This window comes from Dendrobium catenatum, unplaced genomic scaffold, assembly GCF_001605985.2.
Source record: "Dendrobium catenatum unplaced genomic scaffold, ASM160598v2 fragScaff_scaffold_716, whole genome shotgun sequence".
NCBI classification, from domain to species: domain Eukaryota; kingdom Viridiplantae; phylum Streptophyta; class Magnoliopsida; order Asparagales; family Orchidaceae; genus Dendrobium; species Dendrobium catenatum.
Genome location: NW_021319178.1, coordinates 6,007,190 through 6,151,368, shown reverse-complemented (window position 1 = coordinate 6,151,368; position 144,179 = coordinate 6,007,190). Strand labels below are relative to the sequence as shown.

General features: G+C 34.3%; 7 protein-coding genes, 1 long non-coding RNA gene and 1 pseudogene across 14 annotated transcripts in view; 3 read left to right on the top strand and 6 right to left on the bottom strand.

Moving 5' to 3' along the window:
- Positions 1 to 2,312, bottom strand: part of LOC110109603 (dirigent protein 17-like) — a 4,107-nt gene extending 1,795 nt beyond the window's left edge. The window contains exon 1 of the mRNA XM_020840757.2: positions 1,990 to 2,312. The gene's annotated coding sequence lies outside the window, so the exon portion shown is untranslated. The remainder of the gene's footprint in view (positions 1 to 1,989) is intronic.
- Positions 2,313 to 13,221: 10,909 nt separating this feature from the next.
- On the bottom strand, positions 13,222 to 14,601 carry LOC110109614 (two-component response regulator-like APRR5). Its single transcript, XM_020840774.2, has 3 exons — positions 14,298 to 14,601; positions 13,777 to 13,923; positions 13,222 to 13,698 (listed from the first exon to the last, which is right to left on the bottom strand). The coding sequence occupies exons 1-3, from the start codon at positions 14,565 to 14,567 to the stop codon at positions 13,408 to 13,410; spliced, it is 708 nt and encodes a 235-aa protein (XP_020696433.1). The 5' UTR covers positions 14,568 to 14,601; the 3' UTR covers positions 13,222 to 13,407.
- A 21,667-nt stretch (positions 14,602 to 36,268) lies between these two features.
- On the bottom strand, positions 36,269 to 38,151 carry LOC110109589. Its single transcript, XR_002304598.2, has 3 exons — positions 37,058 to 38,151; positions 36,677 to 36,726; positions 36,269 to 36,567 (listed from the first exon to the last, which is right to left on the bottom strand). It is a non-coding gene; the product is annotated as an uncharacterized LOC110109589 (long non-coding RNA).
- Positions 38,152 to 50,075: 11,924 nt separating this feature from the next.
- On the bottom strand, positions 50,076 to 57,922 carry LOC110109621 (glycine-rich protein A3). Of its 2 annotated transcripts, none has more exons than XM_020840786.2 (3): positions 57,738 to 57,922; positions 50,893 to 51,216; positions 50,076 to 50,615 (listed from the first exon to the last, which is right to left on the bottom strand). In XM_020840786.2, the coding sequence occupies exons 1-3, from the start codon at positions 57,892 to 57,894 to the stop codon at positions 50,374 to 50,376; spliced, it is 723 nt and encodes a 240-aa protein (XP_020696445.1). In that variant the 5' UTR covers positions 57,895 to 57,922; the 3' UTR covers positions 50,076 to 50,373. The 2 variants fall into 2 exon arrangements, with proteins under 2 accessions (XP_020696445.1, XP_020696448.1); XM_020840789.2 differs by having other exon boundaries at positions 50,893 to 51,221; positions 57,738 to 57,868.
- Positions 57,923 to 63,983: 6,061 nt separating this feature from the next.
- Positions 63,984 to 71,604, top strand: LOC110109599 (serine/arginine-rich splicing factor RS2Z32-like). The gene is made up of 7 exons (XM_020840751.2): positions 63,984 to 64,122; positions 67,837 to 67,950; positions 68,995 to 69,034; positions 69,198 to 69,293; positions 69,584 to 69,780; positions 69,876 to 69,968; positions 71,000 to 71,604. The coding sequence occupies exons 2-7, from the start codon at positions 67,844 to 67,846 to the stop codon at positions 71,361 to 71,363; spliced, it is 897 nt and encodes a 298-aa protein (XP_020696410.1). The 5' UTR covers positions 63,984 to 64,122; positions 67,837 to 67,843; the 3' UTR covers positions 71,364 to 71,604.
- Positions 71,605 to 73,909: 2,305 nt separating this feature from the next.
- Positions 73,910 to 92,325, top strand: LOC110109625 (glucuronokinase 1). Its single transcript, XM_020840798.2, has 6 exons — positions 73,910 to 74,348; positions 75,955 to 76,104; positions 81,991 to 82,179; positions 82,320 to 82,436; positions 88,811 to 88,971; positions 91,756 to 92,325. The coding sequence occupies exons 1-6, from the start codon at positions 74,130 to 74,132 to the stop codon at positions 91,997 to 91,999; spliced, it is 1,080 nt and encodes a 359-aa protein (XP_020696457.1). The 5' UTR covers positions 73,910 to 74,129; the 3' UTR covers positions 92,000 to 92,325.
- A 1,737-nt stretch (positions 92,326 to 94,062) lies between these two features.
- Positions 94,063 to 137,904, top strand: LOC110109617 (SAC3 family protein A). 6 transcript variants are annotated; one of them, XM_020840781.2, is made up of 14 exons: positions 94,063 to 94,574; positions 96,836 to 96,940; positions 97,026 to 97,717; positions 105,585 to 106,034; positions 117,552 to 117,653; positions 120,563 to 120,666; positions 127,762 to 127,912; positions 128,166 to 128,651; positions 128,813 to 128,953; positions 129,066 to 129,125; positions 135,143 to 135,273; positions 135,818 to 135,951; positions 136,029 to 136,261; positions 137,381 to 137,904. In XM_020840781.2, the coding sequence occupies exons 2-14, from the start codon at positions 96,928 to 96,930 to the stop codon at positions 137,474 to 137,476; spliced, it is 2,793 nt and encodes a 930-aa protein (XP_020696440.1). In that variant the 5' UTR covers positions 94,063 to 94,574; positions 96,836 to 96,927; the 3' UTR covers positions 137,477 to 137,904. The 6 variants fall into 6 exon arrangements, with proteins under 6 accessions (XP_020696440.1, XP_020696439.1, XP_020696438.1 ...); XM_020840780.2 differs by having other exon boundaries at positions 96,836 to 97,442; positions 97,569 to 97,717; XM_020840784.2 differs by lacking the exons at positions 94,063 to 94,574; positions 96,836 to 96,940 and having other exon boundaries at positions 97,106 to 97,241; positions 97,337 to 97,442; positions 97,569 to 97,717.
- On the bottom strand, positions 98,432 to 103,292 carry LOC110109619 (annotated as a pseudogene).
- A 1,841-nt stretch (positions 137,905 to 139,745) lies between the features above and the next one.
- LOC110109587 (receptor-like protein kinase HSL1) lies at positions 139,746 to 143,112 on the bottom strand. The gene has a single exon (XM_020840735.2). The coding sequence runs from the start codon at positions 142,770 to 142,772 to the stop codon at positions 139,746 to 139,748; it is 3,027 nt and encodes a 1,008-aa protein (XP_020696394.1). The 5' UTR covers positions 142,773 to 143,112.
- Between the last annotated feature and the right edge of the window lie 1,067 nt (positions 143,113 to 144,179).

Here is a 144,179-nt window from a genome sequence, read left to right as displayed (position 1 = left end):
AGCATCCTGCATCATTAGGGTTCACTAATACAACCTAAAATGATATTTACCAAAAGACAGACAAAAGAGCACAATTCATGAATTCCCAACTTCCAATTTTAACAAAAACACGTCACTTTTGATGCAAAAGCAACAAACATGTTTATTTCATTCCAAACAATAATATAACAGAAACCAAAATCTAAAATACCAAATACAAATTGAGAGCAAATATAAAATTCTATGGCGATAAAGGTTCACCCAATAAAAAGGAATATGATATACATATCAAAAAGAACAAAACGTCAATCACACACACCAATCACTAGGAAGTTAATAGAAAATGGATACAACACACAACAGTTTGATGCCATCAAAGGTTTAAAATTGTGCAATTGGGTATTGAGGCATTTTTTATTCGTGAGGCGAGACGTAAGCCTCAAGCCGTTTTAAGGTGTGAGCCTCAAAATAAAAAAAAATGCATAAAGTACGAATAAAGGTCAAAAATATTTTTTATATAATATCCAAATAATATGTTAAAGGATGACATATTAAATTTCTATTGAACTATGAACACAAATTAACATACATATGAAACAAAAATTGAACAAGACATAAAATGACAAGCTCAAAGTTGCATGAAATATAATTGAAATACAAATATTAAATGAAAAAAAAGAACGTTAAATATAAGAATTGTATGAAAGTATCATATCACATTAAGTTCAACTCAAAAAAAAAATCCCAGTTTCCTAATTCATCCACACTTAATTTCTAAAAAAGGTTGAAATAGTTGTCAACAACTCAAAAATTATATATACTATCATCATTGAGGGGGTCTTTATTTAAGTCATCATCATAACAAATTAGTCTCTCCCCTGTCTCATCATGTGAAGTCTAATGCTTTCTAATATTCTTCTTCTTTATTTGTTTTAGTTATCTTCATCTTTCATAAATATTTTCATCAACATAAATATGAGATCAATATTCCAAAAAATTTAAAGGACGTGGTGGTGGTGTGTGGCTTTCAAGTGATCCTTAACAGTGTCTATGACAGTGGTGGGCTGTGGTGAAGATGGTGGGTTGGAGGTTGAGGCAGTCGAAACAAAGTTGTTGCGACTCGGGCATGATTGGTTCGAGGCTTTACTTTAGCATTTATATAAGATTTAATGTATGCACACAAACACGCTTCGAGAAAATTTTCACTAAATTGCACTGAGGAAAGCCTCATAATGCGCAATTTTAAACAATGATGCCATCTCTACCATGTATATATACTTGGAATAAATTTATGTCAACATTCCATACAGATAATAGTAGAACAATTAATCCATTGATGAGGATGCTTAGGTGGATGAGTGGCTTGACCCTTAGAGATAGGATACGAAATGAGCATATACGGGAGAAGGTTGGAGTAGCTCTGGTGGAAGATAAGATTAGAGAGAGTCGCCTTAGATGGTTTGGTCACATTAAACGGAGGCTTTCCGATGACCCGGTTAGGAAAGTTGAGGTATTAGATTTGACTTATGTTAAGAAAGGTAGAGGTAGACCTAAAAAGACTTGGTTAGAAAATTTTAGAAATGATCTTTCTTTATTAGTTTTAAATGAGAATTTGACTTTTAACCGGACACAATGGCGAAAAAGGATTCATGTAGCCGACCCCTCGTAGTGGGACAAAGGCTTGATGTTGTTGTTGTAATTAATCCATTGATATATCATTTTTATGGGAAGTAGGTCAAGGTTGGGGAAGCAACCTTAGTTTCAACCAAGAAAGGACATTCACGTTAATATCTCATGCACGATTGTAGTTGGACAACTTTTTTACTTCCACCATCTGGATTTAGTAAATCAAGGGTTTACTGTGAAACTGGGGAAAACGTCATAAAATGCAGCTTTGACTTATCGTGAGAATTAACTTTGAGCTTTTTAGGGTTTGGCTAAATCCAGCATAAATCCCGTGTAAATCTTGCGGCCAAAGAGGTTCCTATGAAAAGAGGGAAAGACTATTACCTTCGGAAATGGCAGAGAGCGCTGACGTAAGAAGTCGGAATGCTATTAGTGGCGCTTGAAGAGTGACCGACAGAAGGTTTGCGTGTGACAAAATCAGAGAGGTGAAGTATTCAGATGGAGCAGGCAAATACCACAGGCTGACCGATTGTTTTGTAGAGAGGCTTCCAGCATAAAAAATCAAAGCCCTAAAAGTACTTTTCGCGGCCTTTAGGGTGGTCTCGATGAAGTTGGTGAGAAATGGAATCGCTCGAGAAGTCGAGAGGAAAATCCTCAAGGCAGGAAGAGGAGAGTGCCTTATTGTTAACTACACCAGCCGCGGCTCAGGCATCTCCAACCGAAAAATACATATATATATATATATGTACATGTATGTATGTATATGTATGCACATATATGTATGTATATAAATGTATTTATTTATTTCTAAATGATATTAAAAATATATTTTTCAAAAATGAAATATAATTTTCATGAATACATTTCAATGTCATCAGTAAGTTTAAAAAAAAAAATTATATTAGAATATCTTATCAGATTTTTGTCAGATAATATTTAAGCTCATCGTAAACATTTTTTTGTCATGATATCTCGACAAGAATTTTTTCATATAAATTCTCATTTTTTTAATTTCATTATAGGTGTAATTAAGATTAGATATAAAATTATGAGTAATTCTTTTAAATAATAAATTAATTCATAATGTCACAATAACAAAATAAATTAAATTTTAAGAAGTAGCTTGCGTCAAACTGCTCAAATTTGCAAAAGCCATGTAAAGCAACCAAATTTTATTCTATTACAAGAAAGCCCAATATGGCTTATTTAAGGAATTCCCCATTAGATTAAGTATCAAGGAGCTGTTTGGTTGGCTAAAAAAGAATGCATTGTAAAAGAAATATTTTGAAATTATTTGAATGAATGTATAGTCAATACAATTGAATGTTTTTTTTTTTTAAGTAATGAATGCTGTGTAAAGTTTAAATATTGTGGAGGCTAGCGTGTGGCAATGACAGTGGTGGTGGCCATGGTGGTTGACGGTTGTGGCCGGTGGCAACCAGTGATGGGTGACGAGTGGTAGAGGGTAGTGGCGGTGACCAGCAGTGGCACCTATGATTGGTGGTGGTGTTGGCTGGCAGCGGGTGGCTGAAGGTAGGTGGTAGTGGGCGGCGGCGACATAACTGATGTTTGGTGGTGGTGGTGGTCGGTGAGCGGCAGCCAACGGGCAAATAGTGGTCGACGACGGTGACTAGACGCATCAATGGTTAGCGGTCAAGCGAGGTTGCTTGTGATGTAAACAGTTTTCGCTCAAAATTAGACAAGTATTGTTTATACTATATTTAGTTTACTTTGCATTTCTTTTTCATCCAATCAAATCCTTGATTTTACACCTCTTTATATTCCAACCAAACAACCATGTAATTCAAATGAGAAAGTTACCTAGACCACCTTAGCCTATGGCTTAAAGGATGGAGGTTCAAGTTTACAGTAAGGAAGAACCCTTACGACACCATGCATAACTTACAAGCTAAGATAGAAAAATATATGAACGCAAACGAATTCATGAAGCTGTCTAAAAAACCTTGCTCAGTCAAAATAGGGAGTACTTCAAGTGACTAGAGAAGTTAAAGTTTTTTTCTTAAGCAGTGAAACCCAAACAAGTAATACTAGCTTGCATCATAATATCCATGGGTGTTTGATATTGATTTTTGTTGATAGCTTGAAGTGTTAGTGCAAAAGCTCTCAAAAGTGGGGGCACTTGAGTTTCTTGGTGGTTAACATGACAAGCAAAAGTAGCTGATACAAGAGTTGCCAAGTCAAAGTTAATTTGTCGTCAATTGCTAAAATGACGGAGGCAATTATGGGCATATGAATAAAAGCATTGAAACATTCTTTCAAAGTTCCATTGCTTGAAGAAGAGAAGATGATCGAGAGTAGGAGCAATAAAGTTTTAGGGCTAGTAGTTGCATTTTGTCATTAAGACTTAGGCTTCGTTTGGGACAGAGCTTTCTTACTATTTCTTAAAACAGCTTTCTAGTATAAAAATTAAAATTTTTATACTAAAAAATTGCTTTAAGAAACATTAAGAAAACCGTCTCAAACAAAATCTTAATTTTCGGATAAATTTTGATGCTACAAAAAAAGTATCCATCCGAAATTTATATTGTCTAAACAATTCAATCCGATAATGTTAAATGTCATGCAATTGAAGGTATTTTATTTGAATTTATTTATGACCCATAAGAAGCCTATTTGGCTTGGTAACTCCTTGACTTAGCCTGGAAACTCAACAGTCTTGATGGATCATGACTTGGGATGACCTACTGTAAGATATCCAAATTAGTTTTATGGCTTGATTCGACCTCTCTACACAGGGACACAAAAACCTTTCAATTACTAAAATAATTAATGAGATTCATAAAATCTCCACCTCAATCATGCCTAATTAAGCTAGCCTAATAAATGAGAAATTTTTCATTGCATCATAGTAAGGCACCCAATTTGGACATCATTAGGAAGCATCTACATAGCTAATATAACAAGATGGACTCAACGCTAATTATTGATGCAATCCTACTTGGAAACTCTTTGGTTTTTAACATGCTTTGGACACTCACATTTCTTTCTTAATACGTATAGAGAAGTGTTTTTGGTAAGCGATAACTTATTGAATTATAGTAATACTTGGAAACAAAACAGAAGCGGGTGTTTATTTAACTTGACACTTGGGATCAAAAGCAAATTCTATTTCTCTTATTTCTTCTAGTTTTCTTGGTCGCCATTGTTCATTTTCTGCTCACTTTTGCTGTTCTGTAATTGCTTTCATATCCTATTTTAGACCCACTATGGTGAATGGTTCTTTACTCGTTCAATTGGGTATGAAGACATCCAAGTTCTAATCATCCTGGAAAACTGTGATAGGACTTCCTTTTTTTTCTTATGGGTTTGACAGTTAAGACATTTTATTTCTATTTTAGTTTTCCCTCAAAAGACCAAATCTTGTTGGACGAGGAAAGATAAGCATTATGTTTTAAATGAATGATCTAAGGTTGATTTGTGAATCTAGTTACTCTAAGATGGCTAGCCTAGCATTCTTTCAGTCAGTGAGCAAGTAAACAAGAATTAGTTAAAATACAATATGAAGTTTTGCATCTAAGATGGTTACATGATAATTTTTTATACAAGTGAGTCATATGTTCCTTCAATAACAACTTTTTTGATGGCGTCCAAAACTCTTTGATAGTTTAACATAAATCTTGAAGGTAACTTTTTGCACTCGTATTCATCTTGTGTATTCAAAGGCCATGAATATCTAGATCAACTCCACCAAGCTCCATCTTTCTCAGAGTTGGTTCTAGTTTACTAGTCATGCCTGTTGGGGATGGAACGAAGTAAAAAAGGCAATGAAACAAACAATAAAGTAAAAGAAACGGAAAGTAAAGGACATTAGGATTTAACATGAAAAAAAAGCTCAAAATCAGGAAAAAATCACGAAGCCGCACCGCATCAAGAAATCCACTATGAAAATTGGGAGAAATAAGTACATCTCTCTTATCTCTCACTCTTTACTTACTTCTCTTCTCTCTTACACCATTCTCACGCATCAAACAAAAGAGAAAAAGTCTCTATATACCACAAAGGGACGCCACTCTTGAGAAAAACGAGAAGGAAAATTGTTCAATCATCTTTGAAGCACTGCGACACCAGTTTGGAGCACTGTTTGTTTCTTTTTGATACTGTGGTTGGAGCACTGCGCTCAAACCTATGATTGCGATCTGTCTGATGATGCTGAGGCGCTCAAACCTGCAACGCTATAGCACTACACAACGTTGTGGTGCTGAATCTAGAGTTTTGCAATACTCCGCTTTCTATCGTTTCTCCCAGCAAACATTGCAGCACCAGGGAGCTCGGTACACAGCGCCGTGGGCTTTGCTCGGGAAAAAAAAAATTTACCTGTGCAAAGCACCTGAAACCAAACAGGAGAAGGATCCCCCCAGCACGAGAAATTGACTTGAGAACCGTGGCAAAAAAAAAACTCCATTGATCAACACGATCAAATTCCACACATAACTAACAATGCCTCCCCTAACAAGCTAAACTCTCGACCCAGAATTATTGAAGAAAAATTGTGGGAGATAATGGAGATCGAGTTTCAAACTCCAAAGAATTTGTCGCCGCCATCGAAGAGGTCTTTGAAGGAATATGTGAATCACATGTTATCTTACTTTTCGTGGTTAAATAGCATCTAATTACGTTCATCAACTATAAAACACAAGTTTGTTTTTAAGAGAGATGCAATTTTAAGAGAGATGCCAGATTAATTCATACTTGCATGCTCTATGCTTACACTTAACCAAGCTATGGAGTTAACTGAAATTTAGAGCTGGAGATTATATTTGTTTCTTTTTTATAAACTACCCCAAGATTCCTCAACTAGAGAACAATCAATCAATTACATAGGTAAGATGGTCATTGAGTAATTTGAATGGAGCAGAAAAATGAATTTAAATTTTACAAAATAACTTATGTTAAGATGAGCTTGATTTTTTTGTCTCTCATGGATTAATTTTCCAAGAAGCAGAAAGTTAAATCTGCCCTAAGGGCATCTCTAACCGAACTCTATTTGAACATTTGCAGTTCCAGTGAACCTGCACCCGAACGGCATATGCATATGCATTTTTTGTGACTGTGAATAGTGCGATGCCAAACCCATTTTTTTAATTGTTAAGTTATCCTAAAATTATTAAATTTTATGATTTTGATACCAAACATAATAGTTCAATTTATGTTATAAATTTTCTAATTTTAATATCTTTAATTTTTTATTTAATTAACTTATTTAAATTAGGTTTTTCATTTAAAATAATTTAAAATGCAATAGCTTAATTAAAATACAACATTAATATATAAACAGAGAGGAGAAAGAATATACTCAAAATATTCTTTTTTTTTTTTTAAATTGGAGTTCGGTTGAAGATGAATTACTCTGTGATATGATTGTTATAATATTTTGAAGTGAAAAATAAGTTTTTTGGTTAGAGATTCCCTAAATTTATAAGAGTATTTACTTACATACCATATAATTCTTATCTATTTTTTTTATCTAACTCCTAAATATTTATATTTATTTATATAATTTCATAGTATTTAAATCATATAAAAATAAATGCATGCAAAAGTATATTTTACTTTAATAAGTTAATTTTAGTGATATTTTTTTTATGAAATTTAGAAATTAACTTTGAAATTTATACTAAATTTTCAACCATTAAATCAGAAGGCATCTTGATGTTTAAGAGTTTAATTTTTTTTTACTTAGGGGGTATCACAACTTATAGCAAAAATTGGTTTACACTAGAATGCTGATGTTAATGAAAACATAAGGAAATCTCGCAACGAGGAAATGTCGATGGAAGGACCATTATTCTTTCCTTAATGCCTTTGAATATCTATATTCTACATCTTGTCCTGAATTTCTTGACCAACATAGAAACTTTCTTTCTGAATATTGGTTGATGCCATCCATGATTTGACTCCAATGGAATTTTTGACTCCCAAGTTTCTTTTGTTTTGAATACCCAAAAAAAACTTAGTTGATGAAACTACACCTTCAAATCTTGTACCACTTTACAATTTCCTAATCTTTTGCAGGTTCCATTGATTGATAGCTTCGGTCTCTATCAGCTCACTACACCTAACTATGTGATGAAAACTGCTACTCAAACACAACCTCCTAATTCGGATTGCATTTTAAGCTTCGTTTGGGTTCTTTTTTTTACTGCTTCTTAAAGCAGCTTTTGAGTACAAAAATTTTAACTTTTGTACTAAAAAGCTGTTTCAAGAAGCAGAAAAAAAGTCGTCCCAAATGAAACCTTAGTCTTATTATATGGTCAAGTGATTAGTGGGTATTTAGCATCATTTTCTTATCCCTGGTCAACATAAGCATCCAGGGGGTTGCTTTCCTCATTCCCATGCTTGTTTTTTGCTCATTACAAAAACTAAAATAATTTAGACAGTAAATAGTGTTTGTTCCATCTAGCTCACCAAAACACTTAATGCACTGAATCTTAACACCTCACATGATGCTTTCCTCCACCATGACAAAAAAAAAAGGAAAGAGAACTACTGCTATTGCTGTTAAATAATCTCCAACCCATCATTGTGTAGCCTAAGCTAGTTGTCACCTTTTGCTCTTAGCCTTCTTAGATACCCTTCCAAAAGACAAAAGTACTAATTTGGAGTTTTAATTGCTGAAAGTTTCAAGGAAAAGTCCTTACAACTAATTAGCATTTGCGGTTTATCTTAGTCAGTTTTGCCTCTCTTATCAGCAATATTTTTCTTCTTTTTTTTAAACTTGTCTGATTCCAAGGCCCAGTTAAAGGTGTAAAACTGCGTGTGAAACTGAGTGATACGTGAAAACTTTAGAGCTTCTGGGACATAATAAATAAATTGAGATTTCTGGATTGCACGTTAAAGATTGTTATGGGTGTTTGGAACCTTTTTGATAGAAAATACTTGAGTTCGCAAGTAATCTTAAGGGTAATATTTGAGTTCGCAAGCAAACCTATCACCAATTGGTGAAAAACAACAAGAATAATGCAAAATCTGGGTGAAAACAGTCCAAGACAATATATTGCGGTAGGAAAATCAAAGCTAAACAATAAAAAAAAAAAAACAAGATACAAGAGATCCTCAATTCGAGAGGAGGATCGTTTCTCCCAAATCTCTAGACAAGAGAGACTAGAGCCAAAGTTGCCAAGAAACCGTAATTGAGAACAAATCAAAACATAATCCCTCCCTAAACATCTCATGCTCTTTAATACAAAAACTTTCCTAATCTAATTACCCTCCCAAGCCCTAGCCGCCCCTCCTTCTCAATTTGAATTCAAGTAAACTAGTGGGGCCCTCAGTATGGGCGGGCAAGACCAAGGAAAGCGGATAGTTTCGGCCTCCTGTAATAGATCTGAGCCGGCTCTTGGGCCGGTTCAACCTGAACCGGCATAACACTTTTCTAGAAGGACATCATCTGTGAGAGAAGAAGAAAAGTTCCACGCACTTTTGTATTGATATGCAATAGTAGATTGTTTACCTAAGAATACACTTTCATTAGTGGTTGCTGTAGAAATCATTGCAGTTTACTGTTATTACTAGTTGCACACCTTCATTATAGTTAACAACTATGTTATTATATTTGTTATCTTGCTCTGAGTGGACAAAACGAATAAGCATAGTCACAGTAGGCCTCTGCTTCCCTCTAGAGAGGAAGAAGGGCCCTTTTGCTCTCTCTTGATTACCACATAGCCTTTGCTTAAAGCTAAGATTCCATGAGCGTGGGGAGAATTGGAGAAATTTCTTTTCTGTTCTATTTAATATAAACTATAGCTATTAATTCTGTTCTGCTTTGTTTTTTGGGGAGACAGGTCACTGATTACCTCTTATAAAAACAGTTGTACTTGGGAGGCAGAAGAGATTGGGCTGCATGTGTTTCTGTTCTTTTTATATTTGTCATATGGGCTGTTCTAATGTATAAAATAAGGCATTAGTGCACAATGAGGTGCTTTGTTTAAGCATAAAATCATGGTTTTCTTTCTTTGTTATACTGTGAGTTTGGAAAAACTGAGAATTATTAAGTAAATAATACAGATTTAAAATTGATACTATGATTAATCTCTTATATGATTAAGGCTCTATTTGGGATATATTTCTTACTGTTTTATGAGCAGTTTCTTAGTACATTTTTTTTTTTGAATTTAAAACTTTTGTACTAGAAAGATGTTTCATAAAACAGTAAGCAAGTTGACTCAAAAGAGACCTAAGTGATTGGAATGAATAAATTAATTTGGTATTGACCGTCTATGCTAGTTGTAGTAAAGTTTATCATCTTCCCAATCGTCGATGGTTTGGGATTCTCCAAGTTCCTCTTCTAGCATCATTTTTGGCCGATGGCTACCATTCACCAACCTATACTTATTGTCACTATTAAATCGCTTTCTCAAGATGTGAACCCTACGGATTGCTTCACTATCCCCTTCGATAATCAATCTCCAACAGTTACTCTATTTAGATTCATCTTTAGGCTTCGTTGGAGACAGCTTTTTAGTTGCTTTTCAAAGTAGCTTTTTAGTACAGAAAATTGCTTTGAAAAATAATAAAAAAACTGTCTCAAGCAAAGTCTTAATTATTTTAATCATAACAAAGGTGTCACATTCTTTTTAATAAATAAGCCTTTTTTTCAAATACCCAAAGTATAAAAACTAATACAAATATTTTAATCATGCAATACTTCAACAGAAGACCATCCACTTAGTCACAGAAATGTTTTTCATTCTTCTTTATCTTCTATTAATCTCTCATTAAGCTTTTTCAACAAATTTCTAATAAGAAATTTAGTTCTATGCATTGAGATGGTATATTTGTTTCTTGCTTAGGAGCAATAGATCTCTCTAAATAAAAATCATAATATTTATTTATTTATTTATTATCATTTTTACTTTTATCAATATAATATACAACTAAAAACATAAAAAATAAAAAGATTTCCTTCTCTAATGATTTCATAACAGTGAAATGTAAAAGCTCTATAATTCCAACCTTTAATGATTTATTATTCTTTAATTCAGTGTCATAATAGCAGAGGGGCCAAAGCTCAAGCAATGTGCAAAAGAAAATTACAATAATCCATTAACACTTTCATCTCCAGTAACTATGTCACTTTTTCTCTTCTTTTTCCCTAAATATTAATTTCCTATTAAGCATTAACCTTAATCTGTAATTCTAATCTCATCATTAACACAGCTTTTTCATCAGCTTATGCTGCCTTAATTATATATAAATATTTTCTTTATGTCAACTCTCCCTATGGTCCAGTTGAATTCCCCACTGATGCAACCCTGGCCCAATCTAGTTTAATTGGTTTTTAGTAATTAAATTCCAATGGCAGGATCATTAAGCTCGTGGATTAAGCGCTAAGTACAGTTAATTTTAATTAGCTTTATGATAAGTGGATGCTAATTAAGCTTAAAATCTTGGTATTATTTCAAAAGATATTGAGCATGTAATCAATATATTACATACTCAGTATATCACATACTTAATATCAATATAATGAATCAATAGTATCAAACAGTTCGGTACTCAGTACTGCTCGGTACTTAGTACTTCACAGTACCGAGCTCAATACTGCTCAGTACTGTGAATACCGAACGTAAGCTGTGTCCGATGACCTGACCCAATAATTTCCCGAGAGAGAGAGAGAGGTGAATGACCACCTTTAGAACAAAGATAGAAAATCAATCTTTCCTCAAAATGTTGTAATCATCATCCTTAAATTTAAGTCACTTACAAGCATCCTTAGACAATTTTTTTAATAAAAAGAATTTCCAAGTAAAATAATATGTTATTTTATATTACTATTTGAATAACCCTAATATATAATAGGTTTTTAACATATCTAGATATTATAGATCAACTAAAGTAGGTGATGACATGTTAAATAATTGCATACTACATTGATGAGTCAAGCATCTATCTCCTTAGCATTTATTGACAAATATTGATATTATGCCCACCATTATGGGGACACATGGCAAGTTGTGATAGGTCAAAGCAAAGCACTTCGAGATTATGAAATTGAACATGATACACTAATCTATCAATTAGAGGAACAAAATTTAATTTAAAAAAAAAAAAGTTAGGATAAAAAAAAAGTATAGCAAAAATAGAATTTTGAGTGAGGGTATCTACATGCTGCCATCCTCTTAATTAAGAGGACCATGACGACATAATTAGGGGTGTCCATTTTTGACACGACCTGAAACATGACCCGAACCCGACCCGGAAAAATCTGGGTTAGGGTCAACCCGGACCTGAAACGGGTCAGGTTCGGGTTCAACAAATCAAGTTGTTTGGTTCGGGTTGACCCAGCAACCCGAAAATGACCCGAAATTGACACAAAAACTCCTATTTGATCCAGAAACCCAAGATTGACCCATTTTTTACCCGATTTTGACCCGGAAATTGAAGATTGACCCAATTTTGACCCGAAAACTAGCAATTTTAGGTCAACTTCGGGTCATTCGTGTCGGGTCGGGTTGACCTGGACCTGAATCGGGTCGGATTCGGGTCCGAAAACCTGACTCGTTTTTAAAAATAATGTTCAATCCCTCAACGGAACATAACGGAGCCAACTCACAGGCGTCGGGCCCAAGCTTTGCTACTCCTCGCGAGCCTTTGAGAGAGGATTCGAGCATGGGGTAGGGGTTCTCAATCATGCTCACCCACCAACCAAACTAAGCCCGGTGGGTTGATCATGAATAGCAAAATTTTAAATATACATAAACGTAAAATATAATTTAGCCAAATCTTTCTTACTAAAAAAAATTATTTATTGACTAGATTTTCTCATCAAAACGACTCATAAAAAATACTCAGCCTCTAAAAAACAACTAGAGCCGAGCCACACAACCACCTTATTTCCACCTCAGCAGAATCTATCACTGCTAATTCAACTCATGCCAGCAACAAATACACGAGAGCGAATACAACGTTACAGAACTCCTTCCCAAATGGACTTCATGTGAGTGATGAGACCACTTTTTCTCTCTCCTTTGACCAAGATCCATTGACATCACTGCTGATGTTAGTTGACAAACATGTAATTTCAGTGGAAACAATTCACACTGGACCTTTTAAGACCCAGAAAAAATTATTATTATTTTATTATTTTAAATAGGTTTAAGTGATTTTTAAATCATTAATATTTGATCATAATGAAAAGGTTTAAGAGCTTAAGGGCTCTTTAGAGTCGGCCAGACAATTTTTTTATTATTTTTTAAATCAGCTTTGTAATATAAAAATTATAATTTTTATATAAAAAACTACGGTAAGAAACAATAATAAAGTCATACCAAATGAAATCTAAGATTACGTTTAGGACGATTTTTTTATTACTTCTTAAAGCAAAATTTTAGCACAAAATTTTAATTTTTTATTAAAAATCTTATTTAAGAAGCACAAACCAAAATCTTATTTAATCTTTTTAGTTTTTTTTTTTTCTTTTGCTTTACAATTAAGAAGATCACGAGGGGCTTGCCTTAGTGTTTAGCGCCTTTAATTCTTTTCAGCGTTTTCTTTCTGTAAAAGTGGAAATGCACGGGGTGGACGAAAGGGTTGCGTTGTTAATTTGAACTTTGGAGGGATTGAATTCAGAAATTTGCAGGAGAACCAAATATGCAATTAAAGTAGAAAGTTGCAATAAGAGAAAGAATGGAAGGGAGATTACGTAGCCTCAGTCAGGCTCTTCTCCTTCTGCTTATAAAACAACTTTAATTTATCATAGCTAGTAGAAACTAAGCACTGCTAATCATGTCAATTAACCCCTAATCCTTCCTTCACATTAAGTCATTAAGAGAGTTCACTGCTCTAGTTCATGGCGAAAACACTCTCAAAGCTTGCCCAAATATCCTCATCATATCCACTCTCCTCCTCATCGGTGGTCACCAAAGCCGCTTGCATTTGTCTCCACCAGTCTCCACCACCTTCTCCGGCGCCAGGGACGATTTTATCTCCGTTAACGCCGTACGCATTCCAGCTATCAAAGCCGCTTTCCATCGACTCTGTTTCGGCCTCCGTTTCATGCTCTGTGTCGCCATTTCTTGCAAACCGCCCCCTGACTCTGGGCCGGCTGTCAGCTAAGGTTTTCCTGCAAGCGTACTGCAACACAGAAACGTTAAAAATTTCATCTTTTTGATCAAGGAGGATTGGAAATGGTGAAAAGAAAAGGGAGAGTACGGTGATCTTCTTGTGAAAGTTCCTTTGGTTGCGCTTGGTTCGGTACCTCTCGATCCTCTCCCTGCGCTCTTCCGCACTGTATCGCCCGATTCGGCCGGCAGCATCGGAGTGAGAAGAGTCCGCGGAGGCAATGGAGCCGTTCATGCACTGAAAGATAGAATTTTTATTCCAGTTTGGGGTTCCAGTGATCAAAATTGGCAGGAGGATAGACGTAAGGGCTCATATGTTTGAAGTATATTTATTGACGACGTAGTGAGACATTATTATTGGTTTCTAATTTTCATCTTTTCAAAACTCTCAAAATTAATGATTTCAACATATTTAAGAGAAAGCAGCAAAATTTTCCACAAGCCTGCAATTTTCTCCCTCTCTTCGCACCTACAAAGCCGAAATGTTATATAAAATAATCCCCTGACGTCTAAATCTAAACGTCAGGAAACTTTCTACGTAAATCCTTTTCAGATTTTTAAAATTCTCTTCTTTTTAAATCCTGATTCAGCATCAACGGGTAACGGAAATACCTGTAGATCACCGGCACTGAAAACGCGGCGAACTGGCTCGGTGTGGAAGCCATGAAAATCGCGGGGGTCGGCTGCGGTTGAGGGTAGAGGAAGGGAGTGGGAGCTGCTGCTCCGTTGGAGGAAGTACGAGGAAGGGAAGGAAGAGGAGAGAAGAGAAAGCGGCGGCGGCTGGTTTCCGCCGACGCCGCCAGCATCGAGGAACGTGGTGAAGGCGGCGCCAGCGTTATAAGAGGGTGGAGAGGTGGAGGACGAGTACGAAGAATGGAACATGGCGGCGGAGTAAGGAGGAGGAAGAAGGGAGGATGAGTGATGACGGAGCAGGGGAGGAGGGAATGGCGGGGCATATATGGGCGATGGGTGGTGGGGACAACGGGACTGGCGACGTGAGAAGGCCCAGGTGGGGCCACAATGGTTGACCAGTGTGGTCCCACCGAAATTTTGGAGGATTGCAGGACATGTGAGGTTAGGGAGTGGGATTTTCCGGCGTGATGGATTTTGATCTTTAATGGATTTCGCGGAAGGGTTGTCGTTGTCATTTCACAATTCACAGTTTGTAATTCGGATATTTTTGGTGGACTTTTATGTTTAATTTTGTATTTTTTTCCCCAAAAAATTTTATATTTTTGATACGTCATCTCAAAATCATCTTGATGGGCACGAATCTCGAGGCAAAATCAGTTCGGAAACTTCAAAAATTAAATTTCGGGAGCATATGAACTCCGATTTCAGCGATCTTATAGTCAAACTGAGCGTCTCGGAAATACGAACCCAACGACACCAAGATCAACCCAATCCGAGCCCAAACGAGTCCGAATCAAGGGTTCAAAGCGCTGTTGGAAAGTTCAAACCGCAATTTGAGTTACCAAACGGTCTCCGATTTTGACGAGCTTATACTCGAATCGAACGGCTCGACGAGACGAATCCAACGAGCCCAAGATCATCAAATTCCGAAATTATATTTTTAAAATACTAAAAAATAATTTTAAAAATAATTGAAATTTAAATTGAATTTAAAAACTTTTGGCCAATTATAACAATATAAAATGTCACTTATTGATATAGTCATATAACACTTGAATTGATTATTTCATGAATTTTAAATAATAATAAAATTTTATCTCACCCTAACTTATGTCAATGTAATCATCCCCACCATTGCTAAGCCTAGCTTCGCTCTTTGGGCTTTGCTAACAAGAAAGAGGCTTCCATCAGGAAGTATCAAGAAAGTCTGGGATAGCGACCTCTAGCATCGACCATGATGACCTTTTTCGTTAATTTTTCAATCTATCTCGGTTGTCTGCAAAGGAATCAATAGAACAAAGACCGAGAGTAACAGAAATTAGAATGTGTGACAAGATCAACAAAATTTTGATGTGAAGCCATCCACAAGACCGGCAGGATAAACGTCCTTCATAGAAGTTCCGATAAACAATATTCTTATTGTTTTTTAAAATTTTAAATATTATATGGGTAAATAATAAAATTCAAATATTAAGTATATTAAATGAATAAGTTTATGTGATATATTTAAATCTCGATTAATTTTATTCTTTATTTGAGCATAATTTGACGCTGCCTGTAATTACTGTGAAAGTGGGGTGCCACTGTTAGCTTCGAGAATTTTTTCAGAAATGATGATTGTTAGATCAAATTCGAATTTAGCCAAATCAATATCTATGAGCTGACTACTTTGACTGATTGACTCATTATCTTTACATTATGCAATAAATTGCAGAATTTAAAGTCAAACTATTTGAAATTGCAAAAACAACCAAAAAAGTTGAGCTCACCCACTACCATTAAAATTCACTTTAAATCACGAAATTTCAACTAAACGAACCGAAGCTAATCCTATCCAAATTATTATATTTATTGTTTTATTTAAAACAAAATAATTGAAATTTAAATTGAATTTAAAAACTTTTGGCTAAATATAACAGTATAAAATGTCACTTATTGATATAATCATATAACACTTGAATTGAATTGATTATTTCTTGAAATTTTAAATAATAATAAAATTTTATCTCACCCTAACTTATGTCAATGTAATCATCCCCACCAATCCACCATTATCTAAGCCTAGCTTTGCTCTTTGGATTTGCTACGAAGAAAGAGGCTTCCATCAGGAAGCGTCCAGAAAGGTTGGGACAGCGACCTCTAGCACCGACCATGACGACCTTTTATGTTAATTTTTCTATCTATCTCGATTGTCTGCAAAGGAATCAATAGCGCAAAGATCGAGAGTAACATAAATTAGAATGTGTGACAAGATCAACAAGAATTTGATGTGAAGCCATCCACAAAACCGGCGAAATAAACACCCTCATAGAAGAAGTTCCCATAAACCTAAATAATAAAATTCAAATATTAAGTATATTAAATGAATAAGTTTATGTGATATATTTAAATCTCCATTAATTTTATTCTTTATTTGAGCATAATTTGACGCTGCCTGTAATTACTGTGAAAGTGGGGTGCCACTGTTAGCTTCGAGAATTTTTTCAGAATTGATGATCGTTGGATCAAATTCGAATTTAGCCAAATCAATATCTATGAGCTGACTACTTTGACTGATTGACTCATTATCTTTACATTATGCAATTTCTGTCCAATCAAGAATCGGGTCAACTGGTCAAGGGGAGAATAATGGGTCAATATTAAATAAAAAGGTGTAGAATGTAGATATATCTAGAAGAAAATACAGTAGATATATCATGCTTCATATATAAATGATTAAATGAATAATAATTGATTAAAGGAGAATATTATATCTTTAATATTGAACTGCATATTTTTTTATTTTTTTTTATTTTTTGTTTTAAATCCTACATCGAATTTGAACTGCATATTTTATGATTTATCATTTAATTAGTATTTCATGAAAAGAAGTGATTTGAGATATGTGATTAAGTTCACCTAATTTGTTATGTTATTTAATAACAATGAATTGATAAGATTAACACTTCGCTTCGCTTAAGAGAGTCATTATATTATATGTGAATAAAATTTTATTTGGGGTAACTTTCGTACTGCTTTATAAAACGATTTTCTAGGACAAATTTTTTGTGCTAGAAAGTTGTTTTAGAAAGTAAGAAAAAAGCTATCTCAAATGAAGCCTAAGTTCAACTTAAGCAAGAAAGTAATAATGTGTTACGAATGAGTGATTGAATGTTGTTAGTGAGTTATAGGATGTTATCAATGAGTAGACGTCTAGAAACTTATCTAAAATTTAAAGAATTTTTAAACATTTCTCTTAAACCAATGAATGATGTTGGATCCAAATTTAGTCGTGAGCATGTTTTGATTAAAAAAAATAATATTAAAGTATATATAGTTTTGAAAATATATTAATTTTCTTTGGGAGAAATTAATTTTGAAATTTTTTGTTTTGAAATCGAACGCAATATTAGGAACAACATATATCGTCTCAAAAAGACGAGACTGTCGTTCATTAATAGGTTCAGATTACAAAGCTTTAAATGATCATAAATTTTATAATTAAAATCAGGATAATAAAATGATATATCTCTCCGAGGAAAGAGGATATCATTTTATTATCATCCTTTTGAATATAAGCGATAATATCGTTTAATTGAAATTTCCAAAGATAATAATTAGAAGATTTTGGAAAATTCATTTTGAAAATTAGATCTGGGTTTTAAATCTCCTACGAGCGCAAGCCCTCGTAGTTAATTACATCGTAGGAAATCGGAATTTCCTAGCGAAAACTCTCGATTAAAAATAGGGTGTAAATTTTATTTTAAGATTTCAAGGCTTCGATATCAAAGGAGATAAATTGGGTAGGAATTTTCAAAATGGGATTTGGTTCAATGTTGAGCACTTTATTTCTGGAGTCAAGAAAGAAAGGTAGAGGCACTTGAGATTCTGAAAAATTCAGAAATGCACCCAGTCTATCCTAAAGTGTTGGACTCGAATCAGATTGAAAGTGATTTAAGGTTCAATGATCAATCTTTATTAGACATTGGATTCAATCCGGAGGTTGAGGTCTTATAGCCCGAGCTTGCCTCAGAACTAAGTCTTAAATTGGGCATTTAAAAGTGCCCCGAACTAGCTTAAATGCAGTGCGAATCTGGTCTTACCCGCTCCGCCTGGATTGGGGAGCCAGCTAAACCACCTTAAATGATTTAAAACATGTATCAAGTCATTTTGATGTTAGAATGGATAGGGACGTTATTTAAGAAAAGTTTTGAGACGGGACCGACATCTACAGCGGATCCTAATTGGCCCCTTTGACTTATGTTGGGTTTAATGCTTAAGCTAATGTAATTAAAGATTTAAAGATTTTTAAATTAGTTGCTAATATGATGCATGTTAATCGACTCGATTAAAAATTTAATTTTATGAATGCTATGAAATGAAAACTTCGACAGGGTCCCGGGGCTTACTTCTTAAACGTTTAGAGTTTCTATGTGATCTTAAAGTTTTTAATTTGATTTAGTAGAAAAATTTTTATTAAAGTCCTTAAGAGCCTACGATCGGATTTCAGGTCAAATCAAAGTTGGCATGCAGGTAAAAAACCAAAAAAGCAGGATCTCTAATGCGCAATCAATTTAAATAAAATCAATCAAGATTAAATATATCAAATTGAATGTCCGTAGGCAGTGCCCCCTTATTATTAATCATAGAATTTTCAGAAAATTAAAGTGGCCGGGCACCACTGACTACAACCCAGATTTTATCTTAAGACTCAAATGACTTTTGAGATTTGGGATTCTTCTCATGGTCCATTTCTTTTCTCTTCTCAACGAACATCTTGATTCGTCGGTTCGCGGATAATCCAAATGGAAAGAAACTCTCCCTTGAACGGGGTGTTATCTTTCCTTCTTTTGATATTTGAAGAGTATCCAAACTTGATCTTCCAATGGACGAAGACTCTCCCCTTTTAGGGATGTCTTCTCCTCTTTGGAATTCAAGTTGGATATTATATCGAAATTCCAAATCCACTTTAAAATAATTACACCATAATCAAATTCAATATTTACATTAATTAAAATTGAAAAATCTAGAACTCGAGTCTCTAGCAAGGTTATCCTAATATCAACAAGTTTATTATACAGGCTCAAAGTAGTTTTTTAATATCTTTGATTTCTCAGAATGTTGATATATTTTGAAATTTATAAGTACTTCAACAGATGGCCAATAATAACATAAAAAACATCAATCCAATTTTCTAACTAGCAACAACATGCAAACGTGAAAACTTCAGAAAATCGGCACACAACGGAAAAGTAAACACCGGGCCTAGCCTAAACTAGAGTTGGTTATCTAGCAAATCAATTCTTAAATGTGTGAGGTTAGGTCGTGTGGTTTTGTATATGTCCTAAGTAGGATCATTAGATTGAAGTTGCTTAAGGTTCGACATTGGTGAAAGGCTCTAAGGGAGTTTTAAGTTTGAATTCAGTATTTAATGGCTTAAGGTTAATTTTAAGATTTATTTAATTATTTGTTGATACCACTTTGTTGTCACACCGAGGCCTTTTGGAAGTTTCATTTACCTTCCTTTGGGGTCTAAGTTAATAGCCTCGATAGGCTTGGTTACCAGTGGTACCCGATCATAATTTAAGTGTTTTTATCGGTTTAATGGTTCAAAAGTTAATGAAGTTTTAATCAAAATTGATTTGGTTCTATTTTTAGACGTTATTATATGAATTCTGGAGTTTTAGAATGAATTTTAGGTTTTTATGAATTCTTGGAATATTTAATCATTAATTAAGGGGGTTAAAAATTTGACTTTTCTTAATAAAGAAGTGTTTCTGGAAAGTTAGCATTTTATTAAAATACTAGGACTTACTAGCGTCAATAAGACATAAGTACGTTGAATATCGGAATTTATTCTAGCATTTATTTACAAAGATTTGAAGTTATTGAACTATAATTTTGACCATATGGTTGATCAAAAGTGAGTTTCTGACTTTTAAATTTTAAGTTATTTTTAATACATATGAATTATTATGAAGTGTGAGCAAGGTCTTGTTTATGAATTTTTGAACGTTGAGTAATTTGAGAGTATTTAAATAAATTTTCTTAAAAGTTGCTTAATTAAAGGGCCTTTTCTTGTGGATTTTGCTCCAAATGGAATCCCAACCTTCCTTTAAATCAGCTCCCAAGGTCAGGATGCCTTAAGGGAGAGATTCTCCACAGTGTTATTGGGAAATATTTTGGAAATTTTTAATTATTATTAAATTAATTTATTATTAATTTAAAATATAGTAACTTACTGTCAAATTAATTGATTTTAATTTTCATTATGTTAAGATTTCAAACTATGTTCACGTTAGAGATCTTATGCTATTTTTTTTGCGGTTAAATTTTGATTTATTGTATTTCTACGGAAGGTTTAAGCTTAATTAAGGGTTTAGACTTAGGAAATTTCGATTAAGGGACGTTAATGATTTTCTAAAATCAGTGAAACTTTTCCTTAAGGCTTGAGGAATGTCACTAGTTTTGAATATTCAAGTTTTCAAGTTCTCAAATGAAGTGTGTCCTAATCACACATTGCAATTTCTACATGTATATCTAATCAAAGTCACTTAAATTGTTATGTCCTTCAATGGCGCTAAGTTTGAATGGATTCAAATCAAAGGTTTTTTCTGTGCTTAACCTTGATCTCAAGCAATAAAAATGCAAAGCACACATATTCAATTCAAATTCCTAGTCTAGAGAGAGCCTTAAACTATGTGGTGTGTGTTTCCTAACATGCAAGGAACTAACAAAGTTAACTTAACTCAAATCTTGATTTAGTGAAATCAGTTTAAAGCACCAACTACTTATGCACTAATCATCCCCATATTATTCGTATTTTCAAACATGTACAATCTACATTTTAAAATTTTTTCAAAGGGATTCCCTTAAAAAGTTTGAGACTTTAGCACAAGATATATTTTAAAATAGATTTACAAAATATTATATAGATGGTGTTTATCTAAATAATATATACACATAGAATTTAAAATAAATAAGATATAATTGAAAAATATCACTAAAATTAAATTTGAGGGATTAAGGGGTCCACTGATTTTTTTAATTAATTGAAAATAAATTCTTTAATTTTAAAATATTTGATAATTATAGATATTTAATTAAATACTATATTAAACATATAAAGATAATACAGAAAGTCAATCAATTACCAAAAATTCCTAAAATATTTTATTTTAGAAATATGCTTGGAAGTGTTCAAAATACTTTGAAATAAATTTCCCATTAAAGATTTAGAAATATTTGAGATTTCTTTTAATTAAAACAAGTTAAAATAATCTAATAGTTTTATATTTTAAATTACTTACAAATAATAACATAATATTTTAAAAGCACTTTTTATTTTTAAATTAACAGGCTTCTGAAAAAACGGAAGCCAGTTTGAATATTATATTATACGGATGTTTTTGGACTTTTATTTTATTTATTCATAATTTCTTTTAAAGATTCTGCGGATTTAAATGATAATTAAAAAAAAGTCTAAATTCAGCTTTACACGCGCGGACGCGCGATATCGGCCAGGTGGAAGCGGCGGGTAAGGGAGGGCCCTCCACTCATACCAGCTGCAGCGTGTAATACCCGCCCGTATCGATTCCATACTGCACGTTACTATCCGCACGACGGTGATAAATCCCGCCGTATTTGATCTCTGTTAAGTGAGATCACGGCGGTGGGAAGAATCCCGTGGACTTAGGATTGCGTTCGAGTGATTTCACGCCGGCGGTAGGAATACGCCGCGTGATCGGAATACTGAACTGAATCAGCACTGGAATGGCCGATCGTGCCATTAATCAATGAATCGACGGCTCAGATCGCGCTAGTCAGAGCCGCATGAACGAGACCTAGAACAGTTTTTAGGACTCATTTGTACGATCTAGTTAACTAAAATTAATGAATTAAATATATCAGATAGTATAATGCAGAGTTCATCGGGGAATCATAAAAACAAATAATTAAAAATCAACTTTTAAAAAAGTTATAATTAAAAAACTAATTGTTCTAACCTAGGGTTTCGATTTATATCTATTTAATGGATCGGGATTATCCGTTTAAAGGCGTGTTGCATTTTTGTATGGCTTTGGTCACGCTCCTTTTTGTAGAAGCAAACCTTGGCCTAAAACGCTTCCGATCGAGAGCTCAATCCCTTGGAGGGATTTGGCCCTTTTGCTCGCCGGATAAGCTGCGCCGGTGGCCGGCTTGACCGGTCTGTTTTCTGGTCAGGAGAGTTTAGGGACTACTGGGGCTTCATAAGAAATGAGCTTTGGGAGTTAGAATGTCAATGGGATAGAGAAGATGAGTGGTATGTTCGAATGCCGGGCTCAAAGGAGGTTTTGCCCTATTCAATTGTCCGCATAAGCCAAATGAAAGCTGTGATTGAATGGGAGGGTTCCTAGATCAAGCACCTGTCCTCTAGGGGTGTTAGTGGGCAGAGGATCAAAAGGACAAAGGACATGCACTTGGAAAAGTGGTTTTGTCCCTTAATTTGAGCACATGGAAGGAATTGGTCCATTGGATCAAGTTCCAAGGGCTAGAGTTCAGAATCTAGAGTTGATTAAATCTTTAGTGGATTGGATTAGAAGGAATTATTTAAGCATATGGATTTTAATTACTTAAATGGGGTTTCAAAGGTTTGGTTGGACCCATTTGACTGGTCAACAGTCAACTTGGGCTCCAGTGATGGGGCACATGGAGTGTTGAGTGCTTGGCTTGGATCAAGTCTTGAAGGAATTGATTGAGGACCATATGAGTTCACAATACCATAAGTAATTACAAGCATACGAGTTACTTGTCCAATAGGCTAAGGTATTGACTCAAAGTGAGTTTGAAAATATCATGGCATCAAATGGAAATGGGATTTGAGGGTAAATGCTAAGGTTTTGAATGAATGTAATGAGTAGGCTCAAATGGGTCAAGTTTAAGCTTAGTTGACCAAGTCAACAGCTAAACAGGTCAAGAGTACAATCAAATCCAAACCATTGGGGAATATGATCAGAAGAGCTTGAATGGGTTTTATATTGATATTTGATGCTTGCTAGAGGTGATCTGGGGGTCAAAAGGGTTTAAATGATCAAAGTGACTATTTAAGCTCTTAAGGGGTCATTGGGTCAACTAAGGTTGACTCGGTCAACCAAGTTGACCCAAGGGCTGGATTTGGTCTGAACAAGTTTGAAATGATATTTCAAGTCTGTGGGAGGTGGTTGCGTTCAATTCGGAGTTCATTTGGTTTGAAATCACCATTTGAACCCCATAGGGGTATTTTGGTCATTTTGACTCCTGGTCAACTAGGGGTCAAAGTTGGTCCAGAAAAAATATAGTTTAATGCTCAACATATCAAGATTAAAGGTCTGGAAGTGACTAGAGGCTTTGGTGAAGGCTCTAAGGTCAGAATCTTCAAAGTGACAGGTCCAGTGGCATAGGCTGTAAATATTTGAAGGTTTTACAACCTATGGATTTTAGTTAAGTTTCTGAGGTTAAAGACCTCAGAATGGGCTCAAATTTGGAGGGTTGCCTTCAGAGACATGTCCCATCAGTATGCAACTGACAGACTCTGAATCGGAGGTCATTTAACTGGGTTTCAAAGTGTTTGAAATTTCAATGGAAAAGGCCTTTAGGACAAAACCTTTGGACCTTGGATTTGGCTTGATTGACCTAAGATCTAGGTAGATCCTAAGGTCTGAATATATCTTAAAGTTAGGAATCTAGAAGGATCCTAGAGCCTAAGAAATTCCTAGAACTTGGAGTCTAGAAGGAGTTTAGGATCTAGAGTAGCTCCTAAGGTCTAAGCTCTAGAAGAATCCTAGCATAGATCCTAAGGTCAAGATTATAGGATGATCCTAGAGTAGGAGGATCCTAGAGTTTAAATTAATTTGAAAATTAAATTGATTTAGGGTCAAGAGTAGTCCAAGTGACCTCATACAAAAATGAGGTCAACAGAGCCACAACAAAATTTGTCACTAGGCACAAAGAATAAGAAGCAAAGGAAAGAGATCGAAGGAAAGAGATTCGAGAGTGAGAACTGAACATTTTTATGTTTTCCTTCATTTGAAAATTGAGATATTTTTTGTTGATTTTTAAAACATCTTTTTGGTACAAAAATTTCTTGAATGTAGTAAAAAAACAGTGGACAAAAGATATCCCAAATGAAGCCTTTGTCATTAGTATAATCTTGAGCATAAATGACTTAGTGACTCATATTCATCGTCGCTTGCTTGGGACACTATATATAGGCTATGGCTAAGAGATCTTATACAAAATAAGAAGTATATAATAAGTTTTAATAGCATCTTACTATAAAATTATAAAGGTTTAGCATCCGAACTCACTGTTTAGAAAAGACTAATCTTACTACTTACTATAGATCTTATGGTAAGAGGGGTAGGGATAATCATTTAGACTCATCACTTTATAAGCGATTGTTTTCTTTATCCAATGCTGATCTTCTCACAAAGGTTAGAGCTTGAGTTATACGGCTTGGTCGAAGCCTAGGGTTTAGGGCCTCATCTTTTGCCAATTTTTTTTTGTCTTAGTTGAGGTAACCATCTAAACTTGCTACTAAGAAAGGATTAATCTCATTACTCAATGTAGATCTTGTCACAAAGAGGAAATTCTATGTTTTATGAGAAGATTTATATCTAAAGGATGCAAAAAGACTTTAATAGTGATGCTTGAAGTTGGTCAAGTTCAAAGATTGAATTTAGTCAACTTTGAGTTGAATCTTGGAAAGCAAAGTTTTTGTTTAGAAGAAATTGTAAATCATCTGAAAATAAATAGAATTAATTTAGAAAAGTTATTTGAATTTCTACAATTTCAAGCTTATTAAATATATATTGTTTTAATATAATGAAACTCAATTAGAATTAAGAATAAAAGCAACTTTATTAAGCACAAGTTGTTTGTTTAATTGGAGGCCTTATTTTTTCGAATATGAAATAGTCTTGTATAACTTTTAAACTTAACCCTAGGCCATCCTAACATAATTACCTTATATTTCACTTAATTAGCAGAGTGCTTAATTTAGGAATTATTGAATCTAAATTTATTTGTGGATGACATCTGATCTTACTTGCAAGCTAACTTTGTGAGCGGAGGAACTAGAACCTATGTGAGAATGGAGAGAAAGGAAAATGCTAGAGAACAACTATTATAAGTGCTCAAGAGGATAAAAAAATCAATCATTGAAAAAGAAAAAAAGATTTGAGGATGAAAATATCCAAAATGTTCATCTTCACCATTTATTTATAAGGTTCAGAGGGTTACATGAAAATCTACACCCAAAAAAATTAAAAAATTTAGGGCTTTAATTCCCCAAACTAACTTCCTAGATGATGCAAATTGAGGCATTTTCCAAATCCTAAAAGATAAAAACGAAACTAGAGAAACCATTTTAGAATGGAATATAATGAAAATTTTCCTCCAAATAAATTTAAGTCATGGTATAATTCTCCACATTGACTCAATATTATGACAACTTCAATAACCTCTATGAATTTCCCTCTCCAAATTCCTAGAACTTGGAGAGGAATAAAATTTTATTAAAACTCTTGAATAGTTGTAAATGTTAAGGTAGAATTTTATTACTAAGGCTCAATGTCATGAGGATTTTTATCTGATTAAGACTTCATTTGGGACAACTTTTTTATTGTTTTTTAAAATAATCTCCAAATTTAGCTCTTTTAGCTCCAAAAGTCATAAAAAGTAGAACAAAGCATTATCTTTAAATACTTAGGAGGTATCAATTTTGTACTTCTATTACACAATAATGATAGATTCAAGTAAATAATGTTAACCAAAGATAAAAATTTGGCTTCGTTTGGGACGGCTTTCTTATTGCTTCTTAAAGCAACTTTTTTTAACAAAAAAATTAATTTTTTAACGTAAAAACTGCTTTAAGAAGCAGTAAAAAGTAGTCTCAAACAAAACCTTTATAATTGCAAATATTCTTAAAAATTATGTTATTTCTTTTCAATCAAATAACCCAAACGGTAGTAAAAATAAAAGTATCTAATTTTTTTTGCAATTACCAAAATCGAAAGCATTGTTTTAACGGCTTTATTTCTATTTTTTGAAAATTAATCACGTAGAGAAATGAAGAGTACATAAATAAAAATAAGGTAGCCCTCCTGAAATGTATGGTTTAAAATTTTGATATTACCAGTTCGATTTTGATCGTTTAGTTTAAAACCAATTCAGAACTTTCTAAATTTTTTATTTATGCTGATTTATGAAGAATGTCAACCAAAATTTAAGAGTTTTGGTTGAGTTTCATAAAATTTTATTAAAACTCTTGAATAGCTGTAAATGTTAAGGTAGAATTTTATTACTAAGGCTCAATGTCATGAGGATTTTTACCTGATTAAGACTTCATTTGGGATAATTTTTTTATTATTTTTTAAAACAATTTTTTAATAGGACCCGAATCGGGTTGGGTTCGGGTCCGAAAACCTGACCCGTTTTTAAAAACGAATCGAGTTCGGGTTGACCTGAACAGTGCCAGGTCAGTTCCGGGTTCGACCCGAACCCGACCCGTTGACCAGAATTTATGCACCATCTTTTTCAATCCAATGTCATTCATGAAAAATATAAAGAGTCTACTATAGGTATAGAACAAATATAAATAGGTGACATAAAAAGTTATAAATTGGTCTCGGAGGGAATACCTTGGATGGATTTCAGTCATTCAGTTTTCTTATTGTGAACAGTAAAAGCATAGTGTGAACAGTAAAAGCGCAGTGATGAACAGTAATTGCGTTTTCACTATTCACAGTCATAAAACCGGACAGTTCTTCCTGTCCAGACACCGCACGTAATTATTTCCCCACAAAGATAGGGCATTGATCTAAGTATAAGATGATGTTATGCTCACGTTTGAGCTTTGGCATCCTATTTATTGGTGAGATCCAATGTTAGTCTTACATGAATGCTATATGAGATTTTCCAACCTAAAAAAAAAACCTTTAAATAAATGATTAAAATAAAGAATAGTAAGTTAAAATTATAAGACATCATCATTTTGTTTATTATTTTTATAATTATTTCACCAAAAATAGAGTATATTATTACCACTAGACATTTTTATTCTAATCCAAATAACCAATATTCCAAACAAAATCACAAATCCTTCAACCACAATCCACAAGAAGAAAGCTTGCGAATTAGCTCTTTCACTAGTTTTTTCAAGATGCCTTAATAATTCTGTAAGCGGTCTAACTAAGCTTTGTCATTTCATAAGAGACAGTCAACAAAGTCTTAAGCTTTTGGAGATTCCAAATTGAATAAATAATGTACGGTGTAGATCATACATATATATATATATATATATACTTTGCCTTGAGCATCAAATATCAATATTTTCATATGACCACCTTTTCTTTCTTTACTTAACTTTTTTTCCCCCTTAAATTCTTTATTAAAATTGTTTTTCTAGCACTTGCAAGCTCTCATGAGATGCCTTCTTGTTCTTTTCATAGGCTTAGTGGGTTACATTTTGACTAAGATACTTCTTTAACAAAGATTTTGAACCCACATATATTTATACATTAACTACTTTGCCTTGCGGTTTGATTTATATATAGGACTTTTATTTTTCTTCAATATTTATTTTGAGCGGTTTCTGTTCATGTTACAGAGGCTTCATTTGAGATGATTTTTTTAGCACAAAATTTTTTTGAACTTGAAAATCTTTTGCTAAAAAATTATTTTAGAAAGCAATAAGAAAGTCGTCCCAAACGAAGCCTAAAGCTTATTCTTTTTCATTCAATATTAGCCTCGACACTAATTATATCTATAGTTTAATTAGTGTAGTTTTTATTTTATTTTATTTGTTTCATATATTTAAAATGTCTAAATTTATTTTTATTTAATTTAATTAATATAAATTATTTCAATGCTTCAAAGAGGAAGGAGGAGATATAACATATAAGTAGAAAAGTCATCAAATGCTAGCATTGTTGCAATTTAAGCTCCATTATTGCTTCCTAAGGAAGCTATTTAGTAAAAAATTCTTAGTTCAAGAAATTTGTGCAGTAAAAAACTGCTTTAAAAAATTGTGAGAAAAGCTATCCCAAATGAAGCCTTATGTTTTGTTTGAGATAGTTTTTGGTCAGTGCTTTTTCACTGTTCTTATTAAATTTTTGTATTTTAAAGCTGCTTAAGCAATAAAAAGTAGTGTAATTTTTGTATTTCTTGTAAAAGTACAAGCTAATGAGCATATTTAAATGACTAAAAGAGAAAAAAAATTGAAGAGTTGTTTCTATGCTATACTAAAAAAATAAATTATTATACATGAGTTGTGTAATGAACCAAGTCTTGAAAGAATAATTGAATTCTTGTGCAATTTATGAAAAGTTGCATTTGGGGAAATGTTTTATGGCTTTATATTAATATTTTATATTTGATCAAGTGATTTAGAAGTAGTGAATATAAACATGGAGAATAAGAAGGGAGATTTAATTTCTGATTTTGAGGATTGATATAGAGTTAGAGGTCCAAAACTTTTTTTACCAAAAACTTATAATGATGGATCAGTCAATAGAGTAATCAGAACTGTTGCGTTCAAGAGTATTCGCGGCGGTAGAGAAATATAAAGTTTATCGTCTTAGCGTTGTACGAAAATCTGGCACGCAATCAGATAAGAGAGAGGGTCTAGCATTTATGAGACACCAAGATTTTTACGTGGAAAACCCCTGAAAAAGGGGAAAAACCACGGGGCCTAGCCCAGTTTGAATGAATCCACTAGTATTGCAGTCGATTACAAATGAGGCCCTTCCTTGGGAGAAGGCCTTAGCTTGATGTACATTTTATAGAGTACATTACATGATATGAATACAAAGAATCACTATTGACATGTTCGTTTGGTCGGGAGGACCGTAGTCGGCGGGCGACGGAGGTTGGAGGGCTTGTAGTCGGTGGGCGACGTAAGTCAGGAGGACCGTAGTCGGCTGGCGACGGAGGTCGGAATGACTGTAGTCGGCGGGCGACTTAAGTTAGGAGGACCGTAGTCGACAGGCGATAGAGGTCAGAAAGATTGTAGTCGGTAGGCGACATAAGTCAGGAGGACCGTAGTCGACGGGCGACGGAGGTCGGAAAGATTGTAGTTGGTGGGCAACGTAAGTCAGAAGGACCGTAGTCGGCTGGCGATAGAGGTCGGAAGGACTGTAGTCGGCGGGCGACTTAAGTCAGGAGGACCATAGTCGACATGCGACAGAGTTCGGAAAGATTGTAGTCGATGGGCGACATAAGTCAGGAAGACCGTAGTCGACAGGCGACGGAGGTCGGAAAGACTGAATTCGGTGGGCGACGTAAGTCAGAAGGATCGTAGTCGGCTGGCGACAGAGGTCGGAAGGGCTGTAGTCGGCGTGCGACGTAAGTCAGGATGACCGTAGTCGGCGGGCGACGAAGGTCGGAAAGACTGCAGTCTGATGACGAAGATCAGAAGGACAGCGTAAGGTAGAAGTCCAATAATGGAAAGAAATCCATCTTCGCGTAGACTTCCAGCAAGTCCGATAACCGGTAGAAGTCTGGCGTCGTGTAGAAACTTGGCGAAGAGTGAAGGTCCGACGTCGGGTAGAAGTCTGACGTCTGGTGGTGGCAGAGGAGAACTCCGGCTTCACTTGGGCGGAGTTTCGACGTCAGGAAGAAACTCTGTTGTAAATTGGGAAGAATTTCAGCATCACGTGGAAGTTGGGCAGAATTTCTGCGTTCTCCCGAATATCACGCAGAATCCCGGCGTGTTCGGGCGGCAGGACGAACTCCGGCGGTGGTCGAGGAGAAGAGGATCCTCCCTTTCCCCTTTTTCTTCTTCTTTCCTTCTTCTTCTCTCTTTTCACTTGAGTCCCTCTTATGAATAATGAGGGCTCTATTTATAGTTTTTCTGGAGTGGCATGGATTGTAAATATGTGTGAGATCAAGGGCGAACATGGAGTGGTTGAATGGACGGTTGATATTGAATCCTTTGATCATACACCGTTCGTCAGCCATTTGAAGGCCTTAGTGATGTCGGAATCCGGCGATCTTGGGCTCGTTGGATTGGTCTCGTCGAGCCGTTCGATTCGAGTATAAGCTCGTTAAAATTGGAGACCGTTTGGTAACTCAAATTGTGGTTTGAACCTTCCAACAACGCTTCGGGTCCTTGATTTGGACCCATTTGGGCTTGTATTGGGTTGAATTTGGTGTCGTTGGGTTCGTATTTCCGAGACGCTCAGTTTGACTGTAAGCTCGCTGAAATCGGAGTTCGGGTGCTCCAGGATTTAATTTTTGAAGTTTCCGGATTGGGATTTACATCGAGATTCGTTCTCAATCAAGATAATTTCATGATAACGTATTAAGAACCATATTAATATTGAGTCAAAAAGATCAGCTCAAAGTAAAATCACTATACATATTCAACAGGTAAAATTGTATACACTAAGGATTAGTTTGGGATAACTTTTTTACTATTTTGTAACAATGCTATTGAGAAAGGAATATTTAAAGTCGTTGTAGCACTACAGGAAATTCAACTATTACCGGGGGTATTTTCCGGTGGTTAACCTGCTATTACCGGTGGTTTTTAAACTAACCGGCGGCTTTTCGGTGGTTCCAAAGCCGCCGGTAAAGACGACGTCGGAAATCGTTGCCGGCGGTGTTTTTCCGATGGTTTAATTCGCCGACGGCTTTCCGACAGCCTATACCACCGGTTATTACCGGATTTATTACCGGCGGCGTTCTGGCCGTCAAACCGCCGGAGTAATTACCGGCAGCTAACCGGCGGTCCTTGCTGATGGTAATGGAAGAATTTCATGTAGTTTAGAAAGCAGTTTCCTCGTGCAAATTTTTTTTGAAAGTAATGAAAAAGCAATGGCCAAATAGAAATTGTGATTGCGATCTGAAAAAGCAAAGTAATAAGATAGCTTTCCCAAAAGAAGCCTAAATCAATAAGAAATCAAATGTGATGATAGGTAATGTTTTATTTTCAAGATATTTTAGTAGAATTTACACTTGATCAAAGTGAAATTCAATCTTTTATGGATAAGAAATATTTGAATCTGCTACTTAATGCATTACCTTGCCATTTTATCCATTATTTATTGAAGATAACATAATAGCTAGTTATAGATCAAGCTGATAGAATAATTATTTATCAAGATTAATTTTGTTTTATGAATAAAATGTATTTGAACATACAAACAATTGTTTATCACAAGCACATTGAAGCATTTAAGTGAAAAAATCCTAAAGATTTAGCTGAATAAACTTAACACTTGTAAATACATATATAGCAAGGCTCTCACAAGAGTACTCAATAGATAAAATTTTTATACTAAAAAACTGTTTTAAGAAGCAATAAAAAAGTTGTCTTAAATAAAGTCTTAGGCTTCGTTTGGGACAACTTTTATATTATTTTCTAAGGCTTCATTTGAGATGGCTTTCTTATTACTTTCTAAAACAGCTTTATAGTACAAGAATTTCTAGTTCAAGAAATTTTATACTAGAAAATTACTTTAGAAAGTAGTAAGAAAATCGTCCGAAACGAAGCATAAATAAGCTTTTTAGTACAAAAATATTTTGTTTATTAAATTTTATATTAAAAAGTTACTTTAGAAAGCAGTAAGAAAGCTGTCCAAAGCAATCCCTTATTCGATGAAAAAATGAATTTTAATTTCTTCACATGATAAGAATTTTTCCCCCATTTTTCAATAATATTGGATAGAAATTGCTAATGAAAATATACATTTGTTCATGCTTTTTACATAAATGTACTATTTTATTCCTTTGACACAAATAAAATCTTAGATTTCGCTTAGAACAGCTTTCTAAAAAGTTGTTGTAAGAAGCCGTAAAAAAGGTCTCAAACACAGCTTTAATCTTTTTAAAATTCATAACAAAAAATGACTAGAATAAATCTGTCTCTCTCTTCTTTTTTCTCTCTTCCACTTGAATGAAAATGTCTCTTACATGCTACTAGAAGCACAAGGAGCAACAGTGCTGTTTATTGCTCGCCATGTGAAACTTTATCTACTGCCTTATTAGAAGCGGCAATCATTGCTTACAATATGCAATATGTTAGGGCTTCTGTTAGCTAAACCTAGGTCGGTGAAAGCTGCCTCCAAACATTATACGAATAATTTAATTTCTCCACACTTTTTTTTAATTTAAATATTTTTTTTTATTTTAAACGGTCAATTATTTAAATAAGATTTTAATTGTTTTTCATACCGTAATATATCACAATTTTTATTTAATCATTATTTTTTTGCTGCTCTCAAAAATTTTATTTAAATCAAAATGGGCTTCATTGATGAAACTCATCATGATATCCTAACGATGCAACAAAATGAGTACAAAGATCCTTCTAATACATAAATATTCTAAAAAGCATAAATATTCTGAGAGTTAAAAATTATAATTCAAATTAATTCATATTTTTTAAAATCATTTATTTTAATCTATAGTGTTCTAATTTTCAAATAGATACCAATTTGTATAGACATTTTTCCTTACTAACAATATGATTTTTTTTATGAATTTAACTCATATGCTGCAACTATTAATTTCAATTTAAATGATTTAAAGTTTTATTATGAAAAAAAAAAAATCTCAAATCTCATTCATACTTCTTGATTGATGGGAACTCTAAGTCAACGACCAGCCTGTAGATTAGCTCATCAAAGTTTTCAACGGAGCAGTAGATAAAAAGGTGATCGAGTGTATAGACTTCTTTTTTGTTGATGGATCAAAAATAATAATAATAATAATAAGAGAGAAAGAGTGAGAAATGTTAATAAGAATAGTTTTATATTAGTTTTCTCCCTATTTAAGGTTACCAAATAGAAAGTTTTTCAAAAAAAATATGAAATTTATATGCTCGGATATGTCAACGGCCTGGCTCGATCATACTGGACTACAAGTCTTTTATTAATGAATATATTATTTATATAGTTCATTCTCGTAGTCCCATAAGCCTATAAATAATGGGTTATATGTCAAATTTGGGAGAGATTATTCTCTGCAAAGGACGGACGTAGCTCTAGGCCCTAAGGCGAATCAGGTGCAGCCACGTCAGCGGTATCCATCCACAATACAAAATGAAGGGATGGCGTGGCACATTCTGGGTGATTTCCGGACGGCGTTCGACGTCCGCACAATCAATTTTTCGGGAGTTTATTTTGGGAGCACTCAATTCAATAATATAATACTTAGAATATCTCTCTGTCATTTTTTCTCCTTTTTCTCTCCATGTGTTGTTTTGTCGTGAGCCTTGTAAGTGTTGGAAGATTTGGTTATCACCAACATATAAATTTGGATCCCAAAATTTTTATAAATAGAAATAGAAATATATATATATATATATATATATATATATATATATAATTTTGTCTCTTTTTATTGGCAATGGCTGCCAATTAGATGCTGCTTTAGAAAGTAGTAAGAAAATTGTTTCAAAGAAAGTCTTAGGCTTCATTTGGGACAGTTTTCTTATTGTTTCTTAAAGTGGATCTTTATTTAAAATTTTTTAATTTTGGTAATTAAAAGCTGCTTTAAGAAGCAGTAAAAAAGTCGTCCCAAACGAAACTTTAGATACTTATTATTTTGTAAAGTTGCATAGTAAAAGTAAATTTTTGAAGTTTTTGTAGAAAGCAATTTTTAGTGTAATTTTTTTTAAACAACAAATAAAATCATAATCGAATTGAAATTATGATTATCATATGAAAATCAAAGCAATAAGAAAGCTATCCCAAATAAAAATTTAGACTCCAAATGACTTGTTCGATAACTTTGTAAAGGCTCAAAAATATATGGACTTGATCTCGGAGAAATATGATAAGGGAATCGCCTTGTGTCTACAAACTTTGGTGAAGCAAGAAGCTAGTGTTAGTGCTTGTATAGGCCAACCTCGACAACTCTCAAAGCATAGAAGAATTTCTGAAAAAGGGAAAGAAAAGATTGAGTAGGCGAGTTTCTGAGTAGATAACTAGGTGATTGATTAGTGTACTTTATAATTTTTTTTTTTAAGAAATCCTATAAATTATAAAGGGTAGGAGACTTTGCAATTATATACTTATTGAAATGAAATATAATATTATTTTTCGTTATGGTGTGATGTCCCTATGAGAGGAATTGTTATCTTTCTCCTATGATGATAAAGATTTGGAAAACTTTTGCTTGTGCATATATAATAAAGTCATCACAAGCCTTTAACTTTTTTTCCCTTTATATCTTTTTAGGGGCAATTCTTCATATTTTTAGGTGGATCTCATCTTGCGCTAAAAGTTTTTTTAACTCGTAAGACAGGCTTCTTTCAAATCGTTACTAGAGTAGACTTCTCTCTCGTGGTGAAATATTTTCAAGACCTAATTAGTGTGATATGCAATGTTGATAAGTATAAGAGAATGTTGAGAACTAATGGCGTCAATGGACTTGTAATAAATAATCATCAAGTTGGAACTTATAGATAATGATAACCGATGAGTGGTCAATAACAAGTTGCAAATAGTAAATAGTGATAAATTACTTTGAAATTCTAACTTATAGAGCTCCAAATTGAAATCTATAGATAACAAGAATAGTTTGAGATAAATACTTGTATTTATAAAACTTCAAGATTAAAAATCACCTAGTGATTTGAAATTGTATTGATTTCATATTATAATTAATTTCATCTAATTTTGTTTGTTCTTGAATATTGTTCATGATTTTTTAACGCGACTTAGTCAAATATAAATTGATCATCTACTAGTGTGTCATAATAAATATAATCAAATGAAACTTGTAAATAATGATATGTGATGAGTAGTATTGAATTTGTAAATGATTTGAACTAGTTTTGAATTTGTAATTACTATTATTAAGTTACTTACATTAAGTTTTTGATAATTATATTAATTTCCTAAGTGTAATTAATGTGTTAAGTATAAATTCATGTATGTATTTTTTTTTTTATATTTGATGAGAATAAATTTTATGTGGTGTAACCTAATGATGTGCTAAGTTAATATTATTTCAAGTTCACCATTTCATAGCAATAATCAAGATGAGAAGTAGTTTCACCATACCAGATTGAAAGGTTGACTACTTAGAGGAATGCCAGAGTGTTAAGACTTGAAGACTAAGATTAATTATGATATAGCTTACTCTTTCGAGTAAAGTTTTCATAATATTTGATTTGGTAGAATCTCAACAATGATGAACACTAATTAATTGCTTAGAGTTGTTCAAACTTATTGTCAAATATACTACAATAATAACATCATCTAGCCTTTAAAGTATCAGCCATATATAAATCTTTTTCCTCCATTGTGTCTTATTAAGAGTTAAATTCTCATTTAAATTTAATAAAAAAAATATCATTTATGATATTTTCTAGGCAAATCTTTTTAGATCTACCTCTACTTTTCTTAATATAAACTAAATTTAATACATCTACTCTCCTAAGTGAGTCATTAAAAGGTTGACGTTTTATCTGTCAAAATCATCTAAGGCGACTCTCTCTAATCTTTTATGCCACTGGAGCTATTCCAACATTTTCATGTATATACTCGTTTCACGTTCTGTCTCTAAGAGTGAAACCACTAATCCACCCGAGCATCCTCATATCTGCAACACTTAACTTAATTTTATGCTTCTCTTTTAATGGCCAACATTCAGTGCCATAAAGCATTGCAAGTCTCACTACTATCTTATAAATTTTTTTTCTTAAATTTGAGGGGTACTTTTCTGTCACACACAGGCTCAATGCATTCATCCACTTCAACTACCCAACTTGAATTCTACAAATAATATCCCCATCTATTTTAGCATCTATTTGTAATTAGTTAAGTGTTAATTTTATAATTATCTTATAAATTTGAGGTTAATTCAAATTTCATTGGGTTCTTTGAGTTATATATACATATATAAAAAGTAAATTAGCTTAGTTTATTTACTTCTCTTTATTACAAGAATGCCATCATTTATACCCTTCAAGCAGCATTCAAACACGTTCAGGTCCCCTTCTCAGCTGAATTGCTAAGTAGTGGGTTTTTATTATCTGATATGTTAAAGGGTTAATGGTTCGCCTTACAGGTTCATTAAACTCGATTTCTATGATTCTATTGGTAACAATTTCGTATTGTCCTTGACGTGACATGACAGTTCCAGTAAGGCACCAGACTTAAAAAGCTCAATGAAGAAGAAAGTCACAAAACTATCATACCGACCTTCAAGGTAGCTTCCTCAGCCTTCGTGTTGCCTCAGATTCCACTAAAAACAAGTAACTTGTAAAGCTCATCATCTCTAAAACATGGCCACTACTCTGCATGACAGTTTCATTTTCCAGTGATTTAGTAATGTTAGATTCACAGAAAAGGAACGCAGGTGGGTGGAAAAGTGAACGCAAGGAAAAAGAAAAGACTTGAACCTACCAAACCTCCAAAAGCCCCTGAATTAGCCAAGAGCATTTTGTCTTTCCCTCCTCCATTCGAACACATGGGGAAAACAAGAAAAAGTTGTTCAGATCAGCAACAACATAGGAAAGTTTTTTTAATTGTTTAGGATTCCTTATTCTTAATTCCAGATTTGCCACATCATTGTAGCACAAGCAAATTTTAGGCTTCGTTTTGAATTGCTTTCTTATTGCTTTTTAAAATAGTTTTTTAGTACAAAAATTAAATTTTTTATACTAGAAAGTTCCTTTAAGAAGCAGTAAGAAAACCGTCCCAAACGAAGCCTTAGTTTATAAGCTGATTCTGTGCTCTAAGCACCAAAATAGGTAAAACTTCAGTTAATTAACTAGTAACTATTACCTGAACGGTAAATTAGCAGCAACCCATCCAGCAAGAGGTAACCTTTTGACTCTCAGCTCAGGAAGCATTAAGTGCAAGGGGCCACCATTAGGCAATCCCCACTACAATGATAAGGACAGTCATTTGAAACAACCTTGATAATTCTTCAAAACAGGAATTATAAAATGATGAAGCAACTAAATTTCCAAGTTTTCTACTTTATTGTTTTGTCTCTTCAGCAGAATTGAACAAGCTCAAACTTAGCTGACATTTTATTGATTTAAGAACCAGGCAAGAAGGTTCAGAAAATGTTACCGAAAAGATTACAGTAAAGCCAGTCAAGACAATTAAGGCATCAGAGAGCTTTCGACAATAACTATAATAAAATACCATCACGTGGAAGCATGAGAGACTCCATCCAATGGGAATTTCTTTCAATGTCCATTCCTCAAAATCCACCAAAAATAAAGAGTACTCAAATGCAGGTAGTGTTATAGTCTATTGTCAACGTGAAGGACTGAAGGATGCAACAGCAAGACAGATATCTCATGTAATAACAAAGCATATTTATTAGGTCAGACTATTGGCGAGACTAGCTGTTCCAGTAATGCCCCAAAATAATGTAACCTCATGCCTTCCTGCTTTAGAGCACTTGAATAGGTATTCCCAATCAATTAGCAGTTGACCAGGGAAAAAGTGGATCCTACCACTTGCTTCATGGAGCAAATTAAACAGGAAAAACCGATCAAAGGAAAGGGAATGAGGAGAGATTTGAGCAAGACATCTTAACAGGCCAATCTGTGTTATATAATTTTTTTTTCCTGGACATGATGTATAGTTAAGCATCCAAGTGCATGAGAACAAGATGAGAATATATGCACTAGACATCTGCTAGTGTGGATTAATAATTTTGTGCAAACGTCGAAAGTCGTTCGGAAACTAACCAGAATGTGCCACGTCACCCATGTGCTCGGTACCGCGGCTCGGTACCGTTCAGTACCACGGCTCGGTACCGCTGGTATGACACATTCTGGTTAATCTCCGGATAGCATTCTGCATCCGGTCTCCGCACAGAATAAATTCTCGCTAGTGTGTGTTGGGTGAGATCCACGTATGCTAACAGACACACAGATTAAGGCTTCGTTTGGGATGGCTTTCTTATTGCTTCTTAAAACAGTTTACTAGTATTTAGAAAGCTGCTTTAAGAAGCAATAAGAAAGCTATCCCAAACGAAGCCTAAGTATTTTACTAAACTCTAAAAAAGGGGTACATCAAGGATTTATGTTCATACAAAGTTAAAAAGATAAGGATAAATAGGAGTTTCTTTATGTCAATGACTAAAAAGAAACACAACCAACGAATGAATGACAAGGCTAAACATGGAATAAAATGATGCTACTATTGTTCTCTTTCTTCCTTTGTTATGAGAGTTTATCCTTATTATGGTTGACAACCTCTTTTTTTTTTGTGGAATTGAACTAGTCTCAACTTTTTCTTCTTGAACAAACATAAGATTTTCCTCCCGCATGAACCCAAATAAAACTCCTAACAAGGTTGATATCTTGTTTGTGATTGTGGAATGTCAACCCCTACCTCTTAATTGATAAGAAATAAATTCAGAGTCATAAAACTTCTGATGAGGACATTGTCAGAGATTGCGACACGTGTACCATCAGGAGATGCCGGAGATCGACGGCCACGATCATGATCTTTATTTTCATCATTTTATGTAGTAGTTTTTTTTATTTTTATGTTTTTTCGTTTTAGCCCTTATGGGTATTTGGTCGTTATTGTAGCCCGATGGGCATTTTAGTCTTTTGTTTTCTTGTCATTTTGAGGCCTATTTATATGGCCCTTTTCTTATATAATAGTTTAGCTTTTGATGAAATGAAAATTTACCATTATGTGTTCTCTTTGTGAGTTCAAGAAGATCTCTTGGTGAGTTCTTCACCCTCCTCGATTTCTTAGTGAGTTCGCCGGAGAAGACTAGATCTCTTTGTGAGTTCTAGTTCGTGCTAACTAATCTTGTGGAAATTCAACGAGAAGACATTCGAGGTTAGTAAATTTGGAATCAGTCAATCCCTCAATTTCCCTCTTTTTCTCCCCTTGCAATTGCCTCCGCTCAGCCCTAAGCCACCCAAGCCGTCGAGCACCTGACTGCCTACCGCCGGCCCGTCCAGCCTCCAATCCTTTGGGCAGCCGGCCTGGTAATCTTCCCGTGCAACTACCCCTCCCCTTACTGCTCCCAACCCCACGGCTAAACAGCCAGCCGTGAGCCTCCAGCCCCAGTCTCCCTACAGTTCTCTTGCAGCCGGTCAATCCAAGCTCTGCCCAAGCCGTGAACTCCAATTCCTGTGATTTAATTACCTGCCTAATCAAGCATTCATCCTAAGGCAATGTAATTAATGACACTTAGAGCTATTTTGAAATTGAAATTCTTTTCCCTCTCATATTAAACCAAATTGGGAAGTTACTTAAGTCCCAATTAAATCTGAAATTATTATTTCAGAATTTGATTAGGATTTAATTACTTAACCAGGGGCCCCACCTATTGAAAATTAATTTCCCTTCTCTCTCTCTTGGCCGGCCACTCCTCTCTCTTCCCCCTATTAATTTTCTTAATTGATCCATGAATTCCTTCCCTCCTAATCTTAATTTCAAATTCAAAAAAATCTGAAATTAAAATTAAGAGTTCTCCTATTTCGGAAATCTGAATTAAAATTCAGATTTTAAGTCCTCTTCCCCCATAGCTCCACCCTCCCACTACCCCTCTCCAACCCGTGGCTCTCACCACTTTCAAAACGAGTGACGGATCTCAAGGTGAACGATCTAAACTTTAAACGTGTGGCTTTAGTAGTAGCTATTTGCATTATCTAGTTTATTTTGGGTTATCTTTTGCAAGACTCTTGTAATTCTTAAATGTAATCACTGCCGTTAACATAATCTATCACAAATTTTCTTGAATCCTACTTGAGTAAGCTAGATTTTATCGTTAACATTGCAAAGTTAAACTCTCTTTAATCTCTAACGTGTAAGTCATGTTTCCACCGCAAGTTGTTTCACATCAACTTCTCACAAAATATAACAAGATCATTCAAAGTTAATAAAAATCCTACAAAAACACTCAAAGAAAATAAATAATATCGTCAGATATTGCATTAAATATGAGATCTCCAAAATTTTCTCAAAAAAATTAAAAAAAAAATTCAAGATTTATAATGAAAGCGAAGATTCAATCAAATATTGTGAAAAGTTTATCAATACGAAATTTTTTCTCTATCTGGCTATTAATCTCCCATTTGAAAAAGAAAATCTAATTTACAAGCTTAATGATCAATTTATGAGCACCTCTTTATGCGGCACCTCCAAATCATATTCGTGGAGATTAATAAAGGGCGTGCAAAGCCTAAAAACTTTCAACATATACCATTTTTATGAGCATATCAGTAGAATTTTTCTCCCTCTTGATCTTGATGAACTTTAGAACTCCTTTGAGTAAACTTCATAAGAAGTTGAATTTACGTTGAGGGTATTTTCCCTGGGAGTAAAATTGACAATCTTTGTTAAATAAGAACTTTTATAATACCTTTTCCAGTATGTTGTGATTATGAAAACCTTAATGTACTTGTGGTCTTGCCGTAATTTATTCATATCCCGATAATCCATTTTAGATCCTCTCAAATATTTTGTACCAATATTTTTTTATACATAGTTATACCTTCATATTATTGATCTTTTTGAATATTAGTCTCTAGAATTGACATGTGATCCACATATAATAATAGAATAATGCAATATTTTCTTATTTCTTTAATATAGTAGCAATGAGGATGCATCTGCAGAATTTGATCCTATATATGCATGCATGGATCGATTAAAATTTAATACAATTGGTGATGCATTCGCTTCTAACAATAAAGGCTTTTATTTAGCTTGCACAAGGCTTTTATGTCCAAGTTCAATAAATCCTTCAAGTTTTACCATATGGATATCTCTTCCTCCAAGGAGGAAAGTTGTCTTTACATCCACTTATTCAAGATATAGATCTTTCATTATTATAATGCTCAACACTAGATGAATAGTCATTAGTTTTACTATATAAGAGAATAACTTCGTAATACGTAACTTATTTCTATTAAAACCCTTTTCCAACGGTCTTTCCTCATAAATTTGGCTCTTATTTATTCTTCCTTCACTTTTTATATCTATATATTATGCAACACTTTTTGTCTTTAGGCAGATTGGTCAACATCAAGTTGTTCTTATAAAATTTGTTTATTTAATCTTTAATAATAAGCTCCCACAATGGCGAAGCTAGAAATTTTGAGGGGGGGCAACTTTAACCTTGTTTTAGTTGATCTTTATATTCAGATTCAATTAATCAGTTTATTGTTTATATGAATTAGGAAAAAATCAATATACTCTATGAAGATATGCTTGGAATTGAGTTTTTTTTTTAGAAACCGCTTGCGGGAAGCTTTTGACGCGGGCTTTTCTAAATTTTGGAGGGGGGCAAGTATAAGCAACAAGATCTAAAAAAATATGAGAATAACAATTAATCAACTTATGAGTTCTTTGTGGCCTTTTAACTAGAGTCACACATATTCTAGGCTCAAGCTACTCTTTAAGTTTCCTTCAATGTTTTCTATTTTTATTCCAAAACAATAGCTCCTTTAGTTGAACATGCTCTTGTGTAAAGGTGTCTTTGGGGGTGATTAATCTATATATCTTTATATAAAATAAATTCATCATAAATAATATTTTCATTTATAACAATACTTTTACTTCATTATCCCAAAATATGTAGCCGGACTCCTCTTTATAATATCCAATAACATAGCACTTCTTGGGTTCTGGTTCAAACTTATCTCTATTTATCTTATTAACATAGATATATGGTAAGTAGCCAAAACCTTCAAATATGACAATACCTGTATCAATCTCATGCTTAATGAACATAGGCTAAAAGTTGTATTCCTCCTCTAAACAACTTTATTTTGAAGTGGAGTTCCTAGGACCATTCTCTTCATATGAATCTCATAGCTCCACAATAAATTTTAATTTTTTTGCAATCTCCACATCATTGTTAATCGTTAGCACTTAATTTTATCTTTGATTTCATTCTTCACAAGAATTTTCGAATTCAAAATAGTTGAGAACATGTCAAATTCTCCAATTTTGGCTCCACATGATTAACACTATGGATGATATCAAACTCTTTATCTCTGGCAGCACATAAATATGTTCTATGTATTCTGGTTATCTATAAAAACATATATCACATGACAGTCCTTGTAGCCCTGTATGACAACCTTAAGCCACCAAGCTAATGAGAAATCTTGTTATGGCACTAAGTGGGTTTGAGTGGATGCATGATTTAAACTTGGAAAACATTTGTCCATAGAGGAACCAGATAAAGCTTGGCAGAGATTCATGATGTTTCACTCTCATATTGGCTGGAAAGTGTGTTGTTTTTATCACTTAATTGGCAAAAATATGCTTCTTCGCCTGATCGTTCGGTTTCGTTTGGGATAACTTTTTATTGCTTTCTAAAATAACTTTTTAGTACAAAAATTTCTTGAAATCTAAATTTTTATACTAGAAAGCATCAAAGAAGCTGTCCCAAACAAAACGTTAGAGTGCTACAAACAAGCAATGGTCCAAATCAATTGGAGCACAATCAACTCCCATAGGTATTTGGATTCTCTAAACCCCACAGAACAAAAGAAACTACGTATCATATTGATGTAACCATACACTACAAAATCACCAACTTGAGGCAGGCACTCATGGCCAACCAGACATGATAAAATCCATGAACAGTGACTGGTCCCATTTCTGCAAGGTTTTTTGACCTCTATGTACATTATAATGAAATCCCATTGCTGAGCATTAGTGCACAGCTTGATGTTAACCGGGTTATAAGTATGTAGTTTCACAGTGTTTTTCTAGCTAATTAATGAGTATATAATAATCCTCAACCAAATAGACCCTTAAAGGATATAAAGGAGTTGTAGTTGGATCAAACATCAGCGTGCAGTATAATAACATTATAGAGAAGTGATGAAATCAAGATTTGATTTAGCTCTCTTATGATTATAAATTAAATTTCCATTTTTTTACTAGGTTAATAAAGAAATGAGAAAAATAGTATCACCACTATATGGGGGTAGGCCCTATTAGCTAGCCGATGAAAAATAGGGACTTTAAATGCAGCCATTTCCGCCTGATGTGCAGCTAAGGTTTGAGATAGCCTCTATGTCCCTCCTCTGACCTCTAATGTGATTGATATGAAATGCAACTGATGAATTAGATGTGGAAAGAGCAAAAAACAAACTATTTTCTGAGCATTCATTAATCAATTCTAAAGAACATTCACAAGTAGAATATAAGAAAAAAAGAACTAAGCATGACTGAGAAATAATTAATCAACCTGGTTGATGAGGTCATCTTTGTCAAATCCTAAGCTAAATTTTACCATTAAATATGATGACCTTCTTATTGAATAGATTCATTAAAGAACGCATTGTACGTAGAGTTTTAGCAGAAAAGTCTCTAACAAATAATGGCATGCTAACATGAAAAGAAAGAGGTCAGGATTCTAAAATATTTTTAAGCTTACATAGCTCTCGACATGGATAATTGAAGTTCATTAGCTAAACATAGTAACCTATACTTCTGAACAACTGACTCTTTCTCTTACAATAACCAATGATGAAATCAGGAAGAGGCTGAAAACAGTTCTCATCTTTCTTAGAACTAACAAAAAATTTCATATGAAATTGTTATCTTTAAATTTTCATAACTATGTATAAAATAGAAAATGTTCACCTTTAAATTTAGAGTACAAAATTACGCCCCTCTAATTTAAAATCTAAATGTCACTAAAGTCAACTTTTCACATCTCCAATCTTAAGTGATTTTTAGATTCAATTGAATGACTAGTCTTAGAAATGCCCTAAGTAGGAGATCTAGAAGGTCACTGTCACTTTCCAAACATTGACTAAATAGAACAAGAAGTGTAAAACTACAAAGAAATCAAAGTTAACATGGTTTGGATCGAGTGACTTTATGTCAGGATATTTCAGACAAAATATGCGACATCTTGAAGCAACAAAAAAGAAATTACAGTTCTAGGCTCGTGATAGATAAGCTTGATAAATAGAACATTATTAATGGGTTCATGGTGTGTGTATAATACCTATAAAAGCCCAAGTTCTATGAGCCACAACAAACTTTTTGCCATGTCACTTAAGCTTTGAACTTTGATTGCCATTTTCAATCTCAAAGAAGGCACTTCCCCAACTTCACTTTCTATTCTACTATATCTTCTCCTCCTTAGTATCAGTCTGGCAGCAGCGAATTCAGTGCTTCCATCTACTTGAGGACCATTCTCAGCATGTTCAAACTTAGAACTTGAAGCAAAAATACAATCAAGATAAAGAAAAAATTAGAATGGTTCAAGATAAATATTTATTATTTGTTTTTGGGATAAAATTAGTTTTGAATTTTTATTATAAAATGTATTTTGAGCGTGATTTTTTTTTTTGGCATAAATTGGTTTAGTCGGTATGAGACTCAGATTGATTGTTTGAAGAAGCGCGTCACTTTATTTTTGGCCAATGAGAGTTGTGTAGTACATGGATTTAGAGGTGTTTTGTCATATTTGATTTTGTTTGTGAAAGTAGACAAATTGTGAAAAAAAGATTGCATGATATTTTTAGCATCAATTAGGGATAACAGGATGGATTTTGGTTCTATTATCGATGTTCCATTAGTGCAGGAATTCTCATAAGTGTTTCCTAAGGAGTTAGTCGATTTCCCTTCACACAAAAACAGAGTTCTGCATTAATTTATTTTCGTGTATGATCCTGATTTCCAAAGCTTCATATAGGATGGCACCTAAGGAGCTTCAGGAGTTGGGAGTTCAACTTCAGGAGTTGGTTGATAGGGGATTCGTCCATACTAGTGTCTCCATGGGGAGCACATATTTTATTTGTGAAGAACTAGGATGATATGATGTACATGTGTATCGATTAAATGGAGTTGAATAAAGTCACTATCAAGAATAAATATCATTTACCACAGCTTGATGATCTATTTGATGATTTGATCAACTTGTTGGATCATCTATATTTTCTAAGATTAATTTGTAATTTTGGTATTATTTGATGAAGGTGAGAGAGTCTAATGTGATGAAGATAGCTTTCAATGCTATGCATGAGCATTATGAATTTTTTGTCATACCTTTTAGGGTAACAAATTCGACAACTGTCTTTATGGATTTTATGAATAGTGTTCAAGGATTATCTGGATCTGTTTGTGATAATACTCATAGATGATATTTTGATTTATTTCAATTATGAAGAAGATCATGTTAGACCTCTGAGGATTATTTTGAAGAATTTAAAGCAGCATCAGCTACATAAATAATTCTCTAAATATGAGTTCTAGGCTTCTAGCTGAGCAGTATTTTCTTTTTTGAGGCATGTGGTGAGTAGTGCAGATATTTTTATATACCCAAAAAAATTCGGACAGTCACTAATTGGCTGAGGCCTACTACCATATTTAAGGTATATAGTTTCTTGGGTATGGATGTATATTACAGGAAGTTCGTGAAGAAATTTTCTCATATTTTTGCACCTCTGATGAGATTGACTCGAAAGCCAATAGCTTTGTCTTGACACCCGAGTGTGAGGCCACTTTTTAGAGATTGAATAATTGATTGACTTCTACTCCAATTTTGACTCTTCCATCTTATACAGAAGGATTTCAGGCATTCAATGATGCTTCACTGAAATGTTTGGGATATATTATGATGCAGCATGATAGAGTTATAGCTTGTCCTTCTAGATAATTGAAACCATATGACCCCCTTATCTTGGATAGAGATGGATGAAAGATATTTGATTGGGCTAGCTTTGGTTGAAGATGCTACTAAAAGGATCCATTTGATCAAAGACAATTTGAAAAATATACAGAACGGGCAGTGAAGGTATTTTGATGTGAAGCATTGGGCTGTGGAGTTTCAAGTAGGAGATTTTGTATATGTGAAGATCAGATCGATGAAAGGCATCAGCAGGTTTGACATAGAAGAAAAGTTGAGTCAAAGTTACATTGGACCATTCGAAGTTATTAAAAGAATTGAAAGTTTGCTTATAGATTACAATTGCCATATCAGACAAGTTTGCTTATAGGTTACAGTTGACATATCATATGTCTGAGATTCATAAAATGTTTCACGTGTCACATATGTGAAAAAGTGTATTTGATTCAGAAAATAGGATATCTACTGAAGACATCAAAGACTTATGAATCTGAGCTACACGGAAGAACCATAAAGGGTTCTAGCCTATGATGTCATAAAGTTAAAAAAATAAATAGATTCTAATGATTAAAGTTCAGTGGAAGAATATAATTGAAAGAAAAGCTACTTTGGAGAAGGAATCTAAGATGAGGCAATTGTATCCCAATTTATTTATGCGATTTGATATCTGAGTTTTGAAATGTCGATGATGACATTTTTCTGAGGAAAGGAGAGTTGTGACACCTCAGATTTAGCATTTGGTTTAACATGTTATGGCCTGGATTGAAAAAATAAATATTTAAACTTTTGTGTTTTGAACTCTTTGCATATGTTTCAAAGTGATATGTGTGTGTGAAAAAGGTCTCCATGTATTTTGGAATAAGTTTCAGGGATTTGAATGCATATTGATGAAATTTGAAATTTTTCTCCTAGAGCGTCAAGGAGTTGTGTTGTATGGTGCCTCAATGTCGGGTGCAGTGGTGCTTATGTGCTCAAAAGTGGTGTCTGACATTGTGCACTCAGTTATTTGTGAAATAAATTAGCATCGCAACACTGAATAGTGATGCTGCAGCTCTAGGCCATTATTTGCGCTTTAATATATTTAAATTCCATTATTCCATTCATTTGAGCAACTAACATTGGAGAGAGAAGAGGGATTTTGGAGAGAGAGAGAGAAGAGATTTTGAGCCGCTTCAGGTTGTTTTTAGCTTTCAACCTAATTCAGAAAGTTATCTGGATCGAGGTGGGTCACACTATATGTCACATCCAAAGATCTAATAAGTAGAAGAACATCTTTTCTATTCTCCTTTTTTTCTATACAAACAATATGCATTCATTTATTGGATGTCTCCCAAATTATATTCTAGGGCGTCACACTATTACCTATCTCAATTTTCAAAAATACGTCAATTTCTCAAATTTTCTAATTAAATTTCTATTTTTGTTACCGAAAAATAATGAAAACTTTGCACTTGTAAAACTTTCGATGCGTAAACTTTTTATGCGTTATAGAGATATTGAGATTCTGAATATTTTGAATATTTTCTTGAAACTTTATACATATAGTTTTGGAATTTATGTTTTTCTTATTAAATAGAAAATAATCTAGACTATGAAAAAATAATACAATAGCATAATTAAAGTCTTAAAATGATGCTTTACACAATCTATGTAATTTGATTATGTTTTCATACTGTGAATTTTAACTCAATAGAAATTTTTGTTCTACCATTATAGAAAACTATAAAATTCTTATATAAGCTCAATTAGTAGTAATAGACCTAGTGAGGGGATTGTGACTTTGGGCGATCAAGTCATTAATAAGAGTACACGTTTTAGATATCTTGGATCTATTCTTCAGAGTGATGGTGAAATAGATGGGGATATTATCAGCGGAATTCAAGTTGGATGGTTGAAGTGGAGGAATGCATCGGGCTTGTTATGTGATAGAAATGTACCCCTCAAACTTAAGGGAAAATTCTACAAGATGGTAGTGAGGCTTGCAATGCTTTATGGTGCCGAATGTTGGCCATTAAAAGAGAAGCATAATACTAAGTTAAGTGTGGAAGAGATGAGGATGCTCAGGTGGATGAGTGGCTTTACCCTTAGAGATAAGATATGAAATGAGCATATACGTGAAAGGTTGGAGTAGCTCCAATAGAAGATAAGATTAGAGAGAGTCACCTTAGATGGTTTGGTCACATAAAACGACAGCCTTCCGATGACCCGGTTAGGAGAGTAGAGGTATTAGATTTGACTTATGTTAAGAAAGGTAGGGGTAGACATAAAAAGACTTGGTTAGAAAATATTAGGAATGACCTTTCTTTATTAGATTTAAACGAGAATTTGACTTTTAATAGGACACAATAGAGAAAAAGGATTCATGTAACCGACCCCACGTAGTGGGATAAAGGCTTGATGTTGTTGTTGTATAAGCTCAATTATGATTTAATTGATATAATGTGATGAAATTTATATTCAAGTGATTGAATTGTGTTCTTTATTGGTTGAATTGAAAAGTTTTGTTGAAATTATTGTGAAAAGAGTCAGATATTATGGTGCTTCTACTGTATATTCTGGTGGCTAAAAAGTCATGTTCTTGTGCCTTCGGACATGTTCTGTGGCTAAAAAATCATGTTTTGGTGTCTATAAGGCATATTTTGGTGGCTAAAAAGTCATGTTCTAATTCCTACATACATATTTTGGTGTGCTTACGAAAATGTTCTAATCTATAAGCACAATGGGAGTCATAAGGGCTATAATCCTTTGAGATTCTATCTAGAATCATAGAAATCTATTATGTTATGTTATATGATATGAATTTCAATTTATTTGAATGTTTAGTATAATTACTTCCATCTATGGATAATTGGTATGCTCGTATTACTTTATTTAGCATAGTGGTTTATTATACTATAATTAAATATTCAAGTAAATATTTAATAAAAGAAATATATATAAATTTAGATCGATATTTATGGTTTGTTGAGTTGTTTTAGCTCACTTTGATTTTGCATTATGTTTTAAGGGTTTGGGAAAGTGAAGGATCCAGTTGAGTAGCTGTTCACGATCCAATCTGAGTCTGTATAGATATTCTTCTTTGAGTTTGCACAATCAAGCCTAGTTTTATTATTCAATTATTTAGTTTTTGTTTATAGTCATGCACTGTGATTGTGTATAGATATTTTGATAATGAAATGGAAGAGATTTTATGGATGAGATTACTTTAGTACTCTGAATATTTTAGTAGCTCTGTAGTCTGTTATTATTTGTTTTAAAGTTTCAAAGCTAGTTCTTGAAATTTTTCTATCACGGCTCAACAAGATAGGACCTGCCCATTAGCGAGTCCTGCCAGGTTGGGTTGTGACATGAAATTTCCAATTTGTTTTTCTATTATGATAAATCATTTAGCAATGATCCCAGTAGAAATTGGATATTGAAGATGAAAGTTCAAATTTGCCTTTTAAGAATGCTTACTTTAACATTTTCTTCTTCTTTCAATTATATTTTGAATGACCTTCCCTATCGTGAGTTGGAAGGCTTCCCTTAATGAAAAAGATGGTTTGCTTTAAAATTTGGAGTGCAACATCAACTGACATTTCCTCCAATGAAATGCTAATAATAAGAGTTTCTTTCACTAACCATCTTTTCATCGATATCATAATTGACCTCTCACTTGAATAATTTGGGTCACACATCTTCAGATCGATTGGTTCTTCATTCATTTTTAGAGTTTGATAAACAACACAGCTTCTAAGGGTAGAAAGCAATTCTCTCATTCACTTGTAGCAGCTCTTCATCAGAAGCATAAACCAAGGTTTCTAGGCTATAGTACCAGTTGATACAAAACAACTCATGACCCTTACAATAAAATTACTTGTCCAAGCCCTTGCTCGGTGCTTCCATCAACAACTATCACTCCAAAACCTTTAGTAAATTTTTTAGATCAAAGAGGGATAAAAAATGAATACGATATACTGGCAGTTAAATCTATTTTTAATCAAAAACCAAAGTTAATGGATGAAATACAATCATAGCAATATATCTTTTAATCATTTAATATGAAACTAAACTCAATACTCTCATATGCCTTAAAACTCTTTCTATAATTTATGCTGACAAATGATTCTTGTGCAACTAATACTATGCATGGCATGGTTCTGCACAGACTAAAAGGTCATGGTGATATATAACTACAGGAATTAGGCATTGTATTGCAGCAAAAATAATCAATTCTTAGAATCCAGCAAGAAATTTTCTTCTTTTCAAAAAGATTTGAATCACACAAGCTCAGAGATGGTTCAAACCACACAAAGCTGATTATTATGTGCATTTATCTTCAAGGATAGATATATAACCAAGCAGTACAAACCACACCCACATATGGAACTCCAAGCGATTTTTAGTATAGACAAAGTTTTTGGCTCATGATAAAGATAGAGAAGCCCTGAACAAAGTAATTGACGAAGAACCCAAACAGTAATAGAAAACTGTCTATTCCTAAAGAAGTCAGTAGGCATAAGCATCTCAATCACTTCCACTTTCTGAACTTGCCTCCAAACATTTTATGTTTGCCAAACAGTCTGTGCTTCCCCCCAAGCCTCATATGCTTGCCAAATTTCCCATGCTTGAACTTTCCATGCTTAAATTTCCCATGGTGTCCGAATCCATGGTAGGCCATGTGGCCATGATGAGAAAGCTGATGAACACCATAAGCAGTGGCTGCAGCAGCTGCACCGCCTGCTAATAAAGCCCCCATGCTAGACCCATGGCCTAAAACAAAGGTTTTAAGAAAAATCTATCATCAAACAGATATCAGAAAATAAAAAACAAAGAACAAGGAGATTGAACGTGGAAGGGAGAATGCTGTTAAGTGGGATTACAGATAAAATGCAGAGGGCAAAGGTAAAAAAAATAGCTGCATTTGGGGAGTTATGTGGTATTTATAGAACAGATGATGACATCTATTGGCTAAGCCCACATATTTATTGGCTAAGCAAGAACAATTACTATTGGAGGAATAAACATTTGCAGCAATAAAAATGCATACCATGAGCAGAAGGACCAGGATAACCGGCTGGAGGGTATGCGCCATGGGACTGATGTCCTGTTGGTGGGTAGCCATGCGGAGGATAACCTTGCGGAGGATAACCATGCGGAGGGTATGCTCCAGGTGCTGAAGGGTAACCTTGAGGTGGATATGCTCCAGGAGCTGAAGGGTATCCTTGTTGTGGATATGCTCCAGGTGCTGAAGGGTATCCTTGTTGTGGATATGGTGGGCGGAATGGGTATCCTGCACCAAATGCATGTGCCAGGTTTGACAAAAAACCCTTCTCAGAAGTGTCATCATGGTTGCCATTTCCACCACCCATTACTGTTCTACGAGAAGCAAACTCTATTAAAGGAAGCAAAGAATGTGAATTATGACAAAATCCAAGTATGGAAACAGTTTGAGAGCTTTAGATGGGAAAGACAGAGACATACAGACAATAAGCACAGCAAAAATGCCTGATAATTATAACAGAAATAGAATTATCATACAACAAGAAACAAGCAGGCAGAAATACTTAAGCACTTCTCGTGCCACATACTGCAATTGCACAACAGATTCAAGATGTACACCAATGCTCAAGTGATCTGCTAGTTTGAACAGCCACCAAGAAGTCTTTTCAAGCTGGCAGATTTTAATTCAACATAAGAATTTAGTTTTTAAGCTTCGTTTGGGACAGCTTTTTTGTTGCTTTTTAAAACAGCTTTTTAGCACAAAAATTTCGTGAATTAAAAATTTTTGTACTAGAAAGCCGTTTTAGAAAGCAACAAAAAGCTGTCCCAAATGAAATGTTAGTGTTTGTTAGCATTACGAATTAACAGACGCATGTCCACAAAAAAAAGTTTACTCTCTGCCAACTTGTGCTACTTCTATGCCCCTATGTTTAGAGAAACTGTTACTCCAGACAGCTCTCATGGACAGTGACAAATTAAAGAGACAAAGCTCACCTAAAGCAGTAGTTATATAATTCTGCTAAATTTGCAAACTTCATAATACTTATAAGCATTCACCACAAAACAGATATATGTGAACAAGCAAAAAAGTAACTGTACACAAACAAGTAGTATGCAAAAAGATTCCAAGCATCTATTATTTAACAGCAGAAATTCGAGAACAGAAGCTGAATACAAAATGAGTAGTTGCATTAAGATATGCACTTCTTCATTTTAACTCTCTCAATACAAACATGCAAACACAAAAGTATCCAACCATCTCACCGCATTATGGAAATTTAGTAAAAGAGTGGACAGTATCTGCTAAGCTTGGACAATGTTATCCTATTGTTCTCATCAGTGTAAGATTTGATCAAGATTGAAAAACATCAAATGCTTATGTAGATTCTTTCTCAAGCCCCTGGACATGGCTCAAATTTTGGGTCTAAGAACAAAAACTGATGCTGGAAGAATCTCAAGGAATTAAATATAGAAAAACCAATTGATTTAGCGATGCCCCTGGATAGACAACAACAGCAATTATGACAAGGAATGCACAGCAAGTCATGTGATAAAGTACATTACCATAGGGTAGCTTGTATATTTACAATTTTAAAAGTTTAATTAAAATTTTAGTTATATTTTTTACCAACTTCTTAGTTACACCAAGGAAAAAATTAAATCACAAATCCTAATATATTTTAAGTCAGGATAATAAGACAAAATAATAAAACATTGATATAACAGCATAAAACTAGAAGACATTGACATAAAAATAGAAAACATAATTTTCTTTTCTCAGAAAATTTAGATGCCCTCTACTTTTAAGCATGTGCCTTCTATATTTTATAATTGTCTTCCTATTCTGACACAAATTTAATAAGGTATTTTTTAGTTTTTTCTTTAATCCAAGGAACAAAAATTCCATTTGACAGCACCTACTTTCATTGCATGCATCATAATTTTTTTTGCAGGCTTTCATTCAAACTGAAAAAATAAAAAGAAAATATAACTTTATAGAAGACATTTAAATAAAATTTAAAAAATAACAACTCTTGTAGGGGTTTTTATTAAATAGATATGAACCATCAACACTTACAGATGATGCAATAAAATTTAGGGTCATTAAAATATGCAAAGTTTCAGTCAAATGAATTATTTATAAGAGGTTCACTCTAGGGATTAGGACTAAAAATCATCTTAGAAGTGAGAATGATCATTCAACATTCTTACCTCAAATAGATTCCCTCGATATAGAAGACGCTCTTAAGGATAAATTTTGGATTATAGAAACACAAGATAAATTGAATAAGTTTATGATGAATAATGTTTGGGAGTTAGTCCCAAAACCCTCGAACCACAATATTATTATAACTAAATTGATCTTTAGCAATAAGATTAGTAATACAAGAACCTTAATTAGAAATAGAACTAGACTAGCAGCTCAAGTTTTAGCCAAATAGAAGTCATATGATTTGAGGAATATTATGCCCCCAAAGTATTCACCCCTACTCTTAGATCATCGAGAGAAGTAGAGGAGCTCTTTTATGAACATCTATCACATCAACAACATGTGTTGTCTAAACGTCAGTAGTATAATCTAGAAGATTCAATTTCATAAGTCACCATATATCTTCCCATAATTATTTAACAATGGATGCAATATTAATTAACAGGACCTCAACTTGTAATTCTTAAGAGGAAGTAGACAACAATTTTAGAACATGTCAACCAACCTCTATATATGAAAAGAACCTTATAAGAATATTGAAGCTTGTAACTTAACTTGTTTCTTCATCTTAATAAAAGCATAAAATCTTTTAGCCTCAACAATCTGCCCAAGCATAATCCTGGTTTAGACTGAGGAATAGTCTCAGGCATAAGCTTAGGATTAAGCTTGATAAGAGGCTACTTATGAATTACAATATTCATAAAATTCATCAACAAAACTTGGATCATCACAATAATAATCTTCACAGAAAAACTCATCACGAAGTTCAAGTTTTTGAAGCTGTGGAAATAATACAAATGCTTAAACTTCTAAAATTGATGCAAACTTCTAAACCTTTAAAGTTTGAGAAATTGGTGAATAATATGATGTATCATCATAATACGATGATTTTGGATGGGGATGTGTAGACAATCATATACAACCATTAGAAGATTTATATTGACGTAAGTAGCTATAATTGTAATATAACTCATTGCAATTATTAAACCACTATAAAATGACTTTATGAAGGTTTTATATTTATAAGAATAAGAACTACGATTATTTATGTAACCATCATAGATATGTAATATAGTTGTAAGATTCCTCAACGAATCTGCTTAGTACATTTAAACAATATGTCAACAAATCATCAAAAAATATTTGACCAATCATCAAAAGATATCGTTATATGTTGTTTGAAGCTTATACCACACAAATCATACAATGCACCCACACGTAATTAATATACATGATAATGTCGCATGCTTATAACATTTATGAATTTGATGACAAAATTCAATAAATTCATGGCAATTCAAAAATGAAAAAGGAGAATTCGACGAATGAATTTTTATGTTTATTATGCATCTTCCTAGCATAATTTATGCATCATAAACGTCAACTTTTTTTGCTTTTTTTTTTCATGCTGATAGATGAAAGAAATTCATGTGACTTTATGCTAGGGTTTAAATACAATTAAATAAGTTTTTTTCAGCCTTCTCATGCATTTTAAGCATGACTATCAAGCCAAGCATTAAAAAAAAGACTACCGCAGGCTAGAGCCTCTTGTTAAAACTCCTTGAACTTCAATACGTGGCTATATACCATGCTGGAGTTGAGTTTGCTAATACATCCTTTGGAGATAGCTAAGTTCTACATATCCTTTAGAGTTGGGTAGACTCTGTATACATTTCTTGACTTTATAATGGTTGGAAAATAGCTGAGTCATCAACTACTTTATATTAAGTGAAGATTGGCTTGGCTAAGGCATGCAACCGTGCACTACAGGGGAACATTCTATATGATAGCCTAACACCCTAAAGGGATCTCCATTTTAAGATCAACATTTAGTCATCCAATCTTATTGCATATAAGCATCTCAAGTTGAGAGCCTAAGAACTCATGGATTCATCTTAGGAATAGTGGGGTATCTTATAAATATCAATAAGATTATTAATCTATCAGTTAAACTCTTAATATATAGTTGTCAAGAGATTCACGAGATCATGCAAAGTTAAAACTTCCATTAGTGTAATCAAATTAATGAACACTCGCATCCCAAACTGAGCCTTAAAAACTTGTTGGTCCATCTCAAGCTCGCAGTAGGCTTGACTTAGATAACTCGATCAACCTCATCAAGCGAAAGATGTTGTAACAACAATGAAACCGTACAAAAAAGCTAACCATGTAGAAAGGCTGATGTTGAAGTTATAGATGGAGAGAGAAATAATGTAGTTGTTGCCCCTCTATTCAAAGGGCTTTGGACTCAACATCCGAGGGAAGCAACTAGGGTTGTCAAGGAATCAAGTGTTCGACGAGTTGCTCATGGCTCGACTTGATAAGAGCTCGTTTATATTCGTTTGATAAGCTAAAGTAACAAGCTTGAACACTTTTGATAAATACTCGAAAGCTAAATGAACGAGCTTGAATAGCTTGTCATTCGGATCGTTTATGTTCACGAACAGTATCATTTAAAGCTCATGAACAAGCTCGTTAAGAAGCTCAATTAGAACTCGATTAAGGCTTGTGTTCGGCTCGAATTGTCTTCAAATAAATAAATAGTTTCAAAAATAAATATTGATAAATTTATTTAACTAATTTAATAATTTAATTATCTTTTTATTTAATTGATGTTTATATTTAATTCACGATTATTTAATTCACATTTTTTATATATTCAATGACATAAATAGCTTTAATATAATAAATTATAAAATAAAGCTATTACTTAAGTAACTACCCACAAGCTATTAACATAAATAGCTTCCACGTTTATTTAATTCACGATTAATAGCTTTCACATTTTTGGATACCCCACCCTCCTCTCTCTCCTCCATGGCACGCCTCTCTCTCATTTGCGTCGTCAGAAAAATTAAAAAAAAAAGTGTGAAGTTTAGTCCCACACCGCTTTTGAGTGTTTTGGTTTGGCTCTATGTAAGTAAAAAAATGTATAGAGCAGTTGTTGTTCAACATTTAGGGTGAAGGAGATGAGAGCCAAGTTGGTGGTTTTTTCGGCAAGCTGCTCTATTTAGTAATTTTATTTTGTTAAACGAGCGGCTCGTTAAGAGGCCCCACAAGACTAAAATGAACCAAGCTCGAACAGATGTTTTTTAAACGAGCTCGAACAAAGACCAAAAAAGATCAAATCTTATCGAACTGAACTCGAATATGGTTTTGGCAAACGAACACGAGCTCGAAAGTGCCAAACCTCAGCTCAGCTCGGTTCGTTTATAGCCCAAGAGGCAACTCATGCCAACCTTCTCCAATAAGCTTTAGTAAATTCAAACGCATTAAAAAAAAGGATTATTGGATTCTACCTCGAAAGAAGATGAAACTTGGTTAACCTTCATATTAGGAGATCAAATGGGTTTCCCTCAAAGTAAACCTATCCATAAGGTGCTCTCCCCAAACGGAAGCCTCAAACGGCCAAATCAGCTATGTAAGTTGGACAAAATTTAGTTTGGTTAGGTAAGGAGGGAGATCTCCCTAAATATATATTGACTTATGCTGGTTTTAATTTAAATTAGATACAATCATCTAGCTAGATCAAAGGAATCTCTCTTAGAATCTACCCACTTCTCAAGTCTTAACCTAGAGTTTCTAGAAAACATTGAAGTGATCCAAAGTCTAAAATCTTAAAGTGCATGAAAAACTCAACTAGGATCCTGTTTAAAAGGCAATGCCTAAGACTATTTTAAAATAATTAAAATTTTATATTGAGAGTTGAGGTGTAAGATTGTGTTAATGTAGGTCACATTGGCACATTTGAAAAATGTGACTTTAACACTTAAACTAATTTTCCCATCTAAAATGGCTTACTTGCATTGAACCAAATCAAGTTGATTCAACAGACAACCAAGTTTCCATTGGAGTTTGGATTGTCGAAGGAAGGAACGACAAACGACCCATCTAGAAAAGGTGGCACTTATTTTTTGGGGGCTAGGCAACCATTTCCCCTAGAGCAGCTGCAGAAAAAATTGGCTATATTAACCAATCACATCTGCTCTTCAATAGCTTCAAGGGTTAAGGAGATAGGAAGAGGCTCCCTACTTTGTGTGGTCATCATCTTATGTGAGACGCACAGTTGCACCTACCTCTTCCTTTTTTTTTTTTCATTGTATGCTTTCTATCAGTGGCAACATAGCCTTCAGCCATGAAAACACAACAACGAACAGCTAGTATACAAAATTGCAGAAAAGGAATCCCTTCTATAAATGTGAAATCTTGAAAATCATGACCCCTATTGAGGCACTTTAAGATCCATGAGGACTCTAGCCATACTTGCTTCAAAATTCATGCTTGCCTTCAGATCTTTGCGATCCCCGACTTCTAATTTTATTTGGAACCCGTCATTCCATACATCAATGGAACCCAACAATACCTGCTTTCAAAAAAGGCATCCCTTCTTCACGCAAATATGGCATGAAAAGACCAAAATTTTAGTTCCGATTCAATCAGCCAATTTACCTACCTTTGTGATGAACACATCACAAAAAGAACGAGAAAAAAAATGAGAAGAAAAAAATCCCACGCCATTTCATGCGGAATCTCATAAATAAACTCTGGTACAAATTCCGTCTGCTAAAACATAAGAATGGATTGTGACTATCAATCCAGTATGCCGTTCTTACATACAAAACGAAGCAAGAAAATAGAAATAGGAATGTAGAAACGAGAAGCAGGGGCAAAAGACGATTCACCGTTCGCTTGAGGGAAATCCAAACGAAGAATTCCTGCTTCTCTGTGCGGGTAAATTGGAGAGGAAGGCGAGAATACTCTTTTTTTTTCCACAAAAAGTGAAAAAGAATACCCTTTTAATTGCGGACGCGTCTGAGATGAAGTGATCTTTTTTGACATTTAGCAGAAAATACCGCGTGAGATGGGCTGCTCCGTGCTGATCGATGGTATCTTTTTTTATTTATTAAAATTAATTTATTTTTATATTGCTCAAATCTTCAACTTTTTTAGAGGAAAAAATATTTTTATTATAATACCTTAACACAAATTTTAGTAGATGAGCTTAAATTTTATTTAATTAATTTGAGATTAATAATATTAATATGTCGTTAAAAAATGATCTTGATCGAACACTAATCTCGATGCAAATATATCTCGGAAACTTTTAAAATTAAGGCTTTATTTGGGACATATTTATTACTATTTTGTAAAACTACGTTTTAGTACTAAAACCTCTTGAAAATAAGAAAAAAAATAGTGGTCTAAGGTTATCCCAAATCAAGTCTAAATTCGAGATCATCCAAACTCTAATTTCAGCAAGCTTATAGCCAAATTGAACATCTCAAGAAGACAAACCAAATGACACCAAATTCAGTTCAATATGAGCCCAAATATGCCCAAATCAAACGACCAAAAGGTATTTAAAAGCTTTAAAATATTAATTAGATGATCAAATGATATCCAAGTATGACATGTTTATAGTCGAATCGAGTGGCTCGACGAGATGAATCCAACAAGCCCAATATCGTTTAATTCTAACATCATTAAGACACTTAAATGTTGAACATAATATTATATGATTGAGAGAATTGATATCAACCGTCCAATGGAACATTCTAAGTTTGCCCTATATATTCTTCATAATTACTAAGCATGTTACTCTAAAAAAAGTATAAATAGACCATTATTCTTCACATGAGGGGAGAAATAAGAGAGGAGAAAACTAAGGAGCTCTCTTGCATTCTATAGCCAGCCCAGTAATCAAATTTTCTTTTGACCGCCGACTGTCATATATCACCCGCTGATTATGGTCCTTCAGACCTCCATCCAATTAATAATCATCTAAATTAAAAGTCAACAGGTGATGGATGCTTAGAACCCCATTATAAAGTATTGAATATTATAACCCTTCCTATGGAACTTGAAATGTGTTATATTTTTAATATCCTTAGAAACTCCATCCATTATCTATAGATGGCTTGGTAGTATGTTTGACATTGGAATTGTGTTAGGCGTGGGCTTCTGAATTAGGAGTAGACTCTAAAGTCTAAGGTCGAAATAAAGAGGTAGCAATCTTTTAATTTTCCACTATAATGCCAGAGTGGAAAGCATTCTCTAACGTATGTGGGTTAGACATCTCTACTTCATTCATAATATTCATTCTATGACTAAGAACAAATTTATTGGCCAATTACAACTTATTGCTACATAATTAGTCCAAAAAATGGAGTCATCAAGTGTTAAGATACTAGAAATTTTGGATCATTTGCTAAGACATTGGTTAAATAGATATTTACACAAACAAAGAGTCTCATCTTAGTAATAGTGGTAATTTCGTAATTACCCATCCTATATCACTTAAAGAACTAATTCATTTGCAATACCCATTCCAACAATTTATCAAGGCAATGTAGATTATCATAGAAAGGTGGCTCAAGTTTAAATATTTTAGAAGAATTATTAAATTTTTTAGAAAACCTATTATGATTGTCCCATCTACCCTCATTTTTTTAAAAAATTTGGCCTTCTATTGGGATTATCTTCCTTTGGGTTTAAATAAGATTCATCATATTATGAGTCAAAGTGTGTGGGCTGTGGAAGTGTAGGAGTTGGGGTGGAATTTCTTGAGGCATGGTTTTGCACTTTTGCTATCAAAATATTTATTTAATTTCTCAAATTGTATATATGATCTTTGTTTTATTTCACCGTCTTAGTTGTACCCTCGACATGATTTATATAGAATAACATAGGTGGCATGATATTCAGAGACAAGATTCATAGAATGGTAAATAAAAATGTGACCCATTTGAAGGGTCCTTTAAATATATAATCCTTTATGGATTTCAAAATAACATTTAACCTTGATACTTTCTATAAATTCCACCTATTTGTCCTTCAAAAATGATCTTTGGATTTTTGAGAAAATCACTTGTAAAATTTAAATAAGAGACTCTCTCTCTCTCTCTCTCTCTCTCTCTCAATCAATCAATCCATGTGCATTCTCTATAGACATTGACCATGCAATACTCGTTGAAGCAATGTGCAGTTGCATATGTTTTGACCTGATCTAATAAAGAGCAATGCAATGAAATTGCAATATCTCTACTTCAGGTATGTATGTACGTGTCTGTGAGCGTTTTGTATGCATGTAAATGTCTGAAACTATTCTGATGCGTGTCTCAAGGGTTTGTGTGCATAAATAGAAAGTCATATTTTTTTTCCTTGGGAGCATTGCGATGCTGGTTTAGGGGCCTTGTGATGACAAGCTCTTAGGCTTGTTTATTTTAAATTGCTATGGGTCAGCGCAAGGGCATCGCTATCTGGAGCACCTTGCTGTTAGCTTAAAGTCTTATAAAAATATAATTTTCCACTCAAATTTCATCTTTGTAAAAAAGATTTCCTAAAGTCAGCTACAACCTAAAGATAGAAAAGTGAGAGAAAACTAGTTTTGATTCTCCACAATCATCTAAGTTCAGAAATTTATTTAAGTCAATGTATGTTACATTTTGTGTACGTTAGTTTACAAAAAATAAAAAAATGAATTTTTTATTTATTTAAGTTATAAATTCATAGCATAAAACAGATATTATTTTACTCATTAAACTTTTACAGTGTAACTTTATGCATATTATAGAAAAATGGATGAGTTTATTTTCTATGCATTGAATGTTAATTACTAGCTCTATAGACTATTTAAAATTAAAAGAAATCTGAAAAGTTTCAAAACTTAGATCTTGGATTTATTTTTCATCATTCAACTCGATATGACTTGTTTTATCTGTTGATCATATTGGGTTGGATTATGATAGGCCACTAGGCCAATCTCGGGTAGCGATGTTTATTTAATTTTTCATAGTGAACTATTTCTCAATACCCCTCCATGGTTGTAGAGTGTAATTTCAAACTACAAATATCTCAATATTTATATTACATTACCAATCATAGTTGTAAGTTGTAAAAATGAATTTAATTAAATATGAATTATTCTAAGTTAATTACTAAACAACCCACAAAATCTGTAAACAAACATTTTTGCACTAGATCAAAGGCTCCTAAATGTCTTCATCTTTAGGATTCCTTAATGTTTTTTATGATGATAGTGAGACCCAATGTCGAGTCTACAATTTGGCCCTTAAGAACTTACTAATGCCAACGAATAAGAAAGATGCACAATATTAAATAATCATATTGAATTTTTTCCTTCAAACATACATTGAATACTATCATAATGAAAATATATGGAGATGACAAAAAAACTTCATGCAAAATAAGTGTTGCATGTTAGAACATTCGTTGCGACTGAGAGATATTGAACATTTAACGCCCTAGTTTTATACAAAGATCTAGCACATACACATATAAGAGAGAGGGGTGCAAGAGTCATAAGAGACACATGATCTTTTTACATTAAAAATCCTAAAAAATGTGAAAAATCATGAGGCATAGCCTAGTTAAAATAGTTCAACTAATGTTTGTCATTTGATTACAAATGATGTCCTTCCTCGAGGAAAGACATCGACTTAATGTAGCAAACATACATGATATAAAGCACATTGCATGGTTGGTGTTGGAAGAATCCAATGACATGAGAGTTGGTCTCAAGAAAATGTTGCACTATTTTATTTGGTCGGTGGGACAGAAGTTGAGTGACAGTGGTTAATGGGATTATAGTTTGGCGACAGAGGTCGAAGGGATCATGGTTGGGCGATAGAGGCCAGAGTGATCATAGTCGGTGGGTGATAATGGTTAGACATACTGTAGTCAGCGGGTGAAGGAGGTCGAATGGACCATAGTGGACGAGTGACGAAAATTTAAAGGACCATAATAGGGTGATGTTGGTCCTATGATAATAGTCAGGTGATGCATGTCTGTGGGACCATAGTCTGGTGATAGTGGTTAGAGGGACAGTACTTAGGTGACAATCATTTGAGGATTGCATTCGACAGGTGATTAAAATTGGAAAAACCATAGTTGGGCGACGTCGGTCAGAGGACCGTAGTTAGACAATTGTGATATGAGGATTGTAGTTAGAAGATGACTCAGGTTTGAAGGACTGTGATCGGGTGACGTTAACTCGAGAACAATAGCCAAACCAAGGTATGATGATGACGGTTAGGTGGAGGTTCGACGACAATGATCCTGAGGAGGTATGGTGGTGGAAGCCTAGTTGAGGTCCTGCGACAGTGGACAAGCGGACATCTGATGATGATCGACTAGTCAAAGTCTGGTGGCAGCTATTAGGCGACAATGATTCCCCCAAATCCCTCCATTCAAAGAGTGAGGGTATACATATAGATTTTTGGAAGTAGCATGGATCATAAATATGGAGAAGATCTGAGCATATTAGGAATGCTCTATTAGATATGCCATATTAATCCCCTTAATTATAGAGCATTTGTTCAACATTTAAGTGTCTTAATGGTGCCAAAATTATGAAATCTTTAGGCTCGTTGGATTTGTCTTGCTAAGCAACTCGATTAAATAATAAACATGTTATATTTAGATATCATTTGCTTATCCAACTCAGGCTTAAAAGTGGGCCCGAACTTAATGTGGCGGCCGATCAGCCGCCGCCTGTAATCAGCATGCACCTATGCATGAGGAGCACGTACTACACCCCACTAATTTTTTTTAATTTACTTTTTTATATTTAAAAAATTTAAAATAAATAATTTTGAATCTAAAAAAAGGAAATTATTTAAATTAAATATTGTTTATTTATCAAAAAGAAAATTAGTGTTTTTTTTTTTACTTTTGAAAAATCTAAAAAATTGTAGAAAAGTTCAAAAAATCAAGAGGAATTTTTTAAAATTTTCTCCCTCTATGATCTATGATTCCCCCCATTAGAGGTGTGAAAAAAGCACAATCCTCTTACGTTGGCTCCAATTCTCCTCCGTAAAAGTAAAGAACAACTATCCCACAATAATTTAATATCTGTCCCCGACAATCAAAGGATCGGTCCTCCTATGCAGGATCTAGTTCTCCCCTATGAAATGAGGGTAAAACGGTCCGACAAGAGTATAAAAATCATTGGTGGCAGCAAAGACTCGATCCTCTTATGCAGAATATAACTCTCCCCAGTAAAAGGAAGGAAAAATTGTCATTAGTGTTCATTCAACATTCCACTGTCTTAATGATGTCAGAATAAAAAAAATATTGGGCTGTCGAATTCATTTCGTTGAGTTGCTCAAGTTGACTGTAAGCATATCATATTAAAATATCATTTGATCATTCAATTAGTATTTTGAAGCTTTCAAATATGCTTTAGACAATTAATTTGTTCCCATTTGGGTTCGAATTTGACAAATTTTGATGTTGTTAAGTTCTTCTGGTCGAGACATCTGTCTATGAGTTTGCTGAAATCAAAGTTCAAATGATCCCGAATTTAATTTTTTAAATTTCAAATTCAAATATGCCTTGAGATTCGTGACCGATCAAGCTGATTTTGGTGACATATAAATAAGAAAAATAAACTTCTAGAATAACCAAGAAAAGTTTGGAGAAATACTTACATTCTTCTAACATTAAGTTGAATTAATTAAGTATTCAATTTGAGGGATTATATTAAAAATATGAAATATATTAATTTTATTTATAAGGTATAAATAAATATTTATCAATTAAACTATTATTTGCATATTCTTTAAAAAATTGAGATCAAATTTGTCTTTTCAAGTAAAAATTTTCAAAACCCATATTAAAAAAAATCTTTTTTTTTTCTTCAAAAGAATAAAAAGGAGACAATTGTTCCTCTTTTTGCATGAGGGGAATGCCGGTATTTCCACGAGAAATTATTAAATGCGGAATTTAGATGAGAGAAATATTCAAATTTATTGAATATTTGTTGAGTATTTATAAATACTATGGAAATAAATAAATATTTAATAAATACTCGTAAATTTTATAAATATATTCAATAAATACTTAATAAATATTTTTAACTGAATATTTGATGAGTATCAGCAAATCCAGACGGTCCGTCCGGACACCGCGGAGCCACAGCGATGCCGTTGTCCATCTATCCAAGTCGAATCATAGCCGTCCAAGCTCCAGAGACTCTATATAGAACTCAAGACGCCCAAGCGCGGACGCAGAAAGGGCTAGGGTTTCCTTCTTGAGAATTCTCAGGTGCGGTCTCGTTCCAATTTCTGTGAATCTATAGGATTTTTTTAGGGTTTTGATAGTTGAGTATAATTCCTTCCGCTCTGTCTTTGTTCTCTTAAGATATGCTTGCAAGTTCCTTAGTTTTCTCGCTTGCAAGGTTGAAAGTTCCTCGCAAGATTCTAGAACTTTTATTTTAGCCATTTTCTTCGATCGCCAACCTGGTGTGATTAAAAATGGTTTTTTATTGATCTATATTTGTTATTCGGGAACTTTGTTCAAGATCGTGTTTCGTTTAACATTCATTAGGATGCTTCTTGTGGGGGTTTATTGTTTTGACCTGCTTGATGTTGTAAGCTATCTACTATATGGGGAAATATCCCTAAAGTTTCGAAAGATTTATTTTTCTCGCATACTCTGTTCTCGACTGCGCTAAGTGCTACTTTTTTAGTACCATATGCTGTGTTTCCTGGATTGAACTTCTGAATAAGTCTACCACCCTTCTCGCATACACCATCTCAATGTGATATATATTGTTTATTTTGAGTATAATTCCTTCTGCTCTGTCTTCCTTCCCAAATACCCCAACAAGAAGCATCCTAATGAATGTTAAACGAAACACAATCTTGAACAAAGTTCCCGTATAATATCAATAAAAAACCATTTTTAATCACACCAGGTAAACTAAACACAATCTGGAACACAGTTACCGCATAACAAATTCAAATCAATGAAAAAGTCATTTTAATCACATCAGGTCGGCGAGAGAAGAAAATGGCCAAGTAAATCAAACACACATAATTCTCAAATGAAAGTTATAGAATTGTGTGAGGAACTTTCAACTTTGCTAGTGATAAAACTAAGAAACTTGCAAGCAGATGTTGTAACTTGTAAGCTATCTACTATATTGAGAAATATCCCTAAAATTTTGAAAGTTTTTCTTTTTCTCTCATACTTCTATTCTAGACTGTGCTAAGTGCCAATTTTTTAGTGCCAGATGCTGTGATTCCTTGATAGAAGTTCTTAATTACAAAATATTTGAAAATATGGACTATTAGTTATTGGCATGGTTGGTAAGTTAATGGTGAAGTAGTTTTTTTGTGAATTTGAAATTGTTTTTTTTTTTTTTTGAAACCTGATATTGTTATTTAAGGTTCTACCTCTCACAGATAATGAATGAGGTGCTGTTCTTCTTAGTTTCTTGTGAATGTTTTGGTATTTCCAATTGCATTTTTCCATATCATGGATGATATATTGTTGGGTGTTGCGTTTTATTCTGTGTTTTTGTTGGTCGATTTGGGCCTGAAACTTCTTAGCTATATGAAGGGATAGGCTATGTAGGAAATAATATGCTTTTCTGTAATAGTTTACTCCTTATGTTTTAATTTTATTGGATGAGCAAAGCGTTATAAGTGTCATGGACCAATTATTTGAGGTTTTATATTAAATTATTCTACTTGACATCTAGCTGATTTGTTCTAGATTCATGGATTTTAATAATAAATGCTAAATCTCTAATTCTTTGCATTCGAATTTGCCTATTTTACAAATTCTACATACTCAAGTATGTATCAAGTTTGTCCCCTCCTTCGTTAGGGCCCCTTCCCCCCTTTTATTATCCAGCATTGGAAGTTCATGTTTTGCGCTGCAACCTTTCTATGTTATCTCTTCAGCCCTCATCTATTTTTTTTTTATTCTTTTTCTTTTGTTTGATGTTGATATTTCCTGTTGCTTTGGAGCTTAATTTCAAGGCTGACTCAACATATCAACATCTATGACTATGATGTCTTTCTTCTACAGAGTGGACATTATCAAAAGTGACAAAGTAAACTAATTTATCCTTTTTATCAATTCTGAAATCAAATGAGTCTGTTTGGCTCTAACCACCTACAACAGGGTGCAATTCTTTCATTGGTAAAGATGATTAGAACTTAACCTTTATTGAGCACTATAGCATTGTCTAAGCACATTTTCAGTTCCAATTTATTCTTATGTACCCTTCTGTGGGTGAGTTCTTTCATGGAGGAGCAGTGAACCAAATATGTGTGCCTAATCCAAGTAATTTTGTTGACATATAGGCCACACTTTTGTTTATGCTGGGTGAAACCTCTTTGAAACATAAGAGGTGAGGGGAACACTTTGTGGTTCGGCATCAATGGATGAGATGGCATGAATGTTCTTAATGTTTTAAAAAACATCTTGTCTTATTCTTTATTTTCCCTTCATACCTTGATGGATTCAAGCCTTAAAAAAAGGAGGAAGGTGAATTCACCCTTAGTTGTTTCTCCAACTTTCTTGGTGACAACAGAGAACAAAGAACAGAAGTAAAATGCTGCTTCTTTCTTGTATGAGCCAAAGCATCTCAACTTGAACTGAACTACCTAAAATAATTCTACATGAGAAGTTGACTGGCTCTCTTTCTCATGAGACTAATCTATTCAGTCATTGTTGTGGAAAATGTTCCTCCTATGATGAATTTTTCAACTTGTGTACTTTCATTTTAAGAGTTTTGTCATATTTTTAAAATTTTGAACAATTAACCTGTCTTTTCAAAATAGTGCTATGATGTTCTAAATTCTCAACTAATCACTCTCACTTTCTTTTCGGCCTCCTATTACTACTACATATAGCAAATATATTGGGCAGATCTGTTGTCTTCTAGCATGAAACATGCTCGTGATCATTAGACTGGACAACATGGAGCACACAATGTTCAAATCACCTTTTACTTTCTTGATTGGATTAGTGGCACAGCTAATGGAGCCCTTGTTCAGCAGTTGTGGGATCTGGTTCCATTGGCCTTAGCACGACATTTCATTTCTTTGTTTAGGTGTTTGTACAAGAGGAATGAGTTGATGAAAGGCTTCCAGCAAATAATATTCATTTGTCATATTGCACTTAACATGTTTGAGCTCTCTCTGATCAAGACCATGCTTTCTATGTTTTCAATGGTTGAGTTTTGTTATGTTTATTTATTATTCTACTCATCATTTCTGTGCTTTTTTTTAATTGTTCATGCTCTCTTTTTCCTGTTAGTTTGACTATATTTCACCTACTTCCTCTTTAGGCTTTAGTACGCGCACTGCAATGTAAGTATTTTGTTTTTTGCATAGGGAATACTTGGCTTCAAGCAAATATTTGCTTTATGATTGGACTTTCTTTAACTTCTAGATTTTGTTTGGATCTGAACTTTCCACTTGCTTGTCTCAGCTTGCATTTTTTTCCTTTTCTGTACATATTCTTTTTTATTTGCACATTACATTAAAGGTTTTTAGGTTGGTGACCATGCAAATTTATAAACATGAACTTTTAAATGATATATCTAGTAATATATTGCACTTTTTTATGAAGACACATAAAGGCCAAGGGTGTTGCTAAAGAATACTTAAGAAAACAAGCAAAAAAGAAAACTTTTTCGTTGTGCAGTTTTCAATGTCATATATAACTGTCTTGAGTGGACTTGTTTTTAATGGATAATGTAATAGTAGTTGAGTGATCTGAAAGGGAATTGATATAGGTAACATATTGATGTCCACTGGTTAGGGGGTGAGCAGCGATCCCTTGTAATTTTTCATTGCTACTTTTTAATTATACCAGAGCTGTGCATTTTCACCATTAATTGATCCCTGCTATGAACTTATCTGTTTGTCAAAATCTAGCACTTGTATTTTGAAATTTGACTATTGTGTAAATCCCTCTTTCTTCTTTGGGTCTTTAACAGCATTTTCTACGTTGTTTCAGTGGTAAGATGCCCCGTTACAGCGATCGTCATGGGAGCACGAGACTATATGTTGGGCGCCTATCTTCAAAAATTCGCTCACGAGATCTCGAGGACCTCTTCAGCAGATATGGAAGGTATTATATCCCACTTATTATTTTTATCTTCATATTATTGCTACATAGCTCTTACCATGGATTTTTTATCTGTCTATGTAGCCGATCTCTTGTTGAGCTTTTTGCAAGTTAGTGATATAATTATTATTTAGGCTAGAATTTTTGTTTACTACTTTCCCAAATTAATGTTTAATAGAAACTAGCTTAGCTCAACCAAGTATAGGGATTCTTCCTATAGTTTTCTAGTTCTGTATTTAATCCAAGTCTAGAAGCTAAGTATTCTCTGAGAATACTGCCAAGCTCTGATCGCATCTTGTACCATTCTGATTTTTTTTTTTTTGTATTTAGTTTGTCCTTTCCGTGTTTACATATTTGACTTAGGCTTCATTTGGGACGGCTTTCTTTCTGCTTCTTAAAGCAATTTTTAGTACAAAATTTTTAATCTTTGAACTAAAAAGCCACTTTGAGAAGCACTAAAAAAGCCGCCCCAAACAAAGCCTTATTTGCACATATAAACTGTCTTATCTTCCCTGCTGACTTTTTTGAAAAAGGTTTTACTGAGTGTTTGAAGACTTATATATTTTTTTTGGATTTGTGTGGGTATGCGGTAGTCTTTCTGGTGATTTTGGGGAGTTCTCAATGTATCTCTCTTCTGAGGCCACGCTTCTATACTCATACATTTTTTGTATAATGGGTTATGGGATGAAACAACAAACAATCTTGTTGGAGTCATATTCCTTTGACAAGCCAGTAACCTACTCTCAGGTTTCTGCGTTTTCTTTTTTTATCTCGTGAGAAGGTTCAGCCCTAGGTGTCTTGTATCTTAACATTAATGATCTTGTTGAAGGTTGTTGGGCTTTTTCCCAACCTGGAGGTCCCCGGTGGGAGGGTGCCCTTGGTGGAATTGGTGGCTATTGTAGGAGACTTTGGCGATTCTTTCTGTAATATTATGTTTTTATGGAAATGGCAACAATCACAAAGTGGTGTTTAGTTGATCTTCTGAGGAACGAGTATCATACCCTTAAGTGATGATGGCCTTACTCTTTGTGGCAACCGTTTACGCAGAGTACGGGATGTGGACCTGAAGTACGACTACGCCTTTGTTGTATGTGAACCTCAACTCCTTATGTTACTTTTTTTCTGCTCTCATTACTTTTATATTTTTATTTCCATTTTTGTCAGATCAAGGTTTTGGTCTTTTACCCAAGCCTCCCGTCTATAACTTGTAATTTTATCCTACTTGGTTTGTAATCATGCAATCATATCAGGAATTTAGTGATCCACGAGATGCTGATGATGCAAGGTATAACCTAGATGGACGAGAATTTTATGGCGGTCGTATTATTGTCGAATTTGCTAGAGGAGTAAGTATTGAACCGTGCACATTAACTAGCCAGATCAACTTGATTTGTTATCTGTTAGGCTTCGTTTGGGAATACTTTCTTTATGCTTCTTAAAGCAGCTTCCTAATCTTTAAGAAGCAATAAGAAAGCTGGCCCAAACAAAACCTTAATCCCTTGTTTTGTAGCTTTTCACGCAACTTTGAATTTCATATGCTAAACATATATGTAGGTCTGTTGTTAGTTTAATCCCTTGCTTTGTGACAATGCTTGCAACATTGAAGTTCATGTACTTGACTTGACCATTTATTTAGGGCCCGCGCGGTCCTGGAGGCTCGCGAGAGTATCTTGGGAGGGGTGCACCTCCTGGTTCTGGTCGGTGCTTCAATTGTGGTCTTGATGGTCACTGGGCTAGGGACTGTAAAGCCGGGGACTGGAAAAATAAGTGCTATCGTTGTGGTGAAAGAGGTCATATTGAGAGGAACTGCCAGAACAGTCCCAAGGAACTAAAGTGTGATGCCTTTTTGATCCATTATCCTATATATTACGTGAACTTAATAACATCCTAGTTGGTATAACCATGCAACTTGTTTTGTATATTTTTAGACGGGCACATAGTTATTCTCGCTCTCCATCCCCTCGCCGTGGCGGTAGGAGCCGCAGTCGAAGCTATAGCCGAAGCCGAAGCCGTAGCTATAGGTATAATTCAATAATTTGTGTGCATTACATTTATATGATGCCATCAGTTCCAATTGGATTTCACTAACTTTTATAGATTTGTTAGAATATATGTATTTTTTTTTGTTAGAATATAATGCTATGTATTTAAAAAGCATTTACTGCATGTCAATTGATGCATTTTAATAATTCCTACCCTCGTTGATGAGGCAGCTGTAACTATTATAGAAGTGGTAGAATGCAAGAAAAACTTCAAAAAAAAAAAAAAAAAAACTGTTACTAAAACCATCATAAATTTTTTCCTTTTTAGAAAACTCAGACAACCTTAGTACAGCTATAATATTTCAGCATATATCTCTGTTTCTCTTCAGAAAATATTATGAAAAACAGTGAGAAAAGTGGGATTTTATGGATCACATTGGTCTATTAGTTGGGAGTTTAGGCTACCAACTAAGAGGTCTTGGATTTGAGTCTTGTGTATGAGATATGTGTGTGAGTCTGTCTTAAGTGGCCTAAATTTTCAAAAAAAAAAAGGGAAAGAAAAGTGGAACCAAAACAACACCGTTGCAGTGGAGAAATTATTTTGTGTGGAGGCTGGACGCAGCTCTACGTCCGAAGACGAATCAAGTGTAGCTACGTCAGCGGTACTGAGCTGCGGTACAGAGCAGTACCAAGCTGCGGTACGAATGAAGGGGTGATGTGGCGCATTTTGATTGGCACGAACAGAATAATTTTTCCTACATCTTTCAACATAAAAGGTTACCTCAAAATGACTAATTGCGCACTCTTTTGGGTCTTTCATTCATGGTCCATGGCATTCAAGTAGCTGTATGGTTATCATCTGCAGCTGCCACATTTTTTTTTTGTAAGTTTTCAGCTGCTGAGATCTTAGTTTTGGCGATCCAAAATTTAACAGGAATTCCATTTGGGAATAAATTCCCCATTGCTGCTGTACTTTTTTTTTTACACCTGTACTTGGCAATTCAACAGATTTCATTATGCAGGCGAATGATATTCTCACCAGGTTTGGTTTTTTCTTTCTAATATTGCAGCCGTTCACGATCTCCTGCTCCTAAGAGGGACAGCCGTTCAAAGAGTCCCCGCGACAGCAGGAGCGCAAGCAGAAGCCCTCCACCGTCAAAGGGAAGGAAGCGAAGCCCATCCCCTTACGAAAGCCGAAGCCCAAGTCCTCGAGCGAAGGATGAACGCAGGGAAGCGGAGCGAGAAGGATCTGATTACAGTCAAACCCCAAGGAGAGAGACTAGCAGGAGCCCTGCAAGTTCAGAGAAGGAGAGATCCCCAGCTGCTGAGAGGAACGGAAGTCCAGAGGCTAATGGGCGGAGCCCGAGCCCTAGAGATGATGATGATGGAGCTGATCGTGCCTCTCCAAGGGGTAGCGAATCCCCTCGGGAATAAAAAGCTTGGCAGCTTTTGCCCAAAACTCATTCTGAGAGACAATATGAACTTTGCTGCTCGAAATTGTCTTACTGTTTTTAAACTTGGATATGCAAGATTATGCTCTGCTTTTTTTTTTTCACCCCTTAAATTTTCCTTGGAAGTCTCATTGGCTTTTTATTTGTTTAGGTTTGAGGATCTTTTACTTGTGCTGGTAAATTGTCTTGTGGTCAATATTGCAACTGCTAATCTGTTTTGTGCTTGTGCCTGTCTTATGTAATATTAAAGTATCGTTTAATCAGTAGGTAGTGCCTGACCTTCTACAAGTTGGAAAGCGAACTAAGCCAGTGGCAGAGTAGTTTAGCCGCATGGATAGGAAAGGGTTTAAGGAATAGTATGCGGGGGAAGAGTAATTTTTCAAGGGGGATTTTATACATATCATTTTATTTATGTTATTTATATCTTTATAACAATTCCAGAAGCAAATAACCAATTTTCCATTTCAGATGCATAGAAAAGACAGCAGCTTTGATCTTATGAGCTAAGGTAGTAGAAAACACAAAAAGCTTGCCAAATCTTTTATCATTTATTTCTCTCCAAATATGATATACCGAGCATCAAATAATGAGGAAGTAAAAATTCTTGTTCTTATGATGTATTTCATCAGTATACTAAAAAAATTGTAATATGTTTGGCCTAAGAAGCAAAGACCCCAAATTGCTCATAATTTAGATAGAACAGAGAAAAAATAGTCACATTAAAAAAATAAATGGATAACAAATTCATTTGTGCTATGACATAAAGGGCATAATGCATCAACAATAACACCCTTAGTTATAAGAACATCAGCAGTCTTAATACCCCTATTTAAAGCCATCCAACATAAAGTAGATAATCTAAGTGCATATTGATTATGCCAAACAAAATGTTGCCAATTCTACCTGTTTTTATTGAGAATTATAGAGACTTTAGCATTAGCATGTAAGAGGCTGAGAATGGGGTGCAGCTCCATAACTTCCTTTAAAAATTTGTCATTAAATCAGTGATCCCAATAGAGAGATAAATGGGAGTTAGGAGAAATCTTAAAATGAATTTTTTTTCGGCAAGCTTGGCATCCCTTATAACACTTTTCCAAAATTTGGAAGCTTTAGAAACAGGATCCTTCCAAGGAGATACATACATGTAGAATAGTCACTTAGCAAGAGGGCTATGAGAATTGTAAATTTTCTCAATCAAAGAGCAGTTAAAGCCAAAATGTATAGAATGCAAGGATGGTAACCCAAGACCTCCCACATCTTCGGGTTTGCAGGTATTACACTTCGAGATTAAATGTAGTTTCCGCCAAGAAGTCTCACAAAAGTAGAGAAATATAGCCCAAAGTTTGTCAATTTGTTTTATAATGGTTTTCGGTATAATGGCCCCACGAATCCAGTAAGAAATCATATTCCAAATTGTGTACCTAAGGAACTAGAGCCTATCGACAAAAGATAAAGCTTTAGCTTTCCAACCTAAGAGTTTGTAGGTGACATTTTCCATCAATATAGAGAAGCTAACAAGCTTAGGATTGTAGGGGGATAAAGGAACCCCAAGATAGACAATGCTAGTGGAGGTAGCAGGCTTATTGAAGATAGTACAAATGTCATAAGCTATACGACAATTAGGAGGTAAAATAATGGAGCTCTTCCCAAAATTCACTTCCAGACCTGAAGCCATAGAGAATTTCCTAAGAATTTGGCCAAGTTTATCACATTAATTAATATCAGCTTTCCCAAAAATGATAAGATCATCAACATACATTAGGTGGGAAAGCCTTTGATCTCCGATAGAGAGTGCTTCAAATATATTATCATTAGCAGTATTATCTAGCAAAAAGGAAAATGCATTCATCATAATACAAAAAAAAAATAAGAACTTAAGGGACACCCCTGCCTAAGCCCAGACGAGGAGGGAAAAAATCTTGGTAAGGAGGGGTTTTTTTTTTAATGAGCATTAAATTACAAAATATTTGATTTGAATATGTAGTGTAGAGAAATAAACTTTCCTTTAATTTTTGGGTTGTAGATCCTTTCATAGGTAAATATATTGCTCATATGAAAATCTAGGTTCATTAGATGATTAGGCTGATAAAAAAATGTTATTATCATTTTATCTTAGGGTTTCACATATATATCACATAATTCCTATGTGTTTATATGTTTATTTTTTAAATTTTGTTATTTACTTATATAATATTTTAGTATTTCAATCATATCAATGTGTATACATGAAAATATTTATTTCTTTTTAGAAAAAAACTAATATTAATTATATTTTTAAGAAATTTAAAATTTAGGTGTCATATAAGTAGATGTTAAACTTAGGTGTTAAATATATAAACATAAAATATTTGTGTGGCATGTATGTAAATCTCCCTTTTAGTCATAGCATAGTATGTCAATATTTGTTAACAATTGTGTTGTGATTAGGGTTATGAATGTCTGATTTTGAGCTAATTCATGCTTGGCTAAAAAATGGTTGGATGGATGGGGTTATAATAGCTTGAAATGTAATCGTGGCTTTATGTGTTTGATTATTAGTCAACTCGAATTGAAATTGGATGTCGCAACGTCCGGTCACTGGAAGTAATAATTCGCCAACAATATGTGGTCTTCCAATTCATCTGATATTTTCGTTCTCTTTCATTAGATCTACCGAGTGTGCCCAAATCTCTCTCATACCTTTCAGTCGAAGGTGGGCCTATTGCCGTCTTTAGACTTAAGCCTGCCGGCGGCGTGGGCAACGGCGACGATGGCAGCTGAGAGCAATGCCAGTCCTGGCTGCATCGAGCACAGGGCGTACGCTCGCGTGGGGCTTCTCGGTAACCCCAGTGACGTCTACTTCGGCCGCACCATCTCCTTCTCGATCGGCAACTTCTCGGCCTCCGTTCGCCTTGAGCCATCGGAGAATCTCGTCATCCGCCCGCACCCTAAGCATGACCTCGTCTCCTTTGATTCGCTGCGCCATTTGGTATTTTCTCTATCGCTGTCTGGATTCGATCTCTTTGATCTGATTGTGATTGGAACTTGCTGATGTGTTTACCATTGTTATCTTATTAATGTTTATTTGACTGCTTGAAGTTAGTAAACATGTTATTAAAAAATGTTGGAATTTGTTAGATCTATCACCTGGTTTGATGATGTTTGAAATTGACATTGATTTTGTATTGGTTTATGTTTCGCGGACCCTCAAAAACATTTATTTCATGTTCATACCCAAAATGGCTGAAAAAGTAGAGCATCAACATTTTTTGTAACATATTTTCTATCTACAAGCAACCAAATGAAATTCTATCCAGGCTTGTCTGCTTTGTGCAAATAAAAAAAAAAAAAAAAAATTTTTTTCAAAAAAAAAAAAACATTTATTTCAAGTTCATACCCAAACTGGCTGAAATTGGAGATCATCAACATTTTTTGAAACATATTTTCTATCTACAAGCAGCCAAATGAAATTCTATCAGGGCTTATCTGCTTTGATGCAATTTAAAATCCACATGAAAGTATAAAACATGCTTTTGAAAGTTGAACGACCCCATTTGGTTGCTTGTATTAGCAATCATGTTTTTTAAAAAAAATATAATTTTACTAGCTTCCATTAATTGGTTTGATGCAATTAAAAATCAATATTGTTATCAACTCTGCAAACATGTTCAAATCCCCTCCATGTAATGATTTCAATCTCACACACAAAATGAGTGAAAAAAATTATTACTCTCTGAAGCATGTTTGGAACTCATCTTAATATTGAATTCTAAATCCATAATTTGAGGTACTCTCATGCCAAATTTTATTCAATCTAATTGCAATTTCATTATCATCATTTTGTAAGTGAAAATTAACTCCTTAAGTTTAAGGGATTTAAAATCGGAATCCACCTTGATTTCTAATAATGTCCAATAAACTAAATGATGTAAAAAAAAAAGATTTATATCTACAAGCAGGAAAATGAGATTTTAGAGGGCTTTGATAAAGTTTATAGGGTTTACTTGTAAAGGATTGGGTGATTGCAAATCAACTCAAGAGTTTCTCGGGCAATTTTACTTTCTGCTTGTTTTTTAACTAGATTTTCAGGAGATACCAAGGATTGGTGATTTTTTTTTCATATAATATAAGAAGTACTTCTACGGATGTAAATTGCAGATGGACGTGCGAAATGCATGCTTATTTGATCTCGGCAAAGAAATTTCTCATTTTTCCTGTAATACGTTTAAATGGCAAGTGGAAAATTGATGTTTTATGTCTAACTTCCATTTAGATTATCTTGAGCTTTTGAGGAATAACACATTAGTTTACTTTTTGAACTTCACTTGACTGAGGTATTGCTTATGTTGATTTATGAGGTTTTGCTTATGATATCAGATAATAATGATTTTGAGAATGCATGAGTCACTTCAATTGCATTGAGACATTCATCACTAGTAAATGGTTACATATACAGATTTCCTGCTGATTTTTGTAAGCAACATTGCCTATTGTGGTTTGGCATTATGAATTCTTTTTCTTCATGCAGTTCCTGTCAGGTGCTGCATTTGATTCTTATTTCTTTTGTAAATTGATGTGCTATGTTTTCCCTGCAGGTATCTCGGTTGCAAAATGAAGGATATTATGGAGGCGTGCGCTTACTGATGGCAATCTGCAATGTTTTCTATAGATACTGCTCTGATAAAAATATTAAGCTAAAGGAGGGAAATTTTACATTGTCCTATGAGACAAATATTCCTCGCCAGGTGGTTTTGTACTAACATCACTTTTTCATTCATGTTGAACTAAAATCACATTTTGAACCTCTCTTAAATAATAGGCAAAATCACAATACAGTTTTTTTTTTTTTTATGTTAGGCTTATTTGGTAATTATGTTATGCTTTTACAAAAAGATATCTCTGGAAGAAAAAAAAGGAGAATATTTAATTGGAGATATTGATAGAGGTAGAAAGTTTTAAAAATATTCATGCTGGATATGAGTTTGGAATGACTAATAAAGATGGCAGGACAATATTATATTTTTCTCTAGTTTACTTTTTTTTAATTGCTAACATCTTAATTAAAAAAAAAGAGAGGAACATCTCATTACTTATAAGAATGGATATAATAAAACTCAATTTGATTATTTTCTTTTAAGAAAAATAGATTGTTTTTGTTGCAAAGATTGTAAAATTATTTCGAGTGAAAGTTTATGTACACATCATCGCTTATTAGTTTTGGACTTAAAGATGAATGAGCTATATATATAAAATAAAGTAAAATTTTATTCTTAGGATTAAATGGAGCCATTTAAAGAACACAAACAAAAATATTTTTGAGAGTTACATGAGAAAGCTAATATTGTGTGAGAAAAAATAGCTTCTAATATTAAGAATGTTGCATGGTATGTTATTTCATATTCTTGATCAAAAGTAAAAAAAAACTTCTAATAGTAAAAATAATTGGTGGTAGAATCAAATATGCAAGAAAAAATTAAAAATAAGAAACTTTGTTAGAAAATTTGATTTAGATGTAAAAAAACTCAGAAAATTAGAAAATATATTAAGAGGCTCATAAGGAGTCTAAGAAAATAATATGCGATGCAAAGAATTTAGCTTTTAATGATTTATATAGTAGATTATATACTAATGAGGTTGCTTTGGTGGATGAATGACTTTACTCTTAAAGACATGATATGAAATGAGCATATACGTGAAAAGGTTGGAGTAGCTCTAGTGGAAGATAAGATTAGAGAGAGTCACCTTAGATGTTTTGGTCACATAAATGACGGCCTTCCGATGACCCAGTTAGGAAAGTAAATGTATTCGATTTGATTTATATTAAAAACAGTAGAGGTAGACCTAAAAAGACTTGGTTAGAAAATATTAGAAATGATCTTTCTATATTAGATTTATATGAGAATTTAACTCTTAACAAGACACAATGGATAAAAAGGATTCATGTAGCCGACCCCACATAGTTGGATAAAGGCTTGTTGTTGTTGTATTAGATACTAATGAGGGCGAAAGATTGATGTAACAAAAAAATATAGGGGACCCTATATTTTTTGATCACGAAAAGAAAGACTGATTTCCTATATAAAAGAAGACACAAAATACCTCAAAAAGAAGAGATAACTTAAATAAGACTAAGCAGCGGAAATTAAAACTACAAACGATGATTTCAACAACTTAAACTCTTACAAACTTGACTCAACCAAATAAAATAAAAAAGATACCCTAAAATTGCTGCACTTGGAAGAAAGATACAGATGGAGTGGCACTTGCGGAGAGACGAAATAGGTTAGAAGCCCGAGAAGAAAGGTTGGAAAGAGTCCGCAGGTTTTCGGAGGGGATGAGAAAGAAGGGTGGAAACAGCCCGCAGGATTTCCAAAGCAAACCCGCAGGTTAAAGCTTATCCAAAAATAACATTTCATAACATATTTAAAACATTACATAACCCCCATATATATAGGTATGAAAGGGGAACACAAAGAGACACTAACAATTAATTCCCATAGGAATTTTAAACATCACAAACATTAAAAACTTAATTGCTTTGCACGGAAAAACAACCCAAAGCCAAGGAACCGAAGGGACATCCACGGGAGACGAGGAAGCCGCACGGAACTAAGGAGCCATGGCCACGGGAAACAGCCCAGACACGGAAAACCAGCAGCCGGCCGGAGATCCAAGAGGCAAGGCACGTAAAACGGTAGCCCAAGGGAGGAAGCCAAGGAGCCACCGCATGGGAAAAGACATTTCTTGGAATTCCAAAGGTCGGTTTGGAATTCCAAGAGACATGTTTGGAATTCCAAGAGACAACAATAATTAAAAACATAAAAAGCATAAAAAGAACATTTAATATAAGATAATAAATGAACTAAAATGTTAGCTAATAATGAGCTAACCCTTAGTTCAATAAGTGAACTAAAGACCAGCTCATAAATGAGCTAAAATTTCAGCTCAATTTTGATTGAGCTAGTAGACTCAAGGGAAGCCAAAAATCATATTATTTTGGACATGAGTTGACCCCCCCTTTGTCCACATTAAAGATATATGCATAAGTTAGCTAAGAAAAGAGATAAGAGAAGTAAGGATTTAGTTTAAGTTAAGTGCATTAATGATGAAGATAAAAAAATGCTTTTATTAGAAGAAGATATTCAACAAATGTGGGTGTGATTTTTTTATAAGGTTTTCAATGAAGATTGTGAAAATAAGATTGACTTTAGTGACGAAAATAAAATTTTTATTTTTATCTGTGTATTAGTAAAACTGAAGTTAGAGAGGCTTTAAAAAACCTGAAGTATGGAAAAACTATTGGACCTCATGATCTTCCTATAGAGGTATGAAAATGCTTAGAAGAAAAAAAAGAATTTTTTGGCTTATAAGAAATTTCAAATCTGAAAACAAAAAAGATGCTAGATGAGTGGAGGAGGAGTGTTGATTCCTATTTTCAATAATAATAAAGGTTATGCACAAGAGTGTGCGAATTATAGAGGAATTAGGTTAATGTGTCATACTTTAAAACTATGAGAAAGTTATTGAGCGTAGGTTACAACATGATACTAATGTTTCTCAAAATCAATTTGGATTTATATTGGGTAGGTCTACTATGGAAGCTATACATTTATTGAGAGGTTTGATGGAGAAGTATTGAATTATTGATGGAGACGTATAGAGAGAATAAGGAGGATCTACATATGATATTTATTGATTTAGAGAAAGTATATAATAAATTTCTTAGAGAAGTGCTATGGAGAGTTCTAGAAAGAAAGGGGTTAATATGCTTATATTCAAGTCATTAAGGATATATATGCAAGAATTGTTACTTGTGTTCAAACACAAGGTGGTTTGACCAAGTATTTTCCTATTTCAATTGGATTACATCAAGGCTTATCTTTAAGCCCAAATCTTTTTGCTTTAGTCATGGATGTTCTTACTAAACATTTGCAAGAGGATGTACCCTGGAGTATGCTTTTTGTTGATGATATTTTTTTGTTGATAAGACTAGGAGGGAGTTGACGTTAAACTTGAATTATGTTGGTCAACCTTAGAGTCTAAAGGTTTTTGTTTGAGTAGATCTAAAACCAAATATATTGAGTGTAATTTTAGTAGTAATTGTTCTAGTGGGGGATTGTGACTTTGGGCAATCAAGTCATTAATATGAGTACACATTTTAGATATCTCGGATCTATTGTTCAAAGTGACGGTGAAATAGATGGGGATATTATTAGTGAAATTCAAGTTGTATGGTTAAAGTGGAGGAATGCATCCGACCTGTTGTGTGATAGAAAAGTACCCCTTAAACTTAAGGGAAAATTCTATAAGATGGTGGTGAGACCGGCAATGTTTTATGGTGCAGAATATTGACCATTAAGAGAAAAGCATAAAATTAAGTTAAGTGTTACAGAGATGAGGATGCTTAGGTTGATGAGTGGCTTTACTCTTAGATACAGAATGCAAAACAAGCTTATACGTGAAAAGGTTAGAGTAGCTCCAGTGGAAGAAAAGATTAGAGTGTCACCTTAGATGGTTTGGTCACATAAAATGTCGGCATTCCTATGAGCCGGTTAGAAGAGTAGATGTATTATATTTGGCTTATGTTAAGAAAGGTAGAAGTATACCTAAAAAGACTTGGTTAGAAAATATTAGAAATCACTTTTTTTTTTATTTGTTTTAAATAATAATTTGACTCTTAATAGGATACAATGGAGAATAAAGATTCATGTAGCTGACCCCACGTAGTAGGATAAAGACTTGTTATTGTTGTTGATCTTTCATTCATGAACTATTACTAATGTTTGAGAAATGATTAATACTCCTGCTGCCATCATTTATGCATGAATCCTTGTAAAATCACTCATATTGTGCTCATACATTTGTTAGGATGATCAGCAAGTTCATTTAAATGAAGTATTTTACTAAAACAAGAAGAAAAGTATAAAAAAGTGTTTATTCTGGCTTAAATCAGTAGTTTTATTATTTTGCCACTACGCATCTTTTTTAGAAGAAATATCATTATATCAAACTAATTGTGTTTTTTTTCTTTTCTCAAAACTAATAGAAACTTATGCATTTTCTAAGAAAGGAATTATGAGATTTTTTTTTTTGTGGGGCTTGCTCTTGTTGATCGATTAGTTAGTGTGGCAGAAATGAATGTTAAGAGTACGATTGTCAACTCCAAACAATAGAGATGAAACTTATTATTATTATTATTATAACGCCAAATTTAGCTGCATAAATAGATATTTTGTTACTCAATCAATCTTGTACTTAGCAGCCCGGTCAAATCTTGCGTATTTTTCTTTCTCGAATTCTGCTCTCTAATTTAGTAAGGAAATCGACCTTTTTTATCCTAACTGTCGTTTTACTTAATTCAAAGAAGTGAAATCACTTTTTCATAAGTTGTCTGCTTATGTACAGATTTGACATGTTATTTATGCAGTAATTGGACTTCTTAGGCATCATCATCCAAATTTCTATAGCCAGATTGTATGTTCCAGTGTGATATTTATAAATAAATTTATTATTACTTGTCCTGCACATATAATGGAGTCAAATGTTTTCAGAAGATAGTGCAAATAATCTCAACTTTCTATTATTAACATGATATCATTGATTTAGAATTATCTCCACCAAAATACTACAATTTTTTTTGCAATTCTTTAATTCTACGCATATCTTAGTTAATGTGCCTAGCATTTCTTCTTGTGAGAGTGGAGCAAGTAGATAAATAATTGCTAATTGAAGAATCTATATGTCTATGATGTGCCTTGGAAGTAAAATCAGCAAATAAACAAACATGAAACTGCAGGAATATCAAAACGATGGGTGATATTGTATTAATACTTCAACAAAAAAAATAAGATACAATTGATCTATAATTCGAGAGGTAGATCGGCTCTTCGGAACAATCTAGATGCCGCTAGGAAGCCTCCAAGAAAAGAACTACAGCAGAAAAAATCCAAAAGATGCATAACCCTAACATTAGGGCAAATCAACTACTTGAAGCATACGATAAACAACAAATATCAAAGCAGCACTCCGCTAATTTCCTCCCAAACCAATCCCAATTCTCCCTTAATTTCCTCCCAAATCAGCCCCAAAATCAGCCCTCTTTCCTTACTTATTTCCCTCTCTTATTTGAATTCAATTTGGAATTATTTTCTAATTAATCCCCTTCTAGCCGTCCCCTCCTTGCATTAATTCTCTGGGCCCCACCCCGATGGGGGCGGATTGCACTTGGGGTGGACCAGGCTTCAGCTTAAGTAAACAAGGGCTGGTCCCTTCCCTTGTGCTGAACCGGTTGGACTGGTCCCTTATGGACCGGTCTAACAATCTATGTTCCTTTTATTGATTTCAGACTATCAAGAATGACACATCTTTCTTATTTGTGTAACTTTTGTCCTTGATCAAGTGTAATACCTAGGCGCATCTAATCTGCCAAAAATAGAAACTAGAGTGGCAAACATGCAGCCTTTCTAAAATTGAAAGGATGAAAACATTAAACTTATGTCACACCTAATCATGCTGAAGATTTGAGAAAGAGAACCACTCACTATTGTGGCTATGGCAAGCTATGATTTACATATGCATTCTTTTCAGTATTTTAGTTAGTGGCTGAACCACTCACTATTGTGGCTATTTAGGCAGGACTTTCAGGTTCAAGCGCCATTGTGTGTGCTGCTCTAAACTGCCTCCTTGACTTTTATAAAGTCAGACATCTTGTAAGAGTTCAAATTAGGCCTGATCTCATTCTTAGTGCTGAGAGGGAGCTTGGAATAATTGCTGGTCTCCAGGATAGAGTAGCACAGGTTTATGGGGGTCTTGTTTACATGGTATGTTATTTCATATTCTTGATTAAGCATAATCACAAATATTTACTTTCGTTTATCACATGGAGATGCATATTTGAGCTCAACTTCTAGTCTGCCTACTGTATTGATCCGGACAATAAAATTTTACAGTTTTACTTCAGGATTTTAGCAAGGAAAATATGGATAAGCTGGGGCATGGTGTGTACATTCCCATGGACATCAAACTTCTTCCTCCTCTCCACCTAATTTATGCTGAAAATCCAAGTGACTCTGGGAAGGTTAGTTTTCTGTTATCCTTTTCATTTTCTTTTTGTTATAAAAGCCACATTTTCTCATTGATGTGTACGATCTGCATATATGCTATATGCTGTTAATCTTAGAACATTTCTTTTTCTCCATGTAAACCGTAAAGCCAGATGTTATCTCAACTTTCTAGAGCAGTTGTAGTATGGAGCAGGAGGAATATAAAATGTATTTTTAAGCAAACTTTTTCTTTATATATATTATGTACTATGTTAATACTGCTCAAGGGTGAGGCCCTTTCATTCATCTTCTACTCACAAGGATTAAGATACATGGCTGTCAGTCATCCTTGGTTTGTTACCAGCCAGAAAAATTACTAGCTGTGAAAAACCTTGTTTTACTATTTTATTAAAAAGAAGACGGAGAGGTTAGGGGGAGATCTTTCACTTTTTACCGATTAGGTGGTTTAAATTTTATTTGTTTGCATGTGTATTTATATTTGGCCTATGTTAAGAAAGGTAGAGATAGACCTAAAAAGACTTGATTACAAAATATTAAAAATAACCTTTCTTTATTAGATTTAAATGAGAATTTGACTCTTAATAAGACACAATGGAGAAAAAGGATTCATGTAGCCGACCCCACGTAGTGGGATAAAAGCTTGATGATGTTGTTGTTGATGTGTATTCACTAATTTATCTATCTTCACATGCTCTTGTGCTGTCAGGAAGGGAAGCTTTGCATTCTAAGCTGATTTTAATCCATCATTTTGTGATTTGCCTTCCTTCTTTGTTTTCATGCAGATCGACATGCTTGCATGCTATAATACTAATTATCGCTCTTATATTTGAACAACAAATTGGCTAATAATGTCACACTTTGATGTGGATCAAACTATTACTAGAAGTTATAAACCTTATACGTACTTTGATGGGAAAATTGCTAAAACCTTGGAACACATCACAAGCATAGGTGGCGCGAAGAGGTCTTTTTTTTAATCTCAAATGCTAACGTCTTGCACTACAACTTCATCATTACCGTCATTTTATCCCTCCACCCTTCTGGCACTTAATTTTCAAAATTCTTTCCTTTTCTATAAGCAGTTTAGAATTTTTTTTTTCCATTTTGTAATACAAAATTTTAACGATGACTTGTTGCACTAGTCCATCTAATATCAACCAATATCTCATGTTCGTAGATGAACAACATCAATTTCTGCATGCTTCGCAACACATTGGATAATGGGTGTTTCTAGGATGCTTGATTACATTTTTGGATCCACTATCCTGTGTTTAATGCAATTTAGTTCTTTTTATTATGTTAACCATCTTTCTTTTCATTTGTAATGAATTATTATTTTTCACATGCATGAAATAATAAAGCTTGAATTTTATGCATGAGACCAATATAATTCAACCCTACGTAGAATAGGAATATTGGATCATGCTTTATGCATATTGTCACGTCGTGAAATTTAAAGTGAAAGAGTTTTTTTTTCTTTTTCCCTCTTTATTATATTTTCATTTGACAACTAATGATCAATTATTTACAACAAGATCAAATTACATTAAGATCAGTTTGACATCTATACTTTATTAATGGCATTAAAAAAAATTAATAAACAACGGAAAATATAATTCACATTACTATACTTGTCAATATTTATATTTTGATTTTATTTGAGGAGCATGATGCTTGATTAAATTAGGAATAGGAACAAAGTATTAAATAAAATTTTAAAAGAAACAAACTAGCCAAACAAAATTATGCATTCCATTGAATGCACCAAACTATTTGGCGTATTTAGAATGCGCCAAATAGTTTGGCGCATTCAATGGAATGCACCAAATAGTTTGGCGCATTTCATTGAATGCGCCAAATTGTTTAGCGCATTGCTACAGTATTTTTAAAATTTCATTCGACTGACTAGACTGAATGCACCAAATGATTTGGTGCATTCTAAATGCACCAAATCATTTAGCGCATTCTTTAGAATGCACTATTCTGTTTGGCTAGTTTGCTTCTTTTAAAATTTTTTTAGACTCATGATCCTATTGCTAATTTAAATTACACCTTATGCTCCTATTTATAATATTCCGTTTATATTTTGTTCGTAGAGTCTAAAATAATATGTACAATAGACTTTTTAGGCTATAAAAGAATTTACATAAACTAGAAGAACATAAAGAAAACTAAAACATCATTAGAGCTAAACTTCAATCCACAGGCTGCTTATCTTTATCTGAAATCATATAAAACCACGTAGTAAGTAAATAACCTAGCAAATAACTATTACAAATGAAATCAATATAAGACAAAAAATGTTTTAAATTATATAAGGAAATATATAAATCAATATATATGTTATATGTATCGATCACCTATATCAATTAATCATTATGCATTTATCATACAATCAGTTTCATTCAGTCATATCATTCAATCATCTTCATCAATCCATCAGTTATACACTAGTATCATTATCCATATTTCGTAATGGTAAGCAACAACGATAATTCGTATCCGTATTCAATAATCCATAATCAATATCAATAATCATTAATTAGTATCAATACAATGATCAATATTCTATCAGATATTCAGTTCAGGGTATCTTATATCTTGCTCCTGCACTTATGACTCCCAATCAACGCCTCTTATGACTTTGAATCAATGAACACCTTATAACTTCCATTGAATTACATGACAATCACCCTTACTCTTTATGACTCCCAATCAATCTCCAGCTTCTTATGATTCCCATCCATTGACTCCCATCAGTGGACCACGTGGATCTTGAGGATACCAAATGAGGTTATCATGTCATATATCTGACAATTAGTACATCATGTGCATACATCACATCAGTTTTATACTTGTAGCAATATTAAATTCTTGCATAACTCAATCATATCAATCATTTCAGTACATTTTTGTTTTTGCAGTCTTATTATATCAAATCACAGTACAACACTTTTCACTCATTTCCAATCTGCCTTTTTCCCTACTCATTTTACATAGAAATTCATATACACATATTTAACAGGGGAAAATGTAATAAAATTATATCAAATTGTTCAGAATGATCAAATCTATAACATATCAAAAGTTATATGGTGAAAACTTACAAAAGCAAGAGATAATGTATTTTTGGCAAATTTAGGAGCGATAAATCTGTAGAAATCAAAATAATCAAAAACAAAGTAAGATGATAGTTACTTACAATGATCAGAACACTTTTTACAACAAAAGCAATGGACGAAAATCAGCTTTCTCTCTCTTCTTCATCTCACTTCTCCCTTTCCTTCCCGAGCAAGTCATGGCGGAAATGGGGGAGGTGGCGGCACTGGAATACTTTAATGCTTAGTTTTAGAATATATATATATATATATAAACACTGCCAATGGTCTAGCATGTATTATATAGGTTTCTCTTTTAGTTTTTTGTTAGTTTATTTCTTTGATTTTGGACTTATCCTTGGTTTATTTAAAAAAAATGTTGATTCGATAGGCAATGCTATTTTACGGGATGGTAGATTAACTATTCTTATATTCATGCCGTTTAGGTTTGTGGCTATGAGGGATTTGCTTGGATTAAAATTGGGATAAAAGAAGGATTGGCTTGCGATTGCTTTGTAGATTCAAAATCAAGATCGTTGCTTTGGTTATTTGGGAATTAAAATTAAAATGAGTTTTAATTTAAATTTAAATTGAGTTTAATCCTATATCAATCTTTTTAAATATCCTATGTTATAAGGAGTCCATAATCAGTGGTTTGAGGCATGTAATTCATAAATTTTAGCTTCAACAAAATTTCTCTTTCTAGTTATTTCAACTTTGAGTCGTTACAAGTGAGATCACCTGGTTTTTGAGTAGTCATATGGCACCGTCAAGAGGCCTAATTTTTTCTTTTACTTAATTTCATTCATTTTCTATTTTTTATTAATAAATTGTTATTAACTAGTTTAGTACTCTTGATTTTGGCCAAAAAGCGACATAAAAAATTTAATTTTGTGAAAATTATTTCTTTTGTTTACGAATTTATGATCATTTCATTATCAATTGGATTTACACTCTAGTATCACATTTTTCCATCTAAAGATGGTAATTTATTGAAGTAATTGATTTCTAGTAATATGTCACTCAATTGTTTTCTGAGTCTATGCATCACATCAGTTGCATTAGTAAACTTAACCCTAAGTCGCTATGCATTAAATGCTTGTAAGAAAATTCTTTCTTTTTAAGAAAACTTTTGGTTACATCTTTTCCTCATTAACTATTCATTACCTCTCGGAGAAATTTGAGTAATTGAAGATTTATATACATGGAGCTACTTTTTCAAATGCAGCCAAATTCTAGAAGGTATTGTGATGAAATAAGAAGTATGATGTAAATTTCAAGTTTCTTTTGTTGTTAGTCTAGGTCTTATGTACACTTTAATATTTATGGCTTCGTGTTTATTTTATTTCTAATAAATTACATATGCCCAAACTGCATATAATTTAAATTGAATATGCTAAAATTAACTTACAATGAAACCAAACTTTTTAATAATGAATCCCTGGACTCAGCGGATTTGAATCAAATGAGTTTGGGTGATTAAAGAATATGCTTTCAATTAAAAATCGGACTGTGATCTTTGTAGCTTTTGTGACTCCAAATTAATTTCAGGTTGACCTAACATTTGTTTGAAATTAAATCAGGCCAACAAAACTCAAATCAAATCAAAATTGTTTAACTTTATTATAACATGGTCATGTTGTTGATACTTATTGAAATATATTTTCAAATTAGGCATTTAATTAATAGAAAATTTTGAAATAAATTAGTTATAAACATAAATTTGGATAATGAAGCTATAGGCGATACTCTTAATTATAGGTTTATTATATAAATATATTTTATCTTATAATATTTAAATTCTATTATTTTTTTTTAATTTGCCAATATCAATCTCAAGTTTAGATGAAAAAAATTTAGAGTATTTTTGAAATATCATTTTTGCTTACACAAAAAAAATGCTTGGCTCCACCCCTGCACATTAACCTCTCTATTTTTTTACATTATTCATTAATAATTGGGCTATGAATAAAAATGCATTAACAATCCATTTAATATTATTGAATATTATTGAAGTGTGAACACCCACACAAGAGGGATAACTAAATAAGAAATTGAAAATTAATTGCCATCCTTTTATCTTCAATAAATTTATCATACAAATGACCATCAAATTAAGACCCATGATTTAGGTATTGTTATAATTATGTCACGTGACTGAGCTTATGAAGTTAAGGGAATATAGTTATTTCTATGAGAATGGCTAATTTTGTTGTAAATTGATTGAAAAAGTTAGTGCTCCCTGTCTTGTGGGTTGTGTCACTTCTTGCATGCATAGCATGATTAGAAAGTCGAATAATATATTGAAAATTTTAAAACAAACTTAGTTAAAGATCAGCTATAATGTTCAACTTGATATACTAGTAAATATTATTAGTTGGAAAATGTAAGCACATTTGCTTATTTGCTAGTAATATCTTATATGCATAGATACCAAACCAAAATCTTGAGAGGAAGTAGACGATAAAGAAACAAACTTTCTGTAGAAGTATCACAACAACCTCCCTCTATTATTGCTCTTTATGTCCTTTTCCTTCCATTGTTTTAACTGCGTTATGAATAGTCAAATTGGGATAGCTAGGCTTTGACTTACCTTGTATCTCTATTTGGACAAGCGATTTCACGAAACCCCCGAAAAGGGTTACCTGAAAAAGTGATTCTGCCAACAACAAAAACAACATGAGAGGATCAGGATCAGATAAGCAAAGAATTTTTGATGCAAAATTTAGTATTTGATTTAATATTTTACTTTTGTATGCAGAATTTAGTATTAAAAATATATATACTATATGGCCCCTTCTTTGCATGTATTCTACTATTATTATATTAATTATCCAGTGTTATTTTCTTAGGAATAGGTTCTCTCAAATTTTATTGCAGCCAAGTTTTGTACTTATTTGAAGCTGAAATCATTGAAGGGGTTGTTCTGTTATCTAATACCTATTTCAACAAAAAACCACTATACTGGAAAAGCCAATCTTCCTTTTGTTGTATGCTGTCATACTTGTGGATACACACTGCTTGCTTGATTCTCTTTTTTGGTGAAAGCTACCATATGGCCTTCATTCAACCTAAAATTCGGTAACGATTCATTAAGATTTCTAAGGTTGGTACACCAGATTGCATGTACAAAGACTATTCGTACATGATTAGTCTCATTCATTTAAAGATGATTATTTTGTAATTTGAATGGGCTTTAGTTCATTGGGTTCCATATGTTTTTCGTTGAAAACTTGCATGGATAAATTTCTTTGGGATTTTTGATATTATTCTTCGGTTGCTTCCTGTAGGTGCATAACACAGTCCGCCGGAGGTGGCTAGATGGCGATAAATTTATAATATCATCAATGGAAAAAGTTGCAAAAATAGCACTAGATGGTCGTGAAGCTTTGACAAAAAGGAACCACTCTGAACTTGCAAAACTAATGGATAGTAATTTTGATCTTCGAAGGTAAAAGAAATGATACATTCTATTAGCTTTGGAAATTCTATTTTATAGAAACATTATTCCTTTGCTTCAATATTAGACCAGGCTAGCGTTTTTTCATCCATATTATTTGCAATTAAACATATAACTCAGTTAAATTTTATAAAGTCATAATTTTGCCCATAATGTTTTGGATTGAAGTGTTAGGCAATAAAAAGTTACTAATATCCAAGTTTTACATGTTAGAAATGAGAATATTAAAATATATTCATGGCAAAAATTAATAGAATATAAGTGACTTCAATTGAAGATTGGATAATTAAAAATAGACTTAGATGATTTGGATATTTATCACAAATGACTTAAAATGCGTTCATTAGTATAATACATAAAATTATCAAAAGATTAAGAAGGAGAAAAGATTGATCTAATATAACATAAATAGAAGTTCAAAATGATTTTATCTTTCGAGAAATTATTTTGTGCGGACACTGGACGGAGAGAACCGTCCAGATTTGCTGTACTTTTGCTACCTGTTTGTTGCGATTTTGCAGAAGGGCAGTAAAAGTGATGAGGACATCGTCAGAGATTTCGACACATGTACCATCAAGAGACGCCAGAGATCGACGGCCTCAATCATGAGTTTTATTTTGAGTCATTTTATGTAGTAGTTTATTTGATTTTTATGTGTTTTCGTTTTTGCCCTTATGGGTATTTAGTCGCTATTGTAGCCCAAGGGGCATTTTAGTCTTTTGTTTTCTTTGTCATTTGGTGGCCTATATATATGGCCATTTTCTCCTGTTATAGTAGTTTTTGATGAATGAAAATTTGCCACTTATGTTCTCTTTGTGAGTTCACCCTCCTCGATCTCTTAGTGAGTTCGTAGGAGAAACTAGATCTCTTTGTGAGTTCTAGGTTTTCTTGTCTTTCATTTTTCTTTAGTTCTCTTGATCACTTCGTGTTGAGAAGATTTGGATTGAAGCCGCTAGTGGGAGATTGGATTTTCGTGCTTTGGATCCCGAGAATTTCCCCCACACTCTCTCCTCCCTTGCTCTTGCCGCCGTCCCCTACCTGGATTGCCTAGGCCGCCGGCCTGCAGCCCCAACCGCCGGCCAGCCCTTCCCCAGCCCGCCGGCTCCCTTTCCCCCTTCCGGCCGCCACCTCCTCCCCACTCTTTTGAATTTCGAATTTGAAATTTGAATGTTTTATGAGCCATTACTTGTTTCCTAATTTAGCTCCTTAATTTTAGGCAATCAATTCAATTGAGTTTCAATTTCAAATTTGAAATTCAAATTGCTCCAATTGATTGCCCTCAAATTAGAAAGATATTTCCCCTTATGAAATCTGAAATTTTATTTCAGATTTTGTAAAAATCTGTGATTAAGTTTGTGGTCCCCATTGCATTAAACCCAAGCCCTCTCCTAGTCATGTGGCCGGCCCCTTAATGGCCTCCTCTCTCTCTCTTAATCACCTTAATAACTCCACAAATCAGCCACCCCTTTACTCTCCTTAATTACTTGGGGTTTGAAATTCGAACTCCCTCCTAATTCCTAATTCATCAAATCTGAAATACATTTCACAATTTCCCTCCTTGGCTTCCTAACTACGGAGCCCAAATCTGGCCCAAAGCCTTGCCCCTTCCTCCACTTGTTAGCCCGTCCAGATCTTCCCCGTGATGGCTGAAACAGAATTCCTTCTGGAGTGATCCTGTTGTCCAGAGTTTGAGACGTCTTCATCATTGAATTCTAGCCCAATACCTTTGCAAAACTGCTGCTCCAGGAAGGCCCCATTGCTGTCCACAGATTTCTGCGGGCATATCTACACATTATCTCTCAACCCAAAGGTTTCCGTTGCCGTCCAGAATTCCATAGCTATTCCAGGTTGCTGTCCAGACTATTGAGGCTAAGGGGATTGCTGATTTGAAGGACGAACCAACGTCCTTGAATCCCCTTTCTTCGACGTAAACTTTGACGTGGATTCTTCCGTGGAGGATTACTTAAATCACATCTTGTTCACGCTAGTTGGATGCTCACTAGTCATCCCGTGGACTACCCGCCACCGGCTACCACTCCAACGGACTACACTTTGTGTGCCATTTGTCTCCTAGTGGCATCGCTCGGTTGCTCTCAATCTTCCTCCAATTAAAAGTGCCACCAACAAGAGAGTGAGTGAGAGACCCAAGGTGAAAAGTTCTATTTGTTAATTGTGGATTATTGTTTCTCTCAATAACATTACTATGTAATTATATGTTGTCAATTTGATATTGTCTCATTAATCTAGTTGTAACCACATGCCTTACTTAATTTCGACTTGATAATTCCGAGAACCTAACTTGGGTAAGCATTAATTCTACAACTAGCAAAGCTTTATCAATCTTATATTAAAATCCCCAAGCAGTTCTTGTTTCCATGCATATGTTTCACATCAAAAAGGGTAGAAATATTCAGTTATGAATGCATTTTTGTTGCATTTTTACTGCTCTTCAGCAAAAGCACAACAAATATTCAATTATTTAGTAAATATTAAATATTTGCTGACCTTTTATTGCCCTTTTGAAAAGCGCGATAAAAGGGCAGTAAAAACGCAACAAATCCGGATCGTTCTCTCCGTCTGGTGTCCGCACAGAATAATTCGTCTTATCTTTCAGGCGATAATCTGTATGAACAAATGAAAAATAAGAATTCATAAAACCAATTTCAAGTAGTTGGGGAAAAGGCCAATTATGATGATTGTTATCTGCTACAGTTTCTTAGAAAGTGATACAACTTGAAATTTATATAGTTGATTTCCATTTCTATTTTTTGTCAGGAAAATGTTTGGAGATGAAGTGCTTGGTGCTCTAAATATACAGATGATTGAGACAGCTAGAAGTGTAGGTGCTGCTGCAAAGTTTACAGGAAGCGGTGGTGCTGTGGTGGCATTCTGCCCTAAAGGGCCGGAACAAGTCAAGCTTCTTGAGGATGCTTGCCTGAAGGCTGGTTTTCTCGTGCAGCCCATTTTAGTTGTCCCCTCTGTTCTTGCAGACGAGGATCTGGCGATGATATCTTGCTGATAGCGTCTTGTCAGCTAATATTTTTTAGTATTTTTGCTTTGCTTTGAAGTCTTAAGGTTTGCTTGGGATTATTTTTTTTAAATACATATTTATTTAATACATTTGTAACTATTTTTTATTTTTAAAACAAATTTAATTATTTTTAAAACACGAAAAATAACTTGATCAGGTCAACCCCATGTTGGTCCTGATATACACTAGCACAGCTTCAGTCACGTTTTTTTTGGCCGCATCTTCGTTGAGACGTAACACATTTTGTTGAACGTTGTTCGATTTGTTTGACGTAGAAGGCCGTGGTTCAAAATACATGATTGTATTTTCCTCTACTGGTTTCTGATTCGATTTGAGTATTGATTTTGTGTTGGGACTTCCCAGAACCAAGTATGGAGCTTATTCAATCATGATTGTTGTCGACAGATTTTTCAAGATTTGCATACTTCATTCCATCTTGCAAGCCAACCTGTAAAGCAACTTATGATCTTTTGCAAGTAATTTAAAATTTTCATTGCATGAAAATCATTCGATTTATACTATAAACAACCACGAAAGAGGAACATAAATTCAAGCTCCACTAATCCACAGAACAAGAACAGAGAAAGCATTTAGTCAATTGTCATTTGTCAACAGCACCGATAATACTTTTAATTACATAATGTTTTATGTATTTCGAAATACCAGAAAACACCAGCCATCCAAATCAACAATCTCATAAGCCTTTCAAACATTAAAAGAAAAAAAAAAAAAAAAACCCAGCTTTGAAAAAAAAAAAAACATTCAATGCTTGCAGATTTAGCTACTATGAAGCTGCTCTTCCATGTCATATTCAAGCAAAAAAAAAAAACGGTAAGATCTTTGTACCTTTTAATCCCCAAGTTTGGTTACTTGCTCTGCCAAATCGCAGGTTTTTCTACAAAAAAAAAAAAGAAAAAAAAAAAGAAAAAAGAAAAAAGAAAAAAAGATAAACTAAGCAAATATTGAAAAATCTAAACTCTTAGAACATCTTCAACCGAAAATCCCATTTTTGCTCCAAAATATAGTGAAACTCAAAAATGTTGTGATTCATCTTCAATCGAACTCTATTTTATGAGCTTCTGCGAAGGTAATCGTCTTTCTCCTCTTTCGTATGTTTCTTCGGCAAAATCCAGTTGAGATAGAAAAATCGCGTAGGTGAACAGTGCAACGTCAATATTGGCGTCACACTGTTCACCCTCAACCAATTAGCAATTTTTTTGTCATCCGAATGGAGAAAACCAGCTATGCCTTACAGTTGTTTGGAATTTGACTGGAGACGCCCTTAAAGCACCATCAAACTCAAAAAATTCTAAGATAGAGTCTAGAGAAGCATAATAGAGATTCCAAATTTTACAGAGGCACAGAGGCCATGACGTCGAGCAATTAGGGCATTACTTGTGAGCCGTCGAATGTTAAAAACACAACATTTGTGAAATTTTGGAAATAATATAGCGTTTGATTTGAAAATAGCTATGTTAGGGGGATGGAGTTTTTTTTTTTGGATGTTTTTTAGAGGGGGGCCGTACCCCATCAACCCCCTTAATTTGATTAGATAAAAACATTTTATATATATATATATTACAATCTTAAGGCTTAATTTGATTGGGCATTTTTTGTGCTTATTATTTTTTAAAATGACAAAGTTATTTCTTTTTTATTGTTTGGTTCCTCAAATCACGTTCCTAATAACATAATTTTTTTTCATTTTTCTACTGTTTTGAAAAAGCTTTTAATATTTGCTTTCTCTTTTAAAAAACTTTTTTTTATGAACCATTATTTTTTAAAACTGTCTTTTACAACCTAAGAACCAAACGAAGCCTAAGTTAATTCAATCCTAAATTCAATTACTCATAATATATGCAAAGAATTCATGACTTGACTTCATAGTGAATATATATAATTGATATCTTTTATTAATTTACCATAATATCCTTACATTATTTATGTGAAAAGGTGCATCGTTAACAAATCCACAAAAGGAAACTCTTAACCGGCAGGAGGACAATACAGTCATTTCATAAATTTGGAGCGTTTACATTGGTTAATGGATTCTTGCTTGCTCACAGGTCCACGTTCGGCCATCGTCGTCAAAGGGTCAGACACCAGAGCGATCCTAAGAAGCCAATATCTCATACATGATACATACACCCAGAGCGTTTATATTCTTTTGTTAATCCCTTCCGTGAATTCTTTCTCTCTGCTCTTTGTTTTCTTCTCTTCAACGACGATTTCAGAATTTCCCATTTCTTCTTTGATTTCTAGAATTTTATGAACCTTTTGTCATTTAATTCGATTATGCTCCATTTCTTTTTTTAATTTTTTATGTTCTGGCGAGTCTTTTCCCCAAATCTTCCGTTTTCCTGATGTGCTGCGGCGAATTAGAAAGGCGGAGCCTTAGGTACCTTCTGTAGGTAAAATTTGGCGACTTTAGGGTTCTCTTCATCACTTTGTACCTGTAGATATCCTCTCGCAATTTTGTTCGGTCTTGGCGGGAGCTTGGATGCTGTCCACGGCGAATCAAGGAATCCAGCCTATGGCTGCGGTGGATCCCAATTCCATGGAGGTAACTCAATCGATTTTGATTCAACTTAGTTTAATTTTCTCTTTGGGAATCCCTGGAAATTTACTCTCTGCAACCTTTGAGGTTGACTTTCTGAGATGTATTGGTTTATTATATAAGGTATGATGAATGTATGATACCTGTACTATGGTTAACTGTTATCATTAATTAGCATAATTTGACTTAAAGGGGCTGGTGGTTGCTCTTAGTGGGCATGCGCCATCTAGATCGAGCAAACATATTGAGACTGTTACTGATTTAACATATATATTGTCGGCTTGGCATTTGTTTATTCGTGGGCCTATTTGTCCGTCGTGACCTGTATGTTACGTTTCTGGCGAGGTTTCTCCTGTATACCTCTTTAACTAGGGTTTTATCATGGATAAGATGAGTGACTATAATAACTTAACCTTTCTTATATTTCTGGAGTTCTGAATATTGGACATGCTTTCTGATTTGCACCGTAGGTGCTTGCAAAAGTTTAAATTATGGTCCAGGAAGATCTTGGTGATAGGATTCTCTATAAATTCATTGATAGGAACTTGTAAATTTAGAAACTAATATAAGTTTTAATATTTTCTAGAAGCTTCCAAAGTTTGTATCACAAAGCCAAAATATCAACAAAGAAAGGATAGGGTAGGGCATGGTTTGCAAATTACTAAAATGGAGGATTCAAATATAAAATTTCTGTTCAAAACTTGAGGATAAGAGGAGGGGTTGTTTTTTTTTTTAATTGGAAGGGGATCATGTCTTAAAGATCAAAGGTTAAATTCTAGGGAATATTCTAGCTTCCACAAAAAAAAAAAAAAGAGGAGGGGATAAGCAATTCTTCTGAAAAGGAGGGTGCGTACGCCATGAAAACCAAATTGCTTGTGCTAGAAAATAACAATTTGATGAAATCACAAGTAGACCAATGCTATTAGGATCCAATAATTTTAATGAAATTGCAATTTGACTATTTCTGTCGTATGAATGAGTATTGGAAACAAATAAATATTTGAAAACCAAATTGCATATGCTAGAAAATAAAATGTTAAATTGGATGTGTGGTAATAATAAATATACAGTGAAAAATCATCAGAGAGATGGAGGAGATGAGTAGCTGTTTGTTTGCCCATATTCAATGGATGATAGAAGTTGCATAAGAAGTGGATAGATAGAGTGCTTGAAAGGATTAGGAAAAGTTGTTATATCAAAGCTAATATTTTTAGAAGTCGGGAATAAAAGACTTAGATAAAAAAGTGTTTTAATTTTATTGAGCCCTCAATAATTACTACATAACATGACAAAATAAATAAAGCTCCTGATCGTGGCCGTCGATCTTCCGGTGTCTCCGATGGAACACATGTCGAAATTGCTGACGATGTCCTCATCAGGATCATACTGAGACGAATATTGAGCAAAATTTAGTAAAAGTGCAAAAATGGTTGGGTAGTGTAGCTGTTTCAGTAGAATTATTTGATGCTTTGATTTTCCATTGTGGAGATAAATTTAATAGTGATATGAGGCTAACAAGAAAACTGATATGGTGGTAAATGAGATAATGGTCAAGGAATGATAAACTTATATTATATATTGAGAATCTTGTTGCACGAATGCACTATCCTTAAGTTTTTAGATGAGCCATCTTCATGTAGTCTTGACATTAGACCAATAACATAGAATAACTATACCTTTAGATTTTCTGTTGAGATAGAATGAAGAACTGAAAAATGTTGGGGCAAGTTTTATTCTTTATCAATATTCCTACTTTAGGTTCGTAAAAGAGAATAAAGCAATGATTGTATTTTTTTAAAGATTGAAACCTGTCGGGTAGCATTTCTTACTTCAAGGAAATAATAGAAATTTGTTTATCAACTTTATTTTGAGAGAGTGATTGTAATTATGGAATATGGGACGTGTGACTAATATGCTTTATCAGTGATTGTGGAATATGCATGATTAGTTGAAGGCAACAACATGAACGAGTAGTGCATTTTAATTTCAACATTTATGACATCTTTTTATGTTTATATCTTATCGATGTTCTTTTTTTAATTTTATATTTACGGGCTGTTGTTACTCTTACTTATGCTAAGTCTCATTTCATCATTGGTACTGATTTGAAATGCCTTGTATACTTTCTAGAGGTCACTTGTTCAAAAACTTGATTCTAGTGTTAATAGTGCTTGTTTTACATGGTATTTTCATTCTAGGATAATTTCCTTCAAATATTTGTGTTGTATTCTATTAATATATTGACACTTTTCACCATCTTTTATCAGGAACGTTCTAGAGATGATGTGAGTCAAGGACATGCACCTGTAATTGCAGGTCATTATTCTTGGCCTGCATCAGCTGCGCCGGTGGCAGTCTCATGGAATTATGGGGTAAATAGTGGTCCTCTTGAAAATGCAACAACATCAACTTCTGTTCACAATTATGATCCACTGAGGGATTCAACTGCTTCTGAAGGTGCTCAGGTTGCAATGAATTCTTTGCCCCAAACATCTGCTTCATCTAATCTTGCTGCAACAAATGGAAGTCAAAGTTATGCTGGTTATGTACAACACTCAAGTTCTACCTATGCTTATGGGTATGGCAACATGCAATATCAAAGTAACTACTATGGTAACCCACATCAGGCAAGCTATACCTCTTATCAACAAGCGGGTACAAGTCAGAATTCAGGTGCTTCTTATCAGCCTCCTAGCTCATTTCAGAATACAGGCTCTTATGCAACTCCTACAAGTTATTCTGGCGCTTATTTTGCTAGTGATCATCAGACGACGGCAGGATACCCAACCAGTGGCTATTTTGACCAGAACAACTATTGGAATGATGGAAGTGGTGGTGGTTATTCACTTCAATATGCAAATTATCCATCCTCAGGTGCAAATTCGACCCCTTCAACTAGCAATGTAGCAACAAGTGCATATCCTTATCAACAGGAGTGTTATCAGTGGTCAACAAATTATGGTGCATCTGTACCAAATGTTAATTACACTCCTGCATCAGGAAGCGCGGTAGCTGGCATTGCTCCAACAACGACATATCCTGTTCAAAGTGCAAACGCTGGTTCTTTGTATGCAAGCAACCAACCACCACCTCCCGGCACCACATCTTGGAGAGGAGATCTGGGGCCTTCTACTTTGCCTTCTCCACAGGTTTGTTCTTGTTTAAAATCATTCTACAAAAGATTGCTTTCCAACTAGTCGATGATTTTTTTTTATTTTTTTGGTGTGGAGTTAATCTTTTGGAAGGACTTTTTGAAATTTAAAGTCTTATAATTTTATTCTGCTTATCAATTTTGATCTTCTTAAACATTTATCCTTTCCTTCAAAAATAATATTTTATCCATTCTTGAATCCAACTGTGATACTTCTTCTCAAATTAGATCTATTCTAAACTTCAAATATCACCAACCTTGGCAAAGAATAATTGATTATCATTCTCTTTAGAGGCGGTGCCTATTCAAAGTTGAGTGACCTGTCCTCAACTTGAAAAGAAAAAAAAAAATGGCTTACTTAGGTTCTAGTTGAGTCGAAAATAATTGATTTAGTTTATTTGAGCCGAGTCTCCTAAATTTAAAAATATTATGTAACTTTTTAAATTATATATAGACACACACACAAACGCATTTTTAGTTGAATCAAATTAATTTTGAACATTCCATCCTTGAGTCAAAACAATTCAATTTTTATTTCGAATCAGTTAAAATTTGAGCTATTATTGAACGAGTTTTAAGTTTCCAAAATAATTCAATTGTTTAATAACCATTTCAACATAAAGAAATGGAAAATGAGTATTTCAAAAGCTGATGCTCAATAATTTGGATAAAGTTTATGTTGATGATGATGAGGAATAAACATTTTGTTGTATTTTTTTAAATATTGGAATGTCTGGTTTCTGTAGTGTGGATAAAAAGAGCTGAACAACACTACAATGGGCTATTATACATTGAGAAACTTATACTTTTCTTGTGCATGTGGGCAATTTATTAAGTAATTAAGTAGCACTCCAACTTTTTTTTAAATATCATATGCAATTTATAGATCTCCTCCCAATGTTGTACTTGTTTACAAAAACGTAGAATATTTGTCTTGATAAATAATTATCTTAGTATTAAGATTGTGTTTAATACGTTTTGGTTTCAGTAGCCTTGTCGTTAATGTATGACATTTGCATGGTGGACTAGGGAGCTAAAATATGTTGGATCCTTGGGAATGGTAAAATCATTTACCATTAAGAATCATTAAAAAGTGATCGCACTTTGATAGGAATCTGATATCCTCACAGCAAAAACATCAATACCATAGGAAAACACTGTAGAAATCAGCAAGAAAGGAAGAGACTATGGGCTAATTATCTTTGATAAAGGCACAACAAACTAAGATACAGATAGATCAACTCTCCACAAACCTTAGGCACCGATAGGAACAAATCTAAAGAAAAACTACAACAAACTCAATCACATAATGAAAACTAAACAATCTAATTAGCCCTATATAGGCCTCCTTAATTCCCTCCAAAATCTCAATTCAAAACAACTCCTTTTCTTAAATAAATCTTTCCTAATTCCCTTTCAAATCTAAATTCAAATCAGTCACATTTTTTTAAATAAATCTTTCCTAATTCCCTCATAAATTTGAATTCAAATTAGTCCCCCTTTCCCTAAATAAACTTTCCTTCTCCCAATTTTGGTTTCCTATGGTAAGTAATTAAAGGTAGATTTATTCCTCTTTGGATCCCCCTCTTTCCTTTCCCGACATCCCTGCTAGTGGGGCCCACAGGCTCCGCCGACCCATTAATACTCCTCTCCCAAACAGCCACATTTCCCTCAATGTGGAACGAATGAAATTGCTGCTGAATCATATGGTACGATTCCCATGTTGTTATAGTCAGATAGATCCTTTCATTCGATCAACACTTCTCTCGCTCCTCTTGTTGTTGAGCGGACTTCTTTCACTTCCCTTGGCTCCGGGATTACCTCCATTTCTCTGTCAAGGTCATCGACAGCGTCGTTGATGAACTATGGTCGTCAATAAGTTTCCTCAAATGGTTCTCATAGAACACCAGGTTATGGTGGAAGTAGGGGGTAGCTGCAAACAATTCATCACAGCTCCATTCCTCTCCACCACTCCATAAAGCCCATAATATCGTGAAAATAACTTTTTATTTCTTCTTTGATCTAAGGTCTTATATCTGAGGGGTTAAATCTTCAAATACACTTTACCACCCACATTTGACTGCATGTTGAAAGACTTCAACCTCTCCTTTATAGTTTCCGTTGAAACTCCACTACTGTTGCCTCCATCACTTCCCCTAGGAACAACACCACCATACAAACTTTGGCCTTGAATAGAAAGAGATCGCAGAATCTTTGCCCAAGCTACCCGTTTGTATTGATTTGCATTTTGATGTACAGTTCTTCTGTGCCTCTGAACCCAATCATTACCCAATTAATCCTTTGCCTCTGATCTTGGAACAGGTCTAACCATGTAGTGGATGTTAGTCATACTGAATAGATAAGCCAACGTAGGATGCTTATATTGCTTAGACTTATCGTCTAGGTTACTTTGAAGAGCTTGTATAATTCACATTGTAATAGTTGTTATTTGAGAAGTTGAATCTTCTCCCACCTTTTTAAACTCCTGAAAAAAATTGCGTCAAAGTTGACTGATGATCAAATAAAAACTTTGCAGTTAATCACATAGCTAGTTAAAGGATGCACAATTCCATCCATCACGCCTGCTTTTATTGCATCTTCTTCCACCGCTTCCTTTAAATGACCAAAAGTTTCTTGAGCAGTCTGGGCTAAGCGCCTTGAAAGATTATGAGCAGTATCCCTCATCTTAGAACAAGTTTTTCCTTCAAATGTTCTTTCAATCTCAGAATGAAGCTCATGCATTATTTCATGCATGTCTAGAAGCACAAACAACTTCTCTGGTAGCCCCTTGCTTTTTGCTATAACATCCCCAAAACTAAAAAGCATTAACACATTGTCTGCTGTTACTTCAACAAAGCAGCGATCCTTAAACATTGATACCATTAAAAATTTGATCACATATTTTTCTCTGCAGCAAATAGGAGTTTCATAACAATCCTCATATAGTGAATCCAATTTCGAATTTTGGACTCTAGAATCTCCCATGGCATCTTCTGTACGTCTTCTTTACTGAGCTTTTCCACTCCACCTTGAATTGCCCTCACCATGTTTTTAATAGAAACCCTGGGTTTGGACTACTAGGACCCCCCCTGATCCTCACCTTCCTCCCTCCCACGAATTCCATAGTCAATGCCTTCCCGTTCACCTTGGTCTCGCCCAGGGTCTGCAACCACTTTATGCCTAAAATTACATATGGGCTCCCTAACTCCAAGGGAAGGAAATCCTACCTCACCTCAATTTCCTATAGTGTCACCATTAGCCTTAGACAGATGCCTCTACTCTTCTCCACCTTCCCTGTTCCCATCATCACCCCAAAACAACCCGTGTTGGCCAGCTTTAGCCCCAACCGGTCCACCACTGTACACTAGAACTACCACTGATTCTCCTCCTATACGTCCCTTCACCTTTATGGTGTGATTTTAGATAAAACTCATCTCTAAGTTTAGGGACCTCCGCCACATTTAGGTGCAAATGCTCGTCCTCAACCACCTCCTCCGCTAGAGTCTCCTCATCACAGACTGTAAGCACCTGCAGCGAACGGTCCTTACAGTGGTGGCCCAGTGCAAACTTCTAATCACAATGGAAACACAGTCCCCTAGCCCTCTTCTCCTGAACCTCTGCTTCAATCAACCGCTTGAAATTTCTCCCAGGCCGTGCTCTCAATCCCCTATCCTTGAGTATTTCTCTCTGATTTGGCATTGGTTGTACCTTTGGTGCCAAAAAAGTAGCCATCCGGTATGAAGTTCCCGAACTGTTTCCCTTGTTGCTTCTCTCAAATGAGTTTTTGTCCTTCATCATCTAGGCTAGCTCCATAGTCCATAGTTTCCCCCAACCCTCGTGGCCTCAATAATCAGACAACGACCTTGATCTATGGCTCGAGCCTCTTCATGAAATTCCCTTCAAGTACTATCTCAGATAACCTCTCCAATCGGCTTGAAAGGTACTCGAACCTCTCTTGATAATCCATCATTGTTCCTTCCTGAATTAGAGTAAAGAACTTCTCATAGAAGTGTCCTTCCTGATTGGGTCGGAAAAATTATAATAGACAATCTTTGAACTCCTTCCATGATTGGATTGGATCTCTCATGTTTCTCCATTGATATCAAGACAAGGCCTTCCCCTCCAAGTATAAAGCTGCCACCGTGAGTCTCTCCTTCTCCATCAGTCCTTTCATCTCAAAGTATCTCTCTACCTTATAGATCTGCCCATGAGCATCTTCCCCTAAAAAACGGGCATCTTCAGCTTTCTCACTCTTGGATTCCCTTCGTCCCAACTTCATCTTCCACCTTCGGCTCCTCCCATCTAGCGATTGTTGTGTATCTCTCCATTATTCTTTCCCACCCCTTCTCCTTTCATAGATATCCTATTCCTTCAAATCAGCCCTCCTCGTTTCTTCCTCTCAATTTTTTCTCATGCCATATCAGTTCAAGAGGTGACATATTTTTCCTATTGCTCAAGATTTCTACCACTCGATCATCCCCCATTGTGTCGATATTGAGGTTACCCCACTTCCTTGGCCACCCATCGGTGCTCTCGTCTCTGATGTTGCCGGTTGGGTGTGAAGCACTAAAATTTTCTTCATCATGTCTTCTAGTTTAGAAAACATTCATTCCATGGATGAAAACACTCCTCAATTTCATATTTGAGTTGGCCAATTTATCATTCTAGTTTCTCTTCCAAAGCATCCACTTTCTTTGTCGCCATAGGTCCCAAATCACGTTTTGATACAAATCTGATTGGAATCCCGATCTCTTCACAACAAAAATAGCAATATCAAAGGATAACTTAGCACAAATCAACAAGAAAGGGAGAGATTATGAGCTAATTCTCTGTGATAAATGCACAACAAACCAAGATATTGGTTGATCTACTATTCGAGAGGTAGATCGGTTCTCCACAAATCCTAGGCGCGGCTAGGAACAACTCCAAAGAAAACTACAATAAACGCAATCACATAATGAAAATTAAACAACCTAATTAGCTCTATATAAGCCTCCCTAATTCCCTCCCAAATCTCAATTCAAAATGGCCTCCTTTCTTTAAATAAATCTTTCCTAATTTCCTCCCAAATCTCAATTCAAATCAGCCCCTTTTCTTTAAATAAATCTTTCTTAATTTCCTCCCAAATTTAAATTCAAATCAACCCCCCTTTCCCTAAACAGACTTTCCTAATTCCTTCCCAATTTTTGATTTCCTATGGTAAGTAATTAAATGTGGATTTATTCTCTTTGGACCCCCTCTTTACTTGCTCGCCATCCCTACTAGTCGGGCCTACAGGCCGCTGGTCCATCATGCTTGTAATGCATATTTTACATATCTTTTCAATTTTTACTATGTATTTTATTGTACACCTGTATATGTGATTGCTGAAAAACATTGCAAGCGAAGTTTCCTCATACAAATTTTAAATTAGGTGATAGATTTGAATTAAAAAAAATATAATCTTCTTTAATGGATGTACACCATGTAGCTCATAAAATGACCTTTTATTAACTGATATATTATTTCAAGGATGACTTTGTATATCTTCCTAATTTATATATTAGTGTCATTTTTTCTATTCTGGAAGTTTATAGCGCAGTTCATGCTATATGGGTATTTGGTATCTTATTACCTCGTGTGTTGGAAGTTTATAGCGCAGTTCATGCTATATGGGTATTTGGTGTCTTATTACCTCGTGTGTGTTTATTGGCCTTTTCTCTCAATTTTCATGTTTAATATTGGATACGGACATGCATAGAATTATTTCTCATACTTAAAGGAACTTAAAATGACTCATCTGACTCCAATCTCACCCTGAATTTGAGCGTAGTAAAAAATTCAATGCTATTATCTTTTTGTTTTATGGTTTTAAGAATAGTAAACTCTAAATATTAGTTTTAATGAGAACATGGCCTTGTTTTAAAAAACTACGCACTTTTCTGTTAAGAAATATGAAATGGCAAGTGATTCTCCGATATTCATATCTAATAACACTCTAGTCTGAACTTTTCCAAGTTATCATAAAGAAAAATACGTAGGTTTTTGACATGCTTTTTCAGGTCCCTGGAGTCTTGTCCTTTGTTCTTTCTTTCGAACAACTTTTAATTTTCATAGTAAGTACAAGAAAAAAATTCTCTTAAATTGCATGAAGTTTTATGACCGGAGAAATAAGGCGTGAGAAGTGTATGATTAGTATTTACACTAGTTACTAATTATCATATTTTCTCTATTACCCTATTCATAATGCTATAATTTCTATCTTTGGTTTATATTGTGAACACCTTTTTTTTTTCTTTTATCGTCGTTATGAATTTTTTAGAAGTGCTTGGATGTGTAGGTGTTAAATTGAAATAATCTTTAAACATTGCACAAGTTCTCTTTTTGTTGCTTACATCTAGCATCTTGTTACTGACCTAACAACTGCCGCTTAAATGTCTTTTGCTGTTAATTATTGGTAATGAACTTCCTCAGGTCTATTTAGTCATTCTAGTTAAGCCTCCCCCATACTACAATAACCATTTCTCGTAGAACTGAGTGATTTAAAAACATGAAAAAATCAACTCGTGAGCAATTAGGATTGAGGTATCTTTTCCAATTTCCAAAAAAGGATGCACATTACTTTTGTCTCACGAGATTTCTGCCAAAAGAATCAATTGCAATTTCTCAATAGCAAACAAGATCTTACACGGCCTCTGAAAATGTGTTGTTAGATATTTCATTTTTCCATTGAAAGTGAACTTCAACCATCATCAAAATATTCAGATTATAGTAACTTTCTTGGAACGTGTCGGGGTCCAATAGCAATGATTCTAATTACTTTTTTTTTTCTATTATATTATTTCAGAAACCTAAGGACTCAAGTTATGTAAAATACATGATTTTCACTTTGAAAGAATAATATTACGCTACTATATATATATATGGCTACTCAATAAAGACGAAACGGTTTTCTTATTCTTTATCATATCCATATTTACATACAACAACGCCAAGCTTTTATCCCACTACATGGGATATATTGTATTGTGCTGAAATTTCAATTTATTTATTTTCTTTTCTTGAAAATAGATAAAAAAGATTGACATTCCAAGGAATCACACGTAAAAAGTTTTGTTGACACACATGGAGTTGATGGTTTTCATAGTGGTTGAATAATCATCTTTTTATGAAAAAAATAGAAGTTTCTTGGGAGTCTTATCATATTAATTTGTTCTATTTTCTTTGACGATGGGTCATAACTTCATTTGAGTTCAAATCCTACTTTGAGATCCATTAGAAGTTAGAAATTTTGTAAGCCATCAGGTTGAATAATCATCTGTTTATGAAAAAAATAGAAGTTTCTTGGGAGTCTTATCATATTAATTTGTTCTATTTTCTTTGACGATGGGTCATAACTTCATTTGAGTTCAAATCCTACTTTGAGATCCATTAGAAGTTAGAAATTTTGTAAGAAAAATAAGATGTTTCTTTTGTTGTAAATTATTGCATTAGTATTCATGTGCACTTATTATTTATGCTGATTAATATAGTGCCTTCAAATTCAATTTTAATGGCACGTTTATTCTAGATAATCAGTTTACTAAACATTAAGAAATCATACCTGATTCCTATGAAACTGACGTCATGCATAAATTTTTTTTTCTATTAACTGATATTTTACAATGTCTAACAATTCTTTGTTTTCTATATGATACATGTATTTCACTGTGGAGCATGACCATTTTGCAATCAGACCAAAATATTGTGAATTTTTAAAGCTTCAAGTGTCACTGTATAATGAGGCCCAGTAATAGCCTCTTGTCCAAAACATGTTCTTTGTTGGGATTTTGACTGCTTTGAATTTGGTACCTTTGACATCTATGCTTATTATTCTTCTACTACAGGCACGCAATGATGTTGCATCTCGTTTTCCCCATGGTGGTTGGGATGAGAAGGCTTTCACAGTTCAAAATTACCATATCAATCAGATGCCTTCAGATTTGCAGAAGGCTTCTGACTCGAAGCTTTCTTTGTATGAAAACCATGATGGAAGTGAGAAAATTACATGCTCTTATGATCCAAATTCTAGTTTGCAGGTTTTTTCTACCGGTCAAGTTTCTCAAAACCCTCAACAGCCATTGCAAAGCGTCTCAACAATGGATGCATGTCGGGTAAGCAAAATGCAGATTCCAACCAATCCTAGAATTGCCTCAAGCTTGACCGTGGGCATGCCAAAAGTTGACAAGGAAACTTCAACAGCTAATGCAGCAGCTAAACCAGCTTACATCAGTGTTCAAGTACCAAAGATGAACAATCAATTGTACTCCAGTGATGATGCTGATGCTGTTATTAAGGTAATCATGTCCTCATTTTCTGTGATCCATAACTCAAGGATGTTCAAGTTTAAGCTTGAGTCAAGGAACAAGGTGGACATGCAGGTTTGTTTGTGGTAGAGATTTAGGTTAATGATGGTAGATGGCCTGCTTTGTAGATGACACCTCAATGATGGTTTATTTTACTCCTTTAAGGCGATTAGCCAACAATAGATTAGGTGAGGGAGAGTGAGTTTTGATGAGTAGGAAAAGTGTATTTTAGCTGAGAGGGAGAGTGAGTTTTGATTAATAGGAAAAGAGAAGTTGGAAACAAATGGTATAGGATAAAGTTATCTTATGGGTTTTTCACCTTTTTCATGTTGTTTAAGCACCTTTTATCACCTCTCTTAGATGGAGAGAAAATTTCTAAAGAGAGTTTAGAAGAGAGATTACAAAGGAGAGAAGAGGGGTTGTCTACCTGGTAGCTTTTTGTGTGTGTGTGTGGGGGGGAGGGGGGAATATATTTGAAAATAAACTATAAAAAGTTCCTATTTATGGAAAACAAAAATTCAAACAATTACTAAAAAATGCCGGAAAATAGGAATTATATAACCAATCCTATTCTTTCTTAATTAAAATTTGATATGGCGGTTCAGAAAGAACCGCCTCAGCCGACCCCACCTGGATCAGCAATTTGCTATAGGAGGCGGTTCAAAACCGTCTCCCTCCTACCTAATTAAGCTTGCCGCCTATATGTGGGGCCCCATGGATTTAAATTTATTTGAATATTATTTTTTTAGGAAAGGGGTGGGCGGTGGAGAGCTTATAAATAGGAGAGGTAGGGGGGAGGGAGAGGCATGCTTAGATTTGAGTTTCTCTTGGAGTTTGAGGGCTCTAGACCTTGCTTCTAGAGATTGGGAGAGAACAATCCTCCTCTCGAATAGAGGATCACTTGTATCTTGCTTTATTGTTGGTTTGTTTGTTTCGTTATTGCAATTTTATTATTTTTGGGGCTGATTATGCCCAGATTTTTGTTCTATTCTCGCTGTTTTCTCTCCAATTAGTGATAGGTTTGCTTGTGAACTCAAGTATTCCCTTAGGGTTGCTTGCGAACTCAAGTATTTCCTATCAAAATTATAGTGTCTTTTCATGCCAAACTTCCTTAAAGTAGGAATTAAATAATATTAATAATGTTTTAGGTACCTGTTATTTTAAAATAATATAAAATATTATTATTTATTATTTATGTGGTCGACCCTTAGTGGTTATTTTAACATTATAAAAGATAATGGGTGGTTTGGGAGGCTACATGCAAAATAATCAAAATAATAAATAAATAAATGTGACAAAACTATGCTTGGCTTGGCTAGCTGGTATCCTCTTAGGCAACTTGGTATTCCGAAGAGTCTTTTTTATCATGGCTCCCTATTGAAAATAAAAATTTTAGATGAGGTCAATACCTCTTTCTAGTATGTTGTAGCATCATTTTGCTTGTTTTCTACTATTGTTTTTCTTGTCTTCCTGGAATGTTTCCTTGATTCCACTTTTGATGGTAATGGACTTTTCTCCACGATGCAGTCTTCTTGTCAAGGACTCTCCTGCATGACATATGGGTCCTCTCTTGTAGGAACCATCTTTCGCTACTCTTCATTATTATTTGAGTAAAAAAAAAGCTTAGAAAACTTACAAATTTCAGCCTCTCTGACATAGTACATGATAAGAGTGATGTAATTAGAAGATATCATTGACCATTTTTGTTAGAACAACATATTTGATGGGCTTGATCTATCTTACTTTCTTCTTGTAATCTCTCCTTAGATTTTGCTACACCTAATATCCTTTCTGGTATGTGCATGATGCTCTGTGCTTATTATACTTGGTTTTGTATTTCTCCTGGACTTCTTTTTAATCACTCCACCTTTTGATGGATGTCCTTGATACTCTTCATGATGCGTCATGCTCTTCATTTCTTATTACTCCTTTTTCAAATCTACTGATGGAGAATTGAAGATCTAAAGGCCTTTGAGGTAATAAATAAAGGAAAACCTGAAATGACAATGTTGAGGTGGATCTATGTATTAATTTCTATTTCTATTATTGGTGAACTTGATATATGGCAAGCTTTTTTGCCAAGATTGTTGGGTGCTTGGCAATTGGCATTGGATCCTAGCAGCATGTACAACATGGTGTAGTTGACTAGTTTTATTTGTGCATTAGTTTTAGGTGTAGCGCTCTTTTTTAGTTACATGTCCATTAGGCTCTACAAAGTCGTTCAAAACAAATTGAGGAATAGGATGAGTTTGTTGGAGATGATGAGATGTTCTTACCTTGTGAGTATCTTTCTATAATGGATCAGGCACACCATTATACTTGTTGAAAATCATAGATTGATAAATATGACCCCTTTTGGTCTGGAGAAAACTTCCAATAAATTCTATGAAGATGCTTTTTTTACAGCGGACTTGTTACATGTAGCAGCATGTGAAGGCCCATATTTTTGTTAAAAGGGTTAGAAGTGGTGCATAAAAGACACCACTTCATAAATTATTACAACTCCATGTCCATCTTAAGCCATTGCATGTCTCTTGAGATTCAAAATTGTTTTGTTTGCTTCGAAGTGACCTGTTACCTTTGAACTGTGTGCTTCCATTGCCCATATGAGGTTATTAGCATCTTTTGGTACGCACAATTGATGGCCTTGTTGTGGGAGATTGTCTTTTATTCTTAGGATGTAGACCGGTTGAGCAAGAACAAACTCAAGTTTATTAACAATCTGAGAATTTTTTATCGTGCTCGTTTTTAGCAAGTTTGAACACAATCTGATCACTAACTACAAGCCAAGGTAAAGAAGCACAAATGCAACGATAATTTATCAATTGATGGCTTTGATTACATGAAAAATAAGTATGTTATTTTCCTACTATAATATCTTTTAAGCATTATAGGATTTTAAAAAAATATGTCTAAGATTTAGAGTATATTTGATCATTCCATAGTACGACCTATAAGCAAAATGAACTTTAATAATATGTGTGTATACTTGAAATCATGTGGAACTGGCTCTTGTTTATGCACGACTTATTAATTATTAAGTGAAGTAGTTTAATTGCGTATGCACTAAGTGCACTTTGATAAGATTTTAAAAATTAACAAGAGGAAAAAAATACAAAATTAATCGTTATTGCATAATTAAAAAAAAAATTACTACTTTACTTTCAAAATGAAAGCTGATGATGATTTTGTTGGCAGATATTCTTTTTTTTTAATAGAATTTTGTTAATGCATTACTAATACTTAATAATTTAATGACTGTCACGTTCATTATTGTCTTACTATATAAAAGTAATAAAACTAATATTATAAAATAGATATCTTGAAGCTTAAGAAGGAATGTCTTTATATTTTTTATGTGATTCCATGTCTTTTCCATTATTTACTGTAAGATTCATATTAAGTAGCGGAAAGCAATTTAAAAAAATTGTGAACCTCAAAATAAGAGAAAAAGAGTAAAACCCAACTAAATCAGTTGCTACATTGGGATAATTTCTACTATTCGGCTTTGTCTTTTTAGGAAAGTTATTGATGAAATTGCAATTTTAAAAATAGATAATTATATTATATAATATTCACATATTATAGTTTTGAAGAACATTTAGAGTTTACAAAGTTTATGTAGGAATCTCAAAGTACAAGATCTTTGTTAAGCAATTTTTTAATTAGTTAAATAAGGTTATTTGTTATTATTTTTTTGAGAAATATGCAGTCCATTAAGATCATGAACATAAGAAGTAATTTTATTTTTGTAATTGCAGGAGTTGTTACTTGTGTTCAAACACAAGGTGGTTTGACCAAGTATTTTTCGATCCTGGTCTGTCCGCATGAGCCAAGCCCTTGCTCTCGTCTCTAGCCCATCCACGTGATCTCCCGCTGCCCGACCCCACTTTCTTTTGCAACGAGACCTGTGACCTGTAGCCCAGCACCCCACTTCCGCCTTCGCTTCCTCTTGCGACCATGTCCCGCGCCTTCGGCCCGACCATGCTCATCCCGACTTTTGCTCTTGTTCTGTCCCGAACGAGTGCAATCCTTCTCATGTTCGACACTGATGCTGTGCAAATTCAATAGTGCATACTAATTATTAATTAATGAAATCAATTGTAAGCGAAGTACATGTATAACACGAAAACAACGAGACCTGCGCTGTCATATCTTTGATCCGGCTAGAGAAAAATAAATTAGAAGACCTCGCGCCGTCATATCTTTGATCCGGCCCTGAGGAACAAAGGCAAGGGCCAATCCAACACCTCTCTATGCAAGGGTAGGTTGCCGAGAGGTTGTCTAGATTTTGAAAAAAAAACTACGCAACAACAACAACAACAACATCATCAAGCCTTTGTCCCACTACGTGGGGTTGGCTACATGAATCTTTTTTCACCATTGTGTCATGTTAAAAGTCAAATTCTCATTTAAATCTAATAAAGATAGATCACTTTGTAATATTTTCTAACTAAGTCTTTTTAGGTCTACCTCTACCTTTCTTAACATTAGTCAAATCTAATACATCAACTTTCCTAACAGGGTCATTGGAAGGCCTCCGTTTAATGTGGCCAAACCATCTAAGGCGACTCTCTCTAATCTTATCTTCCATTGGAGCTACTCCAAACTTTTCACGTATATGCTCATTTCATATCCTATCTCTAAGCGTAAAGCCACTCATCCACCTAAGCATCCTCCTCTCTGCAGCACTTAACTTAGTATTATGCTTCTCTTTTAATGGCCAACATTCAACACCATAAAGCATTGCAGGTCTCACCACCAAAAAGAAAAGAAAAAGAGAGATTTCAAATTTGAGTTTAAAAATTCAATTTGTATCTCAAATTATATAGTTTTTTTAGTACTTTTTATGTAAACAAATTAATTAATTAATTAATTTTTATCAATTAAAGAAAATAAAGAAAGAAGAAGAAAAAAAAATAGAAAATATGAAATAATGAGAAAAAAGTATATCGAAACATTAAGCTTCTAAAACAAAATAGTATTTGCTCTAAATAAAAATGTTTTTAGTATAATGATCCAACTACATAAATCATAACAATAATAATCAAGTTGGATTGATGTTGGCTCTATTACCTTCAAGCAAATAAATAAATGCAATTAAAAATTGCATAATATGAAAAAAAAAAGAGAACAAGAGTGTCATTTAATGCTAAAGCTAAAGAAAAATACAAAACAAATAATGACTTAAATATATCAGAATTATTTAATCCGAATTAAACAAATCAACAAGCAACTCCTAAAGGGGAGCAATAAGTCCTATCCTAAACCAAATCAATAGGCAACTTCTAATCAAAGCAATAAGCCCTAAATCAAATTAATATGTAACTTATAATTGAAGCAATAAGCCCTAAACCAAATCAATAGACAACTTCTAATTGAAGCAATAATCCCTAAATCAAATCAATAAGCAACTTCTAATCGAAGCAATAAGCCGTAAATCAAATCAATAAACAACTTCTAATTGAAGCAATAAACCCTAAACCAAATTAATAGACAACTTCTAATCGAAGCAATATGCCCCTAAATCAATAAGCAACTTCTAATCGAAGCAATAAGCCTTAAACCAAATCAATAGACAACTTTTAATCGAAGCAATAAACCCTAAACCAAATCAATAGGCAACTTCTAATCGAAGCAATAAGCCCTAAATCAAATTGATAGGCAACTTCTAATTGATGCAATAAGCCCTAAACTAAATCACTAGGCAACTTCTAATTGAAGTAATAGGTCCTTAAATTAAATCGGTGGGCAATTTCTAAAAGGAGCAATAAGCAAAACTATAACAAGCCAAAGGCATCCAACTATCTTAATTTGCTTAGGATCCCTGAGAGGAGGCAACCAATGACTGCTAATCAAATTCTCTAGATGTTGCGATCTATAGGATGTTAATATTGGGTAGACTGAGAATCATTGGTATACTTGGGATGTCGGAACCATAGGATCTTAATTGGGTTTACCTCCATCCCCAATAAACTTTCACCTATTAATAAAATAAATCTTAAATTGCCAACCTTAGATCAAACGTTATAACAAAGTGACTCATTTTTTAATCGAGAGTGCTCTCCTAAGAGTGGGAGGGATAATTAACTATGAGGGCTTGTATTCATAGGAAGTAGAGACCCCAGATCTAAATAAATACTGACATGCGCATCAGGGGAAATCTGGTTATATAAAAAATTAATCTACCTTAAGAAAAAAAATGGAACTGTAGCCTAGAAGGTGGGATTCATACCAAATTATTTTTCTTGAGCGAACAATCACATTGTACACCCTTTGTTGGATCTACCTATTGAATGCAATTTTGGATGAAGCTTTGCAATCACCCCCAAACTCTCCACCAACTTTTTGGTAATTGAACTTTTCCAGCTTCTAGCTTCAAAGATGATTAAAACAAAAAACATCTTTATCTAAACATTGAGGTGGAAGAGTTCTTATTTAAGCTGTTCGTCCTTGCCACAACCCATGAAGGTGAGTTTGATCAGCACGCTCTTCAGTTCAGCTCAGTATTACCTATTTCTCTTGATAGTGCTTTCTTTCTCCTACTTAACTACATTTTTTTAATCGCAAGAGAATGTTGTGACTAAGGGGGGGTCAACACTAGTCCAGAATAAATCAAATTTTGGCTGTCCCTTGAGTCTAGTAGTTTATATTATTTGGAGGAACTTTTAGTTCAGTTTATGATGTGGACTTTAGTTCATGTATGAATCAGGGTTTGGAGTATATGAGCTAAAATTTTGTCATTTATTATTTTAATAACATTTTTATGGCTTTTTTTTTTTAGATTGCATGTCAAGTCTCTTTGGGAATCCACGGCTTTTGGAATATCAAGAAATGTCTTTCCCTAAGTGATCTGGGTTTCCTCATGGCTTTGTTTTTGTGTTTGGCCTCTGGTCTCACGGCGGCTCTTGTTCCGTGACCGTCTCCTGTTTCCTGTGCCGTGGCTCTCGGTGCCGTGTGTTCCCTCGTCTCCGCTTGGCTGTCTCTCTTGCGTCTGTTTGGTGTTACGTTGAGCTGGGGGGATTTTCTATGAGTTTAATGCTTTGAATTGTAGTGTAAATTAATGCTAAGTGTTCTTTTAGTCTTCCCCTTTGCATACATATTATTATGGGGGGTATTTGTATGTTTGAAATGAGTAAGTGAATGATATTTTGAATTTTTGAAAAAAAAAAAATCTGTTTAACCTTGCGGTTAGGCTTTGGACATCCTGCCGGGCGCTCTATTCACCATCTTTCATATCCCCTCCGGCAAATCCTGCGGTCTCTTCCAACTTTTTCCGGCCTTCTAATTCTTTCGCTTCTCGCCAGTGACTCCACCGTATCTATTCTTCTCTCAAGTGCAGGCACTTAGCGTTGTTTTGTTTGTGTTTTTGTAATTTCTTTTTTTTTTAAATTGAAATGTGAAGAGTTTGTTCGTCTTCTCTTCTTTAGCCATTCCTGCCCGTGTTAAATCCGTCCCTCGTGTCTTTTTGATCAGGCAAATATAGACTCCTATTCGTCTTGCCCGCAGCATTTCGTGATCAGATGAAGATGTAGAGTCCAGGTTTGTGTCGCGTTGTCAAGTTGATAGTTGTCAAATTATTTGATGTCAGTTTTTGTTTATCAGTTCAAGGTCAAGTCTGAGTTGTCATGAGTCATTTTGATGTCTTAATGTTGTAATTGAGTCTTGTTAATTTTTTGGTTTGAGTCAAAAAAATGGAAAAAGTACCAAAATATGGCTACATTCAGGAAGAAAGCGACGATGTCCTAAGTCCACTCCCGTTTGGAACAGGATACGCAGTGTATACGTAAGAGCGACTTCATAGGATTATCCTACATTCAAGACGCTCTACATAACTGCCAATATCAGCATTTCCTGATGTATAAAAATTCGATAAACAAAAGGTATCGCTAAAGCAATTTGAAAGAACAGGAAGAAATTATGAAAAGTTTGGTTGAGGTACTCAAGGAATCGATATGACATGCCACCGCCTGCAATGAGAATCAACGGAATAAATATAAAAACAGATAAGTTCATCAGAGAGCTGAATTCGCAAGAAGGGGTCTGATGAGACAAGGGGCTCAATACTAGTCCAAATAAATCAATGCTTTGGCTATTATCAATTTGGTCTGACAGCTTTATACGACTATCATTTTGAACTACAGGTGACCTCTTTAGTACTTATATGACGACTTTTAGTTCATTTATTAGAGTAACTTTATGCTCATTATTAAAATTCTGTTATTACAGTGTGTTTCTTTTATGTTTTTAATTATATGTATAGTCTCTTTTGGCAGGCCGTATCATTCCAAACGCGCTTTTGGTATTCAAGAAATTGTCTTTTCCTTGAGGTACCCTTGGTTTCCTCATGGCTTTGTATTTTGTGTTTGCCTCTTCGGACTCTCACGCCTGGCTTCCTTATTCAGTGACTCTCTGCGTTCCTGGTGGCTTGGCTCTCGGCCGTGTGTTCCCTCGTCTCCCGTGTGTCTCTCCTTGGTTTCCTGGGTTTACGTGAGCTTGGAGGGGGTATTTCTATGTGTAAGTTGGATTTAGTGTTAATTAAGTAAGTGTCTTTATCTTCCCCTTTCATATATATATATGGGGATTGTAAAGTTTGAGAATAAGTTAATGAAATATATTGATTTTCTTGGAAAAAAAACTAACCTGCGGGTTGCTTGGAAATCCTGCGGGCTCTTTCCACCCTTCTTTCTCATCCCCTCCGGAAATCCTGCGGGCTCTTTCCAACCTTTCTTCTCGGGCTTCTAATCTCTTTCGTCTCTCCGTAAGTGCCACTCCACCTGTATCTTTCTTCTCCAAGTGCAGCAACTTTATGGTGTCTTTTCATTTGTGTTTTTTTAATTTCTTTTATTTCTTTAATTTGAAATGTAAGAGTTTGTTCGTCTCTTTTCTCGTCTTTAGCCAATTTCGCCCGTAGAAGTCCATCGTGTCTTTTGTGATCAAGAGATATAGACTCCCTATATCTTTTGCCCGCATCAAAGATGGAGTTTCCAATGATTTTGACTGCTTTGCTAATTTTGGAGTATGTATAGATTAACCTCTTATCGTATTTCTTCTCTATTCACCGTTCTTTTTCTTTTTTGTTTTCCTTTTCTTTTGATCCAAAGTTGGGCGTTTTCTTTGTTTTAAAACTATCACTTTGGTATTAGCCTCTGCAATAATATTGACTTAGAAGAGCTTCAATTCGTGTTGGAGTCCCTCATATAACCCCATCACATACTTCATGAAGAGAAATCTTTCTTGAAATGATATTTCTAGTTCAATTACTTTCCTACATAACTTAGTGTTGGTACCCACACATTTTGCTCAGACTATTTTGCAATTGTTTCCGTTAGATGTATTCCTAATCTTCGTGTACAATGGTGTAGAATTCATTGGTAAGTGGACTCTAAGCTTGTCCATGTTGTTTTAGACATGTTGTGGGCTTTGAGTTATGCATTTCACTATATATATAATTATAAGAATAACATATGGCAAGAAAAATCTATCAGATTGTATTATTAAATTAAGTAATTCTCAAAGCGCTCAATTTATTTTTGTATCTTGTTTGCATTCACCAATCCTTCCAAGTTAGCAACTTCAGTAAAAATTCCTTTCAAGTGCTCAATTTGAAGTTTAGTTCCACATTCACTTTGAATGGAAAAATATCTCATGGTTAAGTCCTTGGGGGAGTATTCTACTATTCTCCTCTCTCATTTTCAGATAGATTCTCACAATCACTTCATCTCCATGGACTTTTTGTTGATTGCTTAGCACCTTGTATCACCTCCTTGCATGCATAAAAATTTCTTGCAAGGCTCACTTTCAAGGTAGAGCAAGGAAAGAAAATTTTCTGGAGAAAGCTTAGAAGAAAGAAACTTGAAGAGAGAGTAGAGGTTATTTGAGTGATTGGTGTGCTTATTTGGAAGATAGGGAATTTGGCTTGAATATACCATGGAAAATTAATTAGAGATTCTTATTTAAGGTAAAGATGCAAACTAGTCCTAAAAAAGGCTAGAAAATAGAAATTGTAAAACTAATCATATCCTGGATCCGCTTAAAATTTCACACTATTCTCTTATGCTTTGTTGCCGCCCCAAAAAATAGGAATTAAGTGACATTAAAATTATGCTTTTGGTGCACAACTTTAAATTGTAAAGAAATATATTATTTTATTATTTAATAGCCTGGCCACTTAGAAGCTATGATGCACAGACATGGACACAGTGACATGGATACGACACGACACTGACACAGGACACGTCAGTTATTGAAAATATAGGACACGGACACGGGTTAGACACGTTATTATAGTTTTTATATTTAAAAAATAATGTATAAAAATTAAATAAGTATAATTTTAAAATTAATTTGAAAATAATAAGTCATTTAACTAGAATTTTTGCTTAAAATGATTAGTATTAGGATGTCGAGAGTCAGACGTCGATGTCATTTATCAGTCACCGAGAGAGGAGATGAAAATACCTTCATTGCCAAAAAGAAATGAAAATGAGAATATTCAATGATTGGGTATTAAGTGCGGGTTGATTTGGTGTTTTGGATAGGAAATAAGAAATTTAGTTTAAATCCCATCAAATACAAGAAATTATATTTAAAAAAATTCATAAAATATTTAAGATACGCATGTCAGACATGCGTGTCCAATTTGTATTTAATATTTTTTAATCGGACACATTTTCGGCGTGTCCGATAAGTGTCGGACGAGTGTCGTGTCGGATACAGTGTCGGATATTGCACGCCTCTTTGAGGAGAAGTGTCGGTGCATCATAACTTAGAATCCATGCTATTTTAATTTTAAAAATAATGGAGGGTTAGTTTAATAATTGTTCATGTGTCTGCCCCTTAGAGGCTATTTTAATATTAAGGAGGGAGGGGGAAGGATGTATAAAAAAATGGAAATAATAAAGCGAGAATGTGATGAAGTGTAGCTTGCCGTGCAACTTGATATGCTACCATATAAATTCATCCAGGCCTATCTTGCTGAATACCCTTATGGATCACTTCATCTTACTTTTTAGTGTGGAAATGCATGTGAAGTAATTCTGCAACTATATCTCAAGACAGATTTCATGATCTATGACAGTCTCTTAGACTGAAGGCTAAGCATTGATTTCAAAACCGAAGTCATCTTTGCAGGTTCTCATTTTTTGGGTTCATATTTTTTGTTCAAATTGATGAAGTTTAATGATATTGTTATTTGAGATATCGATCAGTACTAGTTTTTTCTGATGTTTTTAGGGGATTGTAATAAGATTTTTTGTAAGAGTTTAATGACTCGAGATGGCATTTTAATTGTTAACTATATTATTAAAATGATGTTTTCTTATCCCTGAACTATTTCCTCGGATATCAACCGTAAGTGTTTTTGATATTATTAGCTGGGGGCATTCCCTTTATTACTAAATGCATTGTTTTCGTCATTTTTACTTCTTTTTTATCACTCCATGCTTATTTCAACTTATTTTTAATTAGATGTAACTGTTTTGTTCCTTTTTGAATTATTGCCATTAGCAGGGAGCATTCCCCCCGTCTGTTCGTGCTTATGTGGAAAGGTGTTTCTCTCGATGCAAGGATGATGCGCAAAGGACTTCCAATAAACTTATATTGTCTGAGGTGAGAACAATTTGCAGAACTTAGATCAATTCTGAAGTTGCTCAGTTTGAAATTTTACTCACAAACTAATTACGTGAGGTCATGCGAATGCATTTGCATATATTCAATGTTAGTTTTAGATGAAAAGATACATGAATTTTTTTAATTATTTGAAGTATAAATTATAAATTTATAACACATTCTATGCTATGAGATATTAAACAAGATGAAAAATATCACACTTGCATATTTTGGTATTTCTTGATAAGGGACTTGGTACCATTTTCTATAAGGAGGTTAACGCATTGAAAATATAGTTGAATATGTCTGATCTCTATATTGTAGGATTCTAATTTTGAGTTTGTGAATTTTATTTCTACATATTTATTATTTTATTCTTTTTGCAAAGCATTTGTTTTTTACTGGAATGTGATTCTATTTTAATATCTTTTGGCTTTACTTTCTTTCAAGGCTGTATGCTCCTTTTTCATTTTATGGTCTAAGAGGACATACCTATTCTTTGAATAGTTATTGGTGATATTGGAGTAGTTTGGTTAAATTTTTTATAACGATTTTAAATTGAAGAAGAAGGTAAATGATTTGGCAAAAAGTATTTTAGTAGCAATATTAAAAAATGTAGAAATGTTTAGGATTGCGTTGAGTTAGGGTAATGGAGCATGGACTCATGATATCATGTCGATATCAAAAAACAAATATGGTTTAATATCTAAAATATCTATCATGAATGCTAATTATAAGCTACGACTAAAAAAATATTGAAAAGAACAGATCATCTTATGAGTTCTATTGATCTTGAGAAAGCAGATGATTGAGTATTATCTAAAATGATTTGGTTCAAATCAAAGAAACAAAAGGTATGTTAAAGGCACGCTAAAGTTATTAAAGAATAAAGATATACATGATAAAATATTCTATAGCATTAGAAGTTCTCATGGAAAGACAATATTGTTCCTGCTCACTATATGTTTATATCAAGAATTAGTACCATGCTCTTATCTCTTTTTTTTATTGGTCATGCCTACATATGATATTTAAAATATAGTACCTTAGTGTATGCTTTTCATATGGTGTTCTAAACTGATTGAAAAAAATGATAGGGATTTTGATGATGACATGACTTTTATAGCTAAGTTTGCATGGTTAAAATGGAGAAATATTGATGTAGTCAAGAGTTGCCATTTTATGTTTTCTTTATTTTATACTTGTGTTTCTAGCTTTCTTTCTCCAGTGACTTTTCAGTTTTTTCTGTTTACCCTTCATTTTCCAAGTTGGCCCCTCGGTTTCCCATCTATCTCTCAGTTTTTCTGTTGTTCACTCATTTTCACTGCTATCTTCTCGTATACTTGCTGTTGTTTGGTCTTCCATCAGTGCTATAAGTGCTATTTGATTTTTCCCAAGTGCTGTTTGGTCTTCCCTAAGTGCTGCTGGCTATTTTTTCCCTTGTTGCTCTTCTGTTGTTTTTCTACTATTGGCTGCTCGTTTTCCATGCTGTTGCTATTTGGTTTCCTCTTTGCTGATTCCTATGCAGGAGGCTTTAAATGTGTGTTGTTTTGGTGATTCTTAGTGGCTGTTTTGGGGGCACATTTATATGGTCTATTAAATGTTATTCCCTCTTATTTCTCCTATAAATTGAGGCTAATTTTCTTTGAGAGAGAAAGACTTTGAAGATTTTTTGGAATGTGATCATTCAAAATCTGCGGGTTTTTTCTAGTTTGCAAGCTATCTTCTTCTCCCTATCTTTCTTATATTTCGTCTCAAACTTATATCTATTCTTCTCCATGGTTTCCATTCCACTTGTATCTATATTCTTTAAAACTATTGTAAGTTTTAAGTTGTCTCCACAGTTTCCATTCCTCTTGTATCTTCTTCTCTAAAATTATTGTAAGTTTTAAGTTGTGTCATGTCCTGTTTTATTATAAGTTACAAGTTGTGTTGTGTCTTGTCTATTATAAGTTGTAAGTGGTGTTAGTGCTGTTTTATTGTTGTGTTTGTTTGTATTATTTAAGATTTATGTTAATGAAAAAGGAAGTGTGTTTTTATTTGCTTTCATAGAGAAAAGTTTGTTCTTAGGTTGCATCATATATTGTAGGAGTATTATATGATAAGAGAATATTATTGGAGGTGTACTATTAAATTTTATAAAATTATACTTATGCCAGCTATGTTGTATATGTTTAAGTGTTGTTTATTTGACTTTTTGGCAAATTGAGCATTTTAGGAATGTAAATATTATTGATAGATGCATGAGAAACTAGAAATATTTGATCTGAAATGATTATATCAGAGAGACAATGGGACTTGGGAGTAGTATCTATTTAATATAATGCAATGGAAAATAGATTTTGGTGCTCTTGACGTGCAACATAGAGGTTGATGCATCAATAAAATAAGATAAAGTAATGTCGAAGAATTGAGAAGTAAAATGCGAATATATTGGATAGAAGCCGTGTAAAAGAATGATTCAAAATAGTGAGTAGAGATGAATACAAAATGCTAAACTCTCTAAGATAAACCCAAGCAGTTTTTTTAAGGTTGTAATTGATGATATTATTGGAGTGGGTATGGTTAATGTTTTAGGTTTCTTGTTTTCCATCTTTATTACTTGTAATATCCAATCTTTTAATTTTTTGCTCTAACTAGACTCCACAATATTTTTTTTCCCTAAACTCAATGCAACTTCTTAGGATGTTTGCAGATTTTGGGTGCATTATGTTAATTCATGGTTATGCTTATAGCTTTTGATCATCCTCATTTGTGATACATGGTAGGATGGATGTTCAGATTACTATTGAAGTGATGAGACTCTACTTCCAACTAGTTTTCATATAGAAGATGAATTCCTCCAAACTTACCCTAGTCGATTAGGGTATTTTTTTCTTTATTGTACTGATTTTGATGCTTTTATTTAGATCATCGCAAAGGCGAAAGATGATGGTACACTTTGGACAAAGAATTGGGATATGGAACCCCTTTTCCCATTGCCAAATTCCAATTCAAGTGGAGCTGATCAAAAGTACATTTTACATTTTATTGATTTGAGCTATTTTCATATGTCAACGCAATCATGTCTTTACTTATTATTTTGGTTTGTTTACAAGCATTTTCATGTCTTGTTTATTGTTATTATTATTACTTTCAACCATTGTTATCAGTCCTTTGACAAAAGAATCTTAATGCCTATATTTATGTACTTTCTTTGTATAGTCTAGAGGAATGCTGAAATAATCAAATTGGTGCTTTTCTGCGCCCTTCATAAACTTGGTTAAAATAAGTGGCGTGAATTTATCGAGTCGAAATTGAGCCACACCTAGCTTGAGCTTAGCTGATTAATCAAGCTCAAGCTTGATTCAATTAGCTTGAGCATGGAAGAGAGAAGGTTAATATTAACTAGAGGAATTGTGGTCGTTAAATCATGAACAATGATAATTTGGAGGAAGGTTAATAACTTTTTTCAGACAGAGGGGAAGTAAGATTATTAATTTTTTTAATAACTTTGTAAACTAACCCCTTGAATTTTGATTCTTTTAAGATAATTTAGATTAACTTTTGTTTAATGAATTGGCACTTGAGCTGATCAAACTTGGTTCTTTGGCTCATCAAGTTTAGCTAATGAGCCATTTATTGAGTCTAATTTCACTTAGATTAGCTGTATTCCTAGTATCAAGTTCCCTCCATTGACTTGCTTTCAAGCATTAGAAAAGAAAAAATATTTGGACTCATATAGTTCTTCTCTTTACGATCTAAACTATTAAAAAAATGAAGTATTGTGTTAGGTTACATGAGTGAGCATAATTGTCATAATCTGACTATCTTGCATGAACTATTTTTCATTCACTTTTATGGATTGTTCACCATTTGTTCGTGGTTGATTCAATATTGGTGCTTGCTTTATTCAATTTAAAACCCTTTTAAGATCCTTAAGATGTACTATTTGTTTACTTTTTTATCATCAATTAATGAAAAAAAATTTCAAAGAATATGGGCATTGATTGTACGTTTTATATTACAAAATGTATTTTGATGAGAGCATTATTCATTATTTGGGAAAAAAGTGATATTGTTGATAAAGTCATGTGATATTTATTTATCATACTATAACACAGTTAGTGAGAAGATGCTCATGCACACATATGTACATGCTTATATAAAAGTTATTATAATAGTTTGGGTTACAATTATTTTTAAAGTGTAATTTGACATTCTCAATATAGATTTTGATTTTAATATGTATGGCTCAGGGGTGTAAGTAAGTCCAGCCGGCTCCAGCACGACTTGTTAATGAGCTCACGAGTCAAGCTTATCGAGCCACGAGTTCGAGCTCATATTAGTAACAGCTAAACATGCTTAGCTCGATTAGCTAGATACTCGATTCAACTTGTTTACACCCGTAGTATAGCTCAAAATGATTGTGTTTCATATTTGCCTATATAATTTTAATTAGTATTATTTTTAAATTAGATTTACATGTTATATAATGCCTCATGCATTTATATTAATGATATCCATACATATAATGATTATCTATAAAATGTTTTTAAATTGGTTTTATAATTTAATTTTCAACAATTGGTATCTTACAAATAAAATCTTGAATATTAAGTGGATTTTAGATGATTATAGAAGAGCCGTTTTTGAACTAGTATTTAAGAACAATGTGGATGCTCAAGAGGTGATAACTATAATAGAATCAAGTTTATAAGATATACAATGAAGTTATGGGAGAGGGCATTGGATTGTAGGCTTGGAAAAAAAACATTAGTACAATAGAATTAATTGGTTTATAGAGAATAAGGGATGGTCTTCATATGATTTTTGATGATCTTGAAAAGTACATGCAATGCAAATAGGCTGTGAAAGAACGAAGGACTAGGCCCTTACAAGATTAGACAACTATAAGAACTCTATGAAACTACTTTTTAATGATGGGAAATCTAGAAGGAAACAAGTATTGCAAGGTTTTGTAAGACGGCTATTTCCCAATGGATTCATGTGTATGTGTGAAGAATTCTACACCAAGAAATGAGTTTTGTGCCAGAGATAGCTGCAGTCTTTCATATTTTGGCAAATTCATCCACTACCACGACTTTCAGGTAGACGTGTAAAAATGGGTTGACAAGTTGGGTTCAGGTATGAACTGAAATTGACTCGAACCGAATCCAATTAAATCAAACATGACCCGTTTAATAAATGGGTCAAAAAGACCAACCTGAATTAACCCATTTTGGTTAATTTTTTTTTTATAACTTATTGATTTTAAAATTTTGAATATTTGATAAAAAAATAAGAAGACCATACCCACTAGTAAAAAATTTTTAAGAAAAAAGATATTAAACGGGTAATTTTCGATTCAAAAGTAGGTTCGTGGGTCAACCCGAACATGACCAATTTAATAAATGGTTTGAAAAATACAACGAGCTCTACTTGTTTATTAATCGAGTCAATCTGAACCCAAAATTTTTTATTCGGATTTGTAGGTCGGGTCATTTATTGACACCCCTACTTTCTAGAACCTCCCATATTCTCATTACAATGACTGCATTTGTTTTCAAAGAAGGCTGAAATTCTATCCACATATAGTGGATTTCGGAGCTTTTTGAAATGACAGAATACCCTCCCTATTTTACCTTCCCAAGTCACCAAGACTTGAAGAATCTATCAAGAATTGGGATATGAGAACCTCACCAAGTCGACAGTTACTGATTTGTCCAGGCGTAGGCAAAAGAACAAAGGCCTTTTCTCTATTTACTGAAGGAAAACTGCCCCCTTACAAATTTTCGGCTATTGGAATTGTGCAGCTATTTGCCTTATATAGTCATAGAGAGATGGCTTATGAGTGTTGGGATCAATTTTGGCGTAGTCTTGGACTCCACTATGACCATTGATCATCTGGAATGATTTTTTTATCATTGTTGGAATTGAATTTTCAACTATAGAATATTAGTAGACAACCATTTGAATTGCTATGGCATGGTCAAAAAAGATGAGAAAATATTAGAAGCTTTGGGTGATTGATTATGGCACAAACGCAGACTTGACTATGATCTCTTACCTTTCTCACCTCTCCAAACTTGGTGGAATCCACCCAAAAAAAAAAGGGAAATACCTTTCCCAACTTCATAATAACTTGAAATAAACTCTCAAATACTCCCATTTTTTCTTATGGGATTGGGATATTAATGGACAAATAACTTCATATAGCACCTATGCACCCCTCATTCAATAAATACTTCTATATGAAAGGAAGAAAAGAAACTAAGCCCTTTAATAATTAATTAATTAATTATGAAAAAGGACCCTGCTGAATTCTATGCTAATATGATAAGTATCACAAGAAATGATTTGGTGAGTATTAAGCTTTGAAGTTTCGTGCAAAGGATTGCTGAAATTATTATATAAACATTGACTATCATAAAGAATTATTATATAGACATAAAAGAGTTCCCAACAAACATCAAGGATGTGCTTAAGTTGCTTCTCTTTTATTGTTTATGGATATGTTTATAAAGCATATTAAAATTATGCTATATATGAAATAATTTAGATATGTGAGATTTTGTTAAAATACGTAGAAGTTATAACATCAAAGTTAAAACTTTTGAAGATAAAGGGCTTAACATTAGCAGAATAAGGACTATTATGATATAAAATTTTGATGGGAGTAAAACTAATAATGATATATCATTATGTCGAAATATGAAGTTAAATGTGAGAGATTAATTATCTTGGATCTATTATGCATAGAACTGATATTGAGTTGGATTTGGCTTGACGTGAAATTATTAATTTTGGTTCTACTCAATTCAAGCTTAAAATTAATTTGGTTCGAGCGAATTTGACTTGTGTTCAATTTTGAGTTAACTCGAAGTTGTTTTTTATTTAATTTTTTACATAATTATACACATTCTATTATATGATTATACATGTATTCTATTATATATTTAATACATTATACATGTATACACCTTCCAAGTAAACTCAAACTAACTAAAAAAAAACTATAATATTTGAGTGTGAAGAATCAAACTTAACATAGACACAAAATCAATTTAGTCCATAGTAGAGCTCAAATAGAGTTGAAATTGACTCAACTCGTTTTCATAGGGAGTCAATTTTCAAGTGATTTTAATTATTTTAACAACTTTAATTATATAGAAGAATATGATATAAATTGTATATAACTTTTAGAATTATTGATGTTTTTTAATGGTCAAACTATTTAGGACTGCTGTGCTATAAGATAATATCATCAATACTTGAAGGCAAAATTATAAGCAAAATTGGCTTATGTTATATTGATATGAGTATTGGGGTATAAATAGATCATTGATAGTCATCTTATGAACCACTAAGAATTCTAAAATGGTTGAGAATTAAAAGAAGAAGAATATTTAGAAAAAAAATTAAATTTGAGAGACAATTCAAGTAGCATTTATTGAAGACAATGTATAAGAAAATAGCCTATACTATGTAGGGTAGAAGATTCACCAATAAGGGCCAAAATATTCCACCGACTCTTTACAGATGGCCAAAATAGTCATCGACTATTTAAAATTCTCATTTTAGTCCCTTGAATTTTTAAATAAAGACCTAAATGATCCCACAAAAGGACTAATTTGATCCCTATTTAAAGAGTCAAGAGACCAAATTGGTACTTTTCAATGACTACTTTGGTCCTCCAGAAAAAGTTAGGGGACCAATTTGGTCATTTTCTCGTAAGGTAGATCAACAAAAAGTTATTGTTGATTTTTTTCTTCCTCATTCTCTTTTTTGACTTATTTTTTCTTCTACATGATTTGGTTGAATTAATGGTGACTGCACTAATGATGCATCCCATGGTTTAGGGAGAGCTTTAATGGTGGCCATGAGTTTTGTCAGTAGATTTGAGTTTTTGGTTGGTCTCTTTAAAATTTTCAAAACTTATAATCCTAACATGCATTTGATTTATGGCTCCCATACCATGCATGGGTTTTTCTCTCTCTAGAACACTCTAGGTTTTCCCTTAATCTAACATGAATCATAATGAAGTCCTATGATTGGAATGAATGCTTTGATAGTGAAATAGGATTCAGAATTGGAGTGTACAAGGATTATATGGAATTTGTATGAATTATTTAGGACAAGGAGATGGGGTTATGTGGAGGTTTTGAGTTGATTAGATTCATTCTCCTAATCTTCTTGGCAGGAGAGGGAGAATAGGCTATCAGCTTCTCCTCAGAACTCGTGCCTTAGGGTTTGATGATGGCACACATAGAGAGAGAGAGAGAGAGAGAGAGAGGGGGGGGGGGTAGAGAGATTGAGGAAAGTAAATCAATTGCTCCAATTTTAATTTTTATATCTTATGGCAGAGTCTTAATGATATAAAAGTAGAATCTAATCAATTTCCATCTATAATTTCAAGTTCATTAATTTATGATTTCTTATCCTAAATTTATTATATCCTTCATATTTTGGTTAGTCATCTTTTAAAAATGGCTAGCAGTTCTAAATTCTCTCCTTAAAAGGTATTGCACTTCTTAAAATTAGGGAGGATGATCTTGTGAAGCGATTTTAGAATTGTTTTGCTGATTCCATTGGCATAAATTTCTCTCGTTATCTTATTTTGCTCGCACCTTCCTATTTTTCAAATTTAAATGACAATTTCTCAATTTTCTTGCAAATCTATTTATTTGAGATTAAACTTTTAAGTTTTCTTCAGAATCTCCTGGATCAATTATTTTAATTTTCCTATGAGATATTATTGTATTTCTTTATTACTAGTATTCTGGCTTATGAAGTCATCTTGATTTAGTCTACTCATTTACCATTGTCGATTAGCTTACCGTTGAAAGCTAGGGTGTGGGTTATAAAATGTATGTAAAATATTTAGGAGTTTGGCGGTAAGGAATCAACTTTCATCTGAGCACTGCTTTCCAAGAGTCACTTGCTGATGACTAAAAGAAAGAATCAAAATTTAAATATAAATAAATAGCATAGTTTAAATATAAATGTATTAAATATCACATGAAGTGTAAGCATCACCACAAGAGTTTAGCTGTTTTAATATTAAGATAGAATCTTGATAACTTGGATTAAAAGAAAGATTCAAAAATTACTTTGCAATTTACCTTTGCGAACTGTTAGAAATAAGATCAACTAAGCAATAATAGAAACAATTACAAAAAAAAAAATTGTTCTTGTGGGTAAGGGTTTATAATATCTGCTAGGTATCGCTAGTTACATGCTCGGTATCGCTAGGTACATGCTCAGTACCGCTAGGTATCTCTAGGTACCGCTTAGTGCAAGCTCGGTACCACTAGGTACAAGCTCAGTACCTAGTTATCATGAAATTGTTTTATTATTGTTTGTCATTTTTAATATAATGTCACCTTAATTACTATATATTATATTAAAAAAATTATTATGCCGTGTCCACGCCGCACCCGTGTCCTATATTTTCAAAAAATGCCGTGTCCCGTGTCCGTGACGTGTCGTGTCCATGTCGACGTGTCCGTGTCGGTGCATCATAGCTTAGCAATGAACAGTCTAGAGAAAGTATTTTTATTGTTATTGACAAGAATCAAAATGCACCATTATGGGCTGCTCGTTCTTTTTCTGTAGAGGTAGAAACAAAAAATGGTAAATCGGCCTTTGTGGTTTTTTGCCGTATAAATTAGAAAAGGTACCTCAGTTAAGATGGTTGCTCTACTACGAGGCATATTTGAAATGGCTATATATGGAACGCCTTTTCAGGAGGTCGTTCTGAAGTCAGAATCTGTTTTGTGCCTATTGTCGATGGAGAATAGTAAGTTGGACAATGCCTCCTTGTTGTTTCTTTAACCATTTGTCATACTCTATATGCTTGCATAACAAGAGTTGTTCATCTTTTGCACTGAAAACTTTGGTTTGTAATTTGCTTTAACTACAAAAGTCCATATCTTGTGGAAAAGACGTAACATCCATGCCAGTAGCTGAAATAGGCGCTAATACATCACTTGTATATTTTACCTCTTTTTGAAAAAGAAAAAAGATTATTTTTTAAACTTTTTTTATAATTTCATGAACATCTTTAGTTCTTTTACTGTTGCTTGTCAAAGAGTTGCCATATCTGATAAAAGATCTCTCTTCACAGCATTTTACAAAGTACAATGCCATCTATGCCAAAATTTTCTAGCAGACGCAGTAAAAGTCGTTGGGAGCCTGTTGCTGAGGAAAGACTGGATCTTAAAGATGCACCATTCAATAATGACTCAACAAAAACTGTTAGCTGGGCTGAAAGGATGGTTAGTGTTTTGTTCTATTTGGGATTTACTACGCTTAGGTTATTTGCGTTGTTGTAACTGCAACTCCTTGCATATTGTTGTTTATTTTCAATGCCTCATTGGTTATGTGGCTCATTAGCATTCAAATATATTGAATGACACTTGTAGATTTTTTCCATTATGAAATACCTTGTGTGTTTTTGAGGATTGGAGTTAGCATTTGTAGTTTTACATGTTTACGATTGCCTTGAATATTCTTGTTTATTCTTCTTAGGCTGGGAGCCAAATCCTTAATGCTATGGATGATGGACGGAATAGCATGAAGTATCCTCTACAATCTCTTCTAAGCAAAACCCCTCAGAGGCCATTGAAGAAGTCACGTTTTTCTGACACATTGGATATAACTGAGAATGGAAATTCTTCAAGTGATAGTGATAAGGAGCAGGAGTTGACTAAACATTATTCCAGTGCAATCACTCTAGAAAATTCACCTGAAGAAAGGAAACGGCGTGAACATCGATCCAAGCGATTTGAGAAGGGACAGGAAAAGCAGGCAGATGTCAAGCAATTCAAGCCAAAAGGTGCTGGAGTTGGAAGTTTATATTTAAGAAGAGCCAATGCTTTGCTGCTTGCCAAAAATTCGGATGATCAATGTAGAGCAGTTGAAGATATCTATTGGGATGCACTTACAGTTAAAGGAACCTGCCAGGATGTAGAAAAACGTTATCTGCGTCTTACGTCGGCTCCTGATCCTGCAACTGTATTGTTTTATTTTTTTATAGTTTTAATTTTAGTGTTCATAATTATAATTTTTAGAGTATTTGATTCCAATTAAGAAGTTTAATTGCAGAGCTCTTATAGTTTCATAAAATTATGTTTAAAATTTGTATTCAATTGTGTGAGGCAATCCCTGCCATGCAGGTTAGACCTGAAGAAGTCTTGGAGAGAGCTCTGCATATGGTTCTGACTTGTCAGAAGAATTACCTTTACAAATGTGATCAACTTAAGTCCATACGTCAGGATTTAACTGTACAAAGGATACAAAATGAGCTAACTGTCAAGGTTCTCAAAAAAATTTCCACTCGTACATCCATATTTTTCAAGTGATAATGCTATTGAAGCTTTTTTATTTTTGAAACTCCGAAAAGTGCAATTTTTTTTCCTTTTTCTATAGGTGTATGAAACCCATGGACGGTTGGCTTTAGAAGCTGGGGATCTGCCAGAGTTTAACCAGGTCCGTCATTGCTTCTTGGTTTTCATTCCAATGATAAAACAATATGCAAGTCCATCAAGTTGTCTAAAAAGTGCAATGCTAATATCATTTAAGCTTTTAATAATGTATGGTATGATTGAATTATTTGATAATTGATTTGTTGAGCATAAAGAAAGATATATGTGCCAAAGGCGTTTTGAAGTTATTAAAACTATGTATAATGGGTCATTAAATAGTGTTAGAAGTAGTTTTGGAGAGATCAAGAGTTTCTAATTACGGCAGGATTACATCATGGATTAACACTGAGTCTATCTCTATATGTATTGGTTATAAAAATGGTTATAAAGTACATTAAAGTTGGTTTCATTGTGGCATTTTTATTGTATATGTCTAATAGGTGAGACAACTATTGAAATAAGTGAAAAATTAGCATAACAGATAATATGTTTATAAGATAAAGGACTTCAAATTAGTAGAACAATGAATACTTAGGTTAGGTGTGATAAGTTTAAGCATCATGAATCTATTATATAGAATAATAGTTATATGGACATGGGAGGAACTCAATATAGTCGAGGGTGGGCAATTGCCCACTCTCAAGATTAATTTGAAGTTTTAAGAGATGACAATTTCATAATTTAGCCCCTCTAAAAAAACTTTCCCTCTTTTTTTTCCAAAATGTTTTGGGGACTTTGATCTTGGCTGGAGCAGTTGTCGGTTTGGAATTTGATTGTGGAGCTTGTCATATTCTCGTACAGTGGTTCTACATTGTGCTTCTTTGATATGATGAGATGGTTATTTTTGTTAGTTTGATTATTTTGTTTTGAGTTGAATGCATCCCATTTTTTCTCTCATATATCTCTCTACCTCTTTGCTTGTTTTCACATTTGTTGCTTGGGATGATTTATTCAAGAATTGGTGTGTCAGGTAGGTTCTATAATTTAATAGATGAGAAGATTTTTTTTTTTTTTTAATTATGTGCTTTGAGGAATTGTCTAATGCTTGTAGTTGGAAATTTGCCTCATACTATTTGTTTTTATATAACAACAACAACATCAAGCCTTTATCCTAGTATGTGGGGTCAGCTACATGAATTCTTTTTCTCTATTGTGTTGTGTCCTATTAAAAGTTAAATTCTCATTTAAATCTAATAAAGAAAGGTTATTTCTAATATTTTATAACCAAGTCTTTTTAGGTCTTCCTCTACCTTTCTTAACACAAGTCAAATCTAATACATCTATTTTCCTAACTGGGTCATCGGAAGGCCGCCGTTTTATGTGACCAAACCATCTAAGGTGACTCCCTCTAATCTTATCTTCTACTGGAGCTATTCTAACCTTTTCACTTATATGCTCATTTCGTATCTTGTCTCTAAGAGTAAAGCCACTCATCACCTTAGCATCCTCATCTCTACAACACTTAATATTATGCTTATCTTTTAATGGCCAACATTATGCACCATAAAGCATTGCAGGTCTAACCACCATCTTATAGAATTTTCCCGTAAGTTTGAGGGGGGCTTTTCTATCACACAATAAGCCCGATGTATTCCCCCACTTCAACCATCCAACTTGAATTCTCCATTTTGTTTTTATAGCTTGTTTACTTTTCTTGCTTGGATCTTTTATATTTAATTGTTAATATAGAATCACATTTATTAATTTATTTATGAATTTCTTTTTTTTTATCTCATTGTATATTTATTTTTTTTTTTATTCTAAACTGTTAGGAAATACTTGAAGATTTTAAGTAAAACCTAACACTATTGGTAAAGACAATAAAAACAGTCCACAACTTCAATAGAAAACAGTAAAAAAATAAATTTTATTGCAAGAAATCAAATATAACGGAAAGAAAATACCAAGATACAATTAATCCTCTATTCTAGAGGATGATCTATCTCTCCCAAATCTCTAGACGCCGCTAGAGCTAAAAAATCTAAACCTAAGTTATCTCAAATTTCAGCCCAAATTCAAGATGCCTTAACCCTAGGAGAACAAACTATTTAATGCATACAATCCAAAAGAAAATATCTAAACAGTCCCTACATTCAAAATTCCCTCCTAACTCCCTAAAAAAAACTTCTTAAAGTGCTCCCTTGGACCCGGCGGCTTGAACGGCGCGACAGGGAAGCGGAAGGCTCCACCTCTTTTCCGCCTAAGCTGGTCCTATGTGGGCCGGCTGGACCGGTCTAACGCTAACCTTTTTCATTGTTAAGTGCCTAAGATGTACTATTTTTCATGTTTATGCAAATATCCCAAAAGTTTAGTTTGCCCTTTAAAGATTAGAAATAGTAGTTTGATTTCTATATTCTTAGGCTTTGTTTGATTTGAAGGGTAGTGGTTGAAATGAAATTAAATTACAAAAGTTTAGAATTTGAAGCTTTTAATTTATCATCATAGTTCATATATCCTTTTTTTTAATGTTAGTAAATGGATCAATATTTAAAGATAAAGAATGTGTAGGAGCAATGACTGACTCAATGATCAGCTAATATCGTACATTAAGGAAGACGCATTTGACTTGATTCCGATAAAATTGTATTGCAACATTATAAAGTAAAAAGAAAATGAGATTCAAAGTTTATAATCATTATATAATTCTTCAATCATAATAAAATACAAGACTTTGCTTTGAATTTTGTCTTATATATATTTTTGCTTTTTATATTTAATTATTTATGTAATAAATTTGCCCACCTTTAATAGAGAGGCTGATTCCGCCCCTACATATGGATTAGAATATCTAATGTTACAGATAAGATTTCATGATTAAAACAAAAAAGTGCTTTATGAGTAGTATTACATGATAATATAATTTCACGAAGACATAAATTTATCACGATAATCAGACCATCTATGACATATGATTCCTAGTGTTCTGTAGTAAAAAGTCACTAATAGTCAAGTTTAGCATGGTAGAAACGAGAATATTCATATGGATGCATCAAAACTAAGAAGAATAATTAAGCAATGACTTTATTAGAAGGGATGGTAAGAGTATCATCGATTAAAGATAATATATTTTGATATTTTGGACATGTACATCAAAGAGTAAAAAATGCTTAAAGATGTTAGATACAAGCAGTCTTGAAGAATTATGAAGGAAAATGGGTAGACTAAAGATAGCATGGATTTATTATTTGTGCAGAAACCTGTTTATAGAATGAGTTTAACATTTGATGCAACATTCAATTGAAACAAACAAAGAATGAGGACTCTTTAACTCTACCCCAAATAGTTGGGATAAGGTTGATAGAGTAGATGCTATGGTTCGAGACTAGATGATTTTGCCAAGCATTGATTTTTGCTTCAAATGTAGCAATATGTAGCCTGCTCATGAGACGGAAGAAAACAACTTTTCTACGACGTAGAGGTAAGGTTGTATTCATCAAAATTTCACCAAAGTTCACAATAGTGGGAGTCTTTTGCATTAGTTACGCCCATATGATTCAGATCGTGTTATTGATATCTTGCAAGTCTTTGGAATTGTGTCAAATGATCTTATGTGAATGTGTATCTCATCACTTTTAACAAGCCATCCAAGTGTAGGCTAGGACCAATTGGCATGACGTGCAGGATAATACTTTTATCTTATATTGGTCATCATCTAGATATCTGGTTAATTGGAAGCTGCAGAAGTGCCTATTGCATGTTTGCACTTTTTGACAAAAAAGGTTTTGCACTCATAAAGAATGTTCGGGTATTTATCAGTTTCTAGTATTTTTTTTTTTTTTTAGGTAATCGTTGTTCACCCTAGTAGTTAGCGAGGAACTTCTAATTCTACTAAAGAAGAGTTGTTCAAATTCTATGTTATCTTGTTTCTTGAATAGTGTGTATTTCAAGTCCTTCCATCTCCACCAAGTTGAAACGTAAGAAGCAGTTCCAAGTCTCCCGCATTGTAAAATGTCTCCTAATTACCTATTGGTATCCTCTGCTAATATGATTAGAAGTTTTGCATAGCTAAAGGTGAAACACTTAGCAAACTTGATGTCATTTATCAATTATTCAACTTTAATTTGTCATATAATTTAGCGTTTGCCATTAGGTATACCATTATAATAATTTTAGTTTTAATAAAGAATTAGCCATTGTGAAAGGTATTGACAAAATGCATGGGTTTAGGAGGTTAGTGATTAGGATGTGACTTTACATCTATGTCAATTTTAGTTGGTTTTTTTCTCGTAAATCTATTTATATTGTGAATATAGCCCTTCATTTCTGCATATTATGCCCAATGTGCTGGTCCTTGTTAATCCTGTATCTGTTTGATTTAATTTGTTTTTTTTTTAAATATCGTACTATAGCTGATTTTCTATTATGCCAATGACCATTATCATAGTGATGCGTTAGAACATCCCTGTTTGGGCATTATGCTTTGGCTAACATTGAAAGACGATAAAATAACTGGTACTAGCTTCTTAGGATGTGAGGATCTGAGCTAGTTCAAGCCGAGCATTTGAAAAAACTAATTATGTATTGATAGCAAAAATTGATCTCAGCATGGATTAGCTCGTATGCTTGATGACTTGGATTTTTTTTATTTTAAGGAAGGAGAGATATCAGTATTTTTTTTAATCTTAAGGAAATTGGATATAATTCAGGAAAAAAACCCGAGGCCTTTTTCTCTTTCAATAAGTGTCCATTGTTGAGCCTGTTGAAAACTCCCTATCTCTCTCTCTCCTCTCTTCAATAAACATATGAATTTTTTTTCCCTTTCCTGTTTGTTGCTTTGATGATTCAATCTTCCCTTCCTCCAACCATACTTGTCAATAGGAAATGGCACACCACAGCGTAAAGTTCTCCGTGGAGTCATGACGCATAGTGCATGGCGTGGCGTGCGCCATTTTGTACATGGCGCAAAATAAAAAAAATAATTATAAAAATTATTATATGGATCCTATTTTAGAGTATCAATCAATTTGGGTAAGACTTAGTTGAATATGTTTGTGGTCCAAAGTCTAAACCATTAAAGTGAGCATCATGTTTGTCCAAAATTTCTATTAAAATAAAGTCTAAATAAAGTTTTATAAAACATAACTAAACTATTTTAATCATATTAAATTATTTTAAATTAATTATTACGTAGTTTTAGAAATTAAAATATATTAATATTAAAAACTATTTATAATTATATGAAAAAATCCTTAAATTCAAATTGCGCGTGTCGTGTGCCATTGCGCACACATGACGCAAATGGCGCGCCAACTTGAACATGTGCGGCGCACCATGTGGTGCCGTAGCTATGGTGTGCGCTATTTTGTGCCATTGAAAAGTATGCCTCCAAAACCTACTCTTCACTTGTGTCCATTGCCCTCATCCATATCTACTGCCAATTTCATGCTCCCTTCTTCCTGCTCTTTTTACTTTTTCCATTCCTTCTCTCCTGTTTGAGATTTCTAGATTATCCATTGCTCCACTGGCAATGCCATCCTTTTTTTGTTGGCCACTTCTCTATAACTGTCCCTTCCTCTGTTTTCTGTTTTTACTAACGAGCTGATGATTCATCAATCTAATTTACATTAGTTCATCTTAGAGGCAAGTCAAATCCTTTAGAACTGTCTGGATGTTTTGACTCCCAGCTCTTCATTCAAGGTTCGCCAATACACTTCTTATACCGAGGTTTATAATATCAGTTTGGTTCTTCTATTTGTAATTTGAGCTAGTTCATTGCCTGTTGTTCCCTCGAGTTGAAAATGCCAAGGATATTTTCCCTTGAAGGATGTGATCAGAATACCGAGAAGCTGCTTCTGTTGTAATACTTCAAAGGTTATTATCCTTTGAAGAATGTTATATCAATAAAGAGAAGCTTCTTTTGATGATTAGGTCCAACTGGATCCAAGGCAATATTCTATGATTTTTTTAACATTTTCTGATCATCAAAGTAAAATTAACATGAAATTTTACTGCTGTTTTGTGAAAGTTCCTTTAGTTTAGAAGTTCACTAAGTTGGTAAATTTAATTCAAATATCCAGTGCAGTTGAAGATTTTCATGATTTCATTATTTACCTATTTTTGTTACATATATTTGTTTTGCAGTGCCAGTCTCAGCTGAAAAGACTTTATGCTGATGGAATCAAAGGATGTCAGATGGAGTTTTCAGCTTATAATCTACTTTGTGTAATTTTACACTCTAATAATAAAAGAGATCTTTTATCATCAATGAAAAGGTACTGGAAACTACCTGCATATTTGTTTTACCTATCAGTCTACGCGCATGACATTCCTTAAATAGCATTCCCAGGATACTTCAAGTTGACATTATCCTTGAAATTGGTATATTAAAATTTAATTTTTGGAAAGTTGGATTTGGCTCTACAGTTCTTGAGTGCCATTAAGATGCAGGGCTTCGGGTTCCAATCTCTTTACGTTAGGTGGTTCCCGGCATGGGCAGAGGTGGTGGGGACATGAAGTTGTCTAGATCACCCCTTGGACCAATCCTTGTCCCCAAGCCTACCAATCCTCCCTACTAAGGCTTCGTTTGGGACGGCATTCTTACTGCTTCCTAAAATAACTTTATAGTACAAAAATTAAAATTTTTGTACTAGAAAGCTACCTTAAGAAGCAGTAAGAAAGCCTTCCCAAACAAATCCTAAGTTTCCTCCAAATGGCATTTGGAACTTGCCCATGGTTAAAAACTACTTTTTTATAACCCTATAGATTGTGCTTATCGTAAGAATTTATTCATTCTCATGTCTGGGTGTTTGCTCTCAGTTTGTCAATTGAGGCAAAACAGGATGAAGCTGTAAAGCATGCTCTTGCTGTGCACTCTGCTGTTTCATCTGGAAATTATGTGCTGTTTTTCAGATTATACAGGGCAGCTTCAAGTTTGATTACCAGCCTTATGGGTACATGTACTTAAGAATTGCTCTTTTAATATTTCTTTAAATTAGTTTTGAACTTATTTTAGTTCTTTGCACTCTAGATCTCCATGTAGAAAAGATGAGGTTTGAAGCTATGAAATGCATTTCAAAATCATACAGACCAACTGTGCCCGTTTCATATATAGCACATGTGTTGGGCTTCTCAACTTCAGCACAAACAGGTTTTGATGATGAAAACGGTGCAAATGGACTTGAGGAGTGTGAAGAGTGGTTGAAGGCACACGGTGCAGTTCTTGTTGCTGAAAACAACGCCGAACTGCAAGTGGATACTAAGGTTTGCTCAGTTATTCCTATCTGATCAATCCTGCATGGGATCTTTTAATCTCATATTTTGTTTCAGTTTATGACCACAACTTCGGTTGGTTTGGGAAAGCTTTCTTACTGCTTCTTAAAGCAGCTTTGTAGTACAAAAATTTTAATTTTTATATTAAAAAACTGTTTTAAGAAGCAGTAAGAAAGCCGTCACAAATGAAACCTTCCTATCAAACTGCTCCTTTTTTTCGGACTGTTTGTAGGATTTAAATATACTTTGTATGGGTTTTAGGATTATGTGCCAAGCGGGTTAACCTGAACCCATCCAAGAATCTGATTATTGTTCTTGGACTTCGACACCCCTCATGGATTGAGACCGATATGGGTTTTGAATGGAAAATCCCTACTTGATTTCATAGTCAGGCAAATAATTTTTTACTGTTAACTTAAAAACCAAACCGAGAAATGTGCAGAGCAGAGTTTAATTGTTTGCACTTTTTAACTTAAGTAAACATAAGGTTGACAGAAGGTAGTTGCAAAATAAATCAAGTACCTATTTTTTATTTGGAAATGAACATTATAAACCATTTGCTCAATAACAGCTGCCATGACGGTCTTAAACTCTTTGCTTATCCATGATTTTTTTTTTTTTTAGATTTTTAATGTTTTGTTAGTGATCATTCTCGCTTATAAACTTTCCATCGAGTAATGCGTCCACTTTACAGCTAAGTAACACGTCTCTTGTGAAATTTTTATGAAACTTTTTGGATTCTGAGAAGTTAAAAAAATAATCCGAAGTATCTCATACCGGGTTTTAATCTTTATGAAGTTTTAATTGAATATTTTTGTTCTTTCAGAGTATTATTCATTCGTTACTGTTTTTTTTTTTTTCTTCGGTTGATTTTTAGAGGCAGCCTTCCTATGAACCCGGATAGAAAATTAGATGTATTAGATTTGACTTATGTTAAGAAAGATATAAATAGACCTAAAAAGACATAGTTAGAAAATATTAGGAATGACCTTTCTTTATTAGATTTAAATGAGAATTTAACTCTTAACAGCATACAATGAAGAAAAATAATTTATGTAGCCGATTCCATATGATAGGATAAAAATTTGATGTTATTGTTGACCTTTTCAGGCCTCCTCCTCTACTCTTTACATGCCAGAACCAGAAGATGCTGTTGCACACGGGGATGCTAATCTTGCAGTGGATGATTTTTTCACTCGGACTTGATGATGTTGCAAAAGTGAGAAAACTCCTATAAAAACGAGTCCTATACTTTTCGCCAGGTGAAGTAAGATGGAAATTATCACGTAAGTGACGCTATCTTTTCTTTTCTTTTCTTTTTAATGGCGAAATATTCATGGAATTGGTTGCAGCCCCAAAGCTCACATAGAATAGTTAGATTCCTTTACATGCTGACGGGTTGAATTGGCATGGCCAAAAGCTTCCATATCACTTGTTAATGGAGATTTGGCCTGGAGATTGATTGATTGTGAATCTAATCAGTCCCAGGTAGAGTAGAATGGGCTCTGAGTAACACTTTGTATCATTTGTTAATTGTAGTAAGATATACATAACATTGTTATCAGGTCCTTTAATCAAATAAAAATTCCTACAACATTGAAAGCCTTTTTTATTAGTTGAGGTTCATTCTGGAACTTTCCATGTCATTAGAATCGTCAATTATATTCATCGTAAATTTTTATTTTTCTTATTTTATGTTTCGAATTGTCTGTAACTGCTTGCAGGAGTTTATTTCTGTTTTTAAATTTTGCATTTTGGTTTACATTTACTGGTGAATTATAGTGCTTAAAATATTTTCTGAAAGATATGGTTACCTAGCCTTTGTGTCAGTGTATATGGTCATGAACTGTTTAATGTTTACTCGATAGCACAGTCGATAGCACAATTGATAAGTATTAAAGTTTTCATTTTAGATTTTCGGATAGCTTAAATAATATAATATACAATTTCTTTTGACTATTTTTTACTGAAATATGAAGTCTTGAGAATTATCGTCTGTGAACATGGGCAAATTATTGCATCCCGTCACCTGACAGAGAGATCTCTCTCTGTCTACAGTAAAAGCGCAGGTACTGTAGCAGCAGCTGCTACAGTACTGTGCTTTACTGTAGACAGAGAGAGATCCGTTCGGATCTCTCGGATCTCTCTGTCAGGTGATCGGATGCAATAATTTGCCGTGAACATGATGTCTACTTAGGATTTTGACTTTGTTTGTGACAGTTTTTTTATTATTTTTTTAAATAGTTTTTTAATAAAAAAAATTTAGTAAAAATTTGTAAACCCAAAAAAAAATCTTAATTGTAATTTTAGTTGTTATTGATAATTGCAGTATACTAATCTGATTAATATAATTTTTTGTGTATTAGAAAAATCGTGGCAGCAAGAAGGTTTAATTTCTTAGCATTTACAAAGATAAGCGCAAACACTGATAAAATTTGCTTGTAATAGATATCAAAAATTTTATTTGAAGAATTCAAGAAAGAAAGATTCACGTGGTTTTTGTTCATTTGAAATAATTTTATTAATATTTATTATCTGTTAGAAATAATATCCTTGTGATTGAGAAAAATGTTGATACAATATAATAGAAATGAAGTATATATAACAATTATGCGTGGTAGTTGAATGAGTATTATGGCATAAGAGCAACCTTCTAACAATTATTTGTTTTTTTTTTTTTTGGGTTATGCGATTGATGAAAAGTAAGTTTTAAGTATTTTAAAATTAAAAAGTTTTAAGAATTTTAGTGTTTGTTTTTCTGAAAAAAAATGCAAAGTAAAGTTTTGGTAAATTTTAACTTTATTGTTGATATATTTAAAACTCTCATATTTTTGGCTGAATTCTTAAAGAACCACAAGTTGATGTCGCTCTTATTGTTGTTCACTTCTGCTGATGTAATCAGCCAATACTAGCCTTGCCCATCGTATGCCCTGCTATTGTTAACTATCAGCCATAATCATAATTAGGCTTTTCACATATGTCGTGTGGTTGATGTTGAGAGTCAGAGTTGATATCAATGGCTTGTATTAGCGTTGAAGATGGACAACATAATAAGGTATTGGTGTAGTCATGTGATAATGATTAAAGAGTTATAGTTATGTAATATTGGTTGGAGAACCTTATATAGGTGATTGTGATCAGAGGTCGTAGTAGGATGAAGGACAGAGGATCGTAGTTTAGGCAACGATGTTCAGGAGATCTTAGTTGAGTGATGGTGGTCAAAGATCTGATTATAAACTCTTACACATAACACAAGCACAAAAACTTGAATCCAAAACTTTTTAGATAAAAATTTAAGCTCCCAACTAACAAATCAAACTGAGCTATGTGATCCAATGTTACTCATAAAAGATACTAAGATCCTACTACATATTCGAATCCAGCCAAAAAAACAGAGAACAAAAGTGACAAAAACTTGAAAACTCTCCAGAAGTGGACAAAGAAAAATAAAGCTGAATCGATCTAAGAAACAATTTTAGAAGACACAAAAGCCTAACTCACTATCTTTTCTCTCTTCCGCAAGCTTGGAGAACCTCCTCTTCCCATTTATCAGTTCCCCACCATCACACTTTTCACCAACCCCACCGCGGCCGCGCTCCAGCTTCGTCAACACCTGCAATATTTCCTTCATCGTCGGTCTACCCGCCGGCTCCCGCCCCGTGCACATTATCCCCAACATAAACACCACCTCCGCCTCCTCCCTAAACTCAGGCGACCCACTCACTACCTCCTCATCCACCATCTTCCCCATCTCCCCACCTCTATCCCTATACCGCCGCCATGCCCAATCCGCAAGGTTCCCCTCTTCGTCATCCCCTCCGTCCCCTGCCTCCCTCCCCGTCGCCAGCTCTAGCAACACTACCCCGAAGCTGTACACATCCACCTTCTCGTTCACCTTCCTCATCGCCGCATACTCCGGAGCCATATACCCGAATGATCCCGCCACCACCGACGCCGTCTCCGGCTCGCCTCCCCTCGCTAGAATCCGGGCAAGCCCAAAATCAGCAATCTTGGCCTGAAATTCGTGGTCGAGCAGTATGTTGCTTGACTTCACGTCGCGGTGGATCACCGCCGGAAAACAGTCATGGTGCATGTAGCAGAGTCCCTTTGCCACTCCAGCGGCTATTTTCAGTCTCTTTGGCCAACTCAGAGACGGCCGCCGGTAGTGATCGCGTTGCCGGCGGTGGAGCCAGCTGTCGAGGCTGCCTTTCTCTACATATTCGTATACGAGTAGCTTGGAGTTCGGGCCGGAAACACAGCAGAGGAGCTTCACGATGTTTGCGTGGCGAATGGAGCCGAGGATATTCACTTCAGCCTCGAACTCCTTTTCGAGCTTTGCGTCGAGCTTCTGGAGGTTCCATACTTTCTTGATTGCCACCGTTTTGCGGCCGAGGGAGACGCGGTATACCATACCACCGCCACCGCTTCCGATGAGGTTTCTGGTGGTGAGCCCACGGGTGATTGCTGATTCGCTGAAGTCTACGGGGTGGAATGCGGTGAGCTTCCAGGCCGATGAGTCGTAATTGATGCTCTTAGAACGGCAGTGCTCTCTGTATAAGAAGGCAGAGAGGGCGACAACGACGACGAAGAGGAAGAATCCGAGGATGAGAAGAGTAATGGAGATTTTAGTATGACTGATCGATTGGTCTCTGCAAGTTGGGAGCTCGGTGAGGGTTTGGGAGGCGCAAAGAGATGGATTTGAGAGGAAGCTTTGGTCGTAGGCTTGATTCTGTAATGCGATTGGGATCTCGCCGGTGAGGAAATTGTAAGAGAGGTTGAGGAAATTGAGCTTGAGGCTGCCTAGGGTCGGAGGAATCTGGCCTGAGAGATGGTTAACAGAGAGGTCGATGGAGTTGAGCACCGGCATGGCTGCTATGGATTCTGGGATTTCACCGGAGAGGAGGTTGCCTGTAAGATTAAGCTGGTTGAGGAATTTTAATGATCCGATTGTTGCTGGAATTTTGCCGGTGATCTGATTGTTGCCCAGGGAGAGAACGTGCAGGAAAGGAATTTCGGAAAAGTTCGCCGGAAGTTCGCCAGAAAATTTATTACCGTCGCCGTTGAACATTCTGAGGTTGCCTGCCAAAGAAGGAATTTTTCCTATGAATTGATTGTTTCGAATATCCAATAGCGTCAGATTCCGCGGCAGTTTATTCGGGAGAGAGCCGGTGAGCGAGTTTCGCCGCGCAATCACGACGGAGAGATTCGGCGCTGACCAAATTCCGGCCGGGAATTCGCCTGAGAAGCCATTGTTTTGAATATGGAGACTAAGAAGCGTGTAGCAGCTACCTAATGATTCCGGTATGTTTCCGATTAGCATGTTGTCCGACAGGATTAGAGAAGTCAGCGCCTTGCCATTGCAGAGATGCTCCGGCAGTTCACCGGCGATCACGTTGTCGTCCACCTCTAAATTTGCTAGCTTTGAATATCTGCCCAACTCAGGTGGTAGAATACCTGTAAACCTATTGTTGAAGAGACGGATATCAGTGAGCTTAGGTAGCTTGCCAATGCTCGCCGGAATCGCACCGGAGAACTGATTAAAGTACAAGAATAATATGGAGAGGTTCCTGAGCTGGCCAATGACTTCCGGTATCGTTCCGGCGAGATTATTCGTGGAAACATCTATCTCCACCAGTCCCTCGCCCCCAATAGATTCACTGATCCCTCCGGTAAGTTTGTTTGCATATAAATACAATTTTTTCATCTTCTTCAGCATCCAAATCCTCGCTGGAATCTCTCCGGTGAGCGAATTCATAGCAAGGTCCAAATGCTCTAAATTCTCCATCTTTCCGAGAGTTTCAGGAATCCGACCATTCAAACTCATCTTCGCCATCCACAGAAAGGTAAGGCCGGTCAAGTTCCCGAACTCCTCCGGAATGCTCGTCGGAAGAAAAGGGTTGGCTGCGAGCCAGAGCGACTCGAGTGTCGAAAGATTCGAGATTTCCAATGGAATGATGCCATCGAAGAGATTGTAATCAAGGTGGAGTCTTTTGATTGCCGGAAGCCGGGAAATAGAGGTAGGGATGTCGCCGGTGAAGTTGTTGGCGGACAGAATCAAGTCAGTAAGGTTTCGCGGCATCCTATCGATATCAGCGGGGAGCTGGCCGAAGAAGAGGTTTTGCGAGATGTCGAGGTATTGGAGAGCGGAACAGTTGTAGAGAACAGAGGGAAAGGGGCCAGGGATGTTGTTGAAGGAGAGGTCGAGGTGGGTGAGACCATGGAGGTTGCAAATGGACGAAGGGATCGGTCGGGTTAGGTTGATGCTGGGGATGGAAATGCCGGCGACGGCGTCGCCGCCGCCTACTGCGCATTGGATTCCCAGCCAGCTGCAGTGGTCACCTGAGGAGTTCCAGGAGCTGAGGGAGGGAGGATTGCCCCATTCGTCCTTGATTTTAAGCAAAATCTGCTTATCCTCTGTTTGTGCTGTGGATTGGGAGAAGAGGAGCAAAGCAGGGAGGAGGAGGAGGGGGAGAGGAGGGAGAAATGGAGGGTCTGGCGCCATTGGAGATGGTTGTCAGCTATTGCATTTGAGTTTATTTTATGAGCGGCCGGATTGCATTTTTGGTTGTTAGTAAAGGCGTAAAGGTTGAATTTTGGAGCTTTAGATTCCAAGTTAGGGAGATTATGATAAGAAGATGACGATGATGAATTGTGTAGTATAAAAGGGCGAGAAGAGGTGATATTTGTGTCGTAGCTTATCATTTGTTTTCATTCTAATTTTAAAATGGGATTGAGACAAATATGGCCAAACGGTAATGTCCAAAGCAAATATAAGAGCATTTTATGAGATTGAAAGCAGAGGCTGCTTAACGATTCAAAGTGTAATAACATTTGAAAAAAATATTAGGCTGATGTAACTCAAGTGGGAATAGAGAGCTAAGGCCATCTCCAACTAAACGTCAATCAAATATTTGTCGTTTACCGCTTGCTCCATCCGAACGCTTTTTTTTTTTTTTTTTGAAAGTTAAGGGCATAGCTCAATTCCATTAATAAGAACTAGTTACATGTGCAAAAGAAAAGTATAAAGAACAAAAAGAAGGGGATAAATAACCCCTAATGACAAAAAAAGGAACATCACCTTTCTCCACCAAAAATATAGATGATAAAAAGAATAACGGAAAAACAATAAGCTTCAAAGAAATCAGAAGGGCTCAGAAGTAAAAAAGATTGCAATCGCCGGAAAGAACAAAAACTCCCCCGGTTGCAAGGATTGCCATCAAGAGAAAATCAGGTTGCAAGAGAACGCCATCCAGGGGGATCGCTAAAGCAATCTAGCATCACTGCCCTTGAAATTGGAAAACCCATCCAAAACCTGCCAATATTCCCATAAACGAAAACCAGAGAATCGATAGCCATCACAGCAACAGTTGAAAGAGAAGCATGCCAGAAAATTCAAAAATAGAGAGCAGCACGTAGTTCCGTAGCTGAAAAAATAGACCCTTAAAGCAGATCCAGCAACATTTTCGCTTCCTTCCATTTGTAGACTCTAGAAAAAAATGGATTTTTTTATCTTAATATAGATCGTTGAAGAGCTAGAAGCAGAATGAGCAAACCTCCTCTCATTTCTTTCTTTTCAAACATAATAAATAGTACAACAAATGATGAGATAGTAAAATCTTTTTAATTTTTAAAGAAGTAATGGGGCAGTCGTCAACCTAGTCAAACAACTGCATCAAGTTTGGCCTAAGCAGAATCGAAGAGCATGCAAGTATCAGAGAGGTAATAATGCTGTGAGTGTATGAGCATTTAAAAAAGAGATGCATAGAGATTTCGTTAAAGGAGTTGCACAATGCACATGTTAAATCCACCACGAACGCTAATTTAAACGACAATTTCTTGACGCGAACAGTGCGATACGAATATTGACGTCGCACTATTCACAAACGCTTTATCTTTATCTTTTTTTTTT

What these genes read in the sequence shown, in the direction of transcription:
- LOC110109614 (XM_020840774.2), bottom strand. Translation starts at nt 14,567, where the DNA reads ATGTTCCATTCTTCGTACTCGTCCTCCACCTCTCCACCCTCTTATAAC. An exon ending in TCAGTGCCGGTGATCTACAG is followed by an intron (nt 13,924 to 14,297) that starts GTATTTCCGTTA and finishes TCTATCTTTCAG; the next exon opens with TGCATGAACGGCTCCATTGC. An exon ending in ACTTTCACAAGAAGATCACC is followed by an intron (nt 13,699 to 13,776) that starts GTACTCTCCCTT and finishes TCTGTGTTGCAG; the next exon opens with TACGCTTGCAGGAAAACCTT.
- LOC110109621 (XM_020840786.2), bottom strand. Translation starts at nt 57,894, where the DNA reads ATGTCAAAAAAGATCACTTCATCTCAGACGCGTCCGCAATTAAAAGGG. An exon ending in GGATTTCCCTCAAGCGAACG is followed by an intron (nt 51,217 to 57,737) that starts GTGAATCGTCTT and finishes CTCGTAGAACAG; the next exon opens with TAATGGGTGGTGGAAATGGC. An exon ending in TCCTGGTCCTTCTGCTCATG is followed by an intron (nt 50,616 to 50,892) that starts GTATGCATTTTT and finishes CCTTTGTTTTAG; the next exon opens with GCCATGGGTCTAGCATGGGG.
- LOC110109599 (XM_020840751.2), top strand. Translation starts at nt 67,844, where the DNA reads ATGCCCCGTTACAGCGATCGTCATGGGAGCACGAGACTATATGTTGGG. An exon ending in AGTACGACTACGCCTTTGTT is followed by an intron (nt 69,035 to 69,197) that starts GTATGTGAACCT and finishes CAATCATATCAG; the next exon opens with GAATTTAGTGATCCACGAGA. An exon ending in TTGTCGAATTTGCTAGAGGA is followed by an intron (nt 69,294 to 69,583) that starts GTAAGTATTGAA and finishes CCATTTATTTAG; the next exon opens with GGCCCGCGCGGTCCTGGAGG.
- LOC110109625 (XM_020840798.2), top strand. Translation starts at nt 74,130, where the DNA reads ATGGCAGCTGAGAGCAATGCCAGTCCTGGCTGCATCGAGCACAGGGCG. An exon ending in TTGATTCGCTGCGCCATTTG is followed by an intron (nt 74,349 to 75,954) that starts GTATTTTCTCTA and finishes TTTTCCCTGCAG; the next exon opens with GTATCTCGGTTGCAAAATGA. An exon ending in AGACAAATATTCCTCGCCAG is followed by an intron (nt 76,105 to 81,990) that starts GTGGTTTTGTAC and finishes GTGGCTATTTAG; the next exon opens with GCAGGACTTTCAGGTTCAAG.
- LOC110109617 (XM_020840778.2), top strand. Translation starts at nt 94,512, where the DNA reads ATGCTGTCCACGGCGAATCAAGGAATCCAGCCTATGGCTGCGGTGGAT. An exon ending in ATGCTGATGCTGTTATTAAG is followed by an intron (nt 106,035 to 117,551) that starts GTAATCATGTCC and finishes TATTGCCATTAG; the next exon opens with CAGGGAGCATTCCCCCCGTC. An exon ending in CGGCTCCTGATCCTGCAACT is followed by an intron (nt 128,652 to 128,812) that starts GTATTGTTTTAT and finishes CCTGCCATGCAG; the next exon opens with GTTAGACCTGAAGAAGTCTT.
- LOC110109587 (XM_020840735.2), bottom strand. Translation starts at nt 142,772, where the DNA reads ATGGCGCCAGACCCTCCATTTCTCCCTCCTCTCCCCCTCCTCCTCCTC.